Here is a 133,750-nt window from a genome sequence, read left to right as displayed (position 1 = left end):
GGCTCAGTCAGTTAAGCATTTGACTCTTGGTTTTGGCTCGGGTCATGATCTCAGGGTCCTGGGATACAGCCGCGTGTCAGGCTCTGCACTTAGTGGGAGTCTGCCTAAAGATTCTCTCCCTTCCCCTCTGTCCCTCTCCCCATGTGCACTCTCTCTATATATATATCTAAAATAAATAAATCCTTAAAAAAGTAACTTAAATATGCAGGCTCAGACCTGAACCTGCTCATTAATATAATCAATCCTCAATTAATTAAACTTAACAGGGATGCCTGGGTGGCTCAGCAGTTGAGCGCCTGCCTTTGGCCCAGGACATGATCCTGAAGTCCCAGAATGGAGTCCCACATTGGGCTCCCTGCATGGAGCCTGCTTCTCCCTCTGCCTGTGTCTCTGCCTTTCTCTCTCTGTGTGTGTGTGTGTGTGTGTGTGTGTGTCTCATGAATAAATAAATAAAATCTTTTTAAAAAAAAAAAACTAAACAGATAAATAAAAAGGAACTAGAGATAACCAGATTTGGGGTTAAACACGACAAACTGAACAAACATTTATCTCCAACTTCTGAAACCCTACTAGAATGGCATATACCCATAAAAGATAAGAAGAATGGAGAGGTAACAGCAGATAGTAAATGGAACAAAACTTTAGAAAGTTAAAAACAAGTGAATGAGTGCTAAATGAATTAACATGCCAGAAAAAGATAAATTCCTCTAGAATATTGAAGACATAAAATACTATTCAAGTCCTTCGTTGAGGCCAGCATAACCTAATACATCTAATGAAGATGGTGTAACAAGGAAATATCAAGTTTATTTCACTCATGAAAACAAAGGCAAAAATCCTTCCCAAAATATTAGCAAATTGAATCTAACCAGATGAAAGAAAGGAAGAAAGAAAAAACACCACTACAAAATAGGATTTACCGGGATCCCTGGGTGGCAGAGCGGTTTAGCGCCTGCCTTTGGCCCAGGGCCCAATCCTGGAGACCCGGGATCGAATCCCACGTCAGGCTCCTGGTGCATGGAGCCTGCCTCTCCCTCTGCCTATGTCTCTGCCTCTCTCTCTCTCTCTCTGTGACTATCATAAATTTAAAAAAAAATAGGATTTATCTAGTTATACAACAATGTTTAATATTAGAAAATCTATCAATGTAATTGACCATATAAGCTGATTAAGAGAAAAACCATGAGGGGGTGCCTGGGTGGCTCAGTGGTTGAACGTCTACCTTTGGCTCAGGGAGTGATCCCAGGGTCCTGGGATCAAGTTCCACATCGTGCTCCTCTCGAGGAGACTGTTTTTCCCTCTGCCTATGTCTCTGCCTCTCTCTGTGTGTCTCTCATGAAAAAAATAAATAAAACCTTTAAAATAAAAAAAAATAAATAAAAGAGAAAACTATAAGAATATCTCAGTAGAAACAGAAGAAAACATTGGATCAAGTCCCGTGCCTATTCAGAATTTTAAAACTTTGTAAATTAGAACTAGAGGCCATTCCTTAACTTGATAAATAATAACCATTGACATCTTACAGCAAATATTATCCTAAATGGGGAAATAGCTGATTCATTCCCAAACTGAGAATTGAGAAGAAAGCCTGACGTCCTCACTTTTATTTGATGCTGCATCAGAGGCCCTACACGGAACTGTACAACAAGAATAATAAAGGCTTAAAGAACAAAAAAGAGGAAATAACGTTTACAGAACAAAAAAGATGATATGATTTTTTACATTACCAAACAAGAGTATAAACTAACAATTAAGAATAATAGAACTTATCAAATTAAATTGGATATAAGATTAATACATAAACTGTGCCTAGGGGGCTCAGTCAGTTGAGCGTCCAACTCTTGATCATGTTCAGGTCTCGATCTCAAGGTCATGAGTTCAAGCCCTGTGTTGGCTTCACACTGGGCATGGAGCCTACTTAACAACAACAACAATTTAATACATATAATATTAACAGATATTTCTGTACCAAACAAAAACCAACTATAAACATAGCTAAAACAAAAAATATATATACTACCTACCATAGTATGAAAGTATATCCAACAAAAATTTAACAAAAAATATATGTGACCTAGGTAGCCAAAATTATGTTGAATGGAGAGGTAGACAAGAAAGGAGAGAGCAGAGGAAGAATGTTTTAGTAAGCTAGTTACTTCTTCGGGTACCTATGATTCAAGTCTCTTAAGAAATGAGGAACCACGTAGAATGCATTTCAGAAATGATGGAAGGCTGGGGCCTTCTATCTTCTCACTGATAGAAGCCTGGGGCATGATCCACTATCTCCTCTCCCAGTAGTTTAGGGCCACCTCTGGGGGCAGTATGTCTCTACCTTCTCCTTCCCGTTCAGAATTGTGCCTGCCTGCACAGACTGTCAGAGTGAGACAACATCAGTGTGCAACCACAAGTGACCACAGTTGCAGCTAAAGTCATAGGTCAGCTAAGGGGATGTGACATAAGACACCAAAAGCATCTCCATGTGGGTTGTGTGTTTGTACAGCAGAGTGGACATATAATAGGCTGAAAGAGATAATGAATAATACGGGGCCAAATTTTTCATTCTTGTCCCATAGGAGAAAAGGGCATTTGGAAGAAGAGCAAGAAAAGAAGTGTCTTGAGAGTTAAAAATAAATCTTTCCTACAACCCAGCAATTGCACTGCTGGGGATTTAGCCCAAAGATACAGATGCAGTGAAACGCTGGAACGCCTGCACCCTAATGTTTACAGCAGCAACATCCACAAGAGCCAAACTGTGGAAGGAGCTTCGGTGTCCATCGAAAGATGACTGGATAAAGAAGCTGTGGTCTATGTATACAATGGAATATTCATCAGCCATTAGAAACGACAGACACCCACCATTTGCTTCGACGTGGATGGAACTGGAGGGTATTATGCTGAGTGAAATAAGTCAATCAGGGAAGGACAAACATTATATGGTATCGTTCATTTGAGGAATATAAAAAATAGTGAAAGGGAATAAAGAGGAAAGGAGAGAAAATGAATGAAAATATCAGTGAGGATGACAGAACATGAGAGACTCCTAACTCTGGGAAGTGAACAAGGGGTGGTGGAAAGGGAGGTGGGCAGGGGGTGGGGGTGACTGGGTGACAGGCACTGAGGGGAGCACTTGACGGGATGAGCACTGGGTGATATGCTATATGTTGGCAAATTGAACTCCAATTAAAAAAATAATAAAAGAAGTGTCTTTAAAAAAAAAAAAGAAGTGTCTTGAAGAGGGAGGGAGAAGAGGAGCCAAGCTTTCTGCAAGATAGGAGGTATGGGGAAAAGCATTGTGTGAAGAGGTTAAAGATTTCAGGTAATCTCTATACTGTGGAATTCCAATGGCACAAGGGAAACAGCTAAAAGTAGGGCAGGCGTCAGCTCAATATGGCACTGCAAGCCCAAATGAATTGTTGCAGCCCTGAAAGCCCACTCAGAAGTGGCCTTGAGAGACGGTAGTGAGGGGAAATCCTCCCAAAAAGCAGAACTTCTGGCCCTGTACATGGTCATCCACTTCGTGTGAAAAAAGAAATAGCCTGGTGTTAGAATAGAGATTCACAGACAGTGGTAAATGGCTTAATTTATCAATCAGGAGCCTCGAATGAGTATGATTAGAAGCTTGGGGGCAGGGAAATATGCAGAAGAGGTGTGTGTATGGACCTATGGGAATCAGAAAATGTGAAGGTCTTTGTGTCACGAGAGAACATCCATCATAGAAGAGACACTACAACACAAAGTGAAAGAAAATGACTAAGCCAGCTAGGGTCAACTAGTCTCTCTCCTTGGCCATCGCAAAACAGGGACAACAAGGTTATAAATGTAGTAGCTATGGCAGCAGTGGTGGAGGCTATACCTGGGTACAACAGTGTGGGCTCCCACTCATCAAGACTGATTGCTGCCAACCAAGGCTACGGTTGCTGCAAACAGCCCAATGCTGAGACTCCGATTTGGGACCATCCCTAGAGGAAATCAATCAGCCACTTCTTGGCATGTTAATTACATTGGGTTCCCTCCAAACCAAACATGGAAAGGGCTTGATTCATTTCTTAGGAATTGATAAATATTCTGGGTGTGGCTTTGACTTTTTTGTCTGCAAAGCCTACTCTCCAAGAGTTCACATACTGTCTGGTCCATCAGCATTAGATCCTGCATAGAAGCACTAGGGATCACGGGACCCACTTTATAACAAAAGTATCTGGACATATGACCTGGGGATCCACTGGTACTATCGTATGCCACACCATCCTGAAGCCGCCATCTGATGGATCAATGGAAAAGCCCTTTGAAAACATAGCTAAGGTATCAACTCAGAGATGACACCCTGCAGCCTGGGGCACTAGCCTTCAGTATGTGGTATTATACATTTTAAGTCAATGACAATAATATGGTACTGTGTCCCCAAGAGGTAAAATACATGCATCCAGGAACTAAGGGATGGAAGTAGAAGTATCCATGCTTATCATTACTGTCAGTGAATAATTCAGGAAATTCCTGTTCTCATACCTCTAGACTCTGAGTTTCTACAGGTCATGGTTTCCAGAAGCAGAATGCTTCTACCGCAATACACACACACACACACACACACACACACACACCTAGTAAACTAAGCTACACCTGCTCTCTACCATGGCCAAGAGACCTGGAGACTAAATAATAAATAAATAAATAAATAAATAAATAAATAAATAAATAAATAAATAAATAAAAATTTTAAATTCATTCAAGGCACTTGACTGGCTCAGTCAAAGCATGTGACTGTTGATCTCGGGGTTGTGAGTCCAAGCCCCATGCTAAGCATAGAGCTTACTTTAAAAAAAAAAAAAAAAGACTCACTCTCCCAGCAGAAGAAATCTCTCCTTAGCATCAGGAGGAGTCAGGGCTTCAGAGAGCAGAAAGATTGCATCCGAAACCCAAGGGTTCACAGCCTAAAAAGGCTATGAGACCAGACTCTTGGAGCTCAGACTCCTCAAGCTATGTCTTCCCCTAGCAGAAGCGCTAGCTGAGGCTGGGAGCAATCCAGAATGGGTAACAAAGGAGGGAGATGACTGCCAGATGGAGCTCCAGAACCTCTCTATAGTGGGACCATAACAAGCCCCATTAACTTTCCATTTACAAACTTCTCTGGGAAGAGATCAAGCAGGTCCTAGGTCTCTGGGAAGAGATCAAGCAGGATCCAAGCTGTTTAAGGGTAGGCTGAAAAAGGGGATCCCTGGGTGGCTCAGTGGTTTGGCGCCTGCCTTTGGCCCAGAGCACAATCCTGGAGTCCCGGGATCAAGTCCCGCGTCGGGCTCCTTGCCTGGAGCCTGCTTCTCCCTCTGCCTGTCTCTCTCTCTCTCTCTCTATCATGAATAAATAAATAAATCTTAAAAAAAAAAAGGATAAGGCTGAAATGATTATACAGCAAGTGGACCCGAGGAGCAAGGAGTGAATAGCATGGGTGCCACATGGTGCTGCCCAGGTGTCCCCTTGAAGACTGCTCACCACTGCTGGGGCGTTTTGTTCCCTGGCAGCTCTCAGCTGAGCTCTTTCACAGGCATTGTTCTCATCAGAAGCAGCTGCCTTTCCCAAGTTCTTACCCCCTTTCTGGGAACAGTTCACATCCAAGGCTAGATGATGTGCCAGTTACCTCCATTCAGGACCGTCCTGAGAGATTCACCCAGCCTGAGAATTCCCCGTGGGATTGGCCAAGCTCTCTCTTGCTACCCTTAATTCACTTCCCCCACAACCCCTAATCCTGCTTCCTTCTTTTCCATGCTGTTCCTACACCCCTTGTTGGGCCTTCTGCAAACAAATCTCGAAGTTTGTTTCCCAGAGAACCCAAATGATGACAGCACCCATTTGGAGATAAGAAGGTAACCCCCAGAAGAAACCAGTTCACATATTTAAAAGTGGTTTTCTCTAGAGAGAGGAATAGGGCTGAGGCAAGGTGGGGCAGGAGACTATTGTTACATACCCTTCTGTGCTCGTCCTTCTTTTTAACACGCAGGTATTTTTTTTTTTTAAACGGATGAGACACCCAGGGATCTCCCGCCCTAAGTGACTCTTTTTTTTTTAAATTTTTATTTATTTATGATAGGCACACAGTGAGAGAGAGAGAGGCAGAGACACAGGCAGAGGGAGAAGTAGGCTCCATGCACCGGGAGCCCGACGTGGGATTCGATCCCGGATCTCCAGGATCGCGCCCTGGGCCAAAGGCAGGCGCCAAACCGCTGCGCCACCCAGGGATCCCTACACGTAGCTATTAATTCTATCATTAAAACCTCTTTTCTCTTAAACTTTTTTAGAGAATTTGATACTGTCGCTCTCCTGTTTTAAATATTTCCATTGGGGATCCCTGGGTGGCGCAGCGGTTTAGTGCCTGCCTTTGGCCCAGGGCGCGATCCTGGAGATCCGGGATCGAATCCCACGTTGGGCTCCCGGTGCATGGAGCCTGCTTCTCCCTCTGCCTGTGTCTCTGCCTCTCTGTGTGTGTGTGTGTGTGTGTGTGTGACTATCATAAATAAATAAAAATTTTATAAATAAATAAATAAATAAATAAATATTTCCATTGCTTCCCATTGCATTTAGAATAATCCTTGAGAATTGTTCATATGGCTTATAAATCCCTCCCTGTCTGGTCCCTGCTTAGTTTCCTACCTCACTCTCTCAGTTAGCTGCCTTCTGGATTTCTGGTTTCTCAAATGGGCCTCTGTTCCTATCCCAGGCTTCAAACATCCCTGCTCTGTCTGGACTATTTTAGCCATCCTCCCCTCTACCTGGTTCACTCCTATTCCATCCATCAGATTTCCACCAGGATGTCACTTTCTCAGGAAGACCTTCACTGCCCCTCAAATTATATCGCTCCCACCTTTAACATTCTCATAGCACCTATACACCCTCTTTCTTAGTATCAGTCTCCTGAAATCATCCACAAGGGATGTTCACAAGGGCTGTCTTGCTATATCTGTCATTACTACTACCCAGAGCACAACTACAGCATAGTAGATATTATATATTTACTGAGTTTTGCCAAAATGCTTTCTAGAGTCTCAATTCTGTACCAACAAGTTAGGTAACCTGTCTGAACTCCAGTTTTCTCCATATAAGATGGGGATAAAAATAATACCTACCTTGAATGGTTATTTTGAAGATTATATGAGGTATGTTGGCAAAGCCCTGAGCACAGTGCCTAGCATATAGTAAGCATTTGACTAATGTGTCTTAAAAATAAAAAAAAGTTTGTATCAATATACATTCACATCAGCAGATTTTAAGACTGTCACCCTCTACCTCTTTTATACTTTAAAAATATTTTAAAATATTTTTGTAAATATATATATTATTTGTGAAATAATAAAGGCAAAAAAAATAGGAGGATCTCATCTCATGGCTTTTTTTTTAATGTTTTTTTATTTTTTTTATCATTTTTTTTTATTTATGATAGTCACACACAGGCACAGAGAGAGAGAGAGGCAGAGACACAGGCAGAGGGAGAAGCAGGCTCCATGCACCGGGAGCCCGACGTGGGATTCGATCCCGGGTCTCCAGGATCGTGCCCTGGGCCAAAGGCAGGCGCCAAACCGCTGCGCCACCCAGGGATCCCTCATCTCATGGCTTTAAGCTGACATGTATTTTCAAGCCCAGAGGCTTTGTTAATGAGATGTCTGCACCTTACTAGTCCACAACAGGCACACCATAAAGAAAGCAAGGGTGGCACCTGGCTGGCTCCATCCATGGAGCATGCAACTCTTGATCTCAGGGTTGTATGTTTGAGCCCCACACTGGGTATAGAGATTACTTAAAAATATGATCTTTAGGGGTGCCTGGGTGGCTCAGTCCATTAAGCATTTGCCTTGGGCTCAGGTCATGATCCTGGCATCCTGGGTTGGAGACCCCTGGTAGCTGCCTCCCAGCTCAGCTGGGAGCCTGGGTCTCCCTCTCCCTCTCTCCCTCCCTCCTCCCTCTTGCACTCTCTCACTGTCTCAAATAAATAAATAAAATTGAATCTTAAAAAAAAAAAAAAAAAGAGCAAATATTCAGTGCTCCCTTCCTTGCCATAGCTTATTTGGAGAGAGGGGGTGTTTGAGAAAGGAGACCCAACATGGTGTTATTATTGTACAAGGTCCCCTGCACAGTTAAATTGCAGGTACTTCTCATCTTCCCTTAAGGTTTTGCCACAGCCCCCTTGCTTGTGCTATGGGAGGATATGGGGCCCATCTCTCCCCAGCCAACCCAGGTGGCTGCCCCTGCCTTGAACGTTTTCAAGTGACGCAGTACCCTGACAGACCCAGAGGCCCCTCCACACTTCCTGTGTGGGGTTCAGAAACTCGCCTCACCTCCCAGCCTTAGGTGCCTACTTCGGAAAATGGTGAGTCTCCCTCTAACGGGTCCCCTTTTTCAACCTGGTGTTGAAAACAATGACCTCAGGGTCTTCACCTTCAGCAGGGGTTTTGAGAAAGTCTTCTGGTTTCTTTTTCAGAAGTAATAAGCCACCCGCCTCCGCCATTTTGGGTAGAATAAGGGTGCATCCAGTGAGAGAAGGATGCAGTCGGGGAACCTCTGGAGAATTCTGGGACTCTGTCTCTTATCAGGTAAGTAGGGTAAAATGAGAAAAGGTGGTATTTCTCCAGACTATGGGGAGGCCTAGTGTTACCAAAGAGCCTCATTTACCAGACGATGTAAGAAACATTTTGTCCTACATCAGGGCAAAGATCTAAGACTGCAGGGTATGGAGAAAGATTTGCTCCGGTTGTACAGGAAACTATTCAGGGAACAGCCAAAGAAAAGCATTTGGGATCATAGCTTTTCAGAGCAGAGAAGTCTCTCTGCCTCCAAAAACAAGCTCGGTCATCAGTGAACTACCCAGCCTTTAAAAACTAACACAAAAGATATTAGAAGAGCTTATCTCCACTCCTTATCATGAGGAGAGCAGATAGTTGAACCCAAACGGTGCAGGGTATAACAGGGTTGACCTCTCAAACAATAGGCACATAGTAACTTCCAGCCCCTTTCTGTAGACTAAGAGCTTTCCATTAATTTAGTCCTTTTTGAAGCAAGGGAGAATATAAGTTGATAAATAACCAAAAGCAATTCCACATCTCATAGGAGATAAGATTTTTTTAACAAGTTGCCATTTATTAAGTGCCAGAAACTGTATAAAGAAAAAAAAAAAAGAAAGAAAAAATTCTTTACGTGTGTCAAATAATTTAATTCTTACCTCCATCTTGGAAGGTAAAAGTTATATCCCCTATTTTACAGACAAAGAAACTGATATGCAAAGATGTTAAATAACTTGTTTAAAGTTACACAGATAGTAAGTGCTAAAGCCGACCTGGGGAATAGGACGGTCTGTCTACAAGGCCTATGCACTTCATGGCTACTTGGTGTAAAATGGCTCACGATCGATCGTTTTAGTTCAGAGACCTAGAAAATGCTAACATAGCTGGGGCTCCGAACTCAGAGCCACAACCATCATGTCTCCATTTCCTGCTTCACTGTTGAGTTTCTCAGGCTTGAATGCTCACACACATCACCTGGGATTCTGCAGCGTCTGCTTCAGTAGGATTGGAATGGGGATTGCAATTCTTCATTTCTGATAAACTCTTGGGCTTCTAAGTCTGCAACTGGTCCAAGGAACACATTTTGAGTGTCAAGGGGCAGGGTGTGGCTCCTGCAAGGAGAGGTTAGGCATTTTCTTAGAGGCTTATGATATAAACTAATCTTTCCCAGGTCAGGGGGGAAGGGAGAAAGAGAGAGAAAGACTCAAGCACCCCTAAAGATTTGGCATCATGAGGGACTGTGCCCAGTCCGCTCTGGAAATGGATGAGCACGAGGCAAGTGGAAGGGTCTCACTCCATGTAGAGACTGTTGGTAAAAAGGGAGTTCCAGGTTTATGGAAAACTTTCAGGCAACATCAGGGAAACTAGTCATCATAATGAATCCAAGTTATTGCTGAGTGAGGAACCCAGTGGAAATGTGACCAGGCTTTTCAACACACAGGCTCTTAGATGGTGAGTAATGGGAGTTTCAAATATCTCCATCTCTGTAGCAAGCAGAAAACAATGGAAAAACTGAACAATCAGACAAGCCATAGCAAGAGATGGAACAAGAAAGTCAACATTTGTACCTAATGAAGAGCTTGTTTTTTTCCTCAGTTTGATTTTCAAAATGGAAGCTTGGCTACAAAAATTGTTTTGCTATTTCTCCAGTGGCCCAAAAAGTAGACTCAACTTTTTGTAACTCCTGTTTGTCAAATATTGAGTGTTCATATTTAATGCCAAATGCTTCTTTGCTTTGTGTCACCCAAATTGACCAGGAACCCCTGGTCTATACCCAACAGTATGCATCACTTACCTGGGGGACAGGGATGAGTGTGACCCTGGGGTGGTTGGGAAAGACTTCGCATGTTCAGAAATGATCAGATCAGACCACGTCACTTTTTCTGCTTGGAATTTCAGGGACCCACAACATTTACTAACTGTTTTTTTGTATTTATTTTCTAGTTGGTGCTTGGGGGCAGGACGGTAAGTAAGATATGCTCTCTTTCCTTGTTATTAAATCAACCCTGCATTCTTTGTTTTTATGAGTGGAGTTTTCTCTAGACACCCCTGCCAACAACACACACACACACACACAAAACTTCCACAGAGACCCATTAAAGGAGTTTCTACCACCTTCTCCTTGGCCTTTTTCTGATCAATCTAGCGATAGTTCCAGCCAAGAAGAGGAAAGCAACAGAGAGCACGGGAAATATGAGTCCTAACCATTTTCAAAAGAAAAAATTGAGACTGTTAAGTTGAATGTGCCAAAAGTTTTCATTTGTTTGAATTTCATATTTGATGTGGGATTTTGTAGAGGGCATGAACATATGCACGGGGATGTGGTGAATAAGCCTCTGGGGCATCATTTGGGTGCACATCTTGAGTCACATGTCCAAATACCCTGAATATGTGTGTGCATGTGCATTCACGTGCACACACACACACATGTGAGTACGCCTGGCCTGGACTTATGTCCTGATCATAGCAGTGGAGTCAAGAGCATCCCAATTGGAACCCTTTCTATTCAATCAGCTCCTCTGAGCTTAGTGAACCAATTTTGTGTCTAAAGATGGCCACTGTGCGTGCCTGCTTATATTCCATGACACTGAATCATTTGCAATATTTTTAGAATCCTTTTCCCCCCTTTTTTACCATACAACATGCTTTATTATTACTTTACTGACAGATGGAATATGTCAAAATTACTGAATATGCTTCAGAGTAATTAATCTCTTCTGCGTGCTACTGTCATTTAGAGTTGATTATTCTTTATCATTGATTTGTGTGCAATCCATATCTTCTTTTCTTTTTTCTCTAGCTTTGAGATATAATTGATGTATAACACAATGTAAGTTTAAGGTGTATGATATAATAATTGACATTGCAAAATTACTACTTAAGATCCATTTTTGTAAATTGCCGTCGGCTGTTTAACGTAGGATATAGGGCCCCAAACAGATTTTCCTATGCAGCCATGAGGAATTTGAAGATCCAATCATTTTTCCCTTTTTTCTAATTTAGAAAATGACATTTTAGTGCTTGCTTCAGCAGCACATATAGAAAATGACATTTTATTTTTTTATTTTTTTAAGAAATCTCCATACTTAATGTGGGGCTCAAACTTAAAACCCCAAGGTCAAGAGTCACACGTTCCATCAACCGAGCCAGCCAGGTACCCCAGAAAATTACATTTTAATACGGTAGAAAATTTGAAAGATAAATATAAACTTGTCCATAATCATTTCACCAGTCATAAACATTGCTGACAGGTTGATGCAGTTCCATGGTGCAGGGGTTTTTTCCTTTTTCTTTTTCTATTTTTATTTGATAAGAGTTTATACACAATGTTACATTAGTTTCAGAAGGTCCTAACCCAGGGGAATAGGTCTGTTCTTAGTAGCTGATACAAGCATAACTAATAGTTGCTTATCATTTCCTTTTCAGAGGATTTCAAACCTGGTAAGAGGATTTTCACTCTACACCACCTCTTTTCAAATGTGGAACCAAATGGTATTGAGGACAGTCATAGTAATAAACACTGAGAACCAGAACCACCAGAAGAAAAATACAATTTTCTGTCGGTAGGATCTGTAGATGTGCTGATTTCTGTTGCTGTCACGTATCCCTGAGAATGCATTCAGAGAAGAATATACATGGGGTGGGAGCCGTCACTGAGTTTTTGTGTAAATCATAAGTTCGTGGAAGGCACAGATGGTGTCTTACTTACCTGGCCCAGTGCCTGGCACATAGTAGGTATTTTTTGAATCAGTAAGTGATCACTAATTCCCTCTCTTTAAGAAGCTGATGGTCTTGTGTGTGAAAAATAACTGACAATACAGTATGTTACGTGCTGTGCTATGGGTAAGTACAGGCTAAAATAAAATACAAAAATAATAATGGCCAACTGTATAGAAGATAGTTGGGGAAGCCTCCCCAGAGGTGATTCCTGAGCTGAGTTTTAAAGGATGAGCTTTGGGGTACCAGGGTGGCTCAGTCAATTAAGCATCTGACTTTTGATTTTGGCTCAGGTCATGATGTCATGGTCATGAGATACAGCCCCATATCAGGCTCCATGCTAAGCATGGAGCCTGCTTACGATTCTCTCTCTCCTTATCCCTCTGCCCCTCCCAGCTCACAAGTTCTAGCTCTCTAAAAATAATAAGAGTAATAGTAATAATGATAATAATAAAGAATGAATTTGTATTTTAGGAAGAATATTTTAGGCAGAGGAGTTAAGGCTGTGTAGTGTGAGGCTAAGAAGCTAGATGGCTGGGGTGCCTGAGTGGCTCGGTCGGTTAAGTGTCTGCCTTCACCTCAAGCCATGAGGTGAAGGTCCTGGGATCGAGCCCCTCGTTGGGCTCCCTACTCAATAGGGGAGTCTGCTTCTCCCCCTCTCTCTGCTCATGCTCTCTCTTTTGCTCACTCTCTATCTCAAATAAATAAATAAATAAAATCTTTAGAAAAAGAAAAAAGAAGCTAGATTGCCGTATTTGAATCCTGGATTGATTTCTTATTTGACGAGTGCCTGAATAGTTTGCTTCGCTCTTCTGTGCTATAGCATTATCATGTATAAAATGAAAATAATAAAGATACCTAGTTTGTAATGTTGTTATAAGGATGGAATAAGTAATTCACTTAGAACATCATCTGACATATAGACACAATGAGTGAATTTTAGTTGTCATTATTATATGGGAAACATACAGACTAAATAATAAGTATTAACGTTTAGTGAACATGTGTGTTCTAGATATTGCCCTAAATATTTTACCTGAACTTCTCATTTAATTCTCCTAATGTATCTATTCTACAGATAAAGAAACCAAAGTTTAGGAAATAAATAGTCCAAACACCAAGATAAATATAAATGCAGATTTAGCTGATACTGAAACTCATTTTCTTAACTATCATGAAACTTTGTTTCTGGATATGCACCAAATCTTTGTGAGCATTCAAACAATTTCTAGGCACAGATGTCTAGCCTACAATGCTAGGTCCTTTTTGGAGTTACATACATAAGTCTAAGCTCTGCTACCGTATCTGTGCCAACAAAACTCATGAGCAATTTTCTTTACATTCTTTACTTTTCTTTTTCAAACAAACATACCAACAGAATGAAATGTCTACTTGCTTTTAAGCTGTTTTATTTATAATTTCTAGCTTATTTAACATTGCTAATAAATAGCAGTATTGAAAAATTATTTCTAAGTCAGAATAATATCAACCATCTATGTCATTCTATTCAACTCCCAATTATTAGCAGATAGATAAATTGAAGAATGACTTGTTTATCATCCTGTATGATGTCAGCCAGAGAGTTGCCCAAACAACTGGGTCAGAACTCAGTTCTGTTCTCCATCTTAGCAGGACCACAAGAAGGAAAGGAAGAAAGTAACTAACATTTTTCTTAAGCATCTGCTATGTATCATTCATTTTTTTAAAAAAGATTTTATTCATCCATTAAAGAGAGAGAGTAAGTGCACAAGCAGGGGGGGGCAGCAGAGGGAGAGGGAAAAGCAGACTCCCCACTGAGCAGGGAGCCCAACACGGGGCAATCCCAGGACTCCAGGACCATGACCTGAACTGAAGACAAACGCCTAAAACTGACTGAGCCACCCAGGCGCCCCTTGTACCATGCATTTTTACCAGTGTAACCCATTTAATACTCACAAATACCTGTGAGGTAGGTGTTTTATCTCCATTTCCCAGATGAATAAACTGAGGCTCAGAAAAATTCAATGACTTGTCTTCAGTCACCCAGCCTAAAGCAGATGTGGGATTCAAACACAGGACCTCTAATTCAGTCCAATGTTCTGTCCCCAACAGCATACTGTAGCAAAAAAACTCCCAATAGAGAGAGAGAGCTGTCTCTGAGCATCACCACCTCTCCTGTCTTCCACTTGCCACATTCAGGCTTGAGCATAACTTAGTGCCACCCTGGGTCCTGTCCACAAGTCTTCCAGAAAACAAGGATGCACCCCAGCCTCACATCCCAGAACAACACTGCCTGCTGTGGGGAATGTGCCCAGGCCCCAAATTGTATTAGTGGATTTCAGTTGTCCATACCAATAGTGACTCCCTCTAACAAAAATAATTGAAAATTGATTATACTCAAGAGATGGTTCAACATAAAGCCACTTTTTAAAAAAGATATTATTTATTTATTTGAGAGAGAGAGCATGAGCAGGAGGAGGGATAGACAGAGAGGGAGAAGTAAACTCCATGATGAGCAGAGAGCCTGAGGTGGGGCTTAATCCCAGGATCCTGGAATCATGACCAAAGGCAGATGATAAAGCCACTTTTTATTGGAAGAACCATTCCCTTTAAAGGAATACAGTCCTGGGACACCTGGGTGGCTCAGTGGGTGAGCGTCTGCCTTTGGCTCGGGTCGTGATCTCAGGATCCTGGGATCAAGTCCTACATCAGGCTCGTCACCGAGAGCCTGCTTCTCCCTCTGCCTGTGTCTCTGCCTCTTTTTCTCTGCCTTTTGTGAATAAATAAATAAGATTTTTTTTAAAAAAAGGAATACCGCCCTGTACATAATTTAAGAGCAATAAAAGAAACATGGTCTAAGATAAGAAGGATGTTTGGTCTCCATTATGAGCGATTCCATGCATTATGAGAGAACTTCTGAATGGTGAAAAATAGGTAAGCCCAAGCATCAGTGGGTCCAAGATCTTGCAAAGACGAGTGAAGGTCTTTATCTCTAAGAAGACCCTTTCATGTCTATCTAAAATACGGTTCTTGCTAATGTAGGAAGTTGAGCTTGAAGACTTCTAGAATTTTTCAGTTTTAGGGTTTTAAGACTTTCTGAGCTTCAGTAGATCTAGATCTAGGGACACATGCTGGTATGCATCTGAGCTGCATCCAGGAACATACCTCATGTAAATACCTCACCTTCAATGCTTGGGGCTCCCTAAAGGATGGGCCTTGTTTGGGGGTTCTTGGAGATAATGTCTAGTCCCACTTGAAAATGTTTATCTACAGTTTAAACTTAAGCCAAGGTTACTGTCTTACGGTGCTTTTCTTTTCTCATGTTCAGATGAATTGACAAGTATATCTCCAGAGAAACGTAAGTTTGTCTGTCTTTCATGTATGCCCTGAAGAGGCAGGGGGGGTGGATAGAGAAAAAGGAATTGGCTGTGAGAGATTAACCTCTGAAGAACTGAAGTCCTTCCAACATCACATTTCCAACTCCTATTTTGGAAATATTCCCCAAGGGGCTTTTCTAGGCTTTCCTTTACTTCCTTCCTCCCCTTCCCAAGCCCCCATGTCCATGCCTAAACTCTGAAGTCACCCTTAAGGGTGACTCTTAAAGGTTCTCCAGTTCCCCTTCTCCTTCAGATCCCCTCTTTCATGCCCTCTAGCCAGCAGAGTTCCCCTTTGACAAAATTCAAGACCTGGATGACAGGTGGTCTTCTGTATCTTGTCAATCCTTTTATTCCTAATTTGCCTTTGCCAAAATCTTGCTGGTTTCTCCCTCCAGTTTCTCTTCTCTTCTCTCCTATTTTCCAGGGTTTAAGGTCTCCATCTCTGGAACCGAGGTAGTGGTGACATGCCCTGATGTTTTTGGATATGATAATATAAAATGGGAAAAAAATGATAACCTTGTGGAAGGTGCTAGTAACAGAGAGCTATCTCAGAAGGAGTTTTCAGAAATGGACGACAGTGGTTATTATGCCTGCTATGCAGATTCCGTAAAGGAGAAGAGCTATCTCTACCTGAGAGCAAGAGGTAATATAGGTCTCCAGAGCAAACACCACAGGACACTTTAGAAAAGGCCACTTCAAGAGAGCACTCTCAATTATTTCCCCAAACTCACTTCGCGGTCCCCTGGCATCTTTGTGCTTCTCTTACACTCAATCCTGAGACTCTCAGGGGCCATAGGGCATCAGTGTTTTCTGAAATATGGATTAAACACGAATAGGGGGTCGCCTGAGTCAGCATTAGATCTAAAAATAACAACTTCCCAAGAGACAGGATGGAGTTGTTTGCATTTTATCAAATCCAGAATTCTGGCATAGATATGGGTTTATCTGATGCCTTATCCAGAGATCAATTCTTCAGAAGGGTTTGTAGAGCTGCTATAATAAAGTATCATAAACTAAGGCATAATAATGATAGCTAACATTTACTGAGTACTTACTAAGTTTCAAGCACCATACCAAACATTTGCCAGGGATTTTTTTCATATAATCCTTTCAACAACCACATGAGTTAGAGGAAACAGAGGCTTTGTGAGTTGAAAACACTTCTTATAATTCTCACAGCTAGTGAGCAAAGGAAAGGAGCTGGGACTTGAACCCAGGACTGTCTGACTGCAAAGCCTCTACCTATAACCTTCACTCTTTGCTTATTGTTAAAAACACTGAAAGGCCCGGCTCTGGCCATGGCAAGCATGTGAGTAGTAAGGGGAGAATCACTTTTATTTATTCCTTGCTGGTTCTACTGTCCTTGCATCTTCTTTTCTCAGTAACTTCTCTTCCTCTCCCCTATCTCTGTCCCCCACAGTGTGTGCAAACTGCATAGAGGTGAATCGGATGGCAGTGGTCACAATCATCGTAGCTGACATCTGCCTTACTCTGGGGTTGCTGCTGATGGTGTATTACTGGAGCAAGACTAGAAAGGCCAATGCCAAGCCTGTGATGAGAGGAACAGGTGCCGGCAGCAAGCCCAGGGGTAAGACCATGGAGTTAAGTTGGAAGAGAGTCTCACCAATGGGGACGTCCAGCCTGGGCCAGGATGGGTGGCGAGTCCACAGCTAGGTCAAGACAACTTCTATAGAACATTCACTGTGTGGCCAACGTCTGGACAGACGGTTTCACATCTCAGATTGCTTCTCTCTTTCCTACCCTAGAGAAATACAAAAAAAAAATTATTAACAGGATGGCTGTGAGTGTTCTAGAGTAGCCAGATTCTGCACACACCCCCAATCTGTGGGGAGAGAGACTTTGGGATATTATTAGCTCCTGCCTTTTTCCTTCCCTTCCCCATAGAAAAAGACACATGGAAGGACTTTGAGCTGAGGAAAGTCATAAAATGATGAGAAGAGTATGGAGGTCATTAGAGATGGGATGAAAGGAAACAGGAGGCAGAGGACCCAAGATAAAAAAGGGGAGAGCCAGAGGAGAGAATGAAGGGGGTTGCCATCCGGGATCGATCTGGGACTCATTGCCACGAGATGAGTTTTCCACATGGGAACTAATCCTTTCCCCTCCCTCCTCTGCAGGACAAAACAAGGAGAAGCCACCACCTGTTCCCAATCCAGACTATGAGGTAAGAAGGGATAGAGCCGGGGAGGGGATCTATCTAGAGAAGGAGACAGGTGGGACTGTCCATCTGGCCTGCTGGACACTTTGAAGCCCCTCACGCAGGGCTCCCAGACAACCTGCCCCATGCCCACCTTCTCCTCCTTCAGAACAGGGCCATTTCCAAGGCTGTGTGGCTTCTACGACTATGGCATGGGGGGTGGGGGTGGGGTGACCCCCCTCTTTCTGTGGCTTAGTCGTTAGCTGGGATACAACATGGGGAATACCATATCCACACCTTCTAACACGATACATTCAGGACTAGTTTCCACCAGCAGGCAGGGGTACGACCACGCTGGTTGTTGAAATTTTAAAGTATTTTGTTGGTAAATAGCCCCAAGCTTCCGGCTCCCCTCTCCCAACACACAGGCTGCCAGACATCGCAGCCTCTCCCCCACTAGACTGCTTTTCCATTTGACAACTAAAGAGTTAATGCCTGGCCTCAGAGAGAACCAACCACCAGGACTATTTCGGTTGGCTGGTGTGTGCACTACCAATTGTTAAATATTGGGACGCTCACACCTAAACAAACTCCACAACTATTTACTGAGCACCAGCCACACACGTGGTATTCACCTTCATATAGGTGACTTCATTTAATCCTGGCAAATGCCCTGAGAGATGAGTCTTTAGATGCCCATTTTTGAGATGGGAAGGCTGAGGCTCCCAGAAGGTGGCAGGGGCAAGTCTGTTGCCAGTGGGTGCCAGGTGAGAATGTGAGCCAGCTTCTTGACTACTAGTCTGCAGTCCTTTCCATTGCACTAAAGCTAGAGCTTCAGTGGCCCCTTCTTTCTGGGGGGAACTACTTCTTCCTGTCCTGTTGACCACGACCTCTCTATTCCACCCACAGCCCATCCGGAAAGGCCAGCAAGACCTGTATTCTGGCCTGAATCAGAGAGGCATCTGACGGCTCCTGAGGACACGGCCTCCCCCGGGCCCAGGTCTTGGTGTCTCCAGGTCCTGCTACTCCCAGTACCCTGGGTAAATCTTGAACCCCAGAAGAGAATTGTTCCTCTGCCTTCTGGAGAACTAACTCCCAGCCTGCAGCCTTATCCCCAGCTCCCTCCAACCCGCCTTCTCTGCTGGCACTCGGTCCTGCAATATCACCTCCTCATCATGGCCACTCACTGCCCCCCCACCAGCCAGACTGCCCTCTGGTCAGGGTATTCATTTCTGTTACCCTGACGCCCCCACCATCACCAGTTCCTTCCTACCCTTCAGAGGTATCCTTGCTCCCTTCCGTACTGCCCCCTTGGACAGAACCTGCCCCCATCCCTTACTATCCCACCTACCTTTCCGTTTTTCCAGCTCTCTCTTTGGTGACCCTCTGTGGGGATGGACTAGGTAACTCTGGTAGAGGTCCTGCCCCATCCATGACCTCGGCCCAGAGCCACCCTCTGCCCGCAGGCCCCTGGATGATCATTTGCATTTTTACAAATGTGCTAGGCTCCTTGACAGCTGAGAGAGAAAATAATAAAGTGTATTTGGCTGAAAGAGTTGCTGTGCCTCTTTTCTGGAAGGCCCTCAGAGGCTGGTTCCTCACATCCTCCCACCTTTGACTCAATGCTCCCCTAGGATCCCAAATGCAAGTCCTACCTGTTTTCACCACTGGTGGAGGTGTTAGCTCCTGGTATCTTTGGAGAGGGCATTAGGGAAGAAATAAAAAAGAGAGGGAGAAAGAAAGGGAAAAAATAGTCCTTTCACTTATCTTTAAAAAAAAAAAAAAGATTTTATTTATTTATTCATGAGAAACACACAGAGAGAGGCAGAGACAGAGGCAGAGGGAGAAGCAGGCTCCCTGCGGGGAGCCCAATGCAGGACTTGATCCCAGGACTGGGGGATCGATCATGCCCTGAGCTGAAAGCAGACGCTCAACCGCTGAGCCACCCAGGTATCCCTAACTAACTTATCTTAAAGATGACAGAGAGTGACGGATGGGTCCCCAATGGAGCTGTCAGTTCAGAAAACAGAGGGACAGAAGCAGAAGCCTTCAAGGACAGGTGAGGGTGGTGGATGGGGAGTTTGGGGGTTGGGGGGGGTCCGATTTCCACAAGCTGCCCGGGAGAAGAATCCAAGGCTGAGCCCCTGCCCTGCCGTGGGGAAGGAGGTGCTCTGGAGCAGGTAACCCCTCCCTCTACCCTGCAAGCCAGCAGCCTGCAGCCAGAAGGCAGCTGTGGTTTGACACACCCGGATGTGGGCTGTGGGGCCCGGTGGGAGGGCCTCACCCCCACCTAGCACCCTGGGCTCCACTGCTAGCTCAGAGTGAAGGCCAGAACTATGAGAAGCCCCAGGGACCCCCTTCCCCCTCTATGTACCCAGAAACCTCCCCACTGACCACAGGGCTATTTATGCATGTGGCCACAATGAAGGGCCATTTGTGGTTAGCAACGTGCCACATGCCTTTCACACTCAGTCTCGGGCTCGTGGCCACAGATTTGTTGGTCCCTGTTGAAGGATGCCTGTTGCCCCCTGTGCACTCAGCACCATAGGCTCACAAGGAGACTGTGATGTTAACCATCTTTAGCTGCTGATCAGCAGTCTGGGCCTCTTGTCCCAGATATTTCAGGAAGGGGAGGGATGGCTCAGGGTGAGAAAAGCAGTAACAGCTACTGTCTAGTGAGCACTGACTAGGTTCTAGAAATCACCCTTAGCACTCTCCATGTGTTGCTCCTAAAATCTTTACAATAACTCAGCAAAGTTGACAAAATAGATGTTGTTGTCCTCATTCTACAGATGAGGCTACAGAGACTCAGAGAGGTTGTTATTTGTCCAAGTTGCACAGCTAGTGAGGGACGGAACAGGAATGAGCAGCCAAGACTGTCCAACTCCAATGCTCTGAACAGCTCTGTGAGATTGACAGTGATCATAAAGAATTCTCACCGTTTTCTTGGCTTGAAAGCTCTGAAAAAAAAAAAAAGAAAAGAAAAGAAAGCTCTGTGTTTAATCACTTAGGCACTCCTTCGGTCAAGGGCTTTTCTCATCACTCATGGGGCAGACCAGCTATGTGCTAAGTGCTAAGGGGAGACAAAAAAAAATAGTTTTTGCCTTCAAGGAGCTTGCAATCATAGAAGAGTGGCCAAGAGTGCAGAAGTTTGAACAACAACAGGAAAATGAATGTAATTTAGCCCCCATGGGTGCTGTAGACAGTGCCCCAAGGAGGAACACTCACCGAAGACAAAACAGGTAACCTAAATAAGCAGTGAGCTATTAAATAAATTGAATTGATAGTTCAAAACCTTTCCACAAAGAAAATTTGAGACCAAGAAGACTTCACAAGTGAAATCTACCTAATATTTAAGGAAGAAATAATACTGATTCTATATAAATTCCTCCAAAAAATTGAAGAGGGAATACTTCCAGTTCATTCTATGGAGACCAAACTCATGGTAATGGTTGATTTTATGTGTCAGTGTCCAGATATATGGTCAAACACATCTGGATGTTGTCGTGAATGTATTTTTTTAGTTGAGAATAATGTTTAAATCAGCAGACTCTGAGTGAAGTAGGCTATCCTCCAGCATGTGGATGGGTGATTAGCCCCATCTAATCAATTGAAGGCCTTACAGAAAAAAAAAAAAAAAAGCATGAGGTCCTCTGAGGAAGAGGGAACTCTCTATCTCTAGACTGTCTTTGGACTCAAGTTGCAACATCAACTCTTCCCTGGGTCTCCAACCTGCCGGTTCACCCTGATGATTTTGGACTTGCCAACCTTCACAATTGTATGAGCCAATTCCTTAAAATAAATCTCTCTCTTTCTCTCTCTGCTCTCTTTTCCCTTTCCTATATAACATCCTGTTGGTTCTGTTTCTCTGGAGAACCCTAATGACAAATCCTGATATCAAAACCAGGCAAAACATTACAAGAAAAAAAAACTGAAGACCAATATCCCTTAGGAAGAGAGGCAAAATTTCTTCACTAAATAAATTTAATCTAATAATATATAAAAAGGAAAAAAAGAATAGGGCCACCCAGTTGCCTCAGTCATTGGAGCCTGTGACTCTTGATCTTGGGGTTGTGAATTCAAGTCCCACGTTGAGGATAGAGTTTACTTAAATATATATAAATATATATATATAATATGCTTATAAAATATATTTTTATAAATTATATATAATAAATATATATAACATATATTTATATGTTATATATAAACATTTACATGTTCATATATGTTAATATATGTTTTATATATGTTAAAAAGAATAATATATAATGACCAAGTATAGTTTATTTCAGGAATGCAAGATTGATGTAATAGATCATGCCACCAATGTAATTTATCATATTAACAGATTAAAGAAGTAAAACCAGATAATCATCTCAACAGATACAGAAAAAGCATTTGACAATATTCAACAACTGTTTTTACTAAAAATTCCCAGCAAACTAGAAAGAGAAGGAAACATCCTCAACCTCTTAAAGAACATGTAAGAAAAACGTATGGCCAATATCATACCTAATGATGAAAGACCACGTTTCCCCTAAGATCACAAATACGGCAAGAATGTCCTCCCTTCCCTTCAATTCAACATTGTACTGGAGGTTCTAGCCACTGTGATGAGCAAAGGAACAGAAGTAAAATATATCCAGATTGGAAATGGAAAAGTTAAATTATCTTTATTCACAAGCAACCTGATCACCTATGTAGAAATTCTGACAGACTTTATATTAAAAAAAAAGTACCAGAATTAATATGTGGATTAATATGTGAAGTTTTCAGGGTACAAGATCAATATACAAAAAAACAACTGTTTTTCTAGATACTATCAATGAACAACAATTGGAAATTGAAAGTTTAAAAACACCATATAAAAGAGTATCAAAAAATATAAAATACTTAAGGGATAAACCTGACAAAAGATGTATTCATGGATTGGAAGAGTCGATATCATTAAGATGTCAATTCTTTGCAAGTTGACCTTTAAATTCTACATGATCCTGATCAAAATCCCAGCAGGCATTTTGTAGTAACTGAGAAGCTAATTCACATGGGACTACAAAAAATCTAGACGGGCATTTGGGTGGCTCAGTTGGTCAAGCGTCTGCCTTCAACTCAGGTCATTATCCTGGGGTCCTGGGATCAAGTCCTACATCAGGCTTCCTGCTCCTTGGGGAGTCTACTTATCCCTCTCCCCTTGCTCTTCTCCCTTCTTGTGCTTTCTCTGGTTCTCTCTCTCTCAAATAAGTAAATAAAAACTTTAAAAATAATAATAATAAAAGAAATAAGTAAAATAAAACAAATAACTTAGAATAGCCTGACTACTTTCTTTAAAAGTTGCATCTTAGCCATTCCACTCCTGAGTATCCAACAGAAATAACAGTATATGTCCACACAACAGCTTATATGTGAATGTTCATGGCAGCTTTATTTGTAATAGCCAAAACCAGGAAATAACCCAAAAAACTATTAACAGGTGGATGGATAAACAGCCTGTGGTATGTCTATACAATGGAATACTATTTACTGGAAAATAAAAAGGAATAAAATATTGATAGATGCACCAAGATTTTGATGAATCTCAAAATAATTATGCTCAAGTGTAAGAAGCCAGCCCAAAAAGGGGTACATATTATATTATTACACTTATGTAAACATCTAGAAAAACAAAAACTAACCTATAATGACAGAAATCAGCTCAGTGGTTGCCTGGAGGGTGGGGGAATAGGGAGAGGATGGAGGGAGGGATAGGATGCAAAGGAACACAAGGAAACTGTTCAAGATGTTGGATATGTTCATTACCTTAATTGTGGTGATGTTTCACAAGGATATACATATGACAAAATATCACATTTTACACTTTAAGTATACGTAGTTTATTCACGTCAGTTTACCTGAATAAAGCTGTTTATATTTAATATATGTGCTGCTGAGGTGAACACAAAGCTATTTATTTTTCAAAAGATTTATTTATTGGGGCACTTGGGTGGCACAGTTGGTTAAGTGTCTCCTTCCAGCTCAGATCATGATCTCCAGTTCTGGGGATCGAGCCCCATGTCAGGCTCCCAGCTTAGCAGGGAGTCTGCTTCTCCCTCTTCCTCTCCCTCTTCCTCTCCCCCTACTCATTCTCGCTCTCGCTCTCTCTCTCTCTCTCTCTCTCATAGTCTTTTTAAAAATAAAATATTTATTTGTTTGTTTGTTTGTTTATTTGAGAGAAAAAGTGTGAGTAGGGGGGAAGGGCAGAGGGAGAGGGAGAGAAGGAATCTCAAGCTGACTCCCCACTGAGTGTGGAGCCCAACTCAGGGCTCAATCTCATGACTCTGAGATCATGACCTTAGCCAAAATCGAGAGTCACATGCTCAACCATTTGAACCACTCAGGGGCCCCAGTAAAGCTGTTTGTTAAAACCACAAAAAAAAAAGAGAGAGAGAGAGAGAACCAAAGGGACACAAGTTTCCAGAAGGGCTCAGGTGGAGGGCAGTTTTCTCAACCTTGGCTTTGCAATAAAATCACTTTAAGCTGTTCTGAAAGCCCTGGTGCCTTAGTCCCAAGATAATCAGAATCTCTGAAGATTCCAAAGTATATGCCATGTTGAGAACTGGTGAGAGGTATAAGGAGATAGAAGAGCATACAAGGAATACAAGGTGAAGGGAAGAGTGCAAGGTGTGGGAAGGATACAAGCACTGGTGCAGTAGAAGCCAAGGGAAAGTTGTCCAAGGTGGAGTGATCCAATGTGAAAGTAGGAGGCAGGCCTCAGAGAACAACAGAGGTAGGAATGTAAAAGGTGGGAATGAGCCGTAACCATGAATGAAGCATGTGTAAATTGGAAGTTCATTCTAACAAAATTAGCATCTGTGGGCAGGAATATAGTGGGCAGAATCATACAGATCTCTGGTTGTGTGGTGTTAATTCTTTCTCTTTTGGGGAACCCTGGTCCTGAAGTTCTTTCAATTACCATAACTCAGAGAACAAAAAGATGGGTTGCCCCTATGGAAGATAGACCCAAAAGAATCAGTGGCCTCAGTTCTTCCTCTAAACCAGAGACTCTCTGAATTGGGGCTGCTTCAGAATCACCTGGAGGCTACATGCCTAGAGTGGAGCCCAAGTGTCTATATTTTTAAGAAATCCTTCAGGGTCCCAAGGTTTCAGAACCACCACTAACCCAGTAGCTGAAGATGACATCTATTGGAAATATCCCAAGGCCCTGTTCACTCTCAAGTTCCAGGTTTCCAAGTGGCTGAAGAGTTTCTGATGTTAGGGGCACCTGGGTGGCTCAGTGGTTAAGCATCTGCCTTCAGCTCAGGGCGTGATCCCAGGGTCCTGGGATCAAGTCTCGCATCGGGCTCCCCGCAAGGAACCTGCTTCTTCCTCTGCCTATGTCTCTGCTTCTCTCTGTGTGTCTCACACGAAAAAATAAAATCTTTTTTTAAAAAAAGTTTCTGATATTAGTTTATTATGCAGAAGGCAGGAGCAGGACAGGGACAGATTCTGAGAAAAAGAAGATGAATGGTACCTTCTATACCGCAGTAAAGGGTACTGAATGGACCTACATTAAAACCTCCTCATAGCTAGTGGCTACCTCTCCATGGGGTCATAAAGCCAAGGCCAGCCCTTTAGCAGAAGTGGGACTTTGTCACACATACTCTCCAAGTCTTGATGAGAAGTGATCTCTTGGGCTCTTGATGTTTCCACCTCCTCTGCTCATGATGTCACGGAAACCTCTGTGTGGCTAGGTATCTAAACATAGCAGCCTGCCCTCGGCTGTGGTGAGGAAGTCAAAGCCCTCAAGGGGTTGTAATAGGGGGCTGGGGGCAACAAGTAGCAACAAGTGTGGTGGAAGAGATCCTGCACCCAGGAAGCCCCCTGGGTCAGGAACACCAGGTCCCTGCACCAGGGAGCCCACTGGTCCAGAATGGAGTGGAGACTGCCCATCACACTGTCCATCTGGGGCAAAGGACTGGAACCAATGAAGGAAAGACACAGGTGAGCAGGGAAGGCAAGGGCTCAGCCAAGTCAGGACAACTCCCATGCCTTGCCCAAGAGTCTTGAAAAATCCAGGCACCTGCCAAGTGAAATAAGACTTCTTTATTGAATGAGCAAGGAAAGAAAGTACAGTCGATAGCTGATACTGCTATAAGCCACCAGTCTCAGGTTCACTTCTTCCGAGGCCAGTTTTCACCAAGATGACTATACTGAGCATCATTCTGATCTCGAAGGGGCTAGGAGGTAAGAAGAGGAACAGTGAAGCAGGATCAGGATTCTCCTAGTGAAGACCCCAGTCGGCCCCAGAGATGAGAGCTCATACCAAATTTCCCAGTGCCCCCCACCCCCCGGGATGAATTCCTCACCAGGACTCTTCATCCATACACATAACATCTAGCATCAGCCTCTTCATCCCCTCCCATTCTCCTCCCATTCTTGTCTCTTTCCCCTCAGGGCTCACCTGATAGAGCTGGTCATTTTCCAACAGAATTTGAGTGTCAGCAGCTAGAAGAAACAGGGAGAAAGAGTCATCAAGGGCCTAGGAGGATGGGACAGTGAGACTCCATGAGTACTGCAGGAGGACTACAGCTGGTCATACCCTCAGAAGTCTGCATGAGCAATATAGGCACAAGTCTCCCAACAACCAGTTTTAGGAGTTCTTAGGAGACCGCAAGAGTGACTCAGATGAGACACAACCCATTGCCAGCCCCATTCTTAGCAGGTGCACGCTCATACCCACAACACCCATGTACATACACACATGCACACTCTGTCCTTTCCACTTACACTTAGAGGACCTTCCAGTCTCGTGTCCAGCAAAGCAATAGACTCCCAAAGCAAGGAGCAGAGTGGCGATTATGTCAGTGATGACGATGCCAGCCAGGGTAGCTGAGTCCAGCTCCACACAGTTCTGACACACTATGGGGGAATGAGGGTAAGAGGAGAGCTGGAGAGCCTTCAAGACCAGGGAACCATCTCTGCCCCCTAGGGCAGCCCCAGAACCTCACACTAAGACTCAAACTTTAGTAAGACCCCTGGATAAAGGCCTGCTGATGCCTTTGCTACATCCACCTCTGCCCTTAATCCCAAGGAATCCCTGAGAAGAGCCAAGAAGTACTTTCAGCTTTGCAGGAATGTAAACAAGGCAGTAAGGCCAAACAACTCTCTTTTTTTATATATAATAAATTTATTTTTTCTTGGTGTTCAATTTGCCAACTTACAGAATAACACCCAGTGCTCATCCTGTCAAGTGCCCCCCTCAGTGCCCATCACCCATTCACACACACACCCCAAACAACTCTCTTAACCAAGATTTTACTGCTTGAGTCACAAGGCCCCTACTGTTTTTTTCTGCTAGTTAAGTTCCAAAGTCTGGCTCACACCATTACAAGAGTAACTTCACTTTGTTTAGAGAACAGGTTGGTCCACCATAGTGCCCTCTGGCTCTAAGGTTCTCATATCCAGAGGTCCCATCCATTTCAGTTCAAAGAGTCCAAAAGGCACATACTTCGATAATATACTTGCATATAAGGTGTTTTGTCGGATTGTTCTTCTGTCGCATTGCACCGATATATTCCTCGTGGATCCAGGATGCGTTTCCCCAAGTCCAGAGTTCTACTGCGTGGGAGTTGTATTCCCATAGTTCCCTCTATCCTTAGGACACTGGTGTTGCAAGTCAGGAACACTCTGTCCTCAAGTTCCTCCACAGATACCTTGAAGGGGCTCACTAAGGAGAAAACAAACAAACCAACAAACAACAAAAACAAAAAACAATGATTGCAGCCAGCTGTTTGGTCTGTAGCAGATGCCTGATTCTGCTGAAGTTTATATTTTAAAAGGACCGCTTTCTAAGTCTAGGACAATTTATGGTTTCCAGTGAGAGAGAAAGAAGTCCCAAGAAAAAGGCTTTGGGGGGCTCCCCATGAACTACAAGAACCAGGAAGGATGCAAGAATTCAGTCCAAGCAGAGCACAAACCCTGACAGACATGGAGCAAAAGAGGAAACCATGGAAGCTGGTTGATCCAAGAACCTTCCTGGGAATGTGTTCAGACCACTGATTAGAAGTAGAAGGAAAGCGTAGACTATTGAAGCACCAAAGAGACATGGAAAGACAGAAGAATGTTCCTCGGCTGGAAATGTCCACATTTGTTCTCCAGCAAAACTTTTTTTTTCTAAGATTTTATTTATCTATTCGAGATAGAGAGAATGCACGAGCAGGGGAGGAGAGGCAGAGGGAGAGGAAAAGCAGACTCCCCACTGAGCAAGGAGCCCCACACGGGGCTCCATCCCAGGACTCTGAGATCATGACCTGAGCCAAAGGAAGACATTTAACTGACTAGCCATCCAGGCTCCCACCAACAAAACTTTTAACTCTGCTTCCCAGCCATCTACAACCCTTCCGCTTTAATTTCTCATCCTCTTCTCTCCCTTTTTGCCCCTGCCCCAACAGCTACCAAGAAAATGGGACTCTCACTACTAAAGTCTTTCCTGGGACCAGTGATGGTTAGGATAGGAGAGAAGCTGGTATGAATTACCAGCCCAGTGATCCAGAAGGAGGCCCAGGGCAAAATCCATGTAATGATTTTTAGTTATTCTACCCTTGTTTAGGGGGAAGGGGACAGAAAAAAAATTATCAAATTCATTCTTGGGGCTCCACACAAGTGAAGTTTTGTCGGGAATTTAAGGACTGTAGGTATGCACAGTGCCTTTCTAGATCCACTGAATTACTTTGAGAGTATGTCCAGAGTCCACAGAGGCACAAGGATCTGTATCTCCAATCTCAGTGAAAAGTGCAATCCAGATTTTTCCTGACTCCATATTCAGTTACCAATTTGAATACAAGAGCATCCTCTGGAAAATCCCCAAAAGAGCTGTTTCTCATGCCTCTCCAGCAGACCAAGATTATATGGGCATATATCAGAGAGATACATGTACATCAGATGCTTCACATCCTACAGTCATGCCTTCCATGCAGATTTGCTTCCAATGGAAATCCTAGATATCCCAAAGCATTTGTCCCAGTTTGCCTGAGACTGAGGGTGTTTCTGGGATAAGACACTATCACTTTTAAAACCAAGCAAACCAGGGCACCTGGGGTGTTCAGTGGCTGAGCATCTGCCTTTGGCTCAGGGCATGATCCCGGGGTCCTCGGATCAAGTCCCACATTGGGTTCCCCATGGGGAACCTTCTCCCTCTGCCTATGTCTCTGCCTCTCTCTGTCTCTCATGAATAGATGGATAAAGTCTTAAAAAAAAAAAACAGGCAAACCAAGATGAGTTGATCATCCTACCACCTCAGATATTCCCTCCTTCCTTCTCAATTTAAAGTTAACTTTCTCCTAAAGCATGCCCCTGAGTATTGGGACATGGCTACAGGTGGCGACAAATGATGGCCAAATGACTAAGAGTCCTAGATCCCAGAGACTTTCTGCTCTAGAAGGAATAGCGCTCCCTTACCAGCCCTAGGCTCAGGCCCCCACAGACTGCACATTTCCTGCAGATCTCTGGCCCAAGGCCTTTAGAGAGACATTGAAAGCCAACATGCACGCCTAGCCGGAGTCAGTCAAAGCCAAGAACCTGTTTCCCAAATCCAAACCGTGTGCTACATCCCAACCCTGCCCTCCTTGACAACTCTGCCAGGTGAAGTGAAGCATTGAGAAGGATTTTCAAGTGGAGCTCACTCCAGGTGCTAATATCCCTCTCGGGTTTCTTGAGATGCCCCCACCACCTAGAGAAGCCTTACCTCGGGAGAGGAGGACAGCCAGGATCAGGCCAGCCAGAAACCTGCAGTGTTCCATTTTCCAGGAGAATTCCTTCAGTAGGTAGACCCAGGTCACAGAACCACCAACCAGGGTAAGAGTGCCCTCCCCCAACTGACTCACGGGTACCCGGAAAAAGTAAAGGGGTGGAGGAAGAACTAAAAGACGCCTGTGTGTCTGCTATCTGCCGTTGATCATGGGAGATTGTCAGAGTAGGGGTAGACTGGGGGTGGGGTAGGAAGGAAACAGGTGCAAATTGTTCTTTCTCCAAGCAGGGAGCTTTGAGGGGTGAGGTGGAAGGGAGAGCAGAGTGTGGAAAAGTTTGCCTAGACCTCTAGGAAGTAAAAGAAGATTTAGGATGTTCTTTCCTGAGTCACTGATGAAAAATAGTAATTTCAGAGTTGCTGTCAACAATGTAACTACATTTACTCACTACCTGAAAACTGCCAGCTCTCAAAACTCTGGAAAGAAACTGTGAGCCCCATCCCATAATCCATACCAACAAGGTTCCTCCCATTTCTGGTCTTTCTTGGGACCCTGCCCTAGTTCCTCCTTAGGCAGCCTGGAACACCAGACTGACTAGCTTCTTACCAGTGGGAGGTTGGGCTTTGGAGCCCCCCAGCCCAGACAGATATTTGAATACCAACTCCTATACTGCCTACCCACCTGGCCTGAGCCAGTCAGAATTTTTCAGAGGCTAATTCCTTCAGTATCCCAGTAAGGATTCAGACAAAAAGTTTGCATGGTACGTAACACATCGTATTTGCTCAGTAAGAGATCATTATTAATAACAACATGAGGGATCCCTGGGTGGCGCAGCGGTTTGGCGCCTGCCTTTGGCCCAGGGCGCGATCCTGGAGATCCGGGATCGAATCCCACGTCAGGCTCCCGGTGCATGGAGCCTGCTTCTCCCTCTGCCTGTGTCTCTGCCTCTCTCTCTCACTGTGTTCCTATCATAAATAAATAAAAATTAAAAAAAAAAAAATAACAACATGATTGGGGCACCTGGGTGGCTCAGTGGTTGAGCATCTGCCTTTAGCTCAAGGCATGATCCCGAGGTCCTGGGATTGAGTCCCGCATCAGGTTCCCTGCAGGGAGCCTGCTTCTCCCTCTGCCTATGTCTCTGCCTCTGTGTGTGTGTCTCTCATGGATAAATAAATAAAGTCTTAAAAAAAAAAAAAAGCCAATATGGTTGACTCACAGGCATAATTGAGTCTCCCCAGTAGACAATTGGACTATACCTTCCTGTGGCCTAGGAGGATCCAAACTCTCTACGGGGCCAGAGTTGAACTGTAATTTACCTGAGGGCAGACATAGCATATGTCTTGCTCCCTTCTGTATCTCCAACACCTAGCTTGTGCCTGGCACATAACAAGAGGTCTGTAGATTTTTGTTGACTCACTGACTTACAGCTGAGGGAGAAAGGAGCCTAAGATTCTGGAAACTCGGCTCAGGCTCTGGCCTTTGGAAATGTATGGCCTGTCTCATTGCAATTGTCCTATCTATTCTTGTCCAGGAAGGTACTTTCTTGATGATCTTGTCTCAAAAGACTGGTGAAAAATTCCTAAACAAGGGCCTAGACTGTGATGGTTTTCTGTTCAGAGCTCCAGCCCTGAGCACATGAGTGTTCTCATTTAAATTCATTAGTACTAGCAAGAAGCAATAACTGGCTGAAATCCTAGCAACAAGTGGTGGCAGAGATGTTTACCCCTCTCTTGAAGAAAGAAGCCCAGGCCATCTCCTACCCACAACCCAAGGGGTGTCTCTGTGCAAGTCATCTCTGAGATGGGGATCCAGCACTCTCTCCTTTTCTTTCCCAACACTTCCCATTCTCTACTCCTTAACAGAAAGTGAGATACATTTGCACCTGCAACCCTCCTGAGGCCCTTCTCTGCCCACATTTGAAGTAGAGGGTGGTGGCTCTGGATTTGTGCCTTCTCTCAGGGGCCCCAGCCTAAATGATGCTGGGCGGAGCCAGACTGTCTGCTCGGCAGGCTGGCTGGCTGCTGGGGGTTGCTTAGTGCTTCTGTGTCAGGGAGAAAGGCAGAGGCTGACATGGAGCTGGGGAAGCATCTGGCTGGCCTCATTTTGGCTGTCACTCTTCTTCAAGGTAAGGAATTCTGGCAGTCTGAAGAAAGGCTCAAGGAAGAGATCATCACCAGGGTGAAAGAATATTGGGGCCTCTAACCTCAAACCTACCTCAGCTGCCACGCTAGAATTCTGAGAATGAAGGGCAAAAATGAAGCCTCTTACTGTTCTCTGCTAGAGAGAAGCAGTGTCCCATGGGAGAGATGGAGTTCTTGTCTCTTAAGAAATGAAAACAGGGGCACCTGGGTGACTCAGCTGTTTGGGCATCTGCCTTTAGCTCAGGTCATGGTCCCGGGGTCCTGGGACTGAGCCCCACATCGGGCTCCCTGCTCTGTGGGGAGCCTGCTTCTCCCTCTCCCTCTGTTGCTCCCCCTGCTTGTGCTCTCTCTCTTTCTCTCTCTCTCTCTCAAATAAATAAAAATCTTTAAAAATTAAAAAAAAAAAAAAAGAAATGAAAGCAAAGGACTTTACTGGCTAGAGAGAGGACCCGGATACAGCCATCTTAGGTTGATTGTAGCCCAAAAGAGCACAGGCCAGAAACCGGAAAAGAAAAAGTATGTATTCCTTAACTCAGAGCTTGAGTTAAGGGCAGACCTATAAGATATTCATTCACTCATTTGGTCAGTTGGTTAACTGGTTATGAAATATGAGTGAGATCCTTTTACATGATAGGCTGTAAGGATATAAAGGTGAATAAAAGCCTCCTGCCCTAGTGAGCTTATAGTCTAACTGGAGGGATAAGCTTCAGTGTCACCAGATTGAGTGCAAGGTGCAATATGGGGTATCTGTATGAATATTCTGTTGGAAATAAATGGTAGGAAGTGGATGAACTGGGTCGATGCCTGGAATCTGGGCTAGAAATGATTCTCCACACACTGGGAGAAGCTAAAACCACAAAAGCTGTTGCAATCACACAAGTACTATGTGAGATGTGAGGAAGAGGGGCTGAGAATGGAAATGAGAGGATATTTACCTTTAAAGGATAGTTCGAGAAAAACATCTCAAAAAAGAGATAAAAGGATGATCAAAGAGCTGAAATAATTGGATGAGTGCAATAGAGAGAGAAACCATAGGAGAAGAAAAAAAAAGAAAGAAACCAAAGAAGTAGAGAGCTTCCAAAAGGAAAGAATCACCACTAATGAAATATTGTAGAGAGGTCCCGTTGATAGAAAGATATATTTAGAAGTTTAAATCTGTGGGATTTGGCAAAATAAAGGCCATGGATGATTTATAACACTCTCATTGGGGGTAGTATGAGTGGAAACTGGATGGATATGGTTTCACTCATACAGGGAATATAAGAAATAGTGGAAGGGATTATAAGGGAAAGAAGGGGAGCTTAGTGGGAAAAATTAGAGAGGAATACAAAAAATGAGAGACTCCCAACTCTGGGAAATGAAGAAAGGGTTGTGGAAGGGGAGGTGGGCAGGGGCTTAGGGTAACTGGGTGACAGGCACTGAGGCGAGCACTTGATTTAATGAGCACTGGGTGTTACACTATATGTTGGCAAATCGAACTTGAATAAAAACAAATGAAAAAATGAAGTAATAAAAAAAAGCAACTGAATGGAATTGTGTAGAAGGTGAAGGGTGAGTGATAATGTACACCAGTCTTTTTTTTTATTCACTCATTCATTCATTCATTCATTCATGCCCTCATTCAACAAATATAAAGCTCCTACCATGTTCCAAACACCGTGCTAGGTACTGTTAATAATTGGTTCAGTCCTGCAAGAAGTTCTAAAACAGTTGTCTCCTTTCAACTGTTTCCATTATACTTTTTTTCCCCATCGTAATTTGATTCATGCTTCATCTGTCCCCATCACACATTCTACCCCTAGACACACTACCTCTCTGTCCTTTTCCAATCTGTCTTTGCTCAGCTATTCTTTCTCCCCAGAATGCCTTTCTCTGTCTGGTAAATTCCTAATCATTCTTTGAGGCCCAACTAAATATCACCTTCTCTGTTAAGTTTTCCCTGTCCCTCACTCTTGGGCAAAATCAATAGCTTCTAGCCCCTTTCATATGCATTCACATAAGTACTAAAACTAATTGATAAGTTCTATTATATTAGTTATATATGTGTTCATTTTTCCTATTTTGTTGTAAACTCTTTGGAAGCAAAAAGTTCTTTGTATCACCACTCGTGTCTTTCATATTGTTTAATCATGTCAGGTACATAATAGTGCTTGGTGTTTTGATTCAATCCAATTGAACTGAATTCCATTGCTAGTTCTCTGCAGTATATCTATCATGCAATTCTACTACTCTGAATTTTGAGACAGATTTGAGAGCTATTGAATAGCTACCTCCTCTAGGATGTCCAGGGTTTCTACAAAAAATGGATCACCAAGGCTGAGGATTTTATTTTTTTTAAGATTTTATTTATTTATTCATAAACACACAGAGAGAGAGGCAGAGACACAGGCAGAGGGAGAAGCAGGCTCCATGCAGGGAGCCTGACATGGGACTCGATCTTGGGTCCCCAGGATCACGCCCTGGGCTGAAGGCAGGCACCAAACTGTTGAGCCACCCAGGCTGCCCCAAGGCTGAGGATTTTAGAAGAACTCTAAAAATTCTTTAGTTAGTGTAAACCACTTCTTGCCAGGATTTTAGCTGCTAAAAAAGCAAAGCATTCCAGACTGTACAGGAAATACCTTTATGTATATTCCAGTATAGTTCTGACTCTGACCATCCAAAGTTAATATCAGACCCCACAGGTTAAGGGCACTGTCCCCAACAAAACTGCCCTCACTTTAAATGCCAGGCACAAGTTTAGGGGTTCCTTTTTTTAATAATAAATTTATTTTTTATTGTTCAATTTGCCAACATACAGAATAACACCCAGTGCTCATCCCGTCAAGTACCCCCCTCAGTGCCCGTCACCCATTCACCCCCACCCCCCGCCCTCCTCCCCTTCCACCACCCCTAGTTCGTTTCCCAGAGTTAGGAGTCTTTATGTTCTGTCTCCCTTTCTGATATTTCCTACCCATTTCTTCTCCCTTCCCTTCTATTCCTTTTCACTATTATTTATATTCCCCAAATGAATGAGAACATATAATGTTTGTCCTTCTCCGATTGACTTATTTCACTCAGCATAATACCCTCCAGTTCCAACCACGTTGAAGCAAATGGTGGGTATTTGTCATTTCTAATGACTGAGGAATATTCCATTGTATACATAAACCACATCTGCTTTATCCATTCATCTTTCAATGGACACTGAGGTTCCTTCCACAGTTTGGCTATTGTGGACATTGCTGCTAGAAACATCGGGGTGCAGGTATCCCGGTGTTTCATTGCATCTGTATCTTTGGGGTAAATCCCCAACAGTGCAATTGCTGGGTCATAGGGCAGGTCTATTTTTAACTCTTTGAGGAACCTCCACACAGTTTTCCAGAGGGGCTGCACCAGTTCACATTCCCACCAATAGTGTAGGAGGGGTCCCCTATCTCCACATCCTCTCCAACATTTGTGGTTTCCTGCCTTGTTAATTTTCCCCATTCTCACTGATGTGAGGTGGTATCTCATTGTGGTTTTGATTTGTATTTCCCTGATGGCAGATGATGCAGAGCATTTTCTCATGTGCATGTTGGCCATGTCTATGTCTTCCTCTGTGAAATTTCTGTTCATGTCTTTTGCCCATTTCATGATTGGATTGTTTGTTTCTTTGGTGTTGAGTTTAATAAGTTCTTTATAGATCTTGGAAACTAGCCCTTTATCTAATACATCATTTGCAAATATCTTCTCCCATTCTGTAGGTTGTCTTTTAGTTTTGTTGACTGTATTCTTTGCTGTGCAAAAGCTTCTTATTTTGATGAAGTCCCAATAGTTCATTTTTGCTTTTGTATCTTTTGCATTCGTGGATGTATCTTGAAAGAAGTTACTGTGGCCGAGTTCAAAAAGACTGTTGCCTGTGTTCTTCTCTAGGATTTTGATGGAATCTTGTCTCACATTTAGATCTTTGATCCATTTTGAGTTTATCTTTGTGTATGGTGAAAGGGAGTGGTCTAGTTTCATTCTTCTGCATGTGGATGTCCAATTTTCCCAGCACCATTTATTGAAGAGACTGTCTTTCTTCAAGTGGATAGTCTTTCCTCCTTTATCGAATATTAGTTGACCGTAAAGTTGAGGGACCACTTCTGGATTCTCTATTCTGTTCCATTGATCTATGTGTCTGTTTTTGTGCCAGTACCACACTGTCTTGATGACCACAGCTTTGTAGTAGAACCTGAAATCTGGCATTGTGATGCCCCCAGCTATGGTTTTCTTTTTTAAAATTCCCCTGGCTATTCGGGGTCTCTTCTGATTCCACACAAATCTTAAAATAATTTGTTCTAACTCTCTGAAGAAAGGCCATGGTATTTTGATAGGGATTGCATTAAACGCGTAAATTGCCCTGGGTAACATTGACATTTTCACAATATTAATTCTGCCAATCCATGATCATGGAATATTTTTCCATCTCTTTGTGTCTTCCTCAATTTCTTTCAGAAGTGTACTATAGTTTTTAGGAATAGATCCTTTACCTCTTTGGTTAGGTTTATTCCTAGGTATCTTATGCTTTTGGGTGCAATTGTAAATGGGATGGACTCCTTAATTTCTCTTTCTTCAGTCTCATTGTTAGTGTATAGAAATGCCACTGACTTCTGGGCATTGATTTTGTATCCTGCCATACTGCCAAATTGCTGTATGAGTTCTAGCAATCTTGGACTGGAGGCTTTTGGGTTTTCTATGTAGAGTATCATGTCATCAGCGAAGAGGAAGAGTTTGACTTCTTCTTTGCCAATTTGAATGCCTTTAATGTCTTTTTGTTGTCTGATTGCTGAGGCGATGACTTCCAGTACTATGTTGAATAGCAGTGATGAGAGTGGACATCCCTGTCTTGTTCCTGATCTTAGGGGAAAGGCTCCCAGTGCTTCCCCATTGAGAATTATATTTGCTGTGGGCTTTTCGTAGATGGCTTTTATGATGTTGAGGAATGTTCCCTCTATCCCTACACTCTGAAGGGTTTTGATCAGGAATGGATGTTGTATTTTGTCAAATGCTTTCTCTGCATCTAATGAGAGGATGATATGGTTCTTGGTTTTTCTCTTGCTGATATGATGAATCACATTGATTGTTTTACGAGTGTTGAACCAGCCTTGTGTCCCAGGAAATAATCCTACTTGGTCATAGTGAATAATTTTCTTAATGTACTGTTGGATCCTATTGGCTAGTATCTTGTTGAGAATTTTTGCATCCATGTTCATCAGGGATATTGGTCTATAATTCTCCTTTTTGGTGGGGTCTTTGTCTGGTTTTGGAATTAAGGTGATGCTGGCCTCATAGAATGAATTTGGAAGTACTCCATCTCTTTCTATCTTTCTAAACAGCTTTAGTAGAATAGGTATGGTTTCTTCTTTAAACGTTTGATAGAATTCCCTTGGGAAGCCATCTGGCCCTGGACTTTTGTGTCTTGGGAGGTTTTTGATGACTGCTTCAATTTCCTCCCTGGTTATTGGCCTGTTCAGGTTTTCTATTTCTTAAGTTTAGGCGTTCCTATACCACCTACACTTCCGACAAATTGGGTACAAATCTGGAGGGTTCCCACATTTGATAATTTGTTAGAACAACTCATAAAACTCAGGAAAGCACTATATTTACTATTAAAGTTTAATTATAGAAAATAAAATCAGGATTTTCCAAATGAAGAGACACATAAGTAAGGTCTGAGAGGGCCCTGAACACAGAGCTTCTGTGCTCTCTGCCTGTGGAATCAAAATACATCACCTTCCTAGTACATTGATGCATTCACCAATGAGGAAACTCCACTGAGTTTTTTTTTTCTTGACTTTTTTTTTTTAAAGAGTAAAAGAGAGCTGGGGATAGGGGGAGAAGAAAAGGGAGAGACTCTCAAGCAGACTCTGTGCAGAGCACAAAGCCCAACACAGGGCTTGATTTCACTACCCCAGAGATCATGATTTGAGCTGAAACCAAGAGTCAGACATTCAACCAACTGAGCCACCCAGCCCCTCCTCTGAGTTTTTATTGGGGTTTCATGACATAAGTATAATGTTCGAATCATTGGCCATATGACTGAACTCAATCTCCAGCTCTCTTCCTCTCTCAGGGTTCAAATTCCCAGATTACATGGGTCTTGACCAACTCCATCCTGAGTCATTTCTTTAGCATAAATTCATGCATGGTCCATAAGCCCACCAAGGGACACATGGTTGGCTCTGTCGGTTGAGCATCAGACTCTTGATTTTAGCTCAGATCATGATATCAGGGTCGTGGGATAGATCCCTGAGCAGAGCTCCTCACTCAGCAGGGAGTCTGCTTCTCTCTCTCTCTCCTTCTCCCTCTGCCCCTCCTCCTGCTTATGCACTGTCTCCCACTCCCTCTCCCTAAAATAAATAAATAAATCTAAAAAAAGAAAAGAAAAGAAAAAGAAGAAATGCACCAAGACTAACAAAGACACTCCAAACACTCATTAAATTCCAAGGGTTTAGAAGCTCCCTCCCAGGAATCCATGACAAAGATCAGACAAATTCTTTATTATACAACACCCTGAATTCAATTTGGTGATTTAGGCTGCAACCCAAAAGAAGTAAGTATAGATACTTTCCACTTTCCTAGATTAGGATATCTATCTTGGCCTCAAATGACCAAGGTAATGATACCTCAGGGCATCTGGACAACTCTATGCCCAGCTAATTCTCTTTTCTGTCTTTACAGGTGTTACAGCCCAGAAGGAACAAGGTAGGATGAGTGGCTTCTTTCTATCCTCAAACTTTGAGGAAAGTCATGGAAATATGGTTCCTACAATAGTAGTCCTATAGGGACTGAGTGATAGAAGGGATGGAATGATGAGTCATAAATAGCAAACCTCTCATTGGCAACCAAGTGAGTGGCCAGTCATGTACTTTCTGGTCAGCTTTCCTGCAGCTAAGCAAATAATTCTCAAGTTCTTGAAGCAGAAACAGGACTCCAGCAGCTAGGCACTATTCAAAGTGGGATCCATGAACCAACACCACTGGCATCAGCTGGGATCATGTCAGAAACGCCCCATTTCAGCTCCTTCCCAGAACTACTAAATAGAATCTGAAATTCTAACTAGATCCTCCATATGATCCTTGTGCCTATTAAAGTTTGAGAAGCACTGCTACAATAGTCTTGTCCTGATATCTCGGGACAGTGAAAATTGCAGAAGAAAGACCTTTAACAGGCAATGGCTTTTCCGTTTCAGGATTTCCCGTGATAAAAGTAGATGGCAATCGAGAAGATGGTTCGGTACTTCTGATTTGTGACTCACAAAACAAAGATATCAAATGGTTTGAAGACGGGAAGGAAAGAACTTTACCAAAGAAAGATAAAAAGACGTTGGATCTGGGAAGTAGTATGAAGGACCCTCAAGGGATATATCAGTGTCAAGTAGCAAAGAACATTTCAAAGCCACTCCAAGTATATTACAGAAGTATGTAACCCCTTTTGGTCTGCTTGTTGTACAATTAAGCAGTTCTTTCTGTTCTGGTAGGCTTCCTATCCCTGGTAAGTGTGGGAATAGACACTAAACAGTTCTCATTCTCTTTTTTTTTAAGATTTTATTTATTTATTCTGAGAGACTCAGAGAGAGAGAGGCAGAGACACAGGCAGAGGGAGAAGCAGGCTCCATGCAGGAAGCCTGATGCGGGACTCAATCCAGGATCACACCATGGGCCGAAGGCAGGCACTAAATCGCTGAGTCACCCAGGGATCCCCCAGTTCTCATTTTCTTCATCACAGCTTACCTCTTTTTGAATATAACAAGACAGTTCCCCCATCTTCTTGGAAAAGCATAACCTGTCCTGTAAAGCCTGGTTTAATTTTGGATAGGCTCTCATGGATCAGAGCAGTCAGCTCTTTATATAAGCTAAGTTGGGGTAGCTCGGGGAGATGGAGGAGATGACAAGGTGAGCAGCAATGATATGTAGAAGGCGGCTGACCACAGAGAAGGGGATCTGATCTTCCTCCTATTTCATATGGTCAATGGTCAGACTACATGGGCTTCCCCAGGACAGCTGGGAGATGCAAGGATATCAAGAAGTATTGCATTCTTAGTCCAAGGATCTTCCCCTACCATACCTTGCACAGAGAGAGGAGTCTGCTATCCTAAATAGAGGCATCAGCACTTGTAGGAAAAAGAAAAAGATTCAGAAGAACCACTTTCACACCCTGAAGGAGACTTGTCCCTCTCTTTCCCCATAGTGTGTCAGAACTGCATTGAGCTGAATGCAGGCACTATAACCGGCTTTGTCTTCGCTGAAATCATCAGCATTTTCTTCCTTGCTGTTGGGGTCTACTTCATTGCTGGACAGGATGGAGTTCGCCAGTCAAGAGGTAAAAGAATGCTCTTCAATAAGAGATGGGACTACCTGGGATCCCCAGTTTCTTTCCTACCAAAATTGACCTAATAGAAGAGATGAGGTTGCTCATCTCTTCTATTGCTAATGAGCAATACGACAGTGATATTTTTACAGCATATTTCACAATCCACCTCTCTCTGATTTTCCTCTGATTCCTCTGATTTTTTTAAAGATTTTATTTATTTATTCATAGATACACAGAGAGAGAGAGAGGCAGAGACACAGACAGAGGGAGAAGCAGGCTCCATGCAGGGAGCCCAGTGTGAGACTCGATCCCAGGTCTCCAGGATCACACCCCAGGCTGCAGGCGGCGCCAAACTGCTGCGCCACCGGGTCTGCCCTCCTCTTATTTTTTTTTAAAAAACTCTTTGTTGAACTAAAACTACATAGAGAAATGTGCATGGATGACAAGCATACCCATGAATCCAACACCCAGCTTAAGAAAGACAGTATTACCAATACCCTAGAAGTCCCCCTTGTGGTCAGTTCCAGCCTCTCCACTTATCCCCCAAAGTGAGTACTAGCCTGACTTCTAACAACATTAATTTTTCCTGTTTTCATTCCTTATGTCAATGGACTCATACAGAAGCACTCATGTATGTGCTTCTTTTAGTAAAAAACATGCTTGTGAGATCTTTCCACATTGTTGTATGTAAATGTATTTCACTAATTCTTATTGCTATGCAGTGCTCCATTGTGTGACTATAACCCAATTTATTAGCCATTCTACCTCACATATTCCATTTTTTGTGCAGCCTCAGACAAGCAGACTCTGTTGTCCAATGACCAACTTTACCAGGTAAGGCATGGGGGAATAAAAGAGACATTACTACAATTAATAGTAAAATTTGGGGATGGGGGACATGTCATTTGGAGGCTACTGTACAGATAAGGAACTACTTAGGGCATACCAGATGATTACATAGTCACACTTTGGGCAGAATGGATGAAATGAAGAGAAGGATTGAGAGAGACTGAGGTCAGGATCCAGTGAGAAAAAGTGGAAGAACACACTGAGAGGGACACACAAAGTAACTGTATACAGAGCCTCCATCCCCCTTGTCCTCTTTCCACCCCGAGGACAGTGAAACACCCACTCCAAAGCCTTGCACATGGAAAGCATTCAATAACTATGCATCAAGTTAATTCATAGAGGACAAGGGAAAATGAGTTTATGACTGTGCTGTCCTGATTAGCCCCTCAGGGATCGAGAAAATGACCAATATGGCCACCTTCAAGGAAAGCGACTGAGGAAAAATTGAACTCAGGACTCAAAGTAGGTGTGTCCTTCTATACCAATTCTAAGAAATTACCTTTCCTGGGGTTGCCTGGGTGGCTCAGTTGGTTAAACATCTAATTCTTGACTTCAGCTCAGGTCATGATCTCAGGGTCATAATCTCAGGGTCATGAGATTGAGCCCTGCTCTGGGCTCTGTGCTCAGCTTGGAACATGCTTAAGATTCTCTCCCTCTCCCTCTGCCCACCCCCCACCCTGCACACCTCTGCTTTCTCTCTCTCTTTCTTAAAAATCAGCCTTTCTTTTACTTGCCCTCCCAACTGCTGCCAAGTCTATCTCCATATTCCAAGACACCATAAGCTTAGGGAGGGTGGGTAACTTATGGTTCTTTGGGGTGAGGGGGCTGTCCTGTGCATTGTACAGTTTTTAGCAGCATCCCTCTCCTCTATCCACCAGATGCTAGTAATACCATCAGCTGTGACAATCAAAAATATTTCCAGATATTTCAAATGTCTCCTCCGGGGCAAGATCACCATTGGTTCAGAAACACTGACCTATATTAACCTTTCAATCAAACAATTAGTCAGAAATTCTGATGCAATCAACCAGGAAAAGTTTCTATCAGGAAAACCGGATCAGAGCATTATTTGGTTTTCTGAACCAATCCAATTTTTCTTTTTTTTCTCCCTTCTGGATAGTTCTCAGAAACATGGCAGTACGTTTTGGAGCACTCCTAGCAGAGAAATTCTCAGCCCTAAACGTAGAATCAAGTTTTCCAAAGGTGACAAATGGAGAAGAAAGCCCATCAGAGCAAATTTGGATTTTTCTCAAAATAAAATAAACAAAAAGTAAAAATATGTATGGTGTTGCAGGAGCGCCACCTATTGGAAGGTAATTTTCTGTAAAAAAAAATTGAAAAGGTCAATAACCCCTCTATTTGAATATTATTTTTTAAAGTTCTAATTTTTATTTACTTTTTGTATAGGTCATAATTTACACGGTTTAAATATGCAATAAAAGGTCTCCCTTCACCTCCATCCCCAGCCATTCAGTTGTCTCCAGAGACAAACAATATACTAGTTTCTTTATAAGATATATAAGGTATTATAAATCAGAGGTATTCTAGGCATACATAAGCAAACTCTTAGGTACACATTATTCTTCCTTTCCCTATTTTTCACACAAATAGTATCATAACATACATCTTGCACTTTTCACCTAATAAAATATTAAGATTATTTCATACCAGTAAGTAAAGGAGCACCTTTTTTTTTTTTTTTAACCCAGCCACATTGTGGACTTGCTATGATTTATTTAATCAGTCCTCTATTGATGGATAAAATATTGCTGCCAATATTTTGCTCCTACAATGCTGCAATGACATTATATAAATGTCATTTTAAAAATAATTGTATTGAGGTATAATTCACATGCTATAAAATTCACCATTTTAAGCAATTTTCACTATTCTTAGTAAGTCTTACAAAATGTACCCAGTTGTACAATCACCATAACCCAGTATTAGAACATTGCTATCACCCTCTTAAGAGTACATTCCCTGTTCCTACCCTCAGCCCCAGGCAACCACTAATCTCTTTTCTGTCTTATCAGGTTTGCCTTTTTTGCCTGTTTCATATAAATGGAATTATACAATATGCTGTAGTTGTGCAATGTGCTGGACATTCTTCTTATGCTAATCTTTATGTGGATCCATGTCTTCATTTCTCTGGAATTGACACCTGGGAGTGAAGAATTGTTGGGTTGTATGGTAAATTTATGTTTGACTTTTTAAGAAACTCCCTGTAACATTTTATATTCCCGGTAGTAATAGTTGAGAGTTTCTGTTTCTCCACATTCTCACCAATATTTGTTACTATTTTTTTTTTAGTACAGCCATTCTCCGAGGCATAAAATGGCATCTTATGCTACCTTTATCTAAAAAAAATTTTTTAAAGATAATTATTGTACTTTAATTTGTATTTCCCTAATAACTAATGTTGTTGAACACCTTTTCATGTGCTTATAAGCCATTATTATATCTTTAGTGAAATGTCTATTTAAATCTTTTTTTTAATTTCGGTTGTCTTACTGTTGAATTGAAAAAGTTCTTCTATATTTTGAATACAAGTCCTTTATTACATATATGATTTACAAATGCATTACCAGTCTGTGGCTTTTCTTTTCATTCTTTTCATGGTGACTTTTGAAGCACAAAAATTTTTAATTTCTATGAAGTCCATTTTATCCATTTTTTTCTTTTATGGATTGTGCTTTTGGTATCATGTCTAAGAAGTCTTTGGCAAACCCAAGGTCATGATGATTTCTCCAATGTCTCCTTTTTATAGTTTTTAAACTTCCATAGTTTTAGTTCTGACAAACGTCATTTAGAATATACTAGGACTATTCAAAACAAATATAAATAAATGATACTTGGGAGCCATAATGTATTTGCACTTGTAATTTTATTAAATATTGCCAAATTGCGCTTCATGGAGGTTGGACTAGTGTTTACTCCCAATAACAATAATTGAGAGTGCCTTTTACTCCATACTTTTTGAACTTTGCCGATTTCATAAGTTAAAAATGACATCTCAGTATAGTTTTAATTTACATTTTCCTTATCAAAAATGGAAGTGAGGACACCTGGGTGGCTCAGTGGTTGAGCATCTGCCTTTGGCTCAAGGTGTGATCCCAGGGCCCAGGGATCGAGTCCCGCATCAGGCTCCCTGCGAGGAGCCTGCTTTTCCCTCTGCCTATGTCTCCGCCTCTCTCTGTGTGTCTCTCACGAATAAATAAAATATTTTAAAAAATAAAAATAATAATGTAAGTGACTCAAGTATTTTTCCTTCTCAGGATATATAGGCTCGTATCCCTTTATCTTATTGACTTGCAACAGCACTTTGCATATGTGGAAAACTAGATTTTTTGTTTGTGATATTAGTTGCAGATATTTTTCCAATTTTGGTATTTGTTCTTTGACTTCATGATGGTTGGTTTTCTGTCCACATTTTAATTATCTGAGTATAGCAGAATCTGTATCTGCATGCAGTAGAATTCATTGATCTTTTATGGCTTGTAGGTTGTTTCCTATTTAGAAAGGTCTTCTCCATTTTAAGATTATTCTTTTTAAAAAGTTTTCCTATGAATTCCTCTGACACTTTAATGGTTTCATTTTATACATTTAAATGAATGATTCATCTTGAATTAATTCTAATGTAAAGGCCTAACACATTGACTAACTTTAACACCACATAGCTACCCGGTTATTCTAGAACAATTTTTTGAATGATCCATCTTGTGCCCATTGATTTTAAATGGAGTTGCCACTCCACTCTCACCAGACTGTAAGCTCCAGGAAAGAAAAGACGTATTTTTACTAATGTATTTTCAGAAACTAGTATCATGCTGGAACAAGATACACATTTAAAAATTGCACAGCACTCTGTGTGTGTATGTGTTTGTGGAGAAATATACATAACATGCAATTTGTCATTTTAAACATTTTAGGTGTACTATTCAGTGGCATTAAGTACATAGACAATATTATGCAACCATCACCACTATCCATTTCAAAAACTTTTTTCATCATCTTGACCTCTGTACCCATTAAACAATAATTCCCCATTCTTCCCTTCCCCCAGCCCCTGGTAACCTCTATTCTACTTTTCTATCCCTATTAATTTGCTTATTCTAGGTACCACATATAAGTGGAATCATACAATATTTGTTCTTTTGTGTCCTGCTTTTTTTACGTAACATAATGTTTTCAAGGTTTATCCATGTTGTAGCATGTATTAGAATTTCAGCCTTTTTAAGGCTAAATAATAGTCAAGCGTATGTATATACTACATTTTATGTATTTATTCATTTGTCAGTGCACATTTTGCATTGTTTCCTTTTTTTTGGCTATTCTACATAACGTTATGAACATTGGTGTACAAGTATGTTTGAGTTCCTGCCTTCAATTCTTTGTGGTGCATACCCAGAAGTGGAATTGCTGTATCACATGGTAATTCTCTATTAAACTATTTGAGGAACCACCAAAATTTTCCCAAAATGTTGCACTATTTTACATTCCCATCAGCAATGCCCAAGGGTTCCTAGCTCTCCTTCTCTTCGCCAACACTTATTTTCCTTTCTTTTTTTTTTTTTTTTTTTTTTTTTTTTGATAATAAACTTCCGAAAGGATGTGAGGTATTATTTCTTTTTTTTTTTTTTTTTTTTTTTTTTTATAGTCACACACACACAGTGAGAGAGAGAGAGAGAGAGAGGCAGAGACACAGGCAGAGGGAGAAGCAGGCTCCATGCACCGGGAGCCAGACGTGGGACTCGATCCTGGGTCTCCAGGATCACGCCCCGGGCCAAAGGCAGGCGCTAAACCGCTGCGCCACCCAGGGATCCCATGTGAGGTATTATTTCATTGTTAGTTTCGATTTGCATTTCTGTAATGACTAGTGACATTGAGCATCTTTTCGTGTGCTTATTGGCCATTTGTGTATCTTCCTTGGAGGGATGTCTATTCAAGTTCATTGCCCATTTTTGAACCACACTGTGTGGTTTTTTGTTGTTGTTGAGCTGTAGAAGTTCTTTACATGTTTTGGACATTAATCCTTTATCAGACATAGGATTTTACAAATATTTTGCCTCATTCTATGAATTCTCTTGAAAAGTGCGCTGCTTTCGCTGCCTTTGTGTACCTCAATGTAACCTTGAAGCACGCATGATGTCCCCACGTTACAAATAAGAAAACTGAAATCCAAAGCTAGCATTACCTTACTTAGCACCCTGCCTGACACCCAATAAGAGCTCAAAGCTTTGTTGTTATTGCTGTTGTCATTGCCTCATGGATAATAATAATCTATGAAAAGTAACAGAAGCTGCTTCAAAAAGGCACGACACTGGTGGGGAAGATAGAAAGCAAAAGCCCACAGAGGTTGCCAGCAGCGCCAAGGATCACCAAGTCCCACCCGCCAGGGGCCACTTCCGCCCCGCCCAGCTGTCTAGCGCGTGCGCCGTGGAGGTGTTTGCGCGCCAGTTCCCCGCGCAGAGCCGCGCGTCCTGCTTCCGGCACCCGGATGAGGTTCTATGAGGCCCGGCGCCTGGTCATGACGTAAGTTCCGGTTGCCGTGTTGAGTCGGAAGTGGGAACCCTTCGGCCACTGAGACTCTTGTCGTGTCGTCGCTGGTGGCCCTTCAGGCTCTGGTAAGAGAGGAAATAGCTTGACGGGAGGGGATCGTTGAATCCGCGATGGGATTTTCTTCTCCTGGTTGAATGCCACTCCAGGCCTCTGCACTCTTGCCTCCACATTCCTTCTGTGTTTTCCTGACCCTTGACCCTCTCCTTCATGAACTTCGACCCTGTCTGATTTGGGACCCGGTTAAGGTGCCCCAGTTTCTGGCATCATCGCTCCCCCTTTTGCCCATTCCTCTCCGGGAAAAGGCCAGAACACTGGCCTTGCGTTGTCTTTGACTTCCTTTCTCTGGAATGAGCGCCGAGTGGGTGGGTCTCCCTTGCCGCGGATCCCTTATGGAACCTGGGGAGATGAAATGCGAAGCATAGACAACCGATAGCCGGATGTCAGGGAAGAGAGAATTAAGCACCAGTCGCAGCAACCCAACAAGTTGAATACATACGGCAAGATATTGACATTTCTTATGGCACGTGATCAGGTCGCTACTCAAAACTCTTTTGGCTCCGTGCTTCGTGCACCCTACACCAATAGGGTGTAGAAGACGCTAATAAGATTGAGTAACCGCAGCTCAGGAGCTTGTATTTGAAGGGTCGTGTCTTTGGGATCAGTTTTCCGCTCACAGAACAAGGATACGTTTAGTTTCGCTGCTTTGGTGTCACCTGGGAACCCTCCTGAGCCGCATGGGGGACCCAGGAAAGCATGCTGTCGGCTTTTTGACTTGATGTGAGATCCTTCTTGCTCGCTCGTGTGTTGTTAGGATCTGTTGCCACTTAAGTGGGACCTGAAAGAATTTCGGGGGTGGAGCATGTAACAGTGAAAAACATTTTAATTCTTGTTTGATTTAATGTCTCACTAGGAGAGAGACCTTTAAAAAGTATGATTTAATAGAGCTTGGTTTTTGCCAACCCAGTTTTAAAGTATTCTACATATTTCTGTTTAAAAGAATATGTAGGATATTCTTTTAAATTTGCAATACAAGGGGCACCTGAGTGACTCAGTGGTTGAGCATCTGCCTTTGGCTCAGGTAAATAAATAAACAAACAAACTTTTTAAAGAAAATTAATTTGCAACACCAAGTCTGACGTCAAAACATTTGTGGGTGTGGCTTTTTAAGAGTTGACAGTTGATCCTTAGGGATTAGCAGTGCTGTTCATAAACAAAAGATTGAATTCCGGAGGGGGCGGTGTGAGCGGATTTTGTAGGACTGGAGGTAAATAGCTATTGTAGATGTAGACCCTTGCAGTGAGTATATCAGAGTGAAATGTGTTTTTAAGTAGGACATATTAAAAGGAATCAAATCCAGGGCGCCTGGGTGGCTCAGTCAGTTAAGTGTCTGACATCGACTCAGGTCATGATCTCGGGGTCCAGGGATTGGGCCCCCATTTGGGCTCCCTGCTCAAGGAGTGTGTGCTTTCTCCCTATGGAGAGAGCAGGGACATAGGGAGAGGGAGACTGAATGCCACTCCCTTTCCCTATACCCCTCCTACCCCCTTCCTCACTAGTGTGCGCTCACAATCTCTCTCAAATAAATAAAATCTTAAAAAAATAAAAAAGAGAATCAAATCCAAAAGCTCCTAAGGATTGATGGAGGCACCATCCCAAAGGCTAACAACAGAATGGTATTGTATCTCTGTATGGCAGTTGAAAATAGAAGATTATAAATAATCAGTGACATTGAATATGAAAACAAAATATCAGGGCTCCGTTTTCTCAGACCTCTTGGAGTAGGTGATATCTAGGTACTCTTACATTTGTGAAAGCATTGAACATATCTAAACTGACATCTCTACAAAGGTTTCCATCAGGTGATCTTTTGTCCCTTCTCTTTTTTTTTTTTTTTTTTTTTTTTTAATGATAGTCACACACACAGAGAGAGAGAGGCAGAGACATAGGCAGAGGGAGAAGCAGGCTCCATGCACCGGGAGCCCGACGTGGGATTCGATCCCGGGTCTCCAGGATTGCGCCCTGGGCCAAAGGCAAGCGCCAAACCACTGCACCACCCAGGGATCCCTTTTGTCCCTTTTCTGTGAAACTTTTCTGCAAGTGGTTACACAGTATTTGACGATGAAAGTAATTTGTGCACATAATTGAAGTTCCTATGAGAAAGATGAGCTTAATGAAGTAGGCAAAACTTTTTGTTTTTCAAAAAGACTTACAGGAGAGATGACAAGAGATTTATTTCCATGCTCAATTCTACACAAGCTGAGATACGAAAGAGCCACAAGTGTCTGGCCCAGAAGCGTGACCTGCTACTGCGACCCAAGACACATAATAAAGCTCTTATCTTGAAGTAGGATCATGGGTGCTTACATGGAGGTCAGGAGTAATGACATGTAAGATTGAATCATTCAATAAATATTTATTTGGTATTCTGTGATTGTGATGTATAATGCCAGACACAGAAGAAAAACTAATCAGATATGAAATTGTATTCAAATTGCTTACTGTCTAGCAAGGTAAAAGGTCTGCATTAGGAATATAACAGTTGAAAAAAAAGGAATATAACAGTTGAAAGTTATAAATCCTATTAATAGAGATAAAAGGCAATAGGAAGCTAACTTTTTCAAGATTTTATTCATTTATTCATGAGAGACACAGAGAGAGAGGGGCAGAGACACAGGCAGAGGGAGAAGCAGGCTCCCTCTAGGGATCCTGATGTGGGACTTGATCCCGAGACACTGGGATCACAACCTGAGCCAAAGGCAGATGCTCAATCACTGAGCCACCCAGGCATTCCCTAACTTCTTTTTTTCTTTTTTTTTTTTTTTTTAAGATTTATTTATCTTAGAGCTGGAGCATGTACACAAGCAGCAGGAAGGGGCAGAGGGAAAGGGAGAGAGTCTTAAGCAGACTATAGTTGAGTGTGGATCCTGACCTGTAGCTTAGTCTCACGACTCTGAGATCATGACCTGAGCTGAAACCAAGCATTGGACACTTAACCGACGGTACCACCCAAGTGCCCCTAGCTTCTTTTTATAATGTGACAGTATAATATTGAAAAAGGAGGAAATAATGCGATTTACTATCATAAATCCTGTTTAGTTGTCTCGATGGTCTTAGGACCCTATCTTTTCATATGTTCTGTATCCCTGATTTTCAGTTTGCTTCCTTTCTACCTCTTATAGGGGTGCAGATGATGCATCTCCTTTGCATTAATCTAAACTCTTTTCAGTTTTTTTTTTTTTTTAAGATTTTATTTTTAAGTAATCTCTACTCCCAACATTGGGTTCAAACTTAGAACCTTGACATCAAGAGTGGCATGCTCTACTGACTGAGCCAGCCAGGCACCCCTCAGTTGTGTGTTTGTTTTTTTTTTAAGATTTTATTTATTTATTCATGATAGTCACACATAGAGAGACAGAGAGGCAGAGACACAGGCAGAGGGAGAAGCAGGCTCCATGCAGGGAGCCCTACGTGGGACTCGATCCTGGGTCTCCAGGATCGCGCCCCGGGCCAAAGGCAGGCGCCAAACCGCTGCTCCACCCAGGGATCCCCTCTCAGTTGTGTTTTTAAAAGCCCATTCAAACTGGCTTTCGCAAGAGAGGGAAATCTATTGGCTTTTTTTTTAATAACTGAAAGACTTTCTTTCCATCTCTCAACTCTGTTTTCCTATATCTTGACTTAGTTTTGGGCTAATTTCTGGCAATTCCAGATTTATTTCTTACCTTCTTAACAACACAAGCAGGAAAGAAAGTTCCCTTTTTTTCAGCCTGAAGCTGGGTGTTGATTGATTCTGATAGGCCTACTCCTCAGTCAGTCACTTTGGTCAGAGCATGCTGCATTTTGTTTGGCCAGCCCAGATTCATATGCTCATTCCTTGAGCTAGTGGGTGAGGCCATCCTCTTCTGAATACATGGACTAAGAATGGGGTGGATCCCCAAAGGAAAAATCTGAGTGTCGTGTTGAAAAAAGAGAATGATGTTTTGAAGACAAAATCACAAGAGCTCACTATACTTTCTGCATGCCCCTGGACTTCAGAACATCTTAGGATAGAGGTGGGGGGTGGTCAGATAGCAATGAGACAATTGTTAGTGTCTCTATGTGAATTAGGGATAATAATTAAGCTTATGCAGTGGTTAAATGAGATGGAAGTCCTCTCAAGGATCCTTGTGATTTCCAGCACTAAATGTGCTAATTTTATTTTTGGATTACTAAGCTTAACTAAACTATACATTGCAAAAAATAAAATACATAGAGCAACATCTAATAGTTCAGTTCCTTGAGCAGTAAAGCCCAGAACCGTGCTGAAAGGAGACTAGACCATGTACCTAAGTAATTACAAGTAATTAGTCATTAGGTCTTATGCAGAAAACACAACAGAGGAGTGTGACACAACTGGTGGAGATGTCTCTGAATTGTCAAGAAATGTTAGTCTCTCTTCTTCCAAAAAATAAGGGTAACTTTTCCAACTTGTATTAGCTTTTGTGAATATGATTCTTTAAGGAGTCTTACCTCAGATTAAAGGTAGACCTCAAAAATATTTTTTCTCCTTCCCTCATACCCCATCCCCATATTTCTAAGGCCTCTGTCCTTTTAGCAGTTCAGTATCCTTGTGACCAGAACATTCATACCCTTTGTCTCTTCCCACCTTTTTCAGGGTTGTATTTCTATGCTGTGGCCTTAAAATTTCAGAAGGGTTCCAGCCTTTCAGGGCTCTGTGCTCATCCCATTGTGCCACTGAGTCCCCTTGGCACTTGAATGAGGAAATGTAATCAGAAGAGTGCAAATGCAGGCTCAGTCAGCTCCACTAAATACCTTTGAGGTATATATCTATTTCATGTTCCACGTTAGGAATTTGTGTGTGTCGGCAGTGTTATAAAAAATCAGATAAGTAGTGGCGATTAAATATAGAATTAAACAAAGACCATTTAGTTTTAGTGGAAGAAATCTCAATTGGTATAAGCCTAGGAGTAGAGATAAATTGCCTGATACATATTTAAAACCCACAGCACGCTGCTGATCAGGTTCCTGTCCTGATTTGCCAAGAGGCTTACAGTTAGTTTATTTGTAGCTAAAGAATTCCCAGCTCCAGCTTTAAGTCCTAAAGGTCTGAGCAAGTGCCATCTTATGTTCATGGTGAATGAGAACACATTGCCTGGCCTAGAGATTTATGGGAAATGTGTAGCTGTTGTCCTATTTTTCAGACAATGCCACATTGTTGTTACAATGAGTAGATGAGTTTCTCGTTGAGTAATTCTGCTTAACCTATTTTTTTTTAATTTTATTTATTTATATGAGAGAGAGAGAGCACACGTGCACACAAGCATAAGCAGGGGGCGGGGCAGAGGGAGAACAAGAAGCAGACTCCCCACTGAGCAGGAGCCCCCATGGGGCTGGATCCCAGGACTCCAGGATCAGGACCTGAGTGGAAGGCAGATGCTTATCTGCCTGAGCCACCTGGGCACCCCCTGCTTAACTTATTTTTTAAAGATATGGCAAATAGAAACATGTCGACAGATTAAATGCATTCCAGCTTGAACTTTTTTTTTTTCAGCTTGAACATTTTTAAAGCTATTTGATTTTAGATGCCCCCAAATCAGGCCACCTTATCCAGTTGGTGGGTTTTGTAACCATTTTGCCAAAAATGCCTTGAATCTTGGAACAGGAATTGGAAGGTCTTACCCAAAGCCTTTTTACAAGTTGTGTTCAAGAAATGAGGAAGGAACCAACTATGGGTATAATCCTGGCTGTTGTGTTATCTGCCCCCCATGTCTGATACCTGTCCTTTCTGCAGCCCCTCCCCCTAGGTCTGGATGGAGGATACTTTAAAGTGAAATGACAGACCAGGAGAATAACAACAACATCTCGAGTAACCCCTTTGCTGCTCTTTTTGGCTCCCTGGCTGATGCCAAGCAGTTTGCAGCAATCCAAAAAGAGCAGCTGAAGCAGCAATCTGGTAAGTAGAGGAGCCAGTAGCAGGGGATGAGGTGACCTAGAATGGGGTCTTCCCAAGTAAAGTCTTCTTAGGGGCTATAATTGCAATTGGAGTTTATCTGGGGGCACAGGTTGTTTTTTGTTCATTAAAGGCATAAATTGGGGTTTTTTGTTTATTTTCCTTGTTTGTTTTGTTTTCGACTCTCTCCTCCCCACTGCATAAAGAGAAACCAGATAACAGGTGGTTCCGTAGTAACAGATGCCAGTCGTGATCCCAATGCTGTCGAGCTGTTTATTTTAAAAATCACCTAGCAAAAATACTTAAATAAATCTTTTTAAATAGGAAGCTGAGGTTGTAGTCATAGATGTGGAAAGCAGGTTATGTGCAGCTGTAGAAAGCAGATGTGTAAAAGGAAGAATTATAAAATGCTTTTTGGCTTTTTGGTAGACAAATAAATGAAATTTGTTCTTAAGCCCAGTGCTTCAGAGTTGATCCCAAACAAAATACCTCTTTCATCCCGAGAAGTGGTCACTTTTATAGTGTACTGTCGTGACTTCTAAGAATATCTGATCCTTTGCCTTAATGTGAAAAAAAATCAGAATAAGATCTCACTAATCAGAAAAATGGTTTTCCTTATCTAGGACCAAAGTTAAGATCAAGCCTAACTTCCTTCTGTAGGAAGATATACAGCCTAGGAGAATCAGGATACTGTTTCTCACATTATTAGTCTTCTGAGTGTAGTCACAATCTTTCAAGCCAGAAATTACTCCCCTTCTCTCCAAAAAAAATAATGATATTTTTTGGAATAATAGTATTTTTTGGAAAGGAGAAATGTTTATATTTTTCCTTGATTTTATTTCTAAAGTGCTGGTATACATAGCTGAGTTGTAGCTTTGCTCTCTGTCCAGGACTGAATAAAAAGGAGGTAAGGGCAAGACAGATGAGTAGTAGACAGAGTAATGATGAAGCAAGGCGGGGGGGGGGGGGGGGGGGGCATATATGTAATGCTGACTTCCAAACATAAAAAAGAGGCAGCTCAATCTCAATCTCTGCAATCTCTTCCAGATTCTTGCATTAGGAGATTGTAGGAAGGAAAGGGGAGTGAGGAATAGGGATATAAGAAAATGGAGAAATATGATTTATGAGTATGTAGTTGGAAATTCTGCTGCAGAGATTCTTAGCTCCTGTCACTCTCAGGGTTCAGAGAAGAACTTAACCTTATAGGAGTAGAGTGGCAAATGCTTGTCCTTCTGGCTGTCAGACATCAGGCTGGCTAGAGTTGGGAGTGTTGCAGGCACCAAGCAGTGGGACAAATCAGGTACATGCGCTTCTGTTACTATTTTGGCTTCTCCTCATTTTAGTTTGTTTACAGCTTACCATGTCACCAGGTCTAACCTGTTTTCCACCAGCAGTTAGTACTCTGCCAAAACCTTTGGCCTCCTATGTTGAGCTTCACATTGCCTACACTCAACACACTAAAGCAACTCTTAACTTCTGAGTTTTGCCTGGCCTTTCAAAACAGTCACTGTTGGTAGAAAAAAGCAGATGCAGGCTCATGTGGCTTTTTAGTGAACAAATACCACCTTAACTCTTTCAGCATGAGATCCATTCGGAGAGGGAGCTCTGTCTGCTGACAGCCAGGACAAGCGTTCTGTCAATCTTCTCCTATAAGTTCTCTGAACCCTGAGAGTGATAAGAGCTAAGAACTCTTACAGAATTCTGTAACTGAACTGCTACAGAATTCTGTAGCAGAATTCCCTCAACCACATACTCATAAATCCTATCTTCCCATTTCCTTATTATTCCTATTCCTTACGCCCCTTTTCCTCCTGCAATCTCCTAATGTAAGGTTGCTTTTTTAAAAAAGTAAAAAGATCCAGTCAATAAGAAAATAGTAACAAATTAGAGGGGAAAAGACTCAAATGAGCAATTTATATGCAATAATCAAATGATTTTAAAAATCTAGCCTGCTAATAATTAGAGCACTGTATGAAATATGTGAAGATTTAAACAGGTACTCTCTCATAAACTGTTGTTGAGGGGCTTGTAAAGGAGAGCAGTCTTTCTGAGGATAATTTGGTAATATATGTTTACTTTTAAATGTGCAAGCTCTTTAACTCAGCAATTCTGCTTCTACAAATTTACCTTGCAGAAATACTCATACAGGTGTACAAAAAGAGTACTATTTGATGCAGTAGTGTTTGAAATCATGAAAAATTGGAAACAGCCCAAATGTTCATCAGTTGAGAAGTAGCTACACAAGTCAGAGTGTGTGCATACAATGCAATACAGTGCAGCTATTACAAAAAATGAGGTAGGCCTATAAATGACCTAACAGAGAAGAATGTTGGTGCTGATTAAATTTAAAGAGCAAGCTGGAAAGCAGTATATATAGTATAATCCGTCCCTTTTTTTTCTTTTTTTTTCTTTTTTTTCTTTTCTTTTTTTTTGGGGGGGGTAACTGAAAGTCCTAGCAATAAACATTAGCACCAGACTAGGAAAAAAAAAAAAAATCTGAAACACTTTGTTAACTTAAGTGGTTGTCCATAGGGAGTTTGTTCAGAGGAGACTTTTTTTTTTTTTTAAACACATTTGCTATTTTTTTAAAATTTTTAATTTATTTATGATAGTCACACAGAGAGAGAGAGAGAGAGAGAGGCAGAGACATAGGCAGAGGGAGAAGCAGGCTCCATACACAGGGAGCCCGATGTGGGATTCGATCCCGGGTCTCCAGGATCGCGCCCTGGGCCAAAGGCAGGCGCTAAACCGCTGCGCCACCCAGGGATCCCCAGAGGAGACTTTTTACTTTATATTTTCCTATACAGTTTGGGATTATTTATTAAAACATATGTGTTCTTGGGCAGCCCGGGTGGCTCAGCAGTTTAGTGCCTGCCTTCAGCCCAGGGTGTGGTCCTTGAGACCCAGGATTGAGTCCCATGTCAGGTTCCCTGCATGGAGCCTGCTTCTCCCTCTGCCTGTGTCTCTGCCTCTCTCTCTCTCTCTCTCTCTCTCTGTCTCTCATGAATAAATAAATAAAATCATCTTTAAAAAAAAAATGAAACATGTGTTCTTTAAAATCAGGAAAAATCTATATATTTAAAATTAAAGGCATAGTGGTCTGTTGGGTAATTCTTTGTTCACTGAGATTCTGCATAGTGTTACTACTTTTGGTAATACAGAGTGCAATTATGAGTGGAAAGAATTTGATTTGTAAAATGTGGTAGGATTTACAGCCAGGAATTTCAGAATCCTGTATTTAGGATGTTGCCACATACAGCTCAATTAATAAATAATCCAGTTAAAAAATGAGCAAAGGATCTGTATGGACATTTTTCCAAAGAAGACATGCAGATGACCAACAGGTACATGAAAAGGTACTCAGCATCACTTATCAAAGAAATGCAAATGAAAACCACAATGAGTTATCACCTCATATCTGTTAGAATGACTACAATCGAAATAACAAGTATTAGCGAGGATGTGGAGAAAAGAGAACCCTGGTGCACTGTTGGTGGGAATGTAAGTTGGTCCAGCCACTATGGGAAACATTATAGAGGTTCTTTAAAGAATGAAAAATACAGTTACCATATGATCCAGGAATTCATTTCTGGGTATTTACCCAAAGAAAACAAAAACACTAACTTGAAAAGCACAGTGCACCCATGTTCATTGCAACATTGTTTATAATAGCCAAGACATGGAAACAACTGTGTCCATTAGTGGATGAATGAATAAAGAAAATATACCACACACACAATGGAATATTCTTGCCATTTGCAACAACACAGACCCATGTGACATGAATTGTCAGACAGAAAAAGGCAAATAAAAACAGAAATGGGGATCCCTGGGTGGCGCAGCAGTTTAGCGCCTGCCTTTGGCCCAGGGCGCGATCCTGGAGACCCGGGATTGAATCCCACATCGGGCTCCCGGTGCATGGAGCCTGCTTCTCCCTCTGCCTGTGTCTCTGCCTCTCTCTTTCTCTCTGTGTGACTATCATAAATAAATAAAAATTTAAAAAAAAATTAAAAACAGAAATGTTCTCAGTTATAGATGATACATAAAAAAAGAGAGAAAGAAACTCATAGATACAGAGAACAGATTGGTGGTTGCCCGGCGTGAGGTGGATACAGGGGATCAAAAAATACAAACTTGAGTTATAAAATAAATAAGTCATAAGGATATATTGAATAGCATGGTGACTATAGTTAATAATATTGTATTGCATGTTTGAAAGTTACTAAGAGAGTAGTAGATCTGAAAAATTCTTATCACAAGAGGAAACTATAATTGTATGGTGACGAATGTTAACTAGAATCATTGTGGTGCCATTTTGCAATATATACAAATATCAAATCATATTGTATACCTGCAACTAATATAATGTTATACATCATTTGTATCTCAATTTAAAAAAAAAAGTTTCATGACTTGAGATATTCACTAATTAAATGATTAACTTGTTTCACATCCCAAATTATCTTTCTCTTGATAACATTTATCATTTTTGATAGTATACTTGGTTGTCTCTTAAAGATAGGAGCTTAACTCTTAATGGCTTACATTTTCTGGCAGATGAACTCCCAGCTAGCCCAGATGACTCGGATAATAGTGTGTCAGAAAGCCTGGATGAATTTGATTACTCTGTGGCTGAGATTAGCCGCTCCTTCCGTTCACAGCAAGAAATATGTGAGCAACTCAACATCAATCACATGATCCAAAGGATCTTCCTCATTACTCTGGACAACAGTGAGTTACAGACTTGCAGCCAATCTATTCACTACTCTTCCCTTCCTGCTTGGGCTAGGAACTTGTTCATAGAAACCTACTGTATCTAGTGGTTAAACTAACTGTACTGCCTAGAACACAGGTTTGACATTTCAATGAAGCTTTTGATTGACCTAAAAATAGTATTTAGACACAAGTGCAGCTTTCATTACCATTTTGATATGGACTGGGCCAATAGCTCCTTACCTTTACCACCTTAAAAGGAAATGCAAGTGGTAGCCAAGTCCTTTTTCTTCTCAGAGGTGACCTAAACATTTAGATGGGAACCCAAGAGGTGTCAAATAGTGTTTTCCTTCTATGTCCTATCTGTAGTTAAACCCCAGAGTATGTGCTTATGTCTGGAATTTACTTTTTTTTTTTTTTTAAGATTTTATTTATTTATGCATGAGAGACACAGAGAGAGAGAGGTAGAGACATAGGCAGAAGGAGAAGCAGGTTCCCCGCAAGGAGCCTGATGTGGGACTTACTTGATCCTGGATCCCGGGACCACACCCTGAGCCGAAGGCAGACAGACACTCAACCACTGAGCCACCCTGACATCCCTGAGATTTACTCTTTTAAATGTCATGATGTTAAGTTTATGACAAAACCTGACATGCTCTTTGACTCTTGGAAAAGATAAGTCTTTAGATACTGCTTTGTGTGTCAAGATTATCCTTGATAAAAAAAAAAAAATTATCCTTGATACCACCTGAGTTGGACTTGACATTCAAAAGAAATGCTCAAGATCAGTTGTCTGGGGGCACCTGCATGGCTCAGTTGGTTAAGCATCTGCTCATCTGAGCACCTGCTCAGGTCATGATCCTGCAGTCCTGAGATCAAGCCATGCATCTGGCTCCCTGCTTAGTGGGGAGCCTGCTTCTCCCTCTCCCTCTGCTGCTCCCCCTGCTTGTGTGCTCATTTGTTCTCTCTTTCTGTCAAATAAAATCTTTTTTAAAAAATCAGTTGTCTGTATAAGACGGAAGCATTATTCTTAACCTACCAGATTAAAACCATTTCCCAGGTGACCCAAGCTTGAAGAGTGGGAATGGCATCCCCAGCCGTTGTGTGTATTTGGAAGAAATGGCAGTAGACCTGGAAGATCAAGACTGGCTTGATATGAACAACGTTGAGCAGGTACCACTCTGATGTTCTTTTGTGTGTCCTCAGCATAAACTAGCCATGCTCTTGAACTCTGCTTATGTTTCCCCAACCATGACTTTGCTTACTTCCATCTCTTAACGTTGTCTGTGGTATTCCTCTTTGGGGATCTTCTTATTTTCCATGGCCACATATCTGAATTCCTGGTGTGAACTCTCTATGCCTCTCAGATAGCAATTATCACCTTCTGTAACATGTAGTGGCTTTTTTATGTACCTGTTTTATCTCCCCTATCAGATCCTTCAGTTCTCGGGGGTGAGGTGTGTGTCTTTCTTTATATCTTTACCAAAATCAAAATAGTACGCTTTACCTTATAAATGTCTAATTAACTGTAAAGGAATAAAAGTTTGGTAGGGCAGACACTTGACAACTTGTAGTTTAACTTTATATGTTTAAATTATCTTTATAGAAGTCTGAGTGCCAGCAGTCACACAGAGGAATAGATTTCATGTATAAATTCAGTCACTGATTCTCCACACCATTCAACAAATACTGTTTTAATGCTTACTCTATTCTAGGGTTATACTAGACATTTGAGCTCTATTTAGGATAACTGTACAGGTGACCCTTGAACAACAAGGGGGTTAGGGGTGGTCAAAAATCCATGTTATAACCTGTTACTCTCCAAAAACAACAAATAGCCTACTGGTTGACCTGAAGCCTTATGGATACCAAACAATAAAGTCAGCTAGGGAAAAGAAAATATTATAAGCAAGAGAAGATACATTTACAGTGTTGTTCTGTATTTATTGAAAAAAATCCATGTCAAACCCATATTGTTCAAGGATCAATGGCATATACAGTTATATACCTAATATTTTCTAAAATTGTAAGGTGGGGTCCTTTACGGCCCCTTCACTCTTCATACAAATTTTTTTTTTTTTAATTTTTATTTATGATAGTCACACAGAGAGAGGGAGAAGCAGGCTCCATGCACCGGGAGCCTGACGTGGGATTCGATCCCGGGTCTCCAGGATCGCGCCCTGGGCCAAAGGCAGGCACCAAACCGCTGCGCCACCCAGGGATCCCCCCCTTCACTCTTCATCCTGTGATTCTCACAGTAACCTGTGTCAGAATGACCTTTTACATCTTGATATTCTAAGAGTAACTTTGCAGTGATTTAGTGTTTTGCTTGTTTTTCTTAAAGGCTGTCTTCGCTCGCTTATTACTTCAGGATCCAGGCAACCACTTGATTAACATGACTTCTTCTACAACGTTGAATCTCTCTGCTGATCGAGATGCAGGGGAGAGGCACATTTTTTGTTACCTTTATTCCTGCTTCCAAAGAGCTAAGGAAGAGGTAAAGGAATAATCCCCATTGAGAACTGTGTGGTACTCTTGGGTTTGACTTTAACACGTAAGCCAGAGTTGGATCAGTGTCTTTTATATCAATTCATATACATCATAATATATCAGGAACTAGATATAAGAGGCAGTGTTAGTTGTCAAAAATTTTAGTCTGTCCTTTCTGTAGCTTGGGGTCTACTCCATTCCTCAGCTAACCAGTGCCTCCTGTTCTCATACAAACCTTAAAAAGTCATACTCTTAATTAACAAAGGTCTGGGGAGAAGAAGAAAAAAAAAAGAAAGGTATGATAAGTTCATTTCCACTGAGGTGTAAATAATGAGTGAGCTAAGCTTGGTCACTTCCAGGATTAGAATTCTAGCAGTTAGGTAATTACTTAAACCAAAGAATGAACTCTATTGAATTTTCAAAAATCCACAGGACAGCAGTATTGTTTTGGGGTACATTGTCTTTTTTATTCTATTTGCTGAGTCCACCCTTGTTCAGATCATACAGCTAGATTCTCCCCTCTCTTCTTCACTCTACTTCCAGATTACCAAAGTTCCAGAGAACCTGCTCCCCTTTGCGGTGCAGTGCAGGAACCTCACTGTGTCCAATACTCGAACAGTACTCCTCACCCCAGAGATCTATGTTGACCAAAACATCCATGAGCAACTGGTAGATTTAATGTTGGAAGCCATCCAAGGAGCCCGTGAGTACATAAGCAAGATCTCTAGATTTCTACATTTTGATTTCCAAATTTAAAATTACTTTTATTGTATTAGAAAACCTCAGAGCCACTACAGTTCCAGAAGTATAAATTAAGGAAGAGAGCTCATATCTTGACCATACTGCATCAAATAGCAGTACAATACTGAAGTGTGAGAAGAGTAGAGAGCCTGTGTGTAAAAGCATCTAAAAATCACTACAGACTTTGTTTCCTCCCATTTGTCATCTGTTAGATTTTGAAGATGTAACCGAGTTTCTGGAAGAGGTTATTGAAGCCTTGATAATGGATGAGGAAGTTCGCACATTTCCCGAAGTCATGATTCCAGTGTTTGATATTTTATTGGGCCGAATAAAAGACCTAGAACTATGTCAGATCCTGTTTTATGCGTATCTGGATATTCTTCTCTATTTCACTAGGCAGAAGGATATGGCAAAGGTAGGTCTAAAAGGTGGTATGTATTCATTTGAGCTGGAGATTTAATACTTTATGCATCTGTATCTTGAGGGTGCTCTAATGTTACCTCTCAAATAAGAGAAAGATACATCGGTTGTCCTATAGACTTAACTCTTTGAGACCTTTTCACCCCACCACCCTTAACTCATCATACAGACTTATAAATAGGACTTGTTTTCTTCTGTAGGTTTTTGTAGAGTACATTCAGCCCAAGGACCCTAGCAATGGGCAGATGTACCAGAAGACCTTGCTGGGAGTAATCCTAAATATCTCCTGCTTATTAAAGACTCCGGGTGTAGTAGAAAATCATGGCTACTTTCTGAATCCATCTCGTTCCAGTCCCCAGGAGATCAAAGTGCAGGAAGCCAACATCCATCAGGTGGAACTGTTTACCTCTGTATCTCAGCCCCCTAATCTTAGATGAAGTCGTGTTTCCTCGGGGAGCAGATGCAGATAAGGCCGCTTGAGCCTCTTTGGGGAAGCAGATTGATCTGCTTGGCTTTTTTCTACCATAATCACGTAAAGAAATTGTCCTCTTTTTTAGTGTGGGCTCAGGGAAGAGGATAAGCTGGTATGTGGTTTAAGAGTAAGCTGCTGCTCCTCCATGCCCTGCTGTGACACAGCCACTTCCTCTCAGCCCCCACTGTTGTCACCAAGCTTTTTCTTATAACCTGGGCTCCTAAAATCTTCCAACTGAACTCCAGCTTATAAACAATTGTTTTCCTTTTTCTTCCTTCCACCTATATTCTCTCCATTTGGGCTTCTTAGTGTGAATTCTAGCGGAGGTCTGGCCAACATGAGGAGGTAAATGGCTGAATTAGGGATGGTTTAAGTCTCCCATCCCAAATTACTGCAGTGGCCAGATCTGGCCTGCCACCTGTTTTGGTAAATAGTTGTGTTGAACACAGCCATGCCCATTGACACACATTGTTATGGTTTGATTTCACTCCACAGTGGTAGAACTGAATAGTTGCCACAGTCACCGTATAGCTTGCAAAGCCGAAAATATTTATCATCTGGCCCTTTGCAGACAAAGTTTACTGATCTCTACTCTAAAGCAATCCAAATGCTATCTGCATTTTGGCAGCTCATCAGGGAAGCTCTCCTAAGTGCCCAGAAATTTTCTTAAAATCGGAACTGGGGTATAAAGCACAGGGAGAGTGAGGGAAAAGATTAAGATATTTGTGGAAATTGCCAGTGGCTAAGGTTTGGGAGTAACAATATGAGGATTGTGAAACTGGAATGTTCTGTGGTTGTGTTTTCTGGTTAAACAGTTCATGGCTCAGTTCCATGAAAAGATCTACCAGATGCTGAAGAACTTACTCCAGCTCTCTCCAGAAACCAAACACTGTATCTTGTCCTGGCTTGGAAACTGTTTGCATGCAAATGCAGGCCGCACCAAGATTTGGGCCAATCAGATGCCAGAAATCTTCTTCCAAATGTATGCCTCGGATGCCTTCTTTTTGAATCTGGGTGCTGCTCTCCTGAAGTTATGCCAGCCATTTTGCAAACCCAGATCCTCTCGGCTCCTCACCTTTAATCCCACTTACTGTGCCCTGAAGGAATTGAATGATGAAGAACGAAAAATTAAAAATGTGCACATGAGAGGTAGGGTGGAACTGGGCTTCTCAAGATGGTGTGTGTGTATGTGCGTGTGCATGCGTGTAACATCTAAGGCATTCACTTTTATCCTTTTTCGCAAAAGTGTGTCTTTTTCAAGGTAAGGCAAAAAGAAAAACTAGTATAAATTTTTTAAAAGACTTTTTATTTATTTGACAGAGCACAAGAAGGGGGAGCAGCAGGGAGAGGGAGAAGAAGCAGATCCCTGAGCAACCCAGGCATTCCACTAGTATAAATTTTAAAGATAGATGTTTAAAAAACTGGTACCTTTTCAATGTTGTGTTTTAGTGAAACATTCTTTCTGAATTTAGCAGCCCTGGGTATTGATTGATTCATTCTTCCTAAAAATAAATAAAGCACAATCCCTGCTTTGTTTTGTTTTTTTAACTCAAAGCCTCCAATGAAAGCAAATATATTAACACATAATCATAATATGGTATAGGGCTAAACTGTGGGAGTACAGAGGAGGAAGTGAATAATAAATTCTACAGAAGTTGGGGGTCTCTGTGGCTACATCTTGAGAGATGAGTTGGATTTAAAGTATAAAGTCACAAAGCTGTGAAAGGCTTGATTGGAGAATAATGAGAAGTTCAGAGTGTCTAGAGCCAGGTGGGGAAGGGGTTTGGGAATTGGCAGGAAATGAGTCCAGGGAGGAAGAATGTTGAGGTCTGTTTGGAGAAAATTCAATGCAGAAAAGTGAAAAGGAAAAAATAAGTCACTCAAAATGAATCACTCTTTTAAAAAAAAAAAAAAAAAAAAAACAACCTCTTAATTTTGGTGCATTTCCTTTCAGTTTTATGAATCTTCTAATCATAAAAGCAATACATGGTCAAAAGGAAATAGATCTGGAAAAGCACAAATAGGTACCGATGATCTGCTGTCCAGGCATTCCACTAGTATAGTTGGCGCTATACTAGTGCCACTTGGCAAAATCCACAGTGTCTTCTACACTTATTTTAAAAAAGAAATTACTAAAAAAAAAAAAAAAAAAAAAAAAAAACCTCACTGGTAGCCGTATGAAAGAGAGCTGAGCTAAAGTAAGGGGACATTGGAGACGCAGGACAGAAGTCTGTAGCAAGTCATTTACTGTTCCTTTTACATTCTTTGAGGTTTGGACAAAGAAACTTGTTTGATCCCAGCGGTGCAGGAGCCAAAGTTTCCCCAGAACTACAATCTTGTGACAGAGAACCTTGTCCTGACAGAGTATACTTTGTACTTGGGATTTCACAGGTAACTGCTCTGTTGTCATTAAAGAACTGCTTCATGGTGTTAATAACCAAAAGGTTGAAAGTGAGTCTCCCTTGATTCTGAGGTCTCCCATTAGGATCTCACAGGAGAAGGGTTTGGGTTTTGTCTTTTTTTTTTTTTTTTTTTTTAAGATTTTATTTATTTATTCATGAGACCTGCAGAGTGAGGAGCAGGCTCCCTATAGGGAGCATGATGACAGACTCAATCCCAGGACCCTGGGATCACTGGGATCACTCACCTGAGCCAAAGGCAGACACACCCAACCACTGAGCCACCCAGGCATCCCAGAAAAAGGGTTTTGTATGCACTTACCCATGTTTATATGAATTGGCTTTGTCCAGAGAACTTGAATTTACTTTTCATTTTTGACCTGCTACCCTTCTGAAAATTAAAGACACATTAGTATTTTTCTCTAAACTCACGGATTTTTTTTACAAAGATTTACTTATTTTAGATAGAGTGTGAGCACAATGAGGAGGGGCAAGAGGGAGAGAGAGAATCCTCAAGCCAACTCCCTGCTGAGCACAGAGTCTGACTCAGGCCTCGATCCCACAACCCTAAAAGCATACCTGAGCTGAAATCAGGAGTCAAATGCTTAACCAACTGAGACACCCAGGTGCCCCTAAATTTGCAAATTTTTAAACCAACTATCTATCATGATTTGTGAAAGTGGAATTGTTTTAACTTTTCACTTTCTCCTCTTGAATTTTCATCTTACTACTCCTGATAAAAAAGACCAAGCTCTACTCTGTGGTATAGAGACAATATTGACAAAAATGAAGTGCTTGGGGCTTGAGTACACACAGCACATGCACACCTCTCTTAAATCAAAAATAAATTTTAAAAAAAAGAAAAATGTTTATAAGGGATTCCGATAAGATCAGTAGAACACAAAAGATCTGTGTACCAAAGATCAAAACGATTCTAGAAATATGGAGAATTAAGAACTAGAGTGTAGGACTTCCAAAAATGGTTCTGGTTGAGGCTGGCCACATGTGCTTTTCTGTGATTTTTCTCTCCTTTGGTTTAGCTGATTAGGATTTAGTTGCAAGTATACATAAGAAAGTTGTTACAGTTCTTAGGAAGAGGTACTGAGTACAGCAGTTTTTAATGTCTTCTCAGGATACTTACACTGACACAGAGCATTTAAAAAAAATTTTTTTTAATTTAAAACATTTTTAAAATTTTCCAGAAATTCTCAGCAAACTTCTGGAAAAATAAAATTATATCTTTATTAGTTTTTCTATCCCAGTCATTGACTTTTTTTTTTTGTAAGATTCTATTTATTTATTTGAGAGAAAGAGCATAAGCAGGCAGAGGAGCAGAGGGAAAAACAGACTCACCACTGAGCAGGGAGCCGAACCCAGGGTTCAGTCCCAGGACCCTGGGATAATGACCTGAGCCAAAGGCAGATGCTTAACCGAGCCACGCAGGAGTTCCCCAGTCATTGACATTTTAAATGAGACAATAGATAATGCAGCATATGTTTAACTTATTCAACCACTTGCATTCAGATACAGAAATGAATGTCATCTAGTCTCCCCATATTGGCTGGCTAACCCTAGACATTACCTACAGGGCCAAAGAAGATGACTTTGGGCTATACCTATAGAGATAACTATCCATAACATTGAATTACGGGGCTTCCTTTCATTAGAGAACATTTGGCTGACCCTTTGTGAAGAATAATGTAATTTTATATTGAACAACAGAGGACTGGAAGCTGTTTCTTAGGTTGCATTTCAGGTGGCTACCAGTTTATATGTGGTTGTTACTAACCTAGAATCTTTTTTCACCAGTTTTATTTCTCAGCTAACCGTAGAAGAACTGTCCATATAACTGCATCCAAGTACAATCATTGCAACTGTGCTGTGTCAAATGATCCTGCTGGGGTCTTTTTGTACTTTGTCTAATAGTTATTTTACATGGTAACAGCCAAGTCTACACCCTGCTCAACCAAGCTACTGTTCCTTGGATGGTGCGTTTCAGCTAAAGGCTGCTATTTGTAATTAGCATCATTTACGTCAAATGCATGATAATATTTTCCCGCTGCTATGACCCCTGCCCCTGTCTGGTCGATAATTTTTGTGAGTGCCTTCTGTATCATCACAATTGCGGCTCCCTATATCCTAAAAGAGAATACTAGAATAAATAAACGAGGATTTGTTTTTCTAGAACAATGTGTACTCTTCTGTCCTGTATGAACCTCCTGACCCAGTCTCTTCTACTTTCTTGGGGGCAGGTTGCATGATCAGATGGTAAAAATCAACCAAAATCTGCATCGGCTGCAGGTTGCCTGGCGGGATGCTCAGCAAAGTTCTAGCCCTGCTGCTGACAACCTTCGTGAGCAATTTGAACGGCTGATGACCATCTATCTTTCTACCAAGACTGCCATGACAGAGCCACAAATGCTACAGAACTGTCTAAACTTGCAGGTGTCCATGGCTGTTCTGCTTGTTCAACTGGCCATAGGCAATGAAGGCTCACAGCCAATAGAACTAACTTTTCCTTTGCCAGATGGCTACAGCTCTTTGGCTTATGTGCCAGGTAAGCAGGCTCTTCCTTGGGAACCAACCACCTATTTATAGCTGTCTAAGTTTAACTGGGTCACTTTGGAAGTAAATCCTCAGAATACCCTCCCTTAGTTATCATTCAACTGTTTTTGAAGAAACAACTCAAATTTGTAGATAATATCTACCGGTCAAAGAATGGGGGAACTATCAGCTTTTTCCTCAGCCTTGTGTCCCCACTTCTGTGTATATCATAAACTAGTCTTCAAGGGATTAAGTGCAGCCAGGGTTTTCAGAGCTGTTAGTTTTAGCATTGTTTTCATTGTTTAACTTCTAAATTTATCTGTTCGACTGTGCCTGTGTTGTTTCTTAGGAGGAAAAAATTATCATCTCCTATTGGTTAAGGAGATTGTGTATGTACATATGTTGGTGAGGAGTTGGCAGATATTGTCCGTCAAAATCAGGTTTTATGTTCTTGATCATTGTATTGGCCATCTTTTGCTAAGTAACAGATCATCCCAAAACATAGCACCTTAAAACAAATTTTGTCTCACATAGTTTCTGTGGATCAGGAATCCAGGAGTGGTTTGGCTGTATGGTTGTGCCTCTGGATCTTTCATGAAGTTGCAGCCAAGCTGTCAGGGCCACAGGAATCTGAGGACTCAACCAAAACTGGAGGATCTGCTTATCAGCCGGGTCATGTGGTTGTTGGATCTCAATTGCTTACTGGCCTCTTTTCCAGATCATACAGATCTCTCCTTAGTACTGTTCATGATATGGCAGCTGGCTTCCTTCAGGCCAAGTGACCAAAGGGAAGCTCTAGGCTTTTATAACCTAACAAGGAAATGATATGCCATTGCTTCTATGTGCCTCTACCCTGGAAGAATGTAGGGAGGGACACATGAGGGCATAAGTACCAGGAAGCAAAGACAATTGGAGGTCCATCTTTGAGACTGATGATCAGAATCATCTAATGTATTCATCTTTGTTGAAGATTCTTTGTCCATTTGAAGGGTTATTTAATGCAGTTACCCTTGAGTGTGGAAAAGAGTATATATCGGTGTACTTTCTTAAGTTGCACCGATATGTGAACAGTATTTTCTGTCTCTGCTATTCTCATATTGACATGGATAGAAATAAAAATTGACTTACCGGGCAGCCCCGGTGGCACAGCGGTTTGGCGCCGCCTGCAGCCTTGAGTGTGATCCTGGAGACCTGGGATCAAGTCCCACATCAGGCTCCCTGCATAGAGCCTGCTTCTCCCTCTGCCTGTGTCTCTGCCCCTCTCTCTCTGTGCCTATGAATAAATAAATAAAATCTTTAAAAAAATTTTTTTGACTTACCTTAGAAGGAGACTCAAAAAAAAAGGAGATTCTACATTTATGAACTTGTCACCATTCCCAGTACCTACAAGACGTTTGTGATTTTTTTTTTTTTTAACCTTTGTTAGGTAGAGTGAAGGGAAAATTTTCAATATTGCTTAGTACAAAAAGTCAGATGTTTCACTTAATCGCAGTGCATGTTTGTTTGGTTTTTTGAGGGGGGGTTTTTGTTTATTTTGGGGGGGTTTGTTTTGTTTGGGTTTTTTTCAGAATTTTTTGCAGATAACTTGGGTGATTTCCTCATTTTTCTACGCCGCTTTGCCGATGACATCTTGGAGACGTCAGCAGACTCCCTGGAACATGTCCTTCACTTTATCACGATTTTCACTGGAAGCATAGAAAGGTGAGGTGTTGAAAGCTTGGCTCTAACACCATTTAGAGGTACAAAGCATTCAGAAGACTTCTAAACCAAGCAACACACAAGCCTGAATCATAAGGGCTTGCCTTCAGAAGTTGTGTTAACATTCATGAATCTCCTGACCGTCCCTAAGGATAGCCAGAAATCCCCCTCTTGAGAGGCATAATAAGCCAAGGACTTTCCCCACAGAGAATCTGGATCTGCATGTAGAATACTTGGTAAGAATTCCGCTGTTAGTGACTGGTTAAAATAGTTACCTTAATGCCAGAAACCTTACCTAGGGCAGCCAAGTTCTAATGTTCTAGCAGATGCATGGTAACAAAGTTTACCCTTAACATTCTGAGTTGCATGAGCAGTAAGCACAGGTAAATGCTTTCTAATCTCATTCATAGTTTCTTCTTCTCTACTTCTACTTATTTTCTCAAAGAAAGATACCCGCTGTCCTATAGAGTTGTTTCTCTGGTATTTTTGGTGTCTAGGCCAAAGGAAACCATGTGTGCAAGGGTGAAGATTTGCTGGATGAAGAGAATGGTGCACAGTCCCCTAAGCCATGTCAGTAAGAAGTAGGTAGAAGCCAATCCTTCACTGAGCTGAGTACACCTAATGAGAAATCATAAGTCCATGAGTATTTATTAGGTACATGTGGTGTACATCGTAAATAACGTAGTATAACTGCATCCTGACCCTTGCTCTCAGAAAGCTTAGAGAGGCAAGTTTAACTTCAATGAAACAGGGATAAAAACAGTAATGGATTATTATAGAAAAATAAACAGAATGGCTAGCATTACATAGCAACTTGAGTATTCATCCTTATACTTGGTAGGTTGTGATCTCAAAAGTTGAATGATGTACCTGCATTATCCCCCAGAAATTAACAGACTTCAAACTACAAAATCCTGTTTTTTCCTCCCAACGGTAGCATAGAGTGTTTTGGCTCCTCATGTGGAGAAAACAGTCATGAGTTTGAGAGTTAAGTTTTCTACCTGCTTAGCTTGCTTTCTGCCCTTTTTGTAGGATGAAGAATCCCCACCTACGGGCCAAACTGGCAGAGGTGCTGGAAGCAGTGATGCCCCACCTGGATCAGACCCCAAATCCCTTGGTATCCAGTGTGTTCCACCGGAAACGTGTGTTCTGCAACTTTCCTCATGCACCCCACCTTGCAGAAGCTCTAATCAAGGTTTTTGTGGACATTGAGTTTACAGGTAAAGCAATCCAGAACTGAGAAGCAGATACTAGTGGAGTTTCCTAGCTTGATCAGTACTTAATGTGAGAAAAATAGCAACAGCCGTTATTTATTGAATATCTGCTATGTATCTGCATTGATGCTAAGTGCTTTTCTTACATTGTTTCAATAATTGTCACCATCTGGCAAGTTTTACTCTATTATCCCTGTTGTACATATAAGGACATGAATGCTTGAAAAGATAATTTGTCTGTGTCACACAACTAAGTGATATAATTGGGTTGATTCTCACCTCAAAAAAAAGAAAAAAACGGGGCGCGCCTCGGTGGGCTCAGTTGGTTGAGTGTCTGATTCTTGGTTTCAGTTCAATTCGTGATCTCAGGGTCATGGGACCAAGCCCTATGTTGGGCTCTGCACTCAATGGAGAGTCTGCTTGAGATTCTTCCTCTCCCTTTCCCTCTTAATGAATGAATAAATCTTTTAAAAAAGAAAGAAAAATAAGGGGTCCCTGGGTGGCTTGGTGTAAGCATCTGACTTTGGCTCAGGTCATGATCTCAGGGTCCTGGGTTGGAGGCCTGTGTTGGGCTCCATGCTCAGCAGAGAGTCTGCTTCTCCCTCTCCTTCTGCCCCTCCTCCTACCTGTGCACTCACGTGCACAGGTGCACACGCAATCTCTCTCAAAATCTTTAATAAGTGGGGAGGGGGCACCAGGGTGGCTCAGTTGATTAAGCGTCTGCCTTCAGCTCAGGTCATGATTCTGGGGTCCTGGGATCGAGCCCCACATCAGGCTCCCTCAGCAGGGAGTCTCCTTGCCCCTCTCCCTCCCCTACCCTGTTTGTGTGCTCTCGCTCATGCGCTTGCTCTCTCTCTCAAATAAATAATAAATAAAATCCTTTTAAAAATAGTAAAGAAAAAAATAATAATAAAGAAAAACAAAACACATGCTCTTCCCAATTTGCTTGATTTAATTATGCTCAAGAAAAGCAAACGGTTTGATTACACCTAGGTCTTTTTTTTTTTAGTGGGGGGAGGGGCAGAGGAAGAGGTAGAGGCAAATCTTTTTTTTTATTAAATTTATTTTTTATTGGTGTTCAATTTGCCAACATATAGAATATCACCCAGTGCTCATCCCATCAAGTGCCCACCTCACTGCCCTTCACCCAGTCACCCCCACCCCCTGCCCAACTCCCCTTCCACCACCCCTAGTTCGTTTCTCAGAGTTAGGAGTCTTTCATGTTCTGTCTTAAGCAGGCTCTACACCCAACGTGGAGCACAATGCGGAGCTCAGTCTCACTACTTTGAGATCATAACCTAAGCCGAAATCAAGAGTCGGACGCTTAACAGACTTAGTCACGCTACCCCTGCCTCCCAGGTCTTGATTTTTATCTGCCTCAAATTGCAGAATAGTGGGACAGTTCTTGTTTCTTTTCCTTTTTTTTTTTTTAAGTAAACTCTACCCCCAATGCAGGGCTCAAACTCACCACCCTGAGATCAAGAGTAAACTGTACCCCATCTCAACCAGTAAACAATATGTTAGGCAGTTACTTAAGACCTCTTTTAAAAGAAGTGTCCTAAATAAAAGCTGTCCTCCCATCTGGTGATAAATACAACTAATACTTAAGGAGACATTTAACATTGTACTGAGTGCCTTTCATATCTGGATTTTGGTTTTGTCACTTGCTCACCTTAGTGAGCTTAACTCGCCTTAGTGTCTTCATCTATAAAATGGATTGAAGTGATGACTAGTACGATAGTGCGTGTAAATCTTTATAATACATATATAGTCACACAGTAAATCACTACAGTTATCTTATTATATGACCATATCAACCCTTTAGTTGGAATGATAGAGAATGTATTATAATTCCTATTTTATTTCTAAGGAAGTGGAAGTTTAAAAATGTTAAGAGGCTTAAATTAAGTGGAGCCAAAAGAAAAACCTAGATCTTCTGACTCTGAATCCCATGCTCTTCTTATATGACCCAAACTACGAAGCTCTAGTGGTTCCTTTGATAAGTCACAACAGTCCAAGCCTCAGGTTTTTAGCCTCTGACCTGATTTCTCATAGTAATTAAGAACCAATTCATTTCACAGTTGGGATGTTATCTATGAAGAATGTGGGGGGTACTTAGTAACCCATTCAGCACATGGCTGCTGCCACAATGGCCTGTTCAGAGGCCTCATTCAAAGTCCGATGAGTACTCTACATTTGGATATGGAAGCATTGGTTTCCCTGGCTCTTATTGAACAACTTGGTCCTTGTCTTTTTCTGCATGAGGTATCTTTCATGTCTGTTTCCCTCTTGTTCTGTCAGCACAGAAATAAGTAAACACTTGCCTGTAACTCTGGGCCTTTCTAAATTCCCAGGGCAGATTCTACCAGTAGTCTTGGCACATGCAGAAAAAAAGAAAATGGCTCCACATAGACATAAGCTCTTACTCTTTCTCTGGTAGCACCACCTTTGCTGGGTTTTTGCTCTTACCCTATTTCAGGAGACCCCCATCAATTTGAACAGAAGTTTAATTACCGGCGTCCCATGTATCCCATCCTAAGGTACATGTGGGGAACAGATACCTATCGAGAGAGCATTAAGGTGAGAGAGTTTTTGGTGTAGCCACGCTGAGTTGTCTGAATTTTACTTCAGATAAGCCCCAGTGAGTTGTGGTTCAGTACTTAAAATGGTTTTGTCTTGGGCTGGGACTTACAGGATTTGGCTGACTATGCCTCTAAGAATTTAGAAGCCATGAATCCCCCACTTTTCCTCCGTTTTCTTAACCTGCTAATGAACGACGCCATCTTCCTCCTGGACGAAGCCATACAGGTAAGAATAAGTAAAATATTTTTAGAACAGATTTAACTCACCCTATATCATCAGGTAATAATAAGTACATACTTTTTACCTTCAAATTATAATGGAGCAATCCATATGCCCATAGTACCACTTTGGACCCCCAAAATTTGTGGGTAGTAGTATACTACATCTCTTATGGAGATTGAATAGGTATTGTTCCATTAGAGACCAAGATCAATGGTCATTGAAGCCTCCTAAGCTAGGATGAAATTTTGGCAGAGTGGAAAAGAAAGGGTGAAGAAGTTAAACTAAGGTCCATTGGCAGGATTAATCAGGCCAGCAACACAGAAAGAAATCAGAGGACCTTGGGTTTGGTCAGTGACTCAACCATTTCCATCCCAACCCATCAGTAACAGTGACTCACTAAGGCAATGATTCTTATCTCCTTCCTGAAAGATTCTGATTTTTGCACCACTACTTGAAAAACAGAATCTCTAGTTTGGGTTATTTTTTCATATAAACATTCCCCAATACTCTTCATCTATCCACAGCCTCCCAAATCTTTATAGTTGAAACATGAGATTCCCAAAGTATATACTTGGGTGCCTCTCAGCAGCTTCAGTACATCATATCCTTAATCATCCCTTAGGAGCTGCTTCTTGCTCCTATTAAAAACTTCCCTTATCTCTGACAAGTGAAAGATAGATAAGGCAGTGTCCCAAAGGGAAATGAGGCAAGGAAGTCATGAAGGTGGCCTATTGGATAGCCACAAGCTCTTCATATTGATTAGCAGTGCCCAGTAACTTGTATTTAATTTGTGAGAAGAGTTCTTGCTTTTTTTCATAATCCCATACTTCAAGATTTTAGATAGGTTTTCTTAGAAAACAAGAACACGTCCTGTAATAAACAGACCCCTCTAAGCAAGAGCTCTGTGATACAAAGAATGACACCAGATGGCATTGTCATAGGACTGCAAGAATGATGAGAAGTAGACAGTTTTTAATATTTATGCTTCTCCTTCCAGACATCTTGCATATTTGATAGAGCTTTGTTTTTTTATAGGCAGTTTTGGGTTTGGTTTTTTGTTTTTTATGGGGTTGGTGTTTTGTTTTGGGTTTGTTGTTTTGGGGGGGATTTTTTGTTTTGTTTTTTGTTGGGTTTTTGTGGGGTTTTGTGGGTTTTTGTTTTTTTTGTTGGTTTTTTTGAGGGAAAGATTTGTCCCTTTTTTTTTTTCACTTCAGTCTGTTATTTTTGCCTAGGTTTCACACATGATACTATTTATCCTCCTTTCTAGATCACAGACTATAATAGTCATGTGGAACCTACCCATAACTCCACCCAGGCTAAAACAAATCTATATGGATTTTCAGCCCTATGCTGAGAAATAAAGGCTCATGTTTCTTACATAGTCCCTGGTTTTCCTGGCTTACTAAACTAGATTTTAAATAGAACCGCTTACATATCTTCTCTTCAACTGCACTTTCTTATCTGATAAATTTCGCTTCTGGTTTCTGTAGTATTTGAGCAAGATAAAGATTCAACAGATTGAGAAAGACCGAGGTGAATGGGATAGTCTGACTCCAGAAGCCCGCCGAGAGAAGGAGGCTGGCCTACAGATGTTTGGACAGCTGGCACGTTTCCATAACATCATGTCCAATGAAACAATTGGTACCCTTGCCTTTCTGACATCAGGTAAGGACACAAAGCACTATGTCCCCAAAAAATCTAGTGGTCAAGATCTCCTTCATTTGTGGGATCAATCCAGCTGAAACTAAGAATTCAGGCTCTGGCAATAGTATCTCAGACACAATCTGACAGGGAAATGAATCCCCAGAAAAACGTCAAGAAGGATGATGCCCAGGGTCCCTAGGTACCTCGGTTGGTTAAGCATCCAACTCTTTATCACAGCTTGGGTCTTGATTTCAGGGTCATGAGTTCAAGCTCCACTTTGGGCTCCATATTGGGCATGGAACCTGCTTAAAAAAAAAAGAAGCAGCAGCCCATTGTTGACAGGGGCATGTTCTCCCTCACACAGCTACCAGGAAGCTTACGTTGCTATAATTTTTCTTGAGAATAAATTAGCCATATAATATATCTGGGGGAGTATGTGTGTATGTTAACCTAAGAAATATTCTTAAACTCTGGTTAAATGTGGTAAATCAAACAAAAATATTTATCTCCGCTCCCTCTAGAGCTAGTGTCCAAAAAAAAAAAAGCTAGTGTCCAATTCAGTAGCACTTGCCACATGTGGCTCTCAAGCATTTTAAATGTGACCGGTCTGAATTGAGACATGCTAAAATGCTAAAAGTATAAAATACATGCCTCAAGGACAGCCCCGGTGGCGCAGCAGTTTGGCGCCGCCTGCAGCCCAGGGCGTGATCCTGGGGACCCTGGATCGAGTCCCGCGTCGGGCTCTCTGTATGATGCCTGCTTCTCCCTCTGCCTGTGTCTCCGCCTCTCTCTCTGTGTGTGTCTCTATGAATAAATAAATAAAATCTTTAAAGAAAAAAATTTTTAAAAAATACACACCTCAAGACTTAGTATTTTTTTAATGTAAAATATTTCATTAATAATTTATATTGATAACATATGAAATGATTACCGAGGATCACCAGACATTTGAAGAAATCCTCTAAAGTGAAACACAGGTATCTGATGAAAACTTTATTTTTTTTTAAGATTTTATTTATTTATTCGTGAGAGACACAGGGGGGTAGGGAGAGGCAGAGACACAGGCAGAGGGATAAGCAGGCTCCATGCAAGAAGCCTGATGTAGGACTCGATCCCGGACCCCTGGAATCATGCCCTGAGCCAGAGGCAGATGCTCAACTGCTGAGCCACCTAGGCATCCCCTGATGAAAACTTTAAAAAAAAAAATCTTTATAATCTCAGAGGAACAAGAGAAGGCATAGCATCCATAGGACAAGAACAAGAGGCAATAAGAAGTATTACTTAAAAAAAAAAAACAAGAAAGAGGTCTTGGATATTGAAAATATATAACTTAAGTAATTTCTATCTGCCAGTAAAAGAGTTAGAAGATCAAATTAAGGAGCTCTTGCATGAAAGTAGAACAGAAAGAAAAGAAATGGAAATTAGAATGAAAAGGGTAAAATAAAGGATCAATCCAGAAAGTCTCGAAAGAGAAAAATGGAGAAGAGGAAATTATCAAATAATATTTAAAATCCCCAAAGACTAAAAGCTTCTTAAAAGGGCCACAGTGGGCTGACCACATGGACTTTTTAAATTCTCACCCTAAGGTGACATTGTGACATTTCAGGAAATCAAGGTAAGAGAAGATCCTAAAGGGTCCCAGAGAAAAGTCAGGTCATGTACAATATAAAATGTATAAAGTATAAAATGTCTTTGATTTTCACAATAGTGGCATTGGAAACCAGAGCATGCGTCTCATGGAAAATAGTTTTTCAGCCCAGAAAACTATAGCCAGCCAAATGTGAGGACATTTTCAGGGGTGAAGGTATCAGATTTACTTCCAGTTTACCATTTCTTGAGAAGCTACAAAAAGATATTCTCCATCAAAGTGAAAGGGTAAATCCACAGGAGGAAAGTGGAATCCCGTAAGAGAGAGACAAAGAAAGTGTCCAGGATGGTGGTAAAAGGAGCTAGTGTGACCACCATGCAGCAGGCTTATAGAGCAAGGAGTCCAGATTGGAGTGACAGATGGGAGCTTCCAGAAGGAGCATTTCCAAAAAATACAGAACTGCTAGAAATTATCCTATCGAGAGTTTTACATTTCTGGTGGAGAGTTTAGAAAGATTTAGTGATTGGTACTCTGAAAATAAACAAATTTTTTAAAAGTTAGATTAAAATATATATATTACCGGGGTGTTTGGGTGGTTCAGTCAGTTGAGTGTCCATCCAGCTTTTGGTTTCAGCTCAGATCATGATCTCAGAGTCCTGGGATGGAGCCCCACTTTGGGCTCCATGCTCAGTGGGGAGTCTGCTTGAAGAGTTTCTGACTCTGCTCCTCCACCTCCACTCGCACGCACCCCCCAAATAGGTAAATCTTTTTTTTAAAAAAAGTATATAACTATATATGTAATCATTAGAACACTGTGGTTGTGCTGTGAATGGTACTTATATAATCTTCATGACATAAACTAAATTATTTAACCAAAGATGTGACTCGTATTTGGGAGAGAAGGACAGGAAGTAAAAGCTAAACTCCTCAGTAGTGAAGCCAGTAGAGTGGCTCAAACTAAAAGATCAAGAACCAGTAGTATGAAGTAAGCCTCCTGATCATACTTTTTGGCTTATTAAAACCCAGCATGTGTGTGTGTGTTGTTGTTGTTTTTAAGATTTTATTTATTTATTCATGAGACAGAGAGAGAGAGAGAGGCAGAGACAGGCAGAGGGAGAAGCAGGTTCCATGCAGGGAGCCCGACGTGGGACTTGATCTGGGGTCTCCAGGATCACGCCCTGGGCTGAAGGCGGCGCTAAACCACTGAGCCACCCAGGCTGCCCAAACCTGGTGTGTGTTAATGTATTTTTTTAATTTTTGTAGTTTGAGTCCTGTGCCCTAGCAATTCCTTACAAATTCATTATAAGGAAATAATAAATCTAGAAAGTATGTACACAATGAAGTTAATAAGTGAAATGCTGGGGCACCTGCCTGACTCAGCCACTGGAGCATGCAACTCAGTCTCAGGATTGTGAGTTCAAGCCTCCTTGCAGGCTGTGGAGATTACTTAAAATCTTTTTTTTAAATAGATAGATAGGTATGAAATGTTTATAATAGAATGTCCAGCAGTAAAAATAACATCCAGCAATAAAGATAAATAACTTCAGGAGCGCCTGGGTGGCTCAGTGGGTTAAGTATCTGCCTTTGCTCAGGTCATGATGCCTGGGTCCTGGGGTCAAGCTCTACATCGGGCTCCCTGCTCAATGAGGAGTCTGCTTCTCCCTTTACTCCTCCCCCTGCTCATGCTTTCTTTCTCTCTCTTACTCTCTCAAAGAAATGAAATCTTTAATAAATAAATAACTTCAGATGCAGTCACAACATTGGAAAGTTATGTGGCCATTAAAAAGGGTGCAAATCACTGCTGTCCTTTAGAACTTTCTCTGATGGAAATGCTCTATAAATCTGGACTCATAATGTAGATACTAGCCACGTGTGGCTGTTGAACACTTGAGATGTGAGGTCACTGTGACTGAGGAACTGAATTTTTAAATTAATTTAAATAGATATGTGGGGCCAGCCAGTGGCTACCATGTTGGACAACACAAGGACATATATTTACCAAAATAGTGAGATATTTATGGTACAGTTAATGAAAAAGTTACAGAATATGTATACATGATCATCATTTTGTTGTAAAAATGTATATGTTTGTAAATATGGACAAAAGCCAGAAGGATGTGGGATGCCTGGGTGGCTCAGTGGTTGAGCATTTATCTGCCTTTGGCTCAGGTCATGATCCCAGAGTCTGTGTTGAGTATGACGTTGGGCTCCCAGGAGGGAGCCTGCTTCTCCCTCTGCCTGTGTCTCTCATGAATAAATAAATCTTTAAAAAAAAAAAAAAAAAAGCTATAAGGATGTATTTGCAAAATGCTAACTGTTTATTTCTGGGTGGTAGTTCTATATTTTGTTTTTGCTCACCAACGTTTTCTAACATTCCTGCAATGAAAATGTATTACATAATTTTTAAATATTCCCCAGAGGTGTCCAAGTGAAACTCTAAGACATAATAAGTAAAACATGGCTATACTTCCTTTTTTTCTAGAGATCAAATCACTCTTTGTGCATCCTTTCCTGGCTGAGCGCATCATCTCCATGTTGAACTACTTCCTGCAGCACCTGGTTGGCCCCAAGATGGGGGCCCTAAAAGTCAAGGACTTCAGTGAATTTGACTTCAAGCCCCAGCAGCTCGTATCAGATATCTGCACAATCTACTTAAACCTTGGGTACCTGAGATTTAATTGGGCAGGCTAGAGGGCATGCTGATTTCTAATTTCGGGTTTTGATAATGGAATGACTGGTAATTATGTAGAAATAGGGAGAAATGGTTTATTTCTGGTTGGTTGAAGGAATTTTAAAATATGTAGTTTTAATAATAGTAAAATATGTAGTTTTCATAATGAAATTTTGTATGACCTACGGGAGGCTGTTTAGAATTTTCAACACTCTGCCTTTGTGTGAAGATAAACTTTACTACTAGTAACCAGTGTTTGGAGAAGCAGTATTCTTTTAAGGTGACAGGATACTTGATAGACTTCCTTCCTAAAAATTAGAAGAAACCTCTCTATATGAAAAGAACATTGATGGCATGTAAGTGATAGGGAATCTTGTTCCTCAACCCAGCTGTTGTCTCCCTCACTGACCTACCCTCTGATGTTCAGTGTCTTTCTGATGCTGACCTTCCAGGGACGAGGAGAACTTCTGTGCCACGGTGCCCAAGGACGGACGTTCCTATTCCCCAACTCTCTTTGCACAGACAGTCCGAGTCCTGAAGAAAATAAATAAGCCCGGGAATATGATTGTGGCTTTCAGCAACTTGGCAGAGAGAATCAAGGTGAGGAGGAGGAGGAATCTGTTTATTAACATATTCAATAGAAATCACTGTGTTAACTAACTGTTCTGCTGGTTCTCCTATTTCAAGGGGTAAAAGGGTATTTATGGCCTTGAGAAGATATAAACAGGATTCTTCCTGGTCCATGAATAACTAGACCTACATTAAAAAATATATATATATTCTTATTTAACTCTAGTTAGTTAACATACAGTGCTAGCTTCAGGTATGCATTGTAGTAATTCAGGAATTCCATACATCACCATGTCATATCACGTCATCACTACCATATCCTTATTCTCTTCTCGACATGAGGGAAGAACAGAAAATTGATTTAAGAAGCTTCTACTAGGGATCCCTGGGTGGCGCAGCGGTTTGGCGCCCGCCTTTGGCCCAGGGCGCGATCCGGGAGACCCTGGATCGAATCCCACATCAGGCTCCCGGTGCATGGAGCCTGCTTCTCCCTCTGCCTGTGTCTCTGCCTCTCTCTCTCTCTCTCTCTGTAACTATCATAAAATAAATAAATAAATAAAAATTTTAAGAAAAAAAAAAAAAAAAAAGAAGCTTCTACTAGGGCAAGCCCAGGTGGCTCAGCAGTTTAGCACCTGCCTTTGGCCCAGGGTGTGATCCTGGGGACCTGGGATCGAGTCCCGCATCGGGCTCCCTGCATGGAGCCTGCTTCTCCCTCTGCCTGTGCCTCTGCCTCTCTCTCTCTCTCTCTCTCTCTCTGTGTGTGTGTGTGTGTGTCTCATGAATAAACAAATAAAATCTTAAAAAAAAATAAGCTTCTACTAGAAGAGAAGAGTGTATAGACTTTGTGGACAGTTTCTAGGAAAACCTCCATTTGTTATATCTATAGTTAGTAGTTGGCTTATATGGGAATAGGCCTACATTTTATAGATGAAAATACTCTTATATTCAGCCAGTCCTTTTGGTTGAAGTTTGGCAGAGCTCCATTAGTTACGAAGAAGGAAAAATCATGGCACAGCCTAATAGAAAACCTTGCTTATTTAAAGAAAAGAAAAAAGAAAACCTTCCTTATTGACATCCATGTTTCCTTCATTGGACCACTTATTTATAGAGTTGGGCTCCATATTGCTTAGAGCTTAGCCAGAGGGGTCCCCAAGGAACTAGAGTCATGAAAAGAACAAAATGTTGAAGCTACTTTTAAACTCCTCCTATACCTGTTTGTACTTAAAACCAGAAGCTCCTTTTCATACACTGACTGCATGACTGATTCTGCAAATAACCTTCCTACCACTATCTCCTTTTCAATGATGATATTTACAGTAGGACGGCTGCCAGAACCACCTTATATAGGATGTGTCTCTTCTTTTTTTTTTGTTAACACTTAAACCCATCTCTAGTCATGACTGCTAGCAGCTGAGCCAACCTGAAGCTTGGGAGTTGGGGTTGAATACTAAACTCACTTTTCAAATATCCTTCTTGGGGCAGCCCGGGTGGCTCAGTGGTTTAGCGCCACCTTCAGCCCGGGGTGTGATACTGGAGACCCAGGATCAGGTCCCGCGTCTGGCTCCCTGCATGGAGCCTGCTTCTCCCTCTGCCTGTGTCTCTGCCTCTCTCTCTCTCTCTCTCTCTTTCTCTCCCTGTGTCCCTCATGAATAAATAAATTAAATATTTTTTAAATTAAAAAATAATAATAAAATATCCTTCTTCGCTTGTTTAGAAAATAAAGCTGAGAATTATCCCCTCTGTAAAGGGTTCTCAGTGACGCTTTAAGATCCTAGTCACTAAAAAATAAAATAAAATAATAAAATATAAAAAGATCGTAGTCACCGAGTATTTTGAATCCACTGCTCTGTGAATTCACCTTAACAACTAGGTGTTTGTGCATAGTCTCTAGCAGACCTCCAGCAACAGGAGGAGGAAACTTATGCAGATGCCTGTGATGAGTTCCTGGATCCCATCATGAGCACACTCATGTCCGACCCTGTGGTGCTGCCATCCTCCAGAGTCACTGTGGATAGATCCACCATTGCCAGACATTTGCTCAGGTACGCTAGCCCTGAAGAGCAGCCTCAAGACAACAGATACACATCTGTTTGCTGTCCTTTTTTCCCAGTTTCCCAATACAGTACTGTGTACCCAGTAGGTGCTCCGTATTGCTGATTTGTTAATGAGTTGGGGAGGCATTTCAGTAGAGGTGTATCACTTGATTGTTAACGATTTAAACATCCAAAACAGAACACTCTTGAGAAATGCTGGCTCCAGCCTTATCTCTTCTTGAGGAAATAATTTCTATCAGCATATGTCATAAATTATGTCAACCTGAAGTAAAAGTTGACTTGAACTCACTTTAATTGTATTTAAGTTGTAAAAATATAAATGACAAGTTTGTTTTGTTTGGTGTAAGTCAAGTTTTATGCTATAGCCATCATATATAGGTTAACCCAGTTTCTGCTGCTGCTGTTGTACTCAGCCATGGTGGCCATAAGTTTCACACAACCTGCAAGCGGGACCTGCTGCATTAGATAGAAGTGGGTACTGAGAAACTTTTTCTATTTAAAATTAAATTATATAAGTTGACCCAAATTTAAGGAAATACTGTTTTTTAAACATTGCAAAAGAGGATTTTTGACTTTGTGGTGTTTGGTATTTAAGCATTCGCTATATGCATAAATACTATAGTAGGTGGATGTCTTTTCCAAAGTGTCAGTGAAAATATCTATTTTATTGTGGCCTCAGGATACAGACAGAAAAGATATATCACCCCTTAAAGTATATTATAAACCTTCAGAGAACCGTAATCTGCATTTACGTGTGTTGTGATTAGCTAACAAAATCAGGTGTCAATCTACAAGGTTTTATGCCCTAACACCTTCAACTATCTTGAGAGCCTGTCACTGGAACCACAAGTGGCTCTGTGTGCTGACATGAGTGTCCAGACTCTCTACCTGAGGAAAATCAAATCAAGTATGATCTGAACAGCAGTGTTGAAATAAAGGTTGTTAAGAAGCAGAGAGACCGAGTAGCTAAGTCATCTGCAGAAATCCCAGAAACCCCATGAATCACTCTTTTCTCGTCTCCTTCTCTCTAACCTCAGGTCAGCGCCTGACACAGATGTACAGGGCATCTGGCTTCCATCTTAGAGGGAGACACGCCTGCACTTCTAGCTTGGGCTTCGGGTGTTAGAACTTACAGAAATAACCCCTTTCCCTTTTCTCTCTTTGTCCCAGTGACCAAACCGACCCCTTTAACCGTAGTCCCCTCACCATGGACCAGATCCGGCCAAACACAGAACTAAAAGAAAAAATCCAACGATGGCTCGCAGAGAGGAAACAACAAAAGGAGCAACTTGAATAAATACTGTGAACCAAACAAACCAAAAACAACCAACCCCAGAGTGTAGATAAACAATTGTTTGTGGTTTCTCTCTCCTTGGTTTTATTCCTTTTTCTTTCTTTCTTTCTTTCTTTCTTTCTTTCTTTCTTTTCTTTTTTTTTTTTTTTTTTTTTCACTAAATTAGAGAACTGCTCTTGCTGAAATTATGACAATTTAGATTTATTCCTAAGAACTTTACAGTGCTTTCCTGGCTTGCAGGAAATTACGCTGATTATAGCAGCACCAAGTTTAGAAATGATCATTCATTTGTACCCTTCATTCTCTCTTCTACTTTGCTTCCTTTTCCTACCTTAAGTTATATTAACTGCAACTACTGAAACCTCCTGCCACCCTACTGTTGCTCTGCCAAGAACTGCTCAGAGACCTTTGATGAGCCTGGCTTTTAAGTATATGACGTCATATATTCTGGCGACCACTTACACCATCAAAAGGTCCTGTATCATTGAGGTATTTACTGGTCTTCAGGACCCAGATGTCAGCCCTTTTCTTGTTACAGTTCTGCTGTTAACAGAATAACCTTTCACACAAAAGGAGATACCTTGATGTTTGAGTTGACTTTTGAATAGAATAGATGAGATTTTTAAAAAGGAATCTTAGGCAGTTTCTGTTGGTAGTTCTTAATTTTGTGTTACCTCGTAACTCAGAGATCCGATGGAAGATGAACACTCTCCCCTGGGGCTGTCATCACCACAAAAAAGTTAGCCCCATAATATTTTTTGCAGGATTGGTAGAACAAATGTGAATTTTTGACACTTTATTTAGAAAATTCTGAGGTGAAAGAAAAAAGGAGGCTGTTAGACCCTTTTTATCTTATGGAAATCTGTTGCTACAAGGACAAGGCTTGAGTGGAAAAGTTAGGGAACAAATATTGTAACCATGAAAGATGTCATTTTAAGACACTTAGCAACAGTATACTTCAGTATATATATACACACCACATGCATTTTTATATTGGTCTAGTGTCAACTGAGTACCACTTTATATTGTCTCTTCCGTGGTAAGATGTATGCAGTGTGTGGCCATGTTTATGGACACACTTAATCTAGAGAAAATTCTGAGACCATAATATGTATATAGTTAATGTTTGTTTGGGCTTGTGACCTAACTTCCAAGAGCTGCTTCTAACTCAGCCTTAGGTCATCAATTAACAAAGTAGGAATTTGAGCACAACCTTGTCTACAGCCGTTTTAAATATCCACACAGCTCCGTGTAGTTAGTAGGTGGATGGGCCCCACTTTTGCAAATTGAGCTTGTGCTCCCTGATACTCAGTTGCGGAGGGTAACATGCCAAATGAGGCACATTCCCCTGTGGACCATGTCACTGTCCCGGTAAGCCTGAAGATACCATAAATGACAAGAAAAGTGATAGCCAGAAACAGGGGTCATTTTCCTTTTTAACCATGGACTCTTCAAATCAGATGGTAGTTTTATGATATTCCAACACGATTTGCTCTACGCAGTCCTTAATGTGCTTTCAATGTCATTACTTGGAAAAACCTCACGTCGGAGGGCATCCCACATGAGGTGTAAAGTAGATGTTGCCTATTGCTGTGCTTAGAAATAAAAAAAGGAGTCCAGGACTCTTGGAAAAGCTAGAATGTAAGATATTAATTCAGTGTGCAAGTTGGGCCTTTAAGGCTTGGGTTAACAGGATTTGTTCCTTTTCTTCAAATGAGCTTCATTTTCCTATTTATTATCCTCCTTTACTTCACTGCGAATGAACTGTATATAAAATAAGTTTCTGTCTACTTGCATTTATCTTCCAAACCCAATGTAATAGGATGTTTTCTTTTCTTTTTTTTTTTTTTTAAAGTGGAGAAAATTGGAGGGAAAATGGGCACAAAACCTCAGAAGGCAGCTGTTTCCAGCAGCTTTCTAGTTAACAACCTCTATGCTGCCTCTTGTATCTGTGTCTGTATTCTACTTCTGTGGTCTTCAGATTGTAAGCCTTTTCTAGCAAGCTTTTATTTCTTTTTCTTGAAGTCTCTTTTCCTGAAACTTTTTATGAATGGCTACGGCACCATTAATGCTGCTGAGTATCTTTAAACTCATCAGAAAGGCAAGTGTATAGCTTAAGGTCACTGTTGGTAAGGAAACCAAGTGTCCTCTGTGCCTTTTTTTCTTTCCTTGGAGTAATTTAAGAACATCCCAAAAATGAGACTAAAAAATTATCATCTTGGTGAACACCATGGTGTGTATCTGTGCTTGGAAGCTTAAAGAGATGTTTTGTTGTCTGGAACTCAGAAACAGCTCTAAATCTATTAGAGACTTTCTGATCTACCTAGTTTTATGTGTTGGCTTTACTGGAGTATGATAGGAAAATGAAGACTCTTTATCAGCTCTGGTACTGCTTACCAAGAGGGTAATAACTAAACTTGGAAAATTATTTAAGTAGGCTTTATCAAGCAATCTTGGTTTGTGTTTGTTTTTTTAATATAGTTTGTAATGGATATGTAAAAACAAACTTTAAAGGTTTTTTAATGGTGCAGGTGAAAGTGCCAGTTGCTGTTTGGTATCACAGTCTACAAAAGCTTCATTACTTTATTTGATGCTGGTTGCTAAGCAGCCATTGCCCAGAGCATAAGTCTACTGGGTGCCTTTACAAGCCAGAGAGGCTGATGCTGCACTGTTGATGTCATGTGAGGAAATAATGCACATGCTCTAACTGCTACACGGGAAAACCTAGACACAAAAAATAAATAAAAAATAAAACAACAAAAAGGTTGGTTGAAATAAAATTTGATCAACCATAACTGTATTTTGAAACATTCCAGGAAGGTTACTTCTTGTCAAACTTGCCTGGGGGTGTTTGTTCAAAGCTTGTATTTAATAAATGAACACCTGACTTACAACCTTTGTTATCACTTCCTTCATTACAGTATGAAAAGCTTGTGGCAGTTTCAGAAATCCCTCTGAAATTTTAGGGGACTCTGACCTTTACTTCTCTAAGGTGACATCAAACATGGGTCACCCAGCTGAGCTAACCTCCCTTACCAGGCTTCTGGACCCTGGAGTTACCCAGATGAGTCTTAGGACATGTTTTTTCCTAATCAGTTCATTTCTGGCTTCACTTTTATCTGGCCTAAACCCCAGGTCTTTCATTTTAATCATTATTGTGTTCCCTGTCTTACCCCTGCGCTGTAAGACCTCGGTCTAGATGGACCCAGTCACTCCCCTGTTCCAGTATCCAAGCTACAGACTACTGTTGGGAGAAAAATGACATAATCTTTAGAGTACTATGACCACAAATCTGTGGTTGCTAACAGTGCCCAACAACCCTTCTGTGTCCAGAAATTCAACACCAAACCAAACTTTAACATTTTTCCACCAATCTTTCCAACCCTCCCAGTTTGCCTTCACTGAAGATCTTGACTTCCTCTTAACTGTTAAGATAGAGACCTCAGAATTTTCACTTTCAAACTTCTCTCCCATCATCCCATCCATGAACCAGGCCCCACGGTTCCAAGGCTAATCCCCACCGTTTTCTTTCTTGTCTCTTCAGATAATCTTAGTAATCCCCCTTCTCTATCTTCAGTTTCTTTTTTTTTCTTTTTTTTTTTTTATTTATGATAGTCACAGAAAGAGAGAGACAGAGACACAGGCAGAGGGAGAAGCAGGCTCCATGCACCAGGAGCCCGATGTGAGATTCGATCCCAGGTCTCCAGGATCGCGCCCTGGGCCAAAGGCAAGGGCCAAAGGCAAGCGCCAAACCACTGCGCCACCCAGGGATCCCCTATCTTCAGTTTCTACCTTAAGTTCCACAGCCTTACTTGGTTTTATATGGGGGGAGAGGAAGGACAGAGGGAGAAGGAAAGAATCTTAAGTAGGCTCCACGCCCAGGTGGAGCCCAACTTGGGGCTAGATCTCACACCCTGATATCATGACCTGAGCAGAAATCAAGAGTCTGAGGCCTAAGGACTGAGCCGCCCAGTGCCCCCTTACCTGGTTTTCTGACTCACATTCCTTATAGACATACGTACTCTGGCTTCTATCCTAATTTTCTGAAAAAGCTCTAGCTAATATTTTCCATATTGGTAAATTATCTTTCCCAACCTTAATTTGACTTCTCTGGAATACTAGGCAGCTGAATCACTCCTTCATTGAAATGATGCTCTTGGCTCCTGGATATCACCCCTAATTTTTCCTTCCACCTGACCATTCATTCCATCAATCAGATCTGCTCATGCTTCTCCAGGATACATTACTTATGTTTCTTGCATCGAATGCCACTTCCTACGTAAATCTTTTCTTCCACTCCTATTAAACTATAAAGTTTCGACCCAGTAGTACAGAGCTGTTGTGTTCTACATCACCTTAATCTCTAGCAATCTTCCCAGATCACCACCACCACTCCTACTCCCATACTAAGGCCCCTTCTCCTGTTTACACTGCAACCTCTTCAGATCCCAACTCTGCCACTCACTAGCTGTGTGGCCGTTTACCAATCCCAGTCTTAAATGGGGGACGCTGCCTGACACCACTCTACAGGCTTCCTTTAAATTCCAAAATGCCTGGAATACTGGAGACCCTCGGTAAATGTTTCGTTGCTCCCATCTGCATAGTTCCCTGCGACTCCCTAGGTAATTAGGGGAACTGGACTCCCAGCCCCGATTCAAGATGCGGGGGGAGGAGATGGGGATTAAGGAAAATCAGCCAAGGAAAAGCAAAGGACTGGATCGGAGGACAGGTGATGCGGCGCCTGCTCTGGCCATTACTTTCCGTGTTTGGCCGAGGACCCTGTCTGCCGTTATAAGACGACCGTCCTGGCCTAGGGAAGCCCTAGAGACGCCTTCCCCTCCTGACTTCCTCGCCGGCCGCACCGGGGACAAGGGCGCAGGTGGGCGCCGCGGCCAGCACGGGAAGCTCACGGCGCATGCGCCCGTCCTCCGCCCGCCGGCCTTCCGGGCCTCCGACGGCGGCTGCCCCAAGAAATGCCTGTGTCCCCGCCGAAGCCCGTCGCCCTCCGCGTGCTCTCCGGCCTCGCCTGTTCACACCCACATTCTCCTCTGCGACGGAAGAAAGTAATCGGGCCGGCTAGATTCCGGAAAGATCGCAGAACGCCTGAATACCTCGGACCGGCGCGGAGAGAGAGAGCCCGCCCTTGGGAGCGGAACGGGGTCCTGCGGCGGGTCCTTCCGGGCGGTGACATTCAGCGGCCGTGCGGGGCGACGGGACGTCCCTCTCGGAGCCATGGCCCAGTTCGTCCGTAACCTCGCCGAGAAGGCTCCGGCGCTGCTGAACGGTGAGCGCGGCCGCGGCCCGGGGCGGGAGGCCTGAGAAGACGACGCGGGCGGTGGTACCTCGAGGGCGGCGCGGGAGCCGGGGGGCGGGGGGGGGGGACGGCCGGGGCGGGGGCGGCGGGGGCCGGCCCGCGACTGTCCTCTAGCCTTCGCCCCCTGTCCCGCAGCTTGGGTCCTCGGTGCCACCTACGAAGGGAGGAAGGGGCGTGCGGGCAGGCTGGGGTCGCCCTCTCTGCCGCCGTTTGCCCCCTTCGGCCTCGGGGGGCGGGGGTCCGGCGGGGGTCCGGCCTGCGGCGGAGCGACGGCAGGAGGGCACGGGCCCGCCGAGCGCCGTAGATCGTCTGCCTCTCAGACGGGCCACCTGGAAGGCTGCGTGACTGGGGATGGGTGTGCTGCCCCGGAACGTGGGCTCTGCCCTCGTCCTGGCCGGGTTGTGAAGTTGCTGCTTTAATGGAAATTCTAGGCGGAATTGAGCTTTGTAGACCTGGGGTATCCCTGACTCCAACAGACCTAGGAAGGGAGGCGTGTCCACAGCCATCTTTATTATTCTGGCCTAATATTCATGGGCTTTTTCATGAATGAAAGCCCAGCTGGCGGACCGCTGTACTTAAGACCAACCCTGAAGAGTCCCAGCCCTGAGTAGCAGCCTCTTCAGTCCAAAGTAGCGCGCTGGTCTGCTGGGTAGCAGGGTGTTCGTTTTATCCGCAAGGCGAGAAAGTAAGACCGGGGAGCGGCTTTCACCGGGCGTGTTGTATCCTGGGAAGCGGTTGAAGCACAGACCCCTAGCTTTCGCTCAGATTTGATCGTGAAACGTGAATGGAAACCATTTTGCGAACACCTGTATTTTTTAACCCATTTTACTGTGATTAGTATCTTAATCATCTTCCTTTCCTCCTGTCAGCAGCCAAACAGTGAGTTGTTGAAGGCCTGGTAATGCCAAATACAGTAATGCTGGAGTGTCTCCTACACGACCCCCACAATCTACTAACTTAACACATTTTCCTGAAGCGCTTAAGTTTGCAGCGTATGACGGTACCTATTGTGATAAAGCTCTATAATTGTATATAAATTAAAAAGAAGAAATTGTGGGCTTCGTCCTTTGGACTTTGTGGATGATTCGAAGAAAAAAAAAATTGTTTCAGGTGGATCTCCCCTCCCCCAGCATGGTTTTCATATCTTTCAGGTGATGGGTTTGAAACTTAATTTTTTTTTTTTTAAGATTTTATTTATTTATTCATGACAGACATAGAGACCGGGGAGGGAGAGGCAGAGACACAGGCAGAGAGAGAAGCAGGCCCCATGCAGGAAGCCCGACATTGGGACTCAGTCCCGGGACCCAAGAATCACACCCTAAGCCAAAGGCAGCGGTGGCTCAGCGCTAAATCGCTGGGCCACCGGGGCTGCCCTGAAACTGATTTTAATAATAAAATTCAAAAAGAAAAATAATACAAAAAAATTTTATCAAAAAATAAACTCCTCTATCATTGTAATTAAAAGATAACAGTTGTTATTCTTCCAAAAGCACTCAGCTGGGGCCAGACTTAAATGCAGAAATGTATTTTGCTTTGTAACATGGTTCAGTATGTTATGTGTACTTTGAGTATCTAATAAAAATTGGGACACCTGGCTAGCTCAGTAAATGGAGCCCGCAACTCTTGATCTTGGGGTTGTGGGTTCAAGCCCCACGTTGGATAGAGATGAGTTAAAGATAAAATCTTTTTTAACAAGACTTTTTTTTTTTTTTTTAAAGATTTTATTCATTTATTCATGAGAGACACAGAGAGAGAGAGGGAAAGACATAGAGGGAGAAGCAGACTCCTCACAGGGAGCCTGATAAGAGACTTGCTGGACCTGGGATCACACCCTGAACCAAAGGCAGCTGTTCAACCACCCAGGCGTCCCTAAAAAGATTTTTAAAAAAAATAGCATAGAAGCACCTGACTAGCTTAGTCTATAGAGCAAGATTCTTGATCTCTAGGTCGTGAGTTTGAGCCCCATGTTTGGCCTAGAGTTGTTTTTGTTTCTTTTTTATATATAGTTTACTTTTAAAAAATTTCTTACTGTATCTGTTAATTCTCCTGGGAGCACAAGGAAGCTTACAGGAATAAGTAACTTCCCCAGGGAAGTCATGGAGTCCGATTTTTTTTTCTTTCCTATTTATTAAACTTGAGACTTTTTTTTTTTTAAGATGTATTTATTTATTCATGAGAGAGGCAGAGACATAGGCTTAGAGAGAAGCAGGCTTCTTGCAGGGAGCCTGATGTGGGACTCGATCTCCGGACCCAGGATCATGTCCTGAGCCAAAGGCAGACGCTCAACCGCTGAGCCACCCAGGCGTCCCCAAACTTGCGACTTTATTTGGATTTTACCAGCTTTGCATTAATCTCTTTCTGTTCCAGAAGCCCATCCAGGTTCCATGTTGTACTGAGTTTTTAATCTTCATAGTTTCCTCTGAATTGTAACACTTTAATATCAGGGTTTTTTACTTCCCACAATCTTGACAGTTTTTAAGCTATCTATGTAGATACCTGTTGAGGTATCCTGTAAAGATGTTCTCTATTCTGTATTTGTCTGGTATTTTTCTCATGAGTAGTTTGGAGCTGTGGGTTTTGAGAAAGAATAACACAAAAGTGAAATGCCATAATCACCTGTCAGGGTGTATGTGATACCCATTTAATATCACTGGTGAAATTAGCTTTCATCATTTGGTTATGGTTAGTGTTGCTGGGTTTCTTACTGTAAGGTTACTGTTTTTCCTTTCCCATAATCTATTCTTCAGAAGCAAGTAACCAAGTCTAGTTCGTGGTGTGCATTGAGGGGGTAGGGAGCAGCTGCCAACAGCAGGGATTCCATCTCCTGTAGGAAGGAGTATTTACATATAATTAAATGGAATTCTATCAGAAAGATTTGTTCTTCCCAGTTGTTTATTTAGTGGTGTGTTGTATGGATTCATGTACATTTGTTTCGTACTTCCTACCTCCAATAGTATGTTTTGTTCAAATTGTTGCAGCCGGGGATCCCTGGGTGGCTCAGTGGTTTAGCGCCTGCCTTCGGCCCCGGGTGTGATCCTGGAGACCCGGGATCAAGTCCCACATCGGGCTCCCTGCATGGAGCCTGCTTCTCCCTCTGCCTGTGTCTCTGCCTTTCTCTCTCTATGTGTCTCTCATGAATAAATAAATAAAATCTTTTAAAAAAAAATTGTTGCAGCCTTGGCCATTGAAAACTCTTTCAGGTTGGCATCTCTGTCCTCTTGACCTACCCCCGTTCTTGTACTACAAAATCCTTCAGACTCAAGTTAAATTTTCCTTGCCCCAGCCTTAGAATCCACCATTTCTCCAAGGAGCCCTAGTTTCTTTTGTTGGACAATGGTATTTTGAAACTAATATCTAGGCACCAAATAAATTTCTTGCTACTAGATTGCTAGAATATCATTGCTTCTATGCCCTCTTTAAGGGTGTGTATGTAGTAACCCATGTGTATACATGCATATATATGGTGGTCTCTGTATCTGTCCATCTGTAAATATATTAAACTACATATGAGTTCATATGAATGTCTCCAACTCTAATCTAGTACCATGGTGTTATTCTTGCTTCTTTTCTTGCCTATTTGTCATTTTCCTCTCCTACAGTGACAAATCTGGCTCCCATCATCCACCATTTATTTACCTATTTTTTTTAAAGGATGAAATATATGTGTTTTGAAGATAATTTTAAAGACAGTTACACAAGACTTTGTACTATGCGATAGTCCCATTTTACAGGCACTGTCAGTTCTATGTAGAACTGAGAACCTTGTGTCTGCTCATGGCCCTAAGCACGAAGGATGATGCAGATAGTAATTCTCAGTAGTGAAATACCCAAATTCAGGAAGCTAATAATAGGAAAAGTACCAAGAGCCTTGGATAATCCATCTTTGAATAGTAATTTATGGATGTTCATGCAAGTGTGCTGTTTTTATCACATTTGTCTTGTAACTTTCTTATAAAATGCCTTTTTCTTTCTGAAGTCACTACCATAATCTTACATCTATTCTGGTTATTAAGAATTTTTTGTTCTCTGAAATAGTAACTACCTTGAGGAATTTCAGCATAGTAATAGATCTGAGTTTGGGCTGCTCTGAACAATACATGTAGGTCTTATTTTTATTATTTGTGTTGTTTTGAAGGAGGAGCAGCTGGGCTTTTGTTAAAGAAAGATTTAATTCACATATTGATGAGGATACCAAAAATGGGCCCTAATTGGTATAATTCCATCTGGATTTGTAGCCAACATTGTGACAAGTTTTAATCTTATTCTTAAGGATGCGTTCTCTGTAACTCCTTCCCTCCCTTTCTGCACTTCGTCTCTCCCAATTTTCTACTCCTCTACCAAGAAAATGGTTACATTGCTGCTGTTTTCTTGTCTCTGAATCCAGCTTCTAGTGACTTTACAGTTAGCTAGATTTGCCATTCATAAGTAACAGTACTAGCTGGCCACTAGTGAAGTCCTGGCATAATTGAATGTGCTTATAGCTTCCTGCCTGATTGAACTTCCCTGTGACACAGGTGTTCTGCATCTTTAAAAGCCTCTTGTTACCAGGGAGCAGCTTTGACTTTTCACACCGGGTGCACATTTGGTACAAGCAGTGAATGAATGTGATGCATGAATAAATATTTGTGTCCAGCCCACACATCTGCTTCTTTCGGTCTCTAGTGAGTTCATCCTCGTTTTTTTGTTTTGTTTTGTTTTGTTTTCCAGCTGCTGTGACTTACTCGAAGCCTCGATTGGCCACATTTTGGCACTATGCCAGGGTTGAGCTGGTTCCTCCAACCCCTGCTGAGATCCCTACAGCTATTCAGAGCTTGAAAAAAATAGTCAAGAGTGCTCAAACTGGTAGCTTCAAACAGCTCACAGTTAAGGTAACTATGGCTAAATGAAAACGTATGTGCATAACAAAATGTCTTCCCTTGGGAGTTTTCTGATTGTTTTGATTAATATATGTATTTTCCAGTGAGGCTGAAACCTACATTATGAGAGATAATCTCTTTCTTGACTGCTGAGAAAGATATTTACCTTTCTGATTTTGTCATCTCGGTTGAAATAATTCAGCTATTTTATGTCTTCGTTTCCTATTAGTCTTATGACAAAGACACAAGCATTTTTACTGGGCAACTTTTTTTCTCTCTCCTATTTTGGTTAGTATACTAAAATAGGATGGCTTACTTTGCTGATTCTATACTTTTTTTCATCTGTAGGCCTGGAAATATTCCCAGTTTAGCCAAAAGATTTCTTGGACTATCAGGCGGCTAACACTCACATGAAAGATAAAAATATCAAAACCTAGCAAGCATATCATGTAATATGAAGGGCTATTGAAATGCATTAAGATAAAATCTAAAGACTATAAGAATTAGAACTTGGATTTTATGTTTGCTTGCCTGAGCCAAACACAGAATACAAAAAAACCTAAATAACTAAATTATTGCCGACTCTAGAATCTACATCCTAGAAAACCGTTTTTTCAGGAGACCTCTGGTATTTCTGGTCTAGTTTGAAGGGGAAAATTAAAATTCACATCCAGGTGCTAAAAGGAAAAGGCTCAGTGTTGTTGTGGAAAAATAATTTTTTTCAACTAGAGTTTCACGATCTATAGCTGTGCTTGCATGCAACATTGCTTTTTGGAACCAGTCATGTGCTTTTTCTCTCAGGACAATAAAACATTGATCTGTGAAACTGAGTAATTACTGAATACTTAGAAAGAGCTAAACCAAATAATAAATGAATAAAGGAGAAGACAAAGCTCTTCATCTCTCAACAAATTCCCTTTGACCAGACAGAAATGTCTATTCAGAGACTTACCTTCCTATAGCCATCCTTTCATATGAATGCCCTGTCTAAATGTGTCAGCTCTTTCCAGGATGTGGGTTGTTTTAGGGCTCATAAAGTGTCTCATAAACTAATAATGAAAGGGTTAAGTCAGTTCAGGTCTTTAAAGAATGCTTTGAAAGAATTTATAAGCTCTGGACTACTTACCTTACATAATTGAAAGTTCAAGTGTTCTCAGCAGTTGAACAAAGTTAACATCAGTAAATCTTGACTTTGGCTAAAACTGCTCTCTAAATGAATAGCATCCTTACATTTTCTGTTACTTAATCCTGGAAAAGAATACTTTTAAATATGTAAGGAAGAAATACACATTAAAATTTGTGCTGCTTTTTTCAGGAAGCTCTGCTGAATGGTTTGGTGGCCACCGAGGTGTGGATGTGGTTTTATGTCGGCGAGATCATAGGCAAGCGTGGCATCATTGGCTATAATGTTTGAAGACCAATCTTTAACATCTCTTTCTATGTGGCTTATAATTTGAGTGTTCTTGGACCATATGTGATCAGACTGGTATTTGAATAAAATAAGATAATGTATCAAAATCAGTGTTTTCTCTATCAGATACTACATGGAAGGATCACAGTTTCTCTTAATAATAAGATGGATTGTCTTTTTGCTTTAATACATTAATACAGCTTTTGGGGCATGTCTTTTGCATAGCCTAAAATCAGAAAGGATGAAGGATGTATGTGAATATACCAACCTGGGAAATACATTTATAAGAATAACATTCTAATTTGAAGATTTGAAATATATGATAAATTTATTTTATTTCCAGAATAGTCAGAGGAAAGGTCTTGGGAGAACTAGGATTTGCTACAGTAGGAAAAATAGCAATACCACATGCCAAAGTGATATGGTTAAATCATGTCTGTGATATAAAGAATAAAATTTCAGTGGTTTCTTTTTGCTGGAATCAGAGATAACACCTGCATTTATAAATGTTAAAGTACTTGGTGGTATTCTAAGTAAGTATGACATCTTTAACACCAGGACAGAGCTACTGAGAGCCACAACCTCCTTTTTAAATCTAATTTTGATGTGTGTTGTATTACTAATCTATTCAGTTTTATGGTTTTTAGAACCCATCTTTGGAAAAATAAAATACCCTATGGATATTAAATAGTTATAAATTTAGTATCCTCCATGGTTCTGAAGCATACATTATACTCTAAAATAAATAGAAATGCTTGCTACTGGTCTGTCAAGCTATTGTATTGAGGATACAGGAGAGACTTAATCATTCATTGGCTTTTGGGGGTTTTCACCATCTTTGAATGGCTTATTGGTATGTTTCTAAATCCATTATAACTCCTGCAGCCATCGTAAAACATGCATTACCACCTGATAACCAGAAGCTAACTGCGTATTAGAAAAGCATCATGGTTCACAGTACAGTATTAATCCTTTAGTACTATTGAACATTTATCCAGTCTATCTCAAATTTATCCACTGCACTTAGAAAACTAAGCTTTAGCTTAGTCAAGGGTTTTCCTAAGTGATCAGCAGGAAAGTCTCCACAGAGGCTGCTGCTCTTCTGAAATTAAGTAATGCCTAACTTACCACTTCTTCCAGTAATCACAGGTGGTCAAAACTGAAACTACCTCTTCAAAAGGCATTCAGTAACTTAAAATACGCATGGTGAAAGACTGAAAGTTACTACAAAAGTCATGGTGATCTTTAGGAGTTTCTCCATTTCACACAATGTATATTAAAATTAATAAATTATAAGGTATGAGATCAGCTAGCACTAATAACCAACAAGGCATAGTTGATTCATGATGTAATTTTTTGGTAACCATCTGGTCACACACACCCAGAAAGTCCTCAAAATAAACATTTGCTACTCACTTCACTGCAACTTCCTTCTCTGTCATACAACACACGTCCTATGTGTGGTGGCTAATAGTGCATGTACAGTATTTTCTTAAATATAGAAAATAGTTAAAATAGCGGTGGGCTCCTTGAAGTGGCAACTTTGCTAGCCAGTTACCTTTTGCCCTCCTGAACCCCAAAAGTCTTGTCTCCTAGTAAAGAACTGTTGAGGCTGGCTTTCACTGAATCTGTGTACCAAGTATCTGCCATTGACCACTTCAGCATACCTCAGATCTTCATTGTGAGCCTTCTGAATCCAGGCACTGTGGTGGAGACATGAATGTCCCCTTTTTCAGTGTTTGGTCTGGTGAGAGATAATTTAAGCATGCAGTTACAACAATGTGAGAAGAACTAATGAGAGAAGTGGAAAGTCCGCTTGAAAGAGTCTAACCCAGACTTGAGAAGGGGACTCAAGGGAAGCTGTCACAGGAATCAATATCAAAAGTAAACCGGGGGGGATCCCTGGGTGGCTCAGCGGTTTAGTGCTGCCTTCAGCCCAGGGTTTGATCCTGGAGACCCGGGATCAAGTCCCACGTTGGGTTCCCTGCATGGAGCCTGCGTCTCCCTCTGCCTATGTCTCTGCCTCTCTCTATGTCTCTCATGAATAAATAAGTAAAATATTAATAAAATAAATAAACCGGAAGACTAAGAGCCAAGAATGGGATATGGTACCCCAGGCAGGTACAACAGCCTGAGTAAAGGCTATTAAGTCAGAAAAAGTAAAGCACGCTAGAGGTTGTGAAAGAACTTAACATGTGACTGAATCCCCAGGTAGTGTTATAAGACCAGGGAACAGGGACCAGATCTTGGAAGTGCCTTTAACACCGTATGAAGGATTGTACTGTCAAGACCAGTGAATAGGCAACCATGGAAGGATTTGACAAGGCACAATTTCTCCCCTTGATTTGTATGGTCTGACAGCAGCAGGCGATTTCAATTCCAGGTAACAGAAGCCAGGACAGAAACCCACGTGGGGTGCATATAAGAGCACAGGTGGCTCTGCACTTTTCTCAGTGTGTAGGAGCACAGACATTCTTAGTACAGGGCACCAGCAAAGAGGGGAGGTGACGGGCTGCTGAAGTTCAACCCAGTCATACATGGTTGTCTATACCTGTGGTCCAAAGGTAGGATTTCTTTTTCTTTTGTTTGTTCGTGTTTTGGTTTTTTTTTTTTTAAGATTTTATTTATTCATGGGAGACACGGAGAGAGGCAGAGACATAGGCAGAGAGAGAAGCAAGCTCCCTGTGGGGAGCCCAACGCAGGACTCCATCCTGGAACTCCGGGATCACACCCTGAGCCAAAGGCAGATGGATGCTCAACCACTGAGCCATCCAGGTGTCCCCAAAGGTAGAATTTCTAAGGAAACCACTATGTAAAAATAAATTTTCCACATGAATGTCAGTAAATATCAGCCATTTTAGAAGGCTTTCATTTCAAGATCACATGGATGTGAAACTGTCTACACTTAATCCTTTGTTCTATACACCTCATGCTCTCCTTGTTTCTTCTGCCCTGATTTCTGAGGATAGCTCAATGCACTTTACTTTCTTCATATCCTCAAAGCACTTGCACTATGTCATTTCACCCTCGACTTTTCCCTCAGGTATGTGGCATAAATGATAGACCCATTTAATAGGTACTAAGCAGAAACATTAAATGATCCCATGAGTAATAAGTGGCATCCCAAACTGGGCCCAGATAATGACCCCATGTCATAGTCTATGCCCTGACTTCATAGTTTATGCCTGACCGCCTCATAAACCTCCCTGTATTGTACTTTCACAGTTCCATTCTATAATGTTCTATTTTGCCCTACTATCAAGCTACTTAAGCTTTATTGTCCCATCAGATATCATCCTACCTAAACTCATGTAAAGTGACATCTAACTTTGTGAGACTTAATATTTCCTAGTTAGCATACTTTTTATTTCTTCCAGAAATTAATTGCTATGGTTATCACTCAAGATAACCACAAAGCAGCTCCACCAGAGATCCCCTTAGCAGGGAACCCACACTGAACTGCTTACCCCACTACTATTAAAGTATTGACATGGAAGACCCTTGATGATCTGCCTGTAGCCTTGCCTTAATCTCATTTTGCTACCAGCCTTTGCTTCAGCCACACAATTTCCAACCAGTCCCCATAAAAGCCAACTTTAGATCTCATCACATTATCCACTATTCCTGATGGTTGCAGTTCATTAGTCACCAAACTGTTCTTTATTTCATTTTTTTAATGTTTACTTTTTTCAATTTTTTTTGAACATTTTATTTATTCAGACACAGAGAGAGAGGCAGAGACAGGCAGAGGGAGAAGCAGGCTCCATGCAGGGAGCCCGACGTGGGACTCGACCCCGGGGTCCCCGGGATCATGCCCTGGGCTGGAGGTGGCGCTAAACCCGCTGAGCCACCAGGGCTGCCCTTTTTTTCAAGATTTTATTTGAGAGAATGTGCACATGTAAGCCAGGGAGGTGGGGAGCAGGGGGGGCAGAGGGAGACAATTTTCAAGCAGACTCCCTGCTGAGTGCAGAGACCAACAGGACATAGGGCTCAGTCTCATGACCCCTGAGACCATGACTTAAGCCAAAACCAAGAGTTGGACTCTTTACCAACTGAGCCACCCAGACACCCCAGCCGTTCTTTATTTCTTGACAATCTTTTTCTCTTGGCTCACTGTCACTCTGCAAAACTACTTACATGTTAATAATTGGCAATTTCAACATACACATGGATCAGTAGTTTTCAAAGTATGGTCCCTGGACCACAGCAGCAGCAACATCACCAGGAAACTTAGAAATGAAAATCCTCAGAATCGGACCTAGAAATTCTGAGAGTAGGATCTAGCAATCTGTGGTTTCACTGGTTTTCCAGGTAATTCTGACACATGCTAAAATTTGAAAACCATTGACAAATGATCCAACTAACAAGCCTCTTGGTTCCTGTGAAAGTCCATTGATTAGGTCTTTGACCTTCCTTGGGCATTCATTCCCAAGTCATTACCAGTCTTTTCAGTCACCATAGTTTGAATTTCATGCATCCCTCTCTCTGACCACCTATTATCTTGCTAGGCCATTTCCTCTAATACATTAATTTTTTTAATATTTTATTTATTCATGAGAGACAGAGAGAGAGAGGGGCAGAGACACAGGCAGAGGGAGAAGCAGGCTCCATGCAGGGAGCCCAATGTGGGACTCGATCCCGGGTCCCCAGGATCACGCCCTGAGCCGAAGGCAGCGCTAAACCACCGAGCCACCGGGGCTGCCCTAATTAATTTGGAGTCACTGTGACCATCAATAAATGGATGCTACCATCTTGTTCACCATTCTGACGTCCTCTTTTCCTTCCATTGTCAGTCACCACCAACCACTCTTGTGAATATACCCTCAACATCCTTGCTTATTTGCCAACAAGCCACATCCTTGGCTAGTCTGTGTGCTCTGCACTTGCACCTGTGTAGTGGAATGTAGCTGGAGAAAAGTAAGTTGGCTAGTCTCACTGCAATAATATAAATTCCTGATCGGAATCTTAACAGGGACACCTGGATGGTTCAGTTGGTTAAGCATCTGCCTTTGGCTCAGGTCATGATCCCAGAGTCCGGGGATCAAGCCCGGCATCACATTGCATCGCATTGCATCGGGTTCCCTGCTCAGCAGGGAGTCTGCTTCTCCTCCTTTTGCCAACCTCTCCCTCTCCCCTTGCTTGTGCTCTCTCCCTCTCTGTCAAATAAATAAAGTAGGGATGCCTGGGTGGCTCAACGGTTGAGCATCTGCCTTCAGCTCAGGGTGTAATCTCGCAGTCCCGGGATCGAGTCTCACTTCCGGCTCCCTGCATGGAGTCTGCTTCTCCCTCTCCCTCTGCCTCTGTCTCTACCTCTTTCTGTGTCTCTCGTGAATAAATAAATAAAATCTTGAATAAATAAATAAAATCTTAAAAAAAGAAAAACCTTAAGAAAGGGAGTGCCTGGGTGGCTCAGTTGGTTAAGCTTCTGTCCTCGTGCTCTCTCTCTCTCAAATAAAATCTTTAAAAGAATCCTTAAGAAAGCATTTAATACTACCTGACAAGCATACTTTATTTCTTTGACCCATGATTATTTCTGTCAACAGATGACCTTTCCTCCTACTTTATTAAGAAAGTTGAAGCAATTGGAGAATTTCCATTGACTCCCACAGCATCATCTACTCACTATTATCTGCACCCATGTATATACTTCCATCTTGCCTACTGAGTTGTTCATGCTCCTTTTTATGTTGTTGTTTGTTGTTGTTGTTGTTTTAAGATTTTACTTTTAAGTAATCGCTATACCTCACATGGGGCTCAAACTCACAACTCCCAAGATGACAAATCATGCTCCGTGACTGAGCCAGCCCGTCACTCCATTCATTCTCCTTGTTAAAACCATTCCCTCCATTCAATGTCATTGTGCCATAATTTCTTTCCTTTCCTATGTCATTAATTTTCTTCCCTACTGTATTGTTCCTATGAGTGTATACACATGGTACTACCTAGTCCATCTGCTACTAAACCAGCTCCTTTTTGCAGCAAAACACCTCAAAAGAAACCAATATTGAGGGATCCCTGGGTGGCTCAGCGGTATAATGCCTGCCTTCAGCCAACGGAGTGATCCTGGAGTCCTGGGATCAAATCCTACATCGGGCTCCCTGCATGGAGCCTTCTCCCTCTGCCTATGTCTCTTCCTCTCTCTGTGTCTCTCATGAATAAATAAATAAAATCTTAAAAAAAAAAAAAAAAAAGAAACCAATATTGAGGGCACCTGGGTGATGGTCATTTAAGCATCCAACTCTTGGTTTCAGCTCAGGTTATGATCTCAGTGTTGTGGGATCAAGCCCCAAGCTGGGCTCCCCACTCAGTGCAGAGTCAGCTTAGGGTTCTCTCCCTCCCTCTCTGCCTCTTTCTTCTCTCTCTCCCAAATAAGTAAATAAAATCTTTAAAAATAATAATAAATTTTTAATGTTTTAAAAGACTCCTCCTCTCCTTCTATCCCTCCTCTCTGCTCCCGTTGTCTCTCTCTCTCTGTCACAAATAAATAAATAAAATATTTTTTAAATGCAAGAGTCCATTCTCAATCCTCATATTACTTGAACTTTTCAGCAGTATTTGACTCCCCTGAATATCTCTTCCTGCTTAATGCATTTTATGATACACTTGACTTCCAGCGCTTTCCTGTGGCCTTCCTTCTTCCTTACCTTTTTTTTTTTTCTTTTTTTTCTTTTTCTTTTTTTCCTGCTTCTTGGATTCCTGTTCTGGTTCCTTCTTTCTCTGTCTTCCTATCTTTGGAATATCAGAGATAAGGCTCAGTCCTTCCTCTATCTGTATTCATTCCATTGGTGATCTCATCCAGTCTTGTGGTTTTAAGTAACATCTATGCACTGATGACTCTGAAATTTATCTCTAGTTCCTACCTCTCCCTTGAACTCCAAACATATATGCAACTGCCCATTTGATACCTCCCCAAAACCTTCACTCTAACAGACATCTCAGATTTAACATGTCCAAAATTGAATTCTTGATTTTCTTCCCCACCCCCACCAGAAACCCATTCCATAGTTTTCTCCCTCTCGACTGTTGGCCAACTCCATTCCTCCAAGCTTGCCTGTCTGCAGTCTATTCTTCACACCATCCAGAGTGATCCCATGAAAACATCAGTTGGACCAGGTCAGTCCTCTGCTCACAACTCTTCAGTGGCTCTCACCTTACTCAAATTCAGAGGTAAAATCCTTGCAGTGGACTGCAAGGCCCAACGAGATCTGGCTTTCTATTTTGTGTCTGGCCTCACTGTCCCGCACTCTTCCACTTTTTCCTGCTTCATGGATCGGTCTCCTTGCTCTACTTCAAACCTGCCGGCCTCAGCACCTGCTGGTCCCTAGGTTTGTAATGCTCCTCCCCAACATAGTGCCAGAGCTGGTCCCTCCCCTCATTAGGTGTTTTCACTGTGGGCTTCCCCAACCACACTAATTATAATTCCATAGACTTTTTTTCCTGCTTCCCCATCTCCAAATTCCCCAAAATCAACTTCTAATATATATATATATATATATATATTTTTTTTTTTTGAGATTTTATTTACTTATGTGAGAAAGAGAGTGTGAGAGAGAGCGCATGAACAGAGGGAGAAGCAGATACACCACTGAGCGGGAAGCCTGATATGGGGCTCCATCCAGGGACTCCTGGGATTCCGGGATCATGACCTGAGCCAAAGGCAGATGCTTAACCGACTGAGCCACCCAGGCACTCCAACTTCTAACATTCTGTATGATTTACTGATTTCTTATGTTTATTGCTTATTTTACCTTACTAAAATAAATACAAGGCCCCCAAAGGAATAAATGTTTAAAAATCTGTTTTGTTCACTTACATAGTCCAAGTTCCAAGCACATAGAAGTCACTCAATACAGAGGTGATGAATAAACTGCCCTTTAATGATTCCATACCTTCATAAACAGCTGTTTCCCCTGCCTTCATCCTGGCTCTGTCTACCTGGCACATCCCTGTTTCACTTTGAAAAGTCTCTTCTGATTTTCTCAGACTGTTTCCTTTTGCCCTCCTGTTGGGCCTCTTCTAACACCTCTCATTGTACCCTAATGATACATTTACATTTGTTTATTTCCCTTACTGAACTGTAAGCTTTTTCAGGAAGGTACTCACCTTTGTAATCCTAGCCTATCACATTATCTATCTGGCTGGTATATAGTAGGTTTTCAAACAATGAAACAGCAAACTGTCCTTACTGTGTTTGGTACTGGGTTGATAAACAGCAGAGTCTGGTGGCAGTTTGCCACAGAGGGAGATGCAGGCCTGGGGGACTCATTTCCTGAAGGCCTGCAGGCTGAGACTGCTCCAGAGCTCATGCCAGCTGAGTCACTCCTGCATCTCAGCCTCTAACTCTGAAACAGAGATTGAGAGCCCTGATTAAAAGCCCTTTCCTGGGCAAGGTGAGAGTGCAGGGCTGCCTTTGCATAAGGCCTAGGAGGGAGCAACAACCTGGTGGGCAACAGCAGATCTTTTAGAGGAGACCTAGCTTGAAATCTGAAAATTCCAGAAATCCCTTAGGAACTGACCGTCTTAACTCCCTCTTGTCTTTGCCAAGCCTGCATTTCGGGATTTATATCCTTAGTAGAACTGATAGAAGTACATCATATGCAGACTTATTTATTTTTTAACATTTTATTTATTAGTTCATGAGAGACACAGAGAGAGAGGCAGAGATATAGCAGAAGCAGACTCTCCGCAGGGAGCCCAATGGGGTCTTGATCCCTGGATCCTGGAATCGTGCCCTGAGCCTAAGGCAGACGCTCAACCACTGAGCCACCCAGGCACCCCCATATGCAGATTTATAACCCCACACTTTTCCTCATTCGGCTTATACATGCAACCTATGCTATGGATGGAGTTTTTATAAGAATTATATGTTGAATACTTACACAAAGTAAGACAGGTTATCTTCAGGGGCTCCAAGCTTCAATGCATTCCAGTGTTGTCAAATCCAAAAGCAATTAAAACACTGTTGTGCCGTTTTGAATTATAGCCTACTTGTTAAAATAGCTATTGTTGTCCCTAAGGACAGCCTGCATTTTTACCTTGATGTCATCTCATTCTGGGTCTCAAGGGGGTAGGGAACTTAATGGAACAAGTGAATAAATATAATTCTGAGATAACAGTGAATTCTAAGGTGATGATAGGCAATTAGTTACCAATTTTAGTGACCTTCAGGTGGGTGGAGGAATGGAATGAAAGCCATGTAAGCCCAGGATTGGTTAAGCAAACAAACAAATGATATCAGCCAAATAAATATTAAGTCAGAAGTGGTGTTTTGATCATGACTGCTTTACCTTGGATCCTGTTAGGGTTTTGTCTGCCTTGAATATGCTAGTAGAAAGAAGTATGCTTTTTAAAAAAAAAAAAAAAAAGATTTATTTATTTATTCATGAGAGACACACAGAGAGAGACAGCCAGAGACACGGGCAGAAGGAGAAGCAGGATCCTTGCAGGGAGCCCGATGCGGGACTCAATTCCAGATCCCAGGATCACGCCCTGAGCCGAAGGCAGACACTCAACTGTTGAGCCACCCAGGTGCCCCGGAAAGAAGTATGTTTTATTATGTGATACCCGTGTTACTACGACATGGGGGGAAACTATTTCCCATCTCACCCCAAGGCTCCAAATTTTACCCCCCACTGCACTGAGACTAAATACTGAAGCCAAATGGCCCTTGATTTGGAACCCTTGACTTTGTTTGCTCTACCATCACCATCTGACTCTTCATCCCAGAAGAAAGCTGCCTGTAAAGACTCAATAATAAGCTCACAGAGTTATCAGTGCACAGAACACAAATCAGCGACAAAACCCATCTCTTATCTCTCTTAAGATGGTATCTATAGCTGCATGTTTTCCTTATTTGTCCATCTCTACTATAGCAAAGACCTCTTGCAGGTTAACAGAAGCCACCCGTCTTAGATTTGAAACAGAATGTTACTCTCCTCACTTTGCAGGGCAAGATGAGATGAAGTGGAACCATTTGCCTGAGGTGAGTGAGTCAGGAGCAGAGAGGACTGGAATGCAGGACTTGATTCCTGGTTTCCTAACCCTAACCACATCCTCCCTACGCTGGAATATTTAAGTTGCTTATTGCACCGTGAGGGGCAGTAGTGGGGAAGGGGATGGTTTGCTTTTTATGTTTTTATTCAGAAACTTACTGACATCTGAATTGTAACCCACATGTGAGACACTCCAGTTAAACTCTAGCAGGAGTAGATGATAATTCCTAGTGTATAATTTGCATCAGAGCCCCAGACATGACGATTTTTCCTGGGTTGTCAGCAATGGAGTTGGCTAGGTGTGAATAGGGCTCAAAATAAAGAGAATAAGACTAAAAAGAGGCTAAAACCTAATCCTAAGCATCTTAAAAGTTAAATTAACCAGTGATCATAATTAATTACGCAATCTCTATCCATAATGGTTCAAAATAAGTTCTTAGTTTTTAAACTTGAAATCAGAAGCTCACATGACTTCACATATGAAAGACATTAATAAATGTAGCTTTTAGGGGTGGCTGGGTGGCTCAGTCAGTTGAGCTTCTGACTCTTGAAATTGAGACTCGCGTAGGGCTCCGTGCTTAGTGAGGACTCAGCTTGAAATTCCCCCCCTCCCCAACTTGCAGGTGTGCAAGTATAGTGCACTCTCTCTTTCAAATAAATCTTTTTTAAAGATTAGGGCACCTGGGTGGCTCAGTAAGTTAAGCATCTGCCTTTGGCTCAGATCATGATCCCAGGGTCCTGGGATCAAGCTCCACATCAGGCTTCTTGCTCAGTTAGGAGCTTGCTTGTCCCTCCAACCTGAGGCCCCTAAATGTAGCTTTTAATTCAGGCTTACATTTTGCATTAGAGATTATAAGATCTTTACCTTGTGCAATGATGGTTATATTCTCATGGGTTTTGGAGATTTGGGTTTTTTTACTTTAGTTATCTACCAAAAGAGTCTGGGAATAAACAACTAAACACAATGCATGCATTGTAATGAGATTCAAAAACATGTCAAAGCAACCTTACCCAACTGACCTTGAGAAAGATAACCTTTGGGAAATCTTCCAGGCCAGTCATGATTGCTGGAGAGACAATAACCAAATGCTCATTGACTCAAAGGACTTCTTCAACTGACAAGAAAATCAAGTCTTTCACTACTCACACCTTCACTTGTGGAAATTCATCTCAGAATTCAGGAACTGGTAGCATCTAGCTCCTCTGAGAATATTCTTCAATCAACAAGTTGTCCACCTAGCTAAAGGACAGCTTCCTGGAATTAAGACTGCAGAACCTAGGTTATAATTAACTCAGACTTCCTCCTCCTTTTGTACCTTGGCCATGACCTTAATCCTCACCTAGATTTTCCATCCCATCTACAGATAAAAATTTGTTCTAAATTAAATCTACTGAACTCTAGTCTTGTTAGCCTAAGATAAGTTAGCATTGGTGGCTGAAAGGAATCCTAAACCAATTTTAGACCATTTAGACTTTAAGCATGACTCAAAAGAATGCTAGACATCTCAGTGAGGGTATATTACTCTTCCCCCCACCCCCCGCGCTAGTAAAAGAGAAAGAAAAGAAAAGAAAAGAAAAGAAAAGAAAAGAAAAGAAAAGAAAAGAAGAAAAGAAAAGAAAGAAGAGAAAGAAAGAAAGAGAAAGAAAGAAAGAAAGAAGAAAGAAAGAAAGAAAGAAAGAAAGAAAGAAAGAAAGAAAGAAAGAAAGAAAGAAAGAAAGAAAATAAATCACTTGGTAATGTTAGGTCTAGGGAATTTTTTCAAAGTAACTTGGAGGCAAACAGTGTCTCCAATTCTAGTGACTGCCGCACTGACAATACATAGAATGAAAAGGGGTGATAAAGTGGGAGGGGCTTTGGAATTTAGCAGGTTTCACCTGCATGGATTTCAACTCATATTTAAGTAATAATCATCAGGTCCATTGCTACTTATCTACAGAGCAAAGCCCTATCCTACATTATCTCCTTGGTTCTTACAACTTTGCAAGAGATAATGTTTACAGAACAGAGAATAGAATCAAGTGTTTTGCAGGTATGAAAGGTGAGATTCAAAAAACCTGTCACGAAGCTTCACACACACACAAGCCTTCCAGAAAAGAGCTATATCTTAGCTACTACGTCAGGAGAAAGTAGAAACTGTCCAGCATGGACACCTTCAATTTCTTATTCTTCACCTCAAACTGATCTGCTTCTAACTGTCCACTTCCTTCCTTTCTCTTGCCCTAGAAGGAAACATTTAGGACATTCTTTCTATCTTTTTTTTTTTTTTTAAGATTTTATTTATTTATTCATGAGTAAGAGAGAGAGAGAGGGGGGCAGGGACACAGGCAGAGGGAGAAGCAGGCTCCATGCAGGGAGCCCAATGTGGGACTCAATCCAGGGTCTCCAGGATCACACCCTGGGCTGGAGGTGGTGCTAAACCGCTGAGCCACCCGGGCTGCCCACCGACTATCTTTTTATATTTGCTCTTGATTCTCTTCCTTTCTACTCTTCAGAGATCTCTCCCTATCCATTCCCCATTTTTAAAAAAGATTTTATTTATTCATAAGAGACACCCTCCCAGATCCCAGGATCAGACTTGAGCCAAAGGCAGATGCTCAACCACTGAGCCACCCAGGTGTCCCAAGAAGGACGTTTTTTTTTTTTTTTTTTTTTTTTTTTTTTTTTTTATGATAGTCACAGAGAGAGAGAGAGAGAGGCAGAGACACAGGCAGAGGGAGAAGCAGGCTCCATGCACCGGGAGCCTGATGTGGGATTCGATCCCGGGTCTCCAGGATCGCGCCCTGGGCCAAAGGCAGGCGCCAAACCGCTGCGCCACCCAGGGATCCCAAGAAGGACGTTTTAAACAGGGAATAACAGGGACATCTGAGTGGCTCAGCGGTTTAGAGCCTGCCTTCGGCCCAGGGCGTGGTCTTGGAGTCCGGGGCTCCAGTAGCACATCAGGCTCCCTGCATGGAGCCTGCTTCTCCCTCTGCCTCTGTCTCTGCCTCTCTCTCTGTGTGTCTCGAATGAATGAATGAATGAATGAATGAATGAAAGAAACCAGGGAATAACATACACCAAAATACGGCTATACAAAAAAATTCAAGCTCAGTAAGGCAAGGACGCAAGGAATCGGAGGTGTGTTTGGAGGTAAGACATGAGGGAAATTTGGACCAAATAATGAAGGATCTTGAAGATGATAGGGAATTATTAAAATATTTTAAGTATTTGTTAAAATATGTTTTAATTTTCAGGTTAGGAAGTTCAGCCTTTGTAGCACAGGATGATTAGATTGGGAACTATTGCAGGAATTCTGAAGAAAAACGAGCAATTGTTATTGCATGGTGGTGCCATTAGAAGAGGTGATACAGGGGTACTTGGGTGGCTCAGTGGTTGAGTGTCTGCCTTCAGCTCAGGGTGTCTGCCTTCCCAGGACCCTGGGATCAAGTCACACATCGGACTCCCCACAGGAAGCCTGCTTCTCCCTCTGACTATGTCTCTGCCTCTCTCTCTGCGTGTCTTTCAGGCATAAATAAATAAAATCTTGAAAAAAAAAGAAAGGGTGATACAGAGAGAAGCAGACTTCAATGTAAAGAGGAATTCAGTTTAAGGACACAGTAGTGGAAATGTATCTAAAATTAAAAAATTAAACTAACATTCCACTGTATGTTAAATGGAATTTAAATAAAAACTTAAAAATAAATAAATAAAAATTAAAAGTGAGTAGTGCTGGAGATGTAAACTTGGAAGTCACAGACATGTCTGGGCGTCTGGGGACTTGAGTATGAGGTGAGGTTGCTTGGGAAGAGTGGGTGAGCTCCATGGGGAAAAGCAGGCATTTTTCCATTGTTTATTACTATTTCCCAAGCACCCAGAACTGTACCTGGAATTTTTTTTTAATTATAAATATTTTATTTATTTATTAATGACAGACACACAGAGAAACAGAGAACGGCAGAGACACAGGCAGAGGGAGAAGCAGGCTCCATGCGGGGAGCCTGATGTGGGATTCGAACCCTGGTCTCCAGAATCATGCCCTGGGCCAAAGGCAGTGCCAAACCACTGAGCCACCCAGGCTGCCCTGTACCTGGAATTTAATAAGCAAGCAATAATTTGTTTGTTTGTTTTTAAGTATAGTTGACACACAATGTGACATAGTTTCAGGTGGATTCAGTAAGTATTTAAATAAATGAATGAAATACTGAAAAGAAAAGAGGGCTAAGAACATAACTGAGAGGGCCGCCTGGGTGGCTCAGTTGGTTAAGTGTCTGCCCTTGGCTCAGGTCATGATCCCTGAGTCCCAGGATTGAGTCCTGTATAGGGCTCCCTGTTCAGTGGGGAGCTTGCTTCTCCCTCTGCCCCTCCCCCATTTGTGCTTGCTCACTTGCTCTGTCAAATAAAAAAATTAAAATAAAAACTTAAAAAAAAGAAAACAACATAACTCTGAGAAACACCCACACTGAAGATGGATATGTGAAAAGAAGCCAGTGCAGGGGTTTGAGATAGAAAGTCTAGAGAAATGGGGGGAAGGCAGGAAGGAAGGAGTGGGGGGTCAGGTACCAAGGCGGGAGAACTTCCAGAAGTTCAACAATACTGCAAAAAGACCAAGAACTACATAACAAAAAGATCTCCATTTGTTTTAGCAAACTGAAAGTCACTGGGGTTGTTTGTGTCAGCAGTTTCAATGAGAGTGGAAGGCAGATGACAGTGGTTTGAAGCACCTAGGGAAGATGGTACGGAACTGGAGGCTGTGAGTATAGATATTCTTTTCAGAAACTTGGCTGCACTGTCATTAAATAATTTTTCTCATTTATTTTTTTTAAGATATTATTTATTATGAGAAACACAGAGACAGAGGTAGAGACATAGGCAGAGGGAGAAGCAGGCTCCCTGAGGGGAGCCTGATGCAGGACTCAATCCCAGGACTGCGGGATCACACCCTGAGCCAAAGACAGATGCTCAACCACTGAGCCACCCACACATCCCTCATTTATTTCTTTCTGACCTAGGTAGCCCTTGTAATCCGTCACTCTATAATGAATGTGTATGTGTGTGTGTGTGTGTGTGTGTGTGTGTATCTCCATATATATATATATCCATCCAATTCACTTATTCATTTACTTATCCATTCATCCTCACTTCTTCTCTTTCTCTCAAGCCCTACACTATTTTTTGTTTATATTTATTTATTTTTTAATATTTTATTTATTTATTCATGAGAGACACAGATAGAGAGAAAGAGGCAGAGACACAGACAAAGGAGAAACAGGCTCCATGCAGGAAGCCCGACGTGGGACTCGATTCTGGGTCTCCAGGATCATGCCCTGGGCCGAAGGCAGACACCAAACTGCTGAGCCACCCAGGGATCCCCCCTACACTATTTTTTAGAATATTTTATTTATTTTTTCATGAGAGACACACAGAGAGGCAGAGACACAGGCAGAGGGAGAAGCAGGCTCTATGCAGGGAGCCTGATGTGGGACTCGATCCCAGGACTCCAGGATCACACCCTGAGCCAAAGGCAGATGCTCAACCACTGAGCCACCCAGGGGTCCCTCAAGCCCTACACTTAATACATCAGCAAATTCTCACTCGATCTCCATAATATATCCTGAATCTGACCATTTCTCATCATGCCCACACTACCAATCAAGGCCAAGATCCTATCATCTTGTCACCTGGACCACTGAAATAACTTCCAACAGATTTCCCTGCTTCAACTGTTGCTTCCCTCTTGTCTATTCTTTTTTTTTTTTTTTTTAAGATTTTCTTTGTAAGTAACTTCAACACCCAATATCGGGTTTGAACTCACAACCCCAACAAGAGTCACGTGCCCCATGGACTGAGCCAGCCAGGTGCCCCTCCCTCTTGTGTATTCTTCTACCACAGTCAGAGCCATCCTTCCAAATTCTGAGTCATATTTTGTCAATCTTCTCTTTAGAAACCCCTCCAATGATCTGTCATCTCATTTCAAGTCCCTGTATAATCTGAAAATCCCCCCCTTTCCTTTGCTCCCCTCATGTCCAACTCCCATACCCTTCAGCCACCTTTATATCAGCCACACTGGCCCCCTCATTGCTCCCTGAACACTCCCCACCACAGGCTGTTAACACTTGAGATTGGTATCTAACCACTCTTTCCTCAGACATCATCAGTTCTTCAGCACTCTGTTCAAATATCCAAAGGTCTTGGGGCCCTTGGGTGGCTCAGTGGTTGAGCATCTGTCTTTGGCTCAGGTCTTGATCCCAGGGTTCTGGGATCAAGTCCCACATTAGGCTCCCAGCTCAACGGGGAGCCTGCTTCTCCCTCTGCCTATGTCTCTGCCTCTCTCTGTGTCTCTCATGAATAAATAAATAAAATCTTTAAAAAATATATCCAAAGGGCTTCCCTGGCCATCTTTATAAATGATCACACCTCAGTCTCTCCCAGCTCTATCTTCTCTTTGTCCTGCTCAATGGCACTTGTCACCAACAGACCTATTCTAGTAATTTATTTATTGTCTGTTTCCCTTCACTAGGCTGTGAACACCTACAAAGTACGCCTTTTGAGAGCACCTCCTCTGGAAAAGCGGAAAGAAAGATAACCAAGAAAATTATCCCTGCCCTTGAGGAACCCACACTTCAGTGAGTCATATCACCTAACAAGTAATTAGAATGGAAATGCTCAAAGCAGTTGGATCCAAGAGTCTGAGGCCCCGGGGAACAGTGCGGTTTGGGGCAGTCTTCAGCCTGGGTAGTAGTTAAAACCATGAGTTCACTCAAAGAGAATGTAAGAAATGAAAAATGCTCAGGAGACACCGGTGTTTAAGGGGTGAAGGTCAGAGAAAGGAGGCCAAGAAGGAACAGTAATGATCAACGACGTGAGGAAGAGCTGGAAGAGTGAGCCACTGACGTCATCGCTACTAGAGCCTGTATGGAATACTACTAATAGTCAAGCAAGGATCATTCCTCATAATTCGCTAGTGTCACCTACTGTTCTGAGCCTGTTTCGTATATTCATACATTAAACCCGGGGAGTGAGGCACCAGTATGGCCCCACCTTACACAGAAAACTCTGTAAAATTCACCTACCCAAGTGCACACATCTACTAAAAAATAAAGATTAGAACCCAAGCAGCCCCGCCCCTTTTTAAGATTTTATTTAAAAAAAATAAAAAATAAAAGATTTTATTTATTTATTCATCACACACACACACACACACACACACACACACACACACACAGAGGTAGAGACACAGACAGAGGGAGAAGCAGGCTCCCTGTAGGAAGCTTCATGTGGGACTTGATCCCAGGACCCTGGGATCATGACCTGAGCCAAAGGCAGATGCTCAACCACTGAGTCACCCAAGTCTCAAGCAGCCCTCTTAACCACTATGTTGTTATCCATCATTCTATACTATGCTACCTCTCTATTTTTTCTGTGTTTTATTGAGTACCTACTAAGGGTCAGGATGTAGAGTAGTAAGGTGGATAAGGTCCCTCTCTTCTTGGAGCTCCTATCCTTGGGGGGGAGACTGACCCTGAACAAATCAGCTGATGCATGATAGACAATGCACCTTGGGGTGCCTACCTGGCTCAGTCGGTGGAGCACAAGACTCTCAATCTCAGTCATGAGTTCAAGGCCCAAGTTGGGCATGGCACCTACTTAAAAACAAACAAACAAAAAAAAACAGGGGCGCCTGGGTAGCTCAATGGTTGAGCATCTGCCTTTGGCTCAGGGCGTGATCCCAGGGTCCTGGGACCGATCCTCTCATCAGGCTCCCTGCAGGGGCCTGAATAAAAAAATAAAATCTTAAAAAAATAAAATAAAATTACATAACTAAAAATCAAAGCAGACAATAAGTGCCATGAAGAAAAATGAAGTAGGGTAGGGTCTCATAAATGATACCTGGTTGCCTCTCTGAGGAGGTGACACAGAAGTAGAAATCTGAAGGAAGTGAGAGATTGAGCCAAGAGGATATCTGGGGGAAGAACATTCCAGGCAGAGGGAACAGCAAGTGCAAAAGCCTTAAGGTGTGAGTGTGCCCCGGTGTGTTCCAAGAACTGCAAGGAGGTCATTGCAGTGGAAGGACAATGAGTTACAGAGAGAAAGGCAGGTGATAAGGTCAGAAAGATACAGAAAGGTTTCCAGGATATATTGCTAAGTGAATAAGATGAAGGGATCAGGCATATTAGCTTGTATGTTATCACATTGAGTAAAGAAATGTGTGTGTATCCATATGTAAAGATATATACATTATATATAATATGTACATATATCTGTGCTTCTGTATATTCTGAAATATTAGACAACAAACTTAACAGTGATTACCTTTTGAAGGAGGGAAGGGACATTCAGATTTTTAATTTTATATTGTTCCTTACTACTTGAAAATTTTCACCTTACATACATTACTTTTACTTATTTATTTTTAAAGATTTTACTTATTTGAGAGAGAGAGAGAGCACAAGCAGGGGGGAGAGGGAGAAGCAGACTCCCTACTGAGCCGGGAGACCAACGTAGAGCTCGATTCCAGGACCCCGGGTTCATGACCTGAGCTGAAGGCAGATGCTTAACTGACTGAGCCACCCAAGGCGCCCCCATACATTATTTTTCTAATAATCAAAAAGTAGCTTAAAAAACAACCACCAGGACAAAAAACACCTCTTCACCAGCTGGGCTCTGCTAAAGTCTTTCTCTTTCCCTTTTCAGCCAAGCCCCTCTGGAGAGTGGCCTCCACTTGCTTCTCCTTGTCCTTTTCATTTCCTCCTTGACCCAATACAATCTGACCTCACACTTCACCTTTGCCCCCCACTACTGCTCTTGCAGGGATCGCCTGTGACTTCCCTAGGACTACCAGGGACACTCTGCAGTCCTTTTGCTCTCGGCTATGTTGGACATTTTTTACAGCTCTTCTGTTTCAAAGGTTTTCTCCTTTGGCTTCCCTCCTGCCCACTTTGGTCACGGAGCCTTCTTCCTCCGCTTGCTTTCATTGGCTACTTTTTATCAGCCCACGCAATACACCTGGGTTTCTTTGGGTTCTACCCCCCCCCCTTTTTTTAAGATTTATTTATTTATTCATGAGAGCCACAGACTGAGAGGGAGAGGCAGAGACATAGGCAGAGGGAGAAGCAGGTTCCTCGCAGGGAGCCTGATTCGGGACTCGGATCCCAGGACCCCGGGACCATGACCTGAACCAAAGGCAGACGCTCAACCACTGACCCCCAGGCCCAAGCTTTCAGTGGCCCTTTCTCATCTTCCAAGTCCTAGATCTAGATTTTCAGCCTGTTCTTGAGCTTCCAGGCTGATATATCCAGCTGCCTATTAAACAGCTCCACCTGCAGCTCTCCCAGGCATCTCAAACTTGGCTGTTCCAAAACCAAGCTCATCATCTCTGAACAAAATCATCTTCCTCCTGTTGTTCTTATCTTAGTTGGAAGTGTCAGCATCTGCTTGATTGACCCTAGCCAGCAACATGAGGAAAGCCCCTCTTCTTCACCCTCCGTATCTAAATGGACATTAAAAGTCATTCTATCTGCTAAATATCTTTGGAATCTGTCCTTATTCCTACATCTCCCCTGCCCCTGCACCCATAACCTGGACTACTGCATGTGGATATATGAGTCTAAAGTCCTGGGAAGGGGCACCTGGGTGGGTCAGTAGTTGAGCATCTGCCTTTGGCTCAGGTTGTGATCCCAGGGTCCTAGGACTGAGTCCTGCATTGGGCTCCCTGCAGGGAACCTACTTCTCCCTCTGCCTATGTCTCTGCCTTTCTCTATGTCTCGAATAAATGAATGGATGAATGAATTAATGAATATTTTTTAAAAAATAAAGTCCTGGGAAGGAGCACCTGGGTGGCTCAGGTGGTTGGGCTTCCAACTCTTTTTTTTTTTTTTTAAGATTTTATTTATTTATTCACGGGAGACACAGAGAGAGAGAGAGAGAGAGAGAGAGAGGGAGAGAAACAGAGACACAGGCAGAGGGAGAAGCAGGCCCCACGCAGGAGCCCGATGTGGGACTTGATCCCGGGACCTCAGGATCATGCCCTGGGCCAAAGGCAGGTGCTACACTGCTGAGCCACCCAGGGATCCCGGCCAACTCTTTTTTTTAAAGATTTTATTTATTTATTCATGAGAGACACAGAGACAAAGGCAGAGACACAGGCAGAGGGAGAAGTAGGGTCCATGTGGGGAGCCCGATTCAGGACTTGATCCTGGGACCCTGGGATCACGACCTGAGCCAAAGGCAGACGCTCAACCACTGAGCCACCCAGGCACCCCGATGGCCAACTCTTGATTTTGTTTCAGCTCGTGATCTCAGGGTGGTGGGATTGTGCCCCAGGGTGAGCCCTATGCCGGGTTACACGCACTTAGTGGGGAGTCTATTTGGGCTTCTCTCTCTCTTTCTCCTCCCTTTGCTCCTCCCCTCATTTGTGCACATGCTCATTCTCTCTCTCTCTCTCTGATAAATAAAATCTTAAAAAAGAAAAAAGGACTGCAGTTTAGAGGACCTAGGAAGAGAGGGAAAGGAAAGGCTTTAAAGTCACATTTGCTTCAAGCTTCTAAAAGATGAAATCATAATAATCAAATAATAATTCTTCCTGTCATTTTTCTGTTTTTGAGAGATATGAATTTTGGTCATGGGTACAATTATGTATGTATTGAGAAAAAGGGAGCACCTGTACAGGGGGCAGGGAAGGGCAGAGGAAGAGGGAGAGAGAGAATCTTAAGCAGGCTCTGAGCCCAGCATGGAGCCCTGTGAGGGGCTAGATCTTACAACCCTGAGATCATGACCTGAGTGGAAATCAAGAGTCAGAGGCTTCACAGACTGAGCAACCATCATCAGTAGAATTTCAAAGGGAGACAATTAAACTGATTTTACATAATTTTTTTTTAAAACAAATAAATTGCCCAGTACATGCTGCCAAAATCTTCTGATAAAACAAGACCCTTTGGGTATGAATCCCAAGGTCTGAGAGTTCGGCTGGAAAGGGTCATTTATTCTGCAAACATTAATTGGGCTGATACAGACACTGCTGAGCACAAGGGGATACAACCGTAGGTAACACATGATTCCAGTTCTCAAAGAACTCATGGCCTCAAAATCATCTAGCCCTTGCCTTTGGCCAGGACTATACCTAATCTTTTACAGAAAGCCAACTGTCCACACCAGGGTCAGTATTTACAGTCCTTTTAGTCCTAGGCATCGCTATACCTAATTCTTTTGGAGCTCAGAAATGGATTCAGGGCAGTAGCAAAATGTAACCATCACTTCCTTATAAAAGGGTGCCTGGGGATCCCTGGGTGGCACAGCGGTTTGGCGCCTGCCTTTGGCCCAGGGCGCGATCCTGGAGACCCGGGATCGAATCCCACTTCTGGCTCCCGGTGCATGGAGCCTGCTTCTCCCTCTGCCTGTGTCTCTGCCTCTCTCTCTCTCTCTCTCTGTGACTATCATAAATAAATACAAATTTAAAAAAAAAAAGGGTGCCTGCGTAGAAAGGTAATGGACTTGGCCCTTCCTTCCCCAGAAGATAGTAGCATCTAAAGATTCTGAACCATGGCGGGGGGTGGGGGTGGGGTGGGGGTGGGCTTGGATAGCTCAGTTCGTTGAGTGCATGGCTTTTGATTTCAGCCCAGGTCCTGATCTCAGGTTGTGGGATGCAGCCCCTCCATCAGCTCTATGCTCAGCAGGGAGTCTGCTTCTCTCCTTTTGCCCCCTACCTTCCCCATTCCCCACTCTCTCAAAATAAATTAAAAAATAAAAAATGTTTTTAAATTATTAAGATGATTGCCTAGCTGCCTGTACCTGCCCTTCAGGGAGATGGGGGTCATTAAAGGAAACTGAACATTGAACCCTTAAAAAAATAAATTATTAAGATGATGATGATTATTATTTTTAGATTTTATTTATTTATTCATGAGAGACACACAGAGAGAGACAGAGACATGCGCAGAGGGAGAAGCAGGCTCCCTGTAGGGAGCCTGATGCGGTACTCCATTCTGAGACCCCGGGATCATGTCCTGAGCTAAAGGCAGATGCTCAACTGCTGAGCCACCCAGCCATCCCCCAAATTACTAAGATTCTGAACTGTCTTCTGTTGAGTGATGATCACGCCATCCAATGGGCAAGTTTAAATGACTCAGGCACTGTTCTTTTCTTAGTTTGATGACTTTAAGGACTACTAATGCAATGTTTTCCATTGGCGGCCTGTTTGGAGAAAGGACATTGCTGATTTGAGAGAGGGCATCTTCACTAATGCCTAGGGAAATCCCTGAGGGTAGAATGTGTCTACCTGAATGAGAGAGATGACACTTTACTTAGATTATGTAATTCTTTTTTTTTTTAAGATTTTATTTATCCATTCATGAGAGACAGAGAGACAGACAGAGAGAGAGAGAGAGAGAGAGGCAGAGACACAGGCAGAGAGATAAACAGGTCCCACACAGGAAGCCCAATGCAGGATTCCATCCCGGAATCCCAGGATCATCCCCCGAGCCAAAGGCAGATGCTCAACTGCTGAGCCACCTAGGCATCCCTAGATTATGTAATTCAATCTTCAAAATACTCTTGTGAAGTTGCTATTAATATATTTATTTTTGTAAATTAGGAAACAGGTGTAATGAGCCTAGGTGCCTGATTCAAGATCACATAGCTGCAATTCCTAGACCTGCAATTCAAGCCAATTTGTGACTCTCTGAGCCCACGTTAGTTCCACCATGATACTGGCTTGCAATGAAAAGTCTTCTAGAGAGAGGAAAAGGGAATGAACATCTAGAGGTCCATTCAAACAGAAGTAATTCCTAAGCTTGCAAAAAGGGGCATAATTTGGGGTTCCTGTCTTTTTTTTTTTTTAAAGATTTTATTTATTTATTCATGAGAGACACAGAGAGAGAGGCAGAGACACAGGCAGAGGAAGAAGCAGGCTCCACGTAGGGAGCCTGATGCGGGACTCGATTCTGGGACGCCAGGATCATGCCCTGAGCCAAAGGCAGACACTTTCACCACTAAGCCACTCAGGTGTCCCTAGGGGTTCCTGTCTTAAATTTTCCCTTTGTCATTTGGAAGAAATGTCAAATATGGGCATTTCCTTTAGGTTGGCAAAGATTAAGAAGTTAAAAATTCTTTCTGGAAGGGTGGAGGAAAGAGGCACTTTTAACATTGTCAGCGAGAGTTACGAATTAATATAATATTTTTAAATTTTTTAAGGATTTTATTTACTCATTCATGAGAGACAGAACGAGAGAGAGAGAGAGAGAGAGAGAGAGAGGCAGAGACACAGAGGGAGAAGCAGGCCCCACGCAGGAGCCCGATGTGGGACTCGATCCCGGGTCTCCAGGGTGTCGCCCTGGGCCGAAGGTGGCACTAAACTGCTGAGCCACCCGGACTGCCCTATCAACTTTTTAAAAAAACATTTTATTTATTAATTTGACAGAGAGAGCACACAGGCAAGGAGAGCAGCAGGCAAAGGGAGAGGGAGAAGCAGGTTCCCCACGGAGAAGGAAGCCCAGTGTGGGTCTTGATCCCAGGACTCTGATATCATGACGGAAGCCAAAGGCAGAGGCTTAATGGACTGAGCCACCCAGGCTCTCCTAAATTAGTATAATCTTTATGAGGGACAACTTGACATCATCTATCAAAATTACAAATGTACATATCTTTTTTAAAAAAGAGGGCAGCCCTTGTGGCTCAGAGGTTTAGTGCTGCCTTCAACCCGGGGTGTGATCCTGGAGACCTGGGATTGAGTCCTGTTTTGGGCTCCTTGCCTGGAGCCTGCTTCTCCCTCTGCCTGTGTCTCTGCCTCTCTCAGTTTCTCATGAATAAATAAAATCTTTAAAAAAAAAGATTATTTATTTATTTTTATAGAGAGAGGGAGAGAGAGATCCCATGAGCAGGAGGGGCAGAGGAAGAGGATGAGAAGTGTGGAGCCCAATGGGCTTACTCTCAGAACCCGGAGATCATAACCTGAGCCAAAGTCAAGTGTCAGATGCTTAATAGACTGCGCCATACAGGCACCCTGAAATGTACGTACCTTTTGACTCAGTAATTCCACTTCTAGAAATTTATACTACAGAGATTTTGCACATTTGCAAAATTACAAATGGTCAAAGTAATACACTGCGAAATTGTTTGAAATCACAAAAGTTTGGAAACAAGTGGCCACCTCTGAGGAAGAAGTGAAATAAATTATGTGAATAAACATCTATTCCATGAGGCCCTAAGAATGAGGAAGAGCTATCTACTAATAGGAATTATTTCTGAGATATAGATTTCCAAGCAAGATCCAGGAAGCGTGGTCGATCCTGTCTCATTTATGAGACAACTTCTATACGCACTTGCTTGTCTAGGCACAAACTATCCCTAGGAGACTATATGAGACACCGATAACATTAGTTGCTCCTAAGAAAAGGTGGGATGATGACTGGGAGAGGGGAGTTCAGAACAAGAGTGGAGTGAAGACTAATTCTTTTAATTTTTTTTTTACACATTTTATGTATTTATTCATGAGACATACAGAGAGAGAGAGAGAGAGGCAGAGACAGAGGGAGAAGCAGGCTCCATGCAGGGAGCCCAATGTGGGAGTCGATCCTGGGACTCGATCCTGGGACTCGATCCTGGGACTCGATCCTGGGACTCGATCCTGGGACTCCAGGACCACGCCCTGGGCTGAAGGCAGGCTCCAAACTGCTGAGCCACCCAGGGATCCTGTTTCTTTTGTTTTGTTTTTTTGAGAGAGAAAGCCATGAGCTGGAGGAAGGCTGGGGGTGGGGGGAGGGGAGGAGGATCTTAAGCAGGCTCCACGGTTAGCACAGAGTTTGTTGTGGGTCACGATCCTGCAACCCTGAGATCATGACCTGAGCCAAAATCAAGAGTGGGACTCTTACCCATCACTTAACCGACTGAGCCACCCAGGGACTCCTAATTCCTTTAAACTCTTAACCATATGAATATTTTAGGTATTCAAGAAAAATAAATTGAATTAAAATGTAAAAAATAAAGCACATGCATTTTTAGGGCATTCACATTGTCGTACAGCTGTCACCACCGTCCACCCCCATAACTCTTTTCATCTTGGAATTCTGAGACTCTATACTTATTAAGCAATAACTCCCCATCTTCTTCTCACCCTGGCCCCTGGCAACCACCATACTTTCTGTCTTTATGATTTTGATTACTCTAAGTAACTCACATAAGTGAAATCATACATTATTTGTCTTTTTGTGACTGGCTTATTTTACTTAGCGTGTCGTGTCTACGATTCATCCGTGTTATAGCACGGTGCAGAATTCCCTTCCTTTTTTTTTCTCTTCCTTTTTAAGGCTTAATATTCCAATAAATGAATATACCACATTTTGGTAACCCGTTCATCAGTTGATGGACACATGAATTGTTTCTGTGTTTTGGCTACTGTGAAGAATGCGGCAATGAACAAGGGTCTGCAAATCTCTCTTTGAGAGCCTTCTTTCAATCCTTTTGGATATATATCCAGAAGTGGAATTGCTGGATCACATGGTAATTCTATTTTTAATTTTCTGAGGAACCATCATAATATTTCATTACTATTTTTTTAAGATTTTATTTATTTATTCATGAGAGACATAAAGAGAGGCAGAGACACAGGCAGAGGGAGAAGCAGGTTCCATGCAGGGAGCCCGATGTGGGACTCCATCCCAGGACTCCAGGATCATGCCCTGGGCTGAAGGCAGACGCTCAACCAACGAGCCACCCAGGCATCCGTCATTACTATTTTCCACCGCAGTGGTACCGTTTTACATTCCCACCAGCAAGGGTTCCAATTTCTCTACATCCTCACCCGCATTTGTTTTGCTTTTTTGTGTGGGTTTTTTTGTTTCTTTGTTTGTTTATAGTAGCCATCCTAATGGGTGTGAGGTAGCGTAGTATGTCTTTGGGGATCAGCAATATGGTTAGTGGATATTGGTGTCAGACTCCCATGGCTTTGAATGATGCTACTTACTAGCTGTGTGACCTTGAACATTATTCTGGGCCTGTTTCCCCATTTGTAAAATCAAGACTTAATCTCAGAGGGCTGGCGAGAACTGAATGCACATAAAACACTCAGGTCACGGAAAGCACCCTACAAATGTAAGTTATTATTATTTCTGCCTTCAAAGCTCCAAAAATAAACCAAACTCTGATTTGCTCTGGCTGCTTCTGGACTAGTCTGGAGGCAAAGAGACAAACTCGATTTCTCAAGGAGTTTTTCTACCCAGGGGCTTGAGTCTGGGGGGACTTCATACAATCTTCGCTGACATGCTTCCTTTCGGCCGCCGCCACCCAACCTGCAGACCTCCCACCTGTGCCAAATGAAGTGTGCTTGGATTGAGGGTACTGGGAACCCAGGCAGTTTATGTTTTCTCAGGGGTGGAGGGACGGGAAGAAATCCTGTTGACACAGTTATGTAAAGGCTCTCACTAGGTCCCCTTGCCTGTTACCTCTGCAGACCGTTATGCATATTAAAGAAGGGGGGGCAGCAAATACAAAAGAAAAATAAGCGAGAAAGAGTGAGAGAGTGAACAAATCAGGATGCATGAGGGAATCCACGTGGTCTCCAATCTGTAACTGATCAGAGCAGCTACACTGAAGCAAAACCCCCAGCGCCTACCGCCAAATATATTGCAATGGAGAAACCGTCCACAATGGGGTGTCTATATCCTTAGCAGAGTCCTGGGGCTGCCGCTGAAGAGACTCTCCCGCTACTCCCACCCTTTTTGCACCCAGTAAACCACGCGATGTAACAACGGAATCTGGTTCTGTGTGTGCGCTGTGAGTGTGCGCTTTGCAAACCATCTGGGCTCCATCCTGCGCGGTTGGAACGACGATCGATCCCGGACGAGTTGGGGGAGTTGGAGCTTGCCCGCGTCTCCTCCCTTTCTCTGCTCGCCTCTAGCCCCCACCCGGTCGTTCGCTCGGCACTAACGTTTCGCCGGCGGAGGGACGTTAGGTTTTCAGCACCAGGAGGCCGTGGACCTTCTCTGGAGGCGTGCAGTGCACCCTCCAGAGGGCCAGAGCCGATTGCAACCTGCTCACCACGACCCTCCCCCTCCTTCCCCAAATCGCCGCCCCAGGCTGTAATATTACAAGCAGCGTGCTCTGTACCCGTGCGGGAGTCCAGGAAGGCTGCGTGACCTTCCAGCGAACTCCACCGCGGCTGGGGGGATGGAGGCTGCCCCGGGGCCTGCAGGCTGTGTGTATCGATCCCCCAGCCTCAGCCTCAACACAAGTTCTCCCGGCACAATCCCCTCCCTCCCCTCTCCGCTTTCCCAGCCTCGCAGGCTTCTAACGCCTAGCTCGAGGCGCCCTCCCCTCTTTCCCGCAATAAAGTAAACCGGGTGGATATTCATCCCCCGCCCTCCCCCGCCTCCTTCCTCCCCCCCTCCCCCCTCAGCCTACTAACCCCGCGCACGGAGCTCGCCGCCGGCGGGCCCCTTCCACCCAGTGTATCATAATGCCCAACGCTCTTCTCCTCCCCCTCTCTTAATCAGAAACGTGCTCGCGAGCCCCCTCCCTCCGCATGCATACATTAGGGTCTGCTTTGCATGCAGCGGCAGGCAGAGAGCTGAGGAAGAAGGGGCGGGGGCGCTTTTGCCCGCCTCTTCCCTCCAGGCCCCGTTAGCCATCCAGCTTCAGCTTCGTTGTAACACCGCCTCGTTAGCGGAGCACGCCGTGGCCCCAGTGCCCGGGCTGGAGAAGCACGACCCAACTCTGTGCAGAAGGGCACGAGAGCCAGGGGCTCCTGAGCCCCGAGTGCACGGTCGGGCGAGGAGGTGGCGGGAGACCCGCCACTCGGCGTGTGCATTCTGGAGAGAGAGGGAGAGAGGGAGAGAGAGGGGAGCTCCAGCATGAAAATGGGAGGGGCTCCTCTCCTCTCTCCCTCGCTCTCTCTCTTTTTTTTTTTTTTTAAATTTTAAAGCGCGTTCATTGAGGGCCTGTCTATTTTGCATAGAGTAAACTGGGCGACGCTTCCGTTTTTTGCATCAGGTACAACAAGGGCTCTTTTATTCTAGAAGCGTTAAGCGAGGGCTAGCCCATCTCGCGTCCGCGCCTCGAGGCAGAGGAGGCTCCCTCGCCCCCCGGCCCGGCCGCCGCGCTAGACTGGAAGCCGCTCTCCCGGGCGGCTCGGTTCCCAGCGCGTCCCGGGAACGTGTGTAAGCGGCGGCGCGGCCCCGAGGCTGCGGGCGGCCCGCGCCCTCCGCCTCCGCCGTCCCCGAGGCCCTCGCCCCCTCCCCCCTCCCCCCTCCCCGGAACCCGCGCGCCGCGTCGGGCTCCCGGGCTTCCTCCCCGCCCGCCGCCCCCCCCGCCAGGCCGCTCCCGGAGGGCGGGGCTCGCACTTATCCAGGTTGCGGGGCGGGCGGGCGGGCGGGCGGCGGCGGCCCGGGGCTCGGCCTGGCGGAGCGGCCGCCCGGCGTCGGGAGCGCAGGCCCGGGCGCGCCATGCAGATTGCGGGGCGGGCGGGCGCGGCCCGGCGCTCTGCATAGCGGCGGGCGGGCGCAGGCGGGCGGGCGGCGCCGCGCGGCTCAGGCAGGTTCCGGGGCCCGCCGCCCCCCCCCCGCCTCCCCGCCCCCCTGTGTTGTCGCCTCTCCCTCTCGCTGCTTCACTTCACGGGGCGAACATGGCGCACAGCTGTCGGTGGCGCTTCCCCGCCCGGCCCGGGACCACCGGGGGCGGCGGCGGCGGGGGGCGCCGGGGCCTGGGGGGCGCCCCGCGGCAACGCGTCCCGGCCCTGCTGCTTCCCCCCGGGCCCCCGGTCGGCGGCGGCGGCCCCGGGGCGCCCCCCTCCCCCCCGGCCGTGGCGGCCGCGGCGGCGGCGGCGGGAAGCAGCGGGGCCGGGGCTCCAGGGGGAGCGGCCGCCGCCTCGGCAGCCTGCTCGTCGTCCGCCTCGTCTTCGTCTTCGTCATCGTCCTCAGCCTCCTCCGGGCCGGCCCTGCTCCGGGTGGGCCCGGGCTTCGACGCGGCGCTGCAGGTCTCGGCCGCCATCGGCACCAACCTGCGCCGGTTCCGGGCCGTGTTTGGGGAGAGCGGCGGGGGAGGCGGCAGCGGAGAGGTAAGGGGGCGAGGAACCCCCCGGCCCGGGGTCCCGACCCTCCGCGGACCCGCTCCCCTCCCCCATCCGGGATGGAGGAGCATCCCGACCCCGGGACCCTCCCGGGTCCCCGACCCGGGGCAGACGGCCCGCCCATCTCGGGACCCCCCGTCCGGGGTGCGGACCCCCGGGCGCCCCCAGCCCCCGGGGTCGGACCCATCTGGCCGCGGGCGTTTGCCCGCCGCCCCCCCGCCCCCACCCCACCCCCCACCCCCCACCCCGCCCCGGTCCCTGCCCCTGCCCCTGCCCCTGGCCCTGGCCCTGCCCCTGCCCCTGCCCCTGCCCCAAATCCCTTGGCACAGACCCCTCGCCGGGGTTTCCCATCCCGGGACTGAACCCCTCCTCCCTTTCACAGATTACCTCATCCGAGCAAGATTCCTCCCTCCCTCCCTCCTAGAGACCTGATCCCGCCACATCCCCGCCTCCCTCTCTGGGCAGATGTTGGGCTCTTGGGGCACTTCTCCTCCTGGGCATCCCTCGGGTGACGGCCTCGCGCGGGGCCACGTCCTTCCCCCGCCCCCGGGGACCCACGTCCCTTCCCGCACCTTGCTTCCGAAAACCTGACGAACCCTCCTCGCCCCATCCCCGGGCCAGGTCCCTGCACTAGCAGCCACTCCCCCTTCCTTCACCTCCACCCTGCATCCTCCACCCCCACCCCCACCCCACGCAGATAGATCCTCCCTCCTCCCTCCCCTACCCCGCCAGGAAAAATCCACTTTCCTCTCCACCTTGCCTCCCTTCCCCTGCTCTCGCTCCGGAGATAGCGGGGACCTCCTCCTGCCGCCAGCAGGCTCTTTCCCCCATCTTAACCGAGCTACAGTTTCCAGCCTCCTGGGCGCAGGGACTCACTCTACCTTCACTCCACCCTCTCCCTCCCTTAGAATGAAGGCTTAGCGGCATGTTTGAGACGAGGATAGTCCACTGTCCCCCAGGCTCCGAGAGGAGCAGCTTTCCACCATTCCCCCTGGAGCGGAGGCTGACTTTCCCTCCATCTCTGGGGAAGGGGGCCCCTGCGAGGGGAGGTGTTTGCGGGGGGACTTGGGCAGCATCCTCCCAGGGGAAGCAGCTGCTCTCCTACCCCACCCACTGAGCCTGAGAGCACGCAGTCTCCAGCCCTAGCTCCCTCCCGCCCGTCTCCTCTTCTCCGTCATCTCACTATTGATCCACCCTTTTCCTAGGCCAATCCTGGGGCTTGGAAGGGGTGCGGGAAGCAGGGTTGGGGTGAGGAGGGCTAGATGAGGGACAGTTTTACTTTACTATGCCGGTGGTGGTGGTTGCTTTGGGTTGGGAGGAAGAGGGGGCTATGAAGCAAAGTTATTCCTTAGAAGGAGGAGTTAGGGTTATCTCTCTCTCTCTGATTCTTCTGGGGGGACCCGAGGTGGATGAAGGGGACAAGAGCTTTGCTCCTTCCCCATTAGCACGGGGGCAGGAATGGGAGATGCCTCGAGGGGCGTTATTCAACCCCCTTCAGCGAAAAGGAAAGTTGCCCTGGGAAGGGAAGTTGAGTTCAGGTCCAGCCAGTGGCGTTGCGCATTTGTTTTCCATTGGATGCAGAAGGGGGAGTTTGAATTGTAGGGGAGGGGGGGGAGACTGAGATGGGGGATGCTAGGAGGAGGAAGAGCAGCTGCTAGGGGCTGAAGTGAAGGGGGGGTGGTAGGGGGTTGCTGCTCTGGAGTGCTCTTGATTGAAACAGAAAGGGAAAGATAACAACCAGCCGTTTCCTGCGTGCTCTGCCGTTGGTCCCGGGCAAACCCCTTGTCCCCTATTGTGCCCTGCACCCCTCTAGATATACGGAAAGATCCTGGGAAGAAGGGGAGGGAGGAGGTCCCAGAGACCCTGGCCCCTCCTTTCAAGGAGCTGGCATTTTTTAGTTGTTAGTCTTCCTGCCTCCTTTTTAAAATCGTATCTAAGGCAGCCTGATCAGGAGACTGACAACAACCCGCCTTCTGACAGAGCAAGGAGGACATGATGGGGGCGTGTTCCTTGCTATGTAGCTAGCTAGCTGCAGCGGCCCTCTTCCCTGCCTCTCTCTGCTCTCTCTCCACCTCCTTTTCCCAGCCTTCAGAAGGCAGCTGCAGTCAGCAGGGTTGATTGAGACTATTTATTGGTTGCTGTAGATTATTATTTTTTTTTGAAAGGCCAATTCTGTATTTTTTAAGCTAACAACACAGATCCCATGTAGTTGGAGAACCAAAGGCCTCATACATGACAAAAAGACTGAACCGTTCAGGTTACTTGCATGGAGTTGGTGCTTAAATGTGAGTTGATTTTGCTTTTTTAAAAGATACAGCAGCAAAAAAAAAAAAAAAAAAAAAAAAAAGACTTACTGACATTTCATTTACCTGCTTATTTTTGAAATTGAGACTTGCCTGGTTATATGTAGAATTTCAGCCCCATGTATATTTGAGTATAATAAGAAAGTCTCTATTAGGAGAAGTTAGTCTATTTTAAGGGGGATCCTGAGAAGTATTTTCTTCTTGTTTTAGCATGCTTATGTATTTTGTATCGAGGGTCGAAGTGTTCACATTCCAAATGTTGTTATCACATATTCAAAAGCAAAGTTCTATGCTGACAGCTTCAATCGTAGCTTTTCAAGAGACTGGTTAGAAAGAGAGTCACCTGGATTCAGGGACCTAATGTCTGGGCACCAGAATATTTTATCTGTTGGTCTTTGACAAATCACCTTTAAAGTTTTAATCAGGTGCTAACACTTCCTTAAAGCCTGTGAAGGAACTGCAGTTAACTTCAAATAAGATTATATTCCTATGTTGTTGTTGTTTTCTTTAAAACTTTGGCCTGAGCATACTTCACTCTGAGAAGAGTGGTTGACTCCTGACGTTAAACTTCAGTATTTTTTCTGAATTGGGTTTGAATGAGCTGTTGTTCCATTGGGTAAGCTTTTTCTGTGGTAGTTGGAGGCAGTCTAGTATGGGCTGATGGTATGCGTTGATTAGTGCTAACCCATAGTATGGCTTAGGACTAAATCACTTAGTAGTGATTAGATCCTTTGACCTGGTAGTTCTCAGTGTAGAAACCAAGCATTTTGTTACAGAGTCTCACAAATCAATGATAAGGTTCCCAAAGGGAAGTTCAGGGTTCTCCTGGGCAGACACACTTAGAGAATTCTAAAGATTATTTCTCAGAATTCACTCACAGAGCTGTATCAAGTCTTGTCAGGATTCATTAAGAAATGGTTTTGTGACCTAAAATGAGTCTACCCTCTTTAAATTCTGGTCTGCTGTAAGTGAATAATGACTGTAACTTGTCTATAACAAAATGTAAGTTAATACTTACAGAACTAGTAGGTTCAGGTGGTTGAAAGGTAATAGAACTTTCAGATCACTTACCTGTTTAAACTCCTTCAGTCACAGGAGACTTGTCCTTCACTGACACAGGTCGCTAACTTCCCTTGTTATGAACATCTCTGGGTAACAACTACATATAAGAGTTCTTCATGACCAAATTCTATTAGCATGGGATTCTTTTAAAAAATATGTAGGTGTTGCTGGTCTCCTCTGTTTGGGCTTTTTGACAATCAGGAAGTAGAATTTAAGTTTTACTTATTTTACTGAGCAAAGTACGAAATCACAGAGGTGTGCTTCTTCATCTCCCCTTTTCCCTCCATAAGTGTCCACTTTTCTGAGGATTGTCTCCAGTACTGTTAATGCCACTGTACTTTGCCATCTAAATAAACACAGTACAGCATCCTGCCTGTTGATGAGAATTTGAGCTGTTTTTAATACAAACCCCAGAAGTGTAAATGTTTATATATCAGCAACTAGCCTTTGTTTATTAATTTCATAGGCTACTTACCTTCCTTACCACCTCATAAAATGTTGAATTCAAAATTTCCACCTTGATCACAGCATGACACATTTCAAAGAGACATAAATCGAAATTGAATGACAACAGTGGTCTATATTTGCTTTCATTTGAAATGGCAGTTTAGTTGAGGTAGACTGAGGCATACTCTTGGTTGGGCCTAAAAAAGATGGTTTTCCTGTAGGCAGAAGGTGGTTAGAGAGTACCTGTGATTTTTGTTTTTGTTTTGTTCTGGGTGTTCGCTGGACATATGTGCCAAGAGGGGGAGTTGTTTTGTCATGGCCTTCATAGCTAATCCTGAGCTTGACAGAAGGAAAAGGAAGCAAGAGAACACAAGTGGAATAGAAGAAGCCTCAGAGTGGAAATCAGTGGACACGGGCTCTTCTTGTGCTCATCTCTCTCATTGACCAGTTATGGGACCTTGGGCAATTCACTTTTAACCTTGAGTATCTGATCCATAAAATGAAACACTTGGGCTAAGTGTTAGCTCATGAACTTTTTCTGCGCCAGTATTCTGATTGTTCTCTATCATATACTTTTTTTTTGGTCAGGGCAGAACTTTTTATTCTGAGTTTATTTAAAATAGAGTCAGAGTTGGTGAGCCTCTTTGGTGATTTTTAACATTAGTTTGTGCATTTGCCCGTTTAAGCAGTGCTACTTTGGGGAAGAGAAATTTCACGTTAGTACAACTTTAACTGTATGGACACAATATAAGGACTTAACTATATGGAAAAAGTTCTTTGCTGAAGTTGACTAATTTATAAGAAAAATGAAGATCAGATTTTATTTATTTTTTAAATATTTTATTTATTCATGAGAGACACAGGGAGAGAGAGGCAGAAACAGAGGCAGAGACAGAGGCAGGCTCCACGCAGGGAGCCCGATGTGGGACTCGATCCCGGGACTCCGGGAACACGCCCTGAGCCAAAGGCAGGCAGGCGCTTAACCGCTGAGCCACCCAGGTGTCCCGAAGATCAGATTTTTAAATACAAATCATTATCTTGTGTTGCGAGGCCCTCTTGGTTGACTAAGTTTGTTTCATGTTTTCCATGTTATGGATTCCTAACCGCAAAAGGGAAGTTATTTTCGGCCTAGGTCGTTGTATTCCTTTAGGTGTGTGAGTGTTTAAATGAAAAAAATTCTGTGCACCGATGAATTGATAAATTCAAAGTGACAGTACCTGTGTTGCTGGGAGCAGCTCCTAAAAGGCTGTGAGATATAGGACTCTGGTTTATACTGAGCATCAGAAATGTAGTCTTCAGAATTTTTCTTTATTCTCACTGAAAACCATATGACATGTCCCCATCGTTTCTTTCCATTTGATTATCTTAAGGCATAGTGCTCCTCTGGGAAACCATCATTCACAAAGTGGTGATTTGCCTTTTGATTGGAAGTTGAGAAGAGAAAATAATCCCATCTTGACTTCATTTCCATATCTTTGCCCACCTTGAAGCTGTCCGCAGAGCATCTGCAGATTCAGACTCCATACCCATTCCATTGCCTTCCTTGCCCTGTAGCTAGAGGAGGTGGTGACAGTGCTTTGCTTGCTCTGAGGCATAACACACTGCAGTGTGCCTCTCTCTCTCTCTCTTTCTCTCTCTCTCTCTCTCTCTCTGGGAGACTCACTGTTTTAATTGTAGGTCTCCTAATTAAGATCTCTTTGTGCCTGCCCACATTCCACTAGTGTTGGCACAGGACTTCAGTTTCCTTCTAGCACTTAACTTAAGGCCTTTGGTAGGGCCTTTTGTGAATATCTTGTCTTTCCATTCTTCCTCTGCCAAGGTGGAGAGCCCAGTGGCATAAACCTTTGAGAAAAGGGGGAGCTGTGTGACTGTCACTACTTCGGGAGGCATTTATTCCATGATTGCTGGGATGGGTACTTGCGTTGTTTGCATATGTTATTTTCAGGGATTATTAAGGAAGGTTAAATTACTAATGAGCCTGACATAACATACCTGTACTTTTTAATCAGATTTTTAACCCTGTGGGCACTAGCAAGAAAGAGAAAGCCTAAAGAGCTCACTGTTAAGAAGAATTTGTTTGGGTTTTACCTAGATTGGTTTAAAGCTTGAGAAATACAGTTTTGTCATGGAGTAAATCACAGATTCGTGATTTTTGTAGACTGGTAGGTTGTGAAGATAAATGAAATTATTGATTGCTCCTGAATTGTATCAGATTTTAAAACAGACTGAATGAACATTAGCTTTGAGATTTGAGTGAACCTTTTTCATTAGAAAAGACTTCGAGAGGTTCTAGAAATTGTTGAGTTAATTCAGAATATATATATATATATATATATATATATTTTTTAAAAAATTTATTCATGAGGGACATAGAGAAAGAGAGAGGCAGATACACAGGCAGAGAGAGAAGCAGGCTCTTTGCAGGGACCCTCATATGGGACTCGATCCTGGGACTCCAGGATCATGCCCTGGGCTGAATGCAGGCGCTCACCTGCTGAGCCACCCAGGCTCCCAGTTGAGAATATTTTTGTAGGCTCCAGTATTTCTTGAGAAGTTTAGAGATTGGATAGGCTTCTAGAGTAGTTTCAGAAGAAGGCAAAATAATTGGAAAATATCATTTCACTTTAGTTTCCATTATACTAGTGCTCAAAATGCAGGCTATCCTTTAATGGATCTAATTGTGGCATGCTAGAGGAAATGCAGTCTTTATTAGGAAAAAGGAATCTTAAATCCTTCACCTGGGCCCAGATGGTTTCATTGATCACATTAGTATGAGGCAGGCAGACAAAGGGCTACTTTTTTGTTGTTGTCATTTCATTGGTTGTGAAGAAGGCCTGAAAGAAGGAAGTACAGGATCTTTATGGCATGCATTAAATAAAGCTAGAGGCCTGCGCTCTTATACCTGAGTGGGTGGTTTTATGGCCTAATTCTCTAATTGCTGGCATTTATGACAGTGTGGATGCTACTGGCCCTGTGGCCGAGGTAGATTATGTTGGGAACAGGGAGAGAAAAGGGGTCCTTTTGTTGGCCTTCTCATTTTCCCCATCAATGAGATCTCTGAGAAGGCCCTGAGGAAATGCACGGACACTTGAACTGAGGGAATGACATCCCATAAAATGGTTCTTTATGTTTTTAAAAAGGACGAGCTGCTTTTCTTGACCTATCCAAAGAAATCCATACCACCACTGTTAAATATTTCAATGAGCTTTGTACCTTGTCAGGTTACACACCAGGGGAAGCCAACCCATGAGGCTGTAGCCACTGCCAGGCGCTTGCTTTTTAAAGACTAAGGCACTTGCAAGACAAATTTTGTCGTGTGATGTATAGCTGTTGGTGGTGATTCAAGTCTCCTTGTAGGATTAGCACAAAACTTCTTAGACGCCAAACTTGGCTTCACTTTTTAGATGTTGGACATATTTAATGAGCATTAGTTTTAAAGAAATAAAGATAGAAATGTAAGAGTTAGTTGGCAGTTTTCTGGCTCTGAAAATTCCCCTTCCTTTGAAATGAGTAGTTGTTTTTCTATTTGACAAATAGGCTGAAGGGATTTCCCCAGAAAACTTACCTTTAATTATCACTGCAGCAAACGCCTTGTGTCCTACCAGTGGAGCGGATCTCTTCCACTGGCATTTATCTCCAGAGTTGGAATTTCTTTCACATATTTGATCTCTTTTCTTGCATTTGTGTTGTTGTGTTTGGTTGGAATGCTTGAGTGTAGATGTTTTGATGTCTTTCAACAGCCAGAGCTATGAACCTCTCTACATTGGAACTGTTTTAGTGAGATCCATCCCTTATGATCTGTGCTTTGCTGAAGCATCATTGTTTCATTCTCCTTTTACAGCATCAAAGTAACTGTGGCTTTCTGTCTTGAATTAGGAGAGTAATATTACTTGTGAGGTGTGTTGTTGGAGAACATTTTTTTTCAGCAAGCTCTCCTTTGTACTATCTTGGTTCTGAAAACTGGGGAGAAGTTAATCATAAATATCTCTACAATAAATAGCTACACCCAGAGGAACAAATATTTACACATGTCTGTATTCAACTTCTGTCCATCCATGAGCATTGACTAATTTTTAGATCAAACGCAAACATACAACATTGTTCCTAGATTATTGCCTTTAATTGTGAGTAGTAAAACCATGTGGATAACATCTCTTTAAGCTTAGTTAATGAGAAAATCCTTTTGTAATCTCTCTGGCTAGGATTTTTTATTTGTGCATATATAAATATCTTTATAAAGGATGGTGAGAATCTTATTATCTAATCTGTAATAATATGAGATAGTATAGCACAGTAATTCAGAGCTGTTAAAACCATAGGCTCGGATTTAGACTGCCTGGGTTCAAATCTTTGCTCCCCCATTTATTAGCTGAATGACCTTGGAAAAGTTTCTTAACCTCTCCATGCTTCAGTTTCTTCATTTGTAAATTAGCAGTAATCAAGCTTTGTAAAATTATTGTGAGGCTTAATTGAAATTATGCATGCAAAGTACTTAGCAATTTGCCTGGTACATAAGAATCCCTAATTATTATTAGGACTCAGAGTGTGAAAGGCCATGAGGGCTATAATCTCGTTTTTTTTTTTTTTTTCCCATCAAGATAACTGGGTTTTATTACTCTGATGTATGCACATATATGCGTACACATATATACCTATCTGAGAGCTATAATCTTGACTTTAGAAGGTTCTTGACTGGGGTCTTGGGTGTCAAGTTCATTAGTAAGCTAGGCATAACCAAATTGTATGGCCAGCCACGCATCTCGGCAACAGTGGGTACCATTGGTGTCCAGTGAGAACATAATTAGAGATAAGGCCAAAAAGGGAGGAAAGAAGACAGTAAATAGGTAGGACACCGAGGCATTGGATGTCTCCATGAGTTAGTTGCATAGTTACTAGGCCAAGGCAACTATGTTGGGGTTGCTACTTTTGATCTCCATACCTTTTTATGTATGAGTATGAGTACTTGGGGATCCTCTGCAATGATTCTGAGGCCCTTCAGGGTCCTCTGCTCATTCACCTATACTAGTTGACATTTGCTCTCAAGTGTCAGCATGGGAAGAATTAAGTGTTGGTCTACAGAGAGCGAAGCAATTAATAATTTAATTATAGAGGAAATGCTAAGTTGTAGGTTACAGTTCCTGGAGGTTGGAACCTAGCTTGAGAAATAAAGAACCACAAGTAGAATAGTCATAAACAGATTAAAGTTTAAGAATAACCAGTAGAGGGTAGTACGCTTAAGGAGGAAACATTCAGTTTTGCTTTATCTCTCTTTAAAAAAAAAGTTTGCTAAAATACCGAATACACCCACCATTTATAGATGAAGAAACTGAGGCACAGGCATGCTAGGTAGTTTTCCTGAAGTCACATGGTGAGTAAATGGCAGAACTAGAATTCACATTCAAACCTTTATTCAGGGTTTGGAAAGCTCATTCAGACTCTGGCACTATCTTCTCCTCTTTTCTCTCCACACCCCCTCCATTCATTTTGTGAGGCTTGTCCGTGATACTGTTGCAGGGTTTAACCCGTCCCTCCTGTTCTGTTTTTACCATCCTACTTGAAATTTCCATTACCTTTGCATGGATTGTTACCATAATCTCTTAACTGGTCTTCCTGCCTTCCTTTTCACATATACAGTGTTGCCAGTGGTTTTCTTAATTATAGATCTGATTATGTCACTTTATTCCTAAAACCCTTTGCCTCCTCACTGAATATAAAATAAGATTTAAAATCCTCAGCCCTTCATAATCTAGCTGGCCTACATTTCTACATTTTGAACATTATCTCCTGAACGCACATTCTCCCTTAATATGCTTCAGCCATGTTGGACCACCAGTGTATTAGATGTTCTCCATAGTCTGTGTGTATTTGCCTTTATGCCTCCCTCTGCCTCAGAGTCTTTCCCTTCTTGCCCTACCTCTGGCTCATTCATCTTTCATGGCTCAGCTCCGATCCCCAGATCCCACCTCTTGCAAGAAGCTTTTACAGATACCACTACTAGTGGAAACTCAACTCTCCTTTCTCGTTTTCTTATTGTACATAATACCTACCCTAAAAGGATTTACTCCAGGTTACCTTGTGGTGTAAATACTTTTAAAAAATCATTTTACAAAAAATGTTTAGTTTATTTTTAGAGAAAGAGAGCACATACGAGCAGGAAGAGGCAGAGGGAGAGCAAGAATCCCAAGCAGGCTCCATCCATGCCCAGCCTGGAGCCCCACACGGAGCTCCATCTCACAACCCTGAGATCATGACCTGAGCTGAGATGGAGAGTCAGATGCTTAACTGACTAAGCCACCCCAGAGCCCTGGGTGTAAATACTTTTGATGATGTCTGTCTTCCCCCCATTAGACTGTGATTTCCTTAAGACTTGGACCATTTCTAAGTCACCATTTGTGTTTTATATTACTTATAGTAGTGACTTTCCATATAAGAAGGTGATGAGTGAATGTCTGTTGAATTGAAAATTTGATACACGTACAACTTTTAGGAATATTTGCAAGGACAGCATTACAGAAGCTATTATGTCATATAAGACTTAATAGGTTAACTGAGTGATTTTTTTTTTTTTTAACGGTTAAACTGAAGTGTCTGGGTTAAGCACCCAACTCTTGATTTCAGCTCAGGTCCTGATCTCAGGGTCGTGAGATTGAGTCCCCCGTTGGCTCCCCACTGGGCATGGAGCCTGCTTGGGATTTTCTTCTCCCTTTCCCTCTGTCCCACAGCCCCCATCTTTAAAAAAAAAAAAAAAAAGAAAAAGAAAAAACTAAATCAGGTGTGGCAGAGGAATGTATAAGAGCCATCAGAGGACATTTCTGTAACAGTACTGAGTGGGTGTTACAAGTGGTGTTGAAGGGTCATGACAGGTTACCATCATCTTTTAATATAGATAACGCCAGCATTGACCGTCCCCTTACTTGAGTGTTGTTTCCATTTCTAGGTTCCTCAACTTAAAGGGGATGAGGAGACGTTGGAGGCGGTTCTGAGGAGACTCAAAAGATGATTATATGATTGGAAGTCAGTCCTGTGAGGAAAGGTTGGGAGAATGAAAGGTTAAGAGGCAACTTAACTCTTCCAAAGACCTGAAAGGGTCTATTACTAGGAATGGTAACCAGCTCCTTTCCAGCTGCGCGGTTCCAAGAGTAAGAGAAAATAGGTCTACACTGAAGCAATGGGTAGTTACGTAAAGAACTTGTTACTTTTGAAAAAGTTACCAGAAGCACGTTATCATCTTTTCTGGAGGTGAAATTTTAAAGTATGGTCCTGCCAATATATATTAAAAAATGACCTCTCAAACTGCCCTCTCATTCTGGGAACCAAAAAGTGTATTTTCATTCAGATCCTAGAGGGTGTGGGTCATGTTTTATAACTTCTTAATATACCGCAGGGGTCCTGGGGCCCTGCTGGCTCCCTAAGTATTTGACTTGAATTGTCAGTTTGTGGCAATAATTAATTTTCAGTAATAAGCTCCAGAGAAATGTCTTTATGAAGCGATATTATCGTGGTTTTATAGGAGAATAAAAATGTAGTAAATGGAGCTAAGAGAGAAATCTCAACATCAAGAGGAACCAGGGAAACCAGTAGGTGTGGTCTCACTGTAGGAAACAAACAAGTGTTTGTAGCTTTTATGTTCATTTTCAGTTGCAAAGAGATGTGTTGCAGAATAGCCCTTGGTAAGGTTATCACTGCTTGTGGATGTATTATAACAAGTGCTTTGTAA

At 42.7% G+C, this 133,750-nt stretch overlaps 6 protein-coding genes and 1 long non-coding RNA gene across 16 annotated transcripts in view; 6 read left to right on the top strand and 1 right to left on the bottom strand.

Annotated features, from left to right (window-relative positions):
• Positions 1-8,236: 8,236 nt before the first annotated feature.
• CD3E (CD3 epsilon subunit of T-cell receptor complex) lies at positions 8,237-19,321 on the top strand. 3 transcript variants are annotated; one of them, XM_025998874.2, is made up of 9 exons: positions 8,269-8,347; positions 8,459-8,570; positions 10,482-10,502; positions 11,964-11,978; positions 15,562-15,591; positions 16,035-16,253; positions 17,031-17,198; positions 17,749-17,795; positions 18,678-19,321. In XM_025998874.2, exons 2-9 carry the CDS (start codon positions 8,522-8,524, stop codon positions 18,732-18,734), a joined length of 606 nt encoding a protein of 201 aa, XP_025854659.2. In that variant the 5' UTR covers positions 8,269-8,347; positions 8,459-8,521; the 3' UTR covers positions 18,735-19,321. The 3 variants fall into 3 exon arrangements, with proteins under 3 accessions (XP_072585748.1, XP_025854659.2, XP_072585749.1); XM_072729648.1 differs by lacking the exons at positions 8,269-8,347; positions 8,459-8,570 and adding an exon at positions 12,318-12,380; XM_072729647.1 differs by lacking the exons at positions 10,482-10,502; positions 11,964-11,978 and having other exon boundaries at positions 8,237-8,347; positions 8,459-8,597.
• Positions 19,322-25,835: 6,514 nt separating this feature from the next.
• On the bottom strand, positions 25,836-29,679 carry CD3D (CD3 delta subunit of T-cell receptor complex). Its single transcript, XM_025998873.2, has 5 exons — positions 29,491-29,679; positions 27,256-27,474; positions 26,535-26,666; positions 26,209-26,252; positions 25,836-25,984 (listed from the first exon to the last, which is right to left on the bottom strand). The coding sequence occupies exons 1-5, from the start codon at positions 29,543-29,545 to the stop codon at positions 25,919-25,921; spliced, it is 516 nt and encodes a 171-aa protein (XP_025854658.1). The 5' UTR covers positions 29,546-29,679; the 3' UTR covers positions 25,836-25,918.
• Positions 29,680-31,438: 1,759 nt separating this feature from the next.
• On the top strand, positions 31,439-44,032 carry CD3G (CD3 gamma subunit of T-cell receptor complex). Of its 2 annotated transcripts, none has more exons than XM_072729645.1 (7): positions 31,439-31,616; positions 38,314-38,337; positions 38,825-39,052; positions 39,823-39,954; positions 40,736-40,779; positions 41,177-41,260; positions 41,915-44,032. In XM_072729645.1, exons 1-6 carry the CDS (start codon positions 31,562-31,564, stop codon positions 41,240-41,242), a joined length of 549 nt encoding a protein of 182 aa, XP_072585746.1. In that variant the 5' UTR covers positions 31,439-31,561; the 3' UTR covers positions 41,243-41,260; positions 41,915-44,032. The 2 variants fall into 2 exon arrangements, with proteins under 2 accessions (XP_072585746.1, XP_072585747.1); XM_072729646.1 differs by having other exon boundaries at positions 31,489-31,616; positions 41,177-41,256.
• Positions 44,033-46,242: 2,210 nt separating this feature from the next.
• On the top strand, positions 46,243-84,511 carry UBE4A (ubiquitination factor E4A). 3 transcript variants are annotated; one of them, XM_025999135.2, is made up of 21 exons: positions 46,548-46,885; positions 51,005-51,169; positions 52,142-52,303; positions 56,858-57,031; positions 58,074-58,186; positions 59,358-59,510; positions 60,047-60,206; positions 60,457-60,659; positions 60,865-61,056; positions 61,952-62,285; positions 63,407-63,527; positions 65,788-66,092; positions 67,648-67,780; positions 68,810-68,997; positions 71,471-71,571; positions 71,686-71,799; positions 73,287-73,461; positions 77,511-77,691; positions 78,152-78,299; positions 80,154-80,311; positions 81,494-84,511. In XM_025999135.2, exons 3-21 carry the CDS (start codon positions 52,183-52,185, stop codon positions 81,618-81,620), a joined length of 3,201 nt encoding a protein of 1,066 aa, XP_025854920.1. In that variant the 5' UTR covers positions 46,548-46,885; positions 51,005-51,169; positions 52,142-52,182; the 3' UTR covers positions 81,621-84,511. The 3 variants fall into 3 exon arrangements, with proteins under 3 accessions (XP_025854919.1, XP_025854920.1, XP_072585745.1); XM_072729644.1 differs by lacking the exon at positions 46,548-46,885 and adding an exon at positions 48,266-48,383; XM_025999134.2 differs by lacking the exons at positions 46,548-46,885; positions 51,005-51,169 and adding an exon at positions 46,243-46,418.
• Positions 84,512-86,324: 1,813 nt separating this feature from the next.
• On the top strand, positions 86,325-93,959 carry ATP5MG (ATP synthase membrane subunit g). The gene is made up of 3 exons (XM_025999133.2): positions 86,325-86,901; positions 91,639-91,799; positions 93,103-93,959. Exons 1-3 carry the CDS (start codon positions 86,850-86,852, stop codon positions 93,199-93,201), a joined length of 312 nt encoding a protein of 103 aa, XP_025854918.1. The 5' UTR covers positions 86,325-86,849; the 3' UTR covers positions 93,202-93,959.
• Positions 93,960-102,633: 8,674 nt separating this feature from the next.
• Positions 102,634-110,285, top strand: LOC140594693 (uncharacterized). 2 transcript variants are annotated; one of them, XR_011995808.1, is made up of 3 exons: positions 102,634-102,741; positions 103,146-103,180; positions 109,688-110,285. It is a non-coding gene; the product is annotated as an uncharacterized lncRNA (long non-coding RNA). The 2 variants fall into 2 exon arrangements; XR_011995807.1 differs by lacking the exon at positions 102,634-102,741 and having other exon boundaries at positions 103,053-103,180.
• An 11,492-nt stretch (positions 110,286-121,777) lies between these two features.
• The window catches only part of KMT2A (lysine methyltransferase 2A), an 88,203-nt gene continuing 76,230 nt past the window's right edge, over positions 121,778-133,750 (top strand). For 2 of the 4 annotated variants that reach the window (XM_072729641.1, XM_072729640.1), the window contains exons 1-2: positions 121,778-122,209; positions 124,408-124,506. In XM_072729641.1, coding sequence (XP_072585742.1) covers positions 121,778-122,209; positions 124,408-124,506 — 531 coding nt within the window. The remainder of the gene's footprint in view (positions 122,210-124,407; positions 124,507-133,750) is intronic. The other 2 variants (XM_025998809.2, XM_072729642.1) reach the window with 1 other exon arrangement.

The sequence above is a fragment of the Vulpes vulpes genome, chromosome 12 (genome assembly GCF_048418805.1).
Source record: "Vulpes vulpes isolate BD-2025 chromosome 12, VulVul3, whole genome shotgun sequence".
Taxonomy (NCBI): Eukaryota; Metazoa; Chordata; class Mammalia; order Carnivora; family Canidae; genus Vulpes; species Vulpes vulpes.
The sequence above is the reverse complement of the archived record's forward strand: the minus strand, read 5'-3'. Positions and strand labels throughout refer to the sequence as shown.

Excerpts from the sequence above, each read along its gene's own strand:
- CD3E (XM_025998874.2), top strand. The coding sequence starts at position 8,522 with ATGCAGTCGGGGAACCTCTGGAGAATTCTGGGACTCTGTCTCTTATCA. Across the intron at positions 15,592-16,034 it reads AAGTATATCTCCAGAGAAAC|GGTTTAAGGTCTCCATCTCT; the intron begins GTAAGTTTGTCT and ends CCTATTTTCCAG. Across the intron at positions 17,199-17,748 it reads TGCCGGCAGCAAGCCCAGGG|GACAAAACAAGGAGAAGCCA; the intron begins GTAAGACCATGG and ends CCTCCTCTGCAG.
- CD3D (XM_025998873.2), bottom strand. The coding sequence starts at position 29,545 with ATGGAACACTGCAGGTTTCTGGCTGGCCTGATCCTGGCTGTCCTCCTC. Across the intron at positions 27,475-29,490 it reads GGCTGTCCTCCTCTCCCGAG|TGAGCCCCTTCAAGGTATCT; the intron begins GTAAGGCTTCTC and ends TTTTCTCCTTAG. Across the intron at positions 26,667-27,255 it reads TATGCAAGTATATTATCGAA|TGTGTCAGAACTGTGTGGAG; the intron begins GTATGTGCCTTT and ends ATTCCCCCATAG.
- CD3G (XM_072729645.1), top strand. The coding sequence starts at position 31,562 with ATGGAGCTGGGGAAGCATCTGGCTGGCCTCATTTTGGCTGTCACTCTT. Across the intron at positions 31,617-38,313 it reads GGCTGTCACTCTTCTTCAAG|GTGTTACAGCCCAGAAGGAA; the intron begins GTAAGGAATTCT and ends CTGTCTTTACAG. Across the intron at positions 39,053-39,822 it reads ACTCCAAGTATATTACAGAA|TGTGTCAGAACTGCATTGAG; the intron begins GTATGTAACCCC and ends CTTTCCCCATAG.
- UBE4A (XM_025999134.2), top strand. The coding sequence starts at position 52,183 with ATGACAGACCAGGAGAATAACAACAACATCTCGAGTAACCCCTTTGCT. Across the intron at positions 57,032-58,073 it reads CCTCATTACTCTGGACAACA|GTGACCCAAGCTTGAAGAGT; the intron begins GTGAGTTACAGA and ends ACCATTTCCCAG. Across the intron at positions 63,528-65,787 it reads TTGTACTTGGGATTTCACAG|GTTGCATGATCAGATGGTAA; the intron begins GTAACTGCTCTG and ends TCTTGGGGGCAG.
- ATP5MG (XM_025999133.2), top strand. The coding sequence starts at position 86,850 with ATGGCCCAGTTCGTCCGTAACCTCGCCGAGAAGGCTCCGGCGCTGCTG. Across the intron at positions 86,902-91,638 it reads GGCTCCGGCGCTGCTGAACG|CTGCTGTGACTTACTCGAAG; the intron begins GTGAGCGCGGCC and ends TTTGTTTTCCAG. Across the intron at positions 91,800-93,102 it reads TCAAACAGCTCACAGTTAAG|GAAGCTCTGCTGAATGGTTT; the intron begins GTAACTATGGCT and ends TGCTTTTTTCAG.